This window comes from Heterodontus francisci, unplaced genomic scaffold, assembly GCF_036365525.1.
Source record: "Heterodontus francisci isolate sHetFra1 unplaced genomic scaffold, sHetFra1.hap1 HAP1_SCAFFOLD_56, whole genome shotgun sequence".
NCBI lineage: Eukaryota > Metazoa > Chordata > Chondrichthyes > Heterodontiformes > Heterodontidae > Heterodontus > Heterodontus francisci.
The window spans coordinates 9,373,801-9,517,979 of NW_027141174.1; positions in this window are offsets into that span (position 1 = coordinate 9,373,801).

The window sequence follows — 144,179 nt, forward strand, 5'->3', positions numbered from 1 at the left end:
AAACCCCCAAACACACCTGGCAGGATCCTGATAAACTGTGAAAATCCAATACACACCTGGCAGGATCCTGATACACAGTGAAAACCCCATGCACACCTGGCAGGATCCTGATAAACTGTGAAACCCCCATACACACCTGGCAGGATCCTGATAAACTGTGAAACACCTTACACATCCGGCAGGATCCTGATACACTGTGAAAACCCCATACACACCTGGCAGGATCCTGATCCACTGTCAAACCCCCATACACACCTGGCAGGATCCTGATAAACTATGAAACCCCCAAACACACCTGGCAGGATCCTGATGAACTGTGAAACTCACATGCACACCAGGCAGGATCCTGATAAACTGTGAAAACCCCTAGACACCTGACAGGATCCTGATACACTGTGAAAACCCCATACATACCTGGCAGGATGCTGACACACAGTGAAACCCCATTCACATCTGGCGGGATCCTGATACACTGTGAAACCCCACACACATGGCAGGTTCCTGATCCACTGTGAAACCCCATACACACCTGGCAGGATCCTGATGATATACTGTGAAAACCCCAAACACACCTGGCAGGATCCTGATGCACTGTGAAACCCCCATACACACCTGGCAGGATCCTGATACATCGTGAAAACCCCATACACACCTGGCAAAATCATGATACACTGTGAAAACCCAGACACACCTCGCAAGATCATGATGCACTGTGAAAACCCATGCACACGTGGCAGGATCCTGATACACTGTGAAACCCCCATACACAACTGGCAGGATCCTGATAAACTATGAAACCCCCAAACACACCTGGCAGGATCCTGATAAACTGTGAAAATCCAATACACACCTGGCAGGATCCTGATACACAGTGAAAACCCCATGCACACCTGGCAGGATCCTGATAAACTGTGAAACCCCCATACACACCTGGCAGGATCCTGATAAACTGTGAAACACCTTACACATCCGGCAGGATCCTGATACACTGTGAAAACCCCATACACACCTGGCAGGATCCTGATCCACTGTCAAACCCCCATACACACCTGGCAGGATCCTGATAAACTATGAAACCCCCAAACACACCTGGCAGGATCCTGATAAACTGTGAAACTCACATACACACCAGGCAGGATCCTGATAAACTGTGAAAACCCCTAGACACCTGACAGGATCCTGATACACTGTGAAAACCCCATACATACCTGGCAGGATCCTGATACACAGTGAAACCCCATTCACATCTGGCGGGATCCTGATACACTGTGAAACCCCACACACATGGCAGGTTCCTGATCCACTGTGAAACTCCCATACACACCTGGAAGGATCCTGATACACTGTGAATCCCCATACACACCTGGCAGGATCCTGATGATACACTTTGAAACCCCATACACACCTGGCAGGATCCTGATACACTGTGAAACCCCCATACACACCTTGAAGGATCCTGATTCACTGTGAAACCCCCATACACACCTGGCAGGATCCTGATCCACTGTGAAACCCCATACACATCTAGCAGGATCCTGATAGACTGTGAACCCCCATTCACACCTGGCAGGATACTGATAAACTGTGAAAACCCCATACACACCTGGCAGGGTCCTGATCCATTGTGAAACCCTCATACACACCTGGCAGGATCCTGATAAACTATGAAGAGCCAATACACACCTGGCAGGATCCTGATACACTGTGAAAACCCCATACACACCTGGCAGGATCCTGATAAACTTTGAAACCCCCATACAAACCTGGCAGGATCCTGATAAACTGTGAAACACCTGACACATCCGGCAGGATGCTGATACAATGTGAAAACCCCATACACACCTGGCAGGATCCTGATCAACTGTCAAACCCCCGTACACACCTGGCAGGATTCTGATCAACTATGAAACCCCCATACACACCTGGCAGGATCCTGATACACTGTGAAAACCCCATACACACCTGGCAGGATCCTGATAAACTGTGAAATCCCCATACACACCTGGCAGGATTCCGATACACTGTGAAAAGCCCAGACACACCTGCCAGGATCCTGATACACTGAAAACCCCAAACACAACTTGCAGGATCCTGATACTCTGTGAAAACCCATACACACCTGGCAGGATCCTGAAACACAGCGAAACCCCCATACACAACTGGCAGGATCCTGATCCACTGTGAAAACCCCATTCACACCTGGCAGGATCCAGATCCAATGTGAAACCCCATTCACATCTGGCTGTTTCCTGATACACTGTGAAACCCCACTCACACCTGGTAGGATCTTAATCCACTGTGAAACCCCATTCACATCTGGCAGGATCCTGATCCACTGTGAAACCCCATTCACATCTGGAAGGATCCTGATACATTGTGAAAACCCCCTTCACACCTGGCAGGATCCTGATCCACTGTGAAACCCCATTCACATCTGGCAGGATCCTGATACACTGTGAAACCCCCATACACACCTGGCTGGATTCTGATAAACTGTGAAACCCCATAAACACCTGGCAGGAGCCTGATCAACTGTGAAACCCCATACACAGCTGGCAGGATACTGATCCACTGTGAAAACCCCAAACACACCTGGCAGGATACTGATCCACTGTGAAAACCCCAAACACACCTGGCAGGGTCCTGATCCACTGTGAAAACCCCAAACACACCTGGCAGGATCCTGATACACTGTGAAAACCCCATAAACACCTGGCAGGATCCTGATCCACTGTGAAACCCCATACACACCTGGCAGGATCCTGATACACTGTGAAAACCCCATACACACCTGGCAGGATCCTGATGCACTGTGAAACCCCCAAACACACCGGGCAGGATCCTGATGCACTGTGAAACCCCCATACACACCTGGAAGGATCCTGATACATCGTGAAAACCCCATACACACCTGGCAAAATCATGATACACTGTGAAAACCCATACACACCTCGCAAGATCATGATATACTGTGAAAACCCATACACACGTGGCAGGATCCTGATACATTGTGAAAGCCCCATACACAACTGGCAGGATCCTGATAAACTATGAAACCCCCATACACACCTGGCAGGAACCTGATGAACTGTGAAAATCCAATACACACCTGGCAGGATCCTGATACACTGTGAAAACTCCATACACACCTGGCAGGATCCTGATAAACTTTGAAACCCCATACAAACCTGGCAGGATCCTGATAAACTGTGAAACACCTGACACATCCGGCAGGATGCTGATACAATGTGAAAACCCCATACACACCTGGCAGGATCCTGATCAACTGTCAAACCCCCGTACACACCTGGCAGGATTCTGATCAACTATGAAACCCCCATACACACCTGGCAGGATCCTGATAAACTGTGAAACTCACATGCACACCAGGCAGGATCCTGATAAACTGTGAAAACCCCTAGACACCTGACAGGATCCTGATACACTGTGAAACCCCCATACTCACCTGGCAGGATCCTGATCCACTGTGAAACCCCATACACATCTAGCAGGATCCTGATAGAATGTGAAACCCCATTCATACCTGGCAGGATACTGATAAACTGTGAAAACTCCATACACACCTGGCAGGGTCCTGATCCACTGTGAAACCCCCATACACACCTGGCAGTATCCTGATAAACTGTGAAACCCCCATAGACACCTGACAGGATCCTGATACACTGTGAAAACCCCATTCACATCTGGCGGGATCCTGATACACTGTGAAACCCCACACACCTGGCAGGTTCCTGATCCACTGAGAAACCCCCATACACACCTGGAGAGATCCTGATACACTGTGAAACACCATACACACCTGGCAGGATCCTGATGATACACTGTAAAACCCCATACACACCTGGCAGGATCCTGATACACTGTGAAACCCCCATACACACCAGGAAGGATCCTGATACACTGTGAAACCCCAAACGCACCTGGCAGGATGCTGATGCACTGTGAAAACCCCATACACACCTGGCAGGATCCTGATACACTGTGAAAACCCCAGACACACCTGGCAGGATGCTGATACACTGTGAAAACCGCAAACACAACTGGCAGGATCCTGAAACACAGTGAAACCCCAATACACACCTGGCAGGATCCTGATCCACTGTGAAAACCCCATTCACACCTGGCAGGATCCTGATCCACTGTGAAACCCCATTCACATCTGGCAGGTTCCTGATACACTGCGAAACCCCACTCACACCTGGCAGGATTTTAATCCACTGTGAAACCCCATTCACATCTGGCAGGATCCTGATCCACTGTGAAACCCCATTCACATCTGGCAGGATCCTGATACATTGTGAAAACCCCATTCACACCTGGCAGGATCCTGATCCACTGTGAAACCCCATAAACACCTGGCAGGATCCTGATCAACTGTGAAACCCCATACACATTTGGCAGGATCCTGAAACACAGTGAAACCCCAATACACACCTGGCAGGATCCTGATCCACTGTGAAAACCCCATTCACACCTGGCAGGATCCTGATCCACTGTGAAACCCCATTCACATCTGGCAGGTTCCTGATACACTGCGAAACCCCACTCACACCTGGCAGGATTTTAATCCACTGTGAAACCCCATTCACATCTGGCAGGATCCTGATCCACTGTGAAACCCCATTCACATCTGGCAGGATCCTGATACATTGTGAAAACCCCATTCACACCTGGCAGGATCCTGATCCACTGTGAAACCCCATAAACACCTGGCAGGATCCTGATCAACTGTGAAACCCCATACACATCTGGCAGGATACTGATCCACTGTGAAAACCCCAAACACACCTGGCAGGATCCTGATCCACTGTGAAAACCCCAAACAAACCTGGCAGGATCCTGATACACTGTGAAAACCCCATAAACACCTGGCAGCATCCTGATACACTGTGAAACCCCATACACACCTGGCAGGATCCTGATACACTGTGAAAACCCCATACACACCTGGCAGGATCCTGATGCACTGTGAATACCCCAAACACACCTGGCAGGATCCTGATGCACTGTGAAACCCCCATACACACCTGGCAGGATCCTGTTACATCGGGAAAACCCCATACACGCCTGGCAAAATCATGATACACTGTGAAAACCCCATACACATCTGGCAGGATACTGATAAACTGTGAAACCCCCATACACACCTGGCAGGATCCTGATAAACTGTGAAACAACTTACACATCTGGCAGGATCCTGATAAACTGTGAAAACCCCATACACACCTGGCAGGATCCTGATCCACTGTCAAACCCCCATACACACCTGGCAGGATCCTGAGAAACTATGAAACCCCCATACACATCTGGCAGGATCCTGATAAACTGTGAAAACCCCAAACACACCTGGCAGGATCCTGAAACACTGTGAAAACCCCATAAACACCTGACAGGATCCTGATCCACTGTGAAACCCCATACACACCTGGCAGGATCCTGATACACTGTGAAAACCCCATACACACCTGGCAGGATCCTGATACACTGTGAAAACCCCAAACACACCTGGCAGGATCCTGATCCACTGTGAAACCCCATACACACCTGGCAGGATCCTGATACACTGTGAAAACCCCATACACACCTGGCAGGATCCTGATGCACTGTGAAACACCCATACACACCTGGAAGGATCATGATACATCGTGAAAACCCCATACACACCTGGCAAAATCATGATACACTGTGAAAACCCATACACACGTCGCAAGATCATGATATACTGTGAAAACCCATACACACGTGGCAGGATCCTGATACACTGTGAAACCCCCATACACAACTGGCAGGATCCTGATAAACTATGAAACCCCCATACACACCTGGCAGGATCCTGATGAACTGTGAAAACCCCATGCACACCTGGCAGGATCCTGATGATACACTGTGAAAACCCCAAACACACCTGGCCGGATCCTGATGCACTGTGAAACCCCCATACACACCTGGCAGGATCCTGATACATCGTGAAAACCCCATACACACCTGGCAAAATCATGATACACTGTGAAAACCCATACGCACCTCGCAAGATCATGATACACTGTGAAAACCCATACACACGTGGCAGGATCCTGATGCACTGTGAAACCCCATACACAACTGGCAGGATCCTGATAAACTATGAAACCCCCATGCACACCTGGCAGGATCCTGATAAACTGTGAAACCCCCATACACACCTGGCAGGATCCTGAGAAACTGTGAAACACCTTACACATCCGTCAGGATCCTGATACACTGTGAAAACCCCATACACACCTGGCAGGATCCTGATCCACTTTCAAACCCCCATACACACCTGGCAGGATCCTGATAAACTATGAAACCCCCAAACACACCTGGCAGGATCCTGATAAACTGTGAAACTCACATACACACCAGGCAGGATCCTGATAAACTGTGAAAACCCCTAGACACCTGACAGGATCCTGATACACTGTGAAAACCCCAGACATACCTGGCAGGATCCTGATACACAGTGAAACCCCATTCACATCTGGCGGGATCCTGATACACTGTGAAACCCCACACACATGGCAGGTTCCTGATCCACTGTGAAACTCCCATACATACCTGGAAGGATTCTGATACACTGTGAAACCCCATACACACCTGGCAGGATCCTGATGATACACTGTGAAACCCCATACACACCTGGCAGGATCCTGATACACTGTGAAACCCCCATACACACCTTGAAGGATCCTGATTCACTGTGAAACCCCCATACACACCTGGCAGGATCCTGATCCACTGTGAAACCCCATTCACATCTGGCAGTTTCCTGATAGACTGTGAAACCCCACTCACACCTGGTAGGATCTTAATCCACTGTGAAACCCCATTCACATCTGGCAGGATCCTGATTCACTGTGAAACCCCATTCACATCTGGCAGGATCCTGATACATTGTGAAAACCCCCTTCACACCTGGCAGGATCCTGATCCACTGTGAAACCCCATTCACATCAGGCAGGATCCTGATACACTGTGAAACCCCATACACACCTGGCTGGATTCTGATACACTGTGAAACCTCATAAACACCTGGCAGGATCCTGATCAACTGTGAAACCCCATACACAGCTGGCAGGATACTGATCCACTGTGAAAACCCCAAACAAACCTGGCAGGATCCTGATCCACTGTGAAAACCCCAAACACACCTGGCAGGATCCTGATACACTGTGAAAACCCCATAAACTCCTGGCAGGATCCTGATCCACTGTCAAACCCCATACACACCTGGCAGGATCCTGATACACTGTGAAAGCCCCATACACACCTGGCAGGATCCTGATGCACTGTGAAAACCCCAAACACACCGGGCAGGATCCTGATGCACTGTGAAAGCCCCATACACACCTGGAAGGATCCTGATACATCGTGAAAACCCCATACACACCTGGCAAAATCATGATCCACTGTGAAAACCCATACACACCTCGCAAGATCATGATATACCGTGAAAACCCATACACACGTGGCAGGATCCTGATACACTGTGAAACCCCCATACACAACTGGCAGGATCCTGATAAACTATGAAACCCCCATACACACCTGGCAGGATCCTGATGAACTGTGAAAATCGAATACACAGCTGGCAGGATCCTGATACACTGTGAAAACCCCATACACACCTGGCAGGATCCTGATAAACTTTGAAACCCCCATACACACCTGGCAGGATTCTGATAAACTATGAAACCCCCATACACACCTGGCAGGATCCTGATAAACTGTGAAACTCACATGCACACCAGGCAGGATCCTGATAAACTGTGAAAACCCCTAGACACCTGACAGGATCCTGATACACTGTGAAAACCCCATACATACCTGGCAGGATCCTGACACACAGTGAAACACCATTCACATCTGGCGGGATCCTGATACACTGTGAAACCCCACAAACATGGCAGGTTCCTGATCCACTGTGAAACTCCATACACACCTGGCAGGATCCTGATGATACTCTGTGAAACCCCATACACACCTGGCAGGATCCTGATGCACTGTGAAACCCCCATACTCACCTGGCAGGATCCTGATCCACTGTGAAAACCCCATACACATCTAGCAGGATCCTGATAGACTGTGAAACCCATTCACACCTGGCAGGATACTGATAAACTGTGAAAACCCCATACACACCTGGCAGGGTCCTGATCCACTGTGAAACCCCCATACACACCTGGCAGTATCCTGATAAACTATGAAAAGCCAATACACACCTGGCAGGGTTCTGATACACTGTGAAAACCCCATACACACCTGGCAGGATCCTGATACACTGTGAAAAGCCCAGACACACCTGGCAGGATCCTGATACACTGTGAAAACCCCAGACACACCTGGCAGGATGCTGATACACTGTGAAAACCCCAAACACAACTGGCAGGTTCCTGATACTCTGTGAAAACCCATACACAGCTGGCAGGATCCTGATCCACTGTGAAACCCCATTCACACCTGGCAGGATCCTGAAACACAGTGAAGCCCCCATACACACCTGGCAGTATCCTGATCCACTGTGAAAACCCCATTCACACCTGGCAGGATCCTGATCCACTGTGAAACCCCATTCACATCTGGCAGGTTCCTGATACACTGCGAAACCCCACTCACACCTGGCAGGATTTTAATCCACTGTGAAACCCCATTCACATCTGGCAGGATCCTGATACATTGTGAAAACCCCATTCACACCTGGCAGGATCCTGATCCACTGTGAAACCCCAATAACACCTGGCAGGATCCAGATCAACTGTGAAACCCCATACACACCTGGCAGGATACTGATCAACTGTGAAAACCCCAAACACACCTGGCAGGATCCTGATCCACTGTGAAAACCCCAAACAAACCTGGCAGGATCCTGATACACTGCGAAAACCCTACAAACACCTGGCAGGATCCTGATGCACTGTGAAAACCCCAAACACACCGGGCAGGATCCTGATGCACTGTGAAACCCCCATACACAATTGGAAGGATCCTGATACATCGTGAAAACCCCATACACATCTGGCCAAATCATGATACACTGCGAAAACCCATACACACCTCGCAAGATCATGATATACTGTGAAAACCCATACACACGTGGCAGGATGCTGATACACTGTGAAATCCCCATACACAACTGGCAGGATCCTGATAAACTATGAAACCCCCATACACACCTGGCAGGATCCTGATGAACTGTGAAAATCCAATACACACCTGGCAGGATCCTGATACACTGTGAAAACCCCATACACACCTGGCAGTATCCTGATCAACTTTGAAACCCCCTTACAAATCTGGCAGGATCCTGATAAACTGTGAAACACCTGACACATCCGGCAGGATCCTGATACAATGTGAAAACCCCATACACACCTGGCAGTATCCTGATCCACTGTCAAACCCCCATACACACCTGGCAGGATTCTGATAAACCATGAAACCCCCATACACACCTGGCAGGATCCTGATAAAGTGTGAAACTCACATGCACACCAGGCAGGATCCTGATAAACTGTGAAAACCCCTAGATACCTGACAGGATCCTGATACACTGTGAAAACCCCACACATAGCTGGCAGGATCCTGACACACAGTGAAACCCCATTCACATCTGGCGGGATCCTGATACACAGTGAAACCCCACACACATGGCAGGTTCCTGAACCACTGTGAAACCCCATACACACCTGGCAGGATCCTGATGATACACTGTGAAACCCCATACACACCTGGCAGGATCCTGATACACTGTGAAACCCCCATACTCACCTGGCAGGATCCTGATCCACTGTGAAACCCCATACACATCTAGCAGGATCCTGATAGACTGTGAAACCCCATTCGCACCTGTCAGGATACTGATAAACTGTGAAATCCCCATACACACCTGGCAGGATTCTGATACACTGTGAAAAGCCCAGAGACACCTGGCAGGATCCTGTTACACTGTGAAAACCCCAGACACACCTGGCAGGATGCTGATACACTGTGAAAACCCCAAACACAACTGGCAGGATCCTGATACTCTGTGAAAACCCATACACACCTGGCAGGATCCTGAAACACAGTGAAGCCCCCATACACACCTGGCAGGATCCTGATCCACTGTTAAAACCCCATTCACACCTGGCAGGATCCTGATCCACTGTGAAACCCCATTCACATCTGGCAGGATTCTGATACATTGTGAAAACCCCATTCACACCTGGCAGGATCCTGATCCACTGTGAAACCCCATAAACACCTGGCAGGATCCAGATCAACTGTGAAACCCCATACACACCTGGCAGGATACTGATCCACTGTGAAAACCCCAAACACACCTGGCAGGATCCTGATCCACTGTGAAAACCCCAAACAAACCTGTCAGGATCCTGATACACTGTGAAAACCCCACAAACACCTGGCAGGATCCTGATCCACTGTGAAACCCCATACACACCTGGTAGGATCCTGATACACTGTGAAAACCCAATACACACCTGGCAGGATACTGATGCACTGTGAATACCCCAAACACACCTGGCAGGATCCTGATGCACTGTGAAACCCCCATACACACCTGGCAGGATCCTGTTACATCGTGAAAACCCCATACACACCTGGCAAAATCATGATACAATGTGAAAACCCATACACACCTCGCAAGATCATGATACACTATGAAAACCCATACACACCTGGCAGGATCCTGATAAACTATGAAACCCCCATACACACCTGGCAGGATCCTGATAAACTGTGAAAATCCAATACACACCTGGCAGGATCCTGACACACTGTGAAAACCCCATACACATCTGGCAGGATCCTGATAAACTGTGAAACCCCCATACACACCTGGCAGGATCCTGATAAACTGTGAAACAACTTACACATCTGGCCGGATCCTGATAAACTGTGAAAAACCCATACAAACCTGGCAGGATCCTGATCCACTGTCAAACCCCCATACACACCTGGCAGGATCCTGAGAAACTATGAAACCCCCATACACACCTGGCAGGATCCTGATAAACTGTGAAAACCCCAAACACACCTGGCAGGATCCTGATACACTGTGAAAACCCCATAAACACCTGGCAGGATCCTGATCCACTGTGAAACCCCATACACACCTGGCAGGATCCTGATACACTGTGAAAACCCCATACACACCTGGCAGGATCCTGATGCAATGTGAAAACCCCAAACACACCTGGCAGGATCCTGATGCACTGTGAAACCCCCATACACATCTGGCAGGATCCTGATACATCGTGAAAAGGCCATACACACCTGGCAAAATCATGATACACTGTGAAAACCCATACGCACCTCGCAAGATCATGATACACTGTGAAAACCCATACACACGTGGCAGGATCCTGATACACATTGAAAACCCCATACACTCCTAGCAGGATCCTGATAAACTGTGAAAACCCCATACACACCTGGCAGGATTCTGATACACTGTGAAAAGCCCAGACACACCTGGCAGGATGCTGATACACTGTGAAAACCCCAAACACAACTGGCAGGATCCTGATACTTTGTGAAAACCCATACACACCTGGCAGGATCCTGAAACACAGTGAAACCCCCATACACACCTGGCAGGATCCTGATCCACTGTGAAACCCCATTCACATCTGGCAGGTTCCTGATACACTGCGAAACCCCACTCAAACCTGGCAGGATTTTAATCCACTGTGAAACCCCATTCACATCTGGCAGTATCCTGATCCACTGTGAAACCCCATTCACATCTGGCAGGATCCTGATACATTGTGAAAACCACATTCACACCTGGCAGGATCCTGATCCACTGTGAATCCCCATAAACACCTGGCAGGATCCAGATCAACTGTGAAACCCCATACACACCTGGCAGGATACTGATTCACTGTGAAAACCCCAAACACACCTGGCAGGATCCTGATCCACTGTGAAAACCCCAAACAAACCTGGCAGGATCCTGATACACTGTGAAAACCCCATAAACACCTGGCAGGATCCTGATCCACTGTGAAACCCCATACACACCTGGCAGGATCCTGATACACTGTGAAATCCCCATACACACCTGGCAGGTTTCTGATGCACTGTGAATACCCCAAACACACCTGGCAGGATCCTGATGCACTGTGAAACCCCCATACACACCTGGCAGGATCCTGTAACATCGTGAAAACCCCATACACACCTGGCAAAATCATGATACAATGTGAAAACCCATGCACACCTCGCAAGATCATGATACACTGTGAAAACCCATACACACGTGGGCGGATCCTGAGACACTGTGAAACCCCCATACACACCTGGCAGGAACCTGATAAACTGTGAAAATCCAATACACACCTGGCAGGATCCTGATACACTGTGAAAACCCCATACACATCTGGCAGGATCCTGATAAACTGTGAAACCCCCATACACACCTGGCAGGATCCTGATAAACTGTGAAACAACTTACACATCTGGCAGGATCCTGATAAACTGTGAAAACCCCATACACACCTGGTAGGATCCTGATCCACTGTCAAACCCCCATACACACCTGGCAGGATCCTGAGAAACTATGAAACCCCCATACACACCTGGCAGGATCCTGATAAACTGTGAAAACCCCAAACACACCTGGCAGGATCCTGATACACTGTGAAATCCCCATAAACACCTGGCAGGATCCTGATCCACTGTGAAACCCCATACACACCTGGCAGGATCCTGATACACTGTTAAAACCCCATACACACCTGGCAGGATCCTGATGCACTGTGAAAACCCCAAACACACCTGGCAGGATCATGATGCACTGTGAAACCCCCATACACACCTGGCAGGATCCTGATACATCGTGAAAACCCCATACACACCTGGCAAAATCATGATACACTGTGAAATCCCAAACACACCTCGCAAGATCATGATACACTGTGAAACCCCCATACACAACTGGCAGGATCCTGATAAACTATGAAACCCCCAAAAACACCTGGCAGGATCCTGATAAACTGTGAAAATCCAATACACACCTGGCAGGATCCTGATAAACTGTGAAACCCCCATACACACCTGGCAGGATCCTGATAAACTGTGAAACACCTTACACATCCGGCAGGATCCTGATACACTGTGAAAACCCCATACACCCCTGGCAGGATCCTGATCCACTGTCAAACCCACATACACACCTGGCAGGATCCTGATAAACTATGAAACCCCCAAACACACCTGGCAGGATCCTGATAAACTGTGAAACTCACATACACACCAGGCAGGATCCTGATAAACTGTGAAAACCCCATACATACCTGGCAGGATCCTGATACACAGTGAAACCCCATTCACATCTGGCGGGATCCTGATACACTGTGAAACCCCACACACATGGCAGGTTCCTGATCCACTGTGAAACTCCCATACACACCTGGAAGGATCCTGATACACTGTGAAACCCCATATACACCTGGCAGGATCCTGATGATCCACTGTGAAACCCCATTCACATCTGGCTGTTTCCTGATACACTGTGAAACCCCACTCACACCTGATAGTATCTTAATCCACTGTGAAACCCCATTCACATCTGGCAGGATCCTGATCCACTGTGAAACCCCATTCACATCTGGCAGGATCCTGATACATTGTGAAAACCCCCTTCACACCTGGCAGGATCCTGATCCACTGTGAAACCCCATTCACATCTGGCAGGATCCTGATACACTGTGAAACCCCATACACACCTGGCTGGATTCTGATACACTGTGAAACCCCATAAACACCTGGCACGATCCTGATCAACTGTGAAACCCCATACACACCTGGCAGGATACTGATCCACTGTGAAAACCCCAAACACACCTGGCAGGATCCTGATCCACAGTGAAAACCCCAAACACACCTGGCAGGATCCTGATACACTGTGAAAACCCCATAAACACCTGGCAGGATCCTGATGCACTGTGAAACTCCCATACACACCTGGCAGGATCCTGATACATCGTGAAAACCCCATACACACCTGGCAAAATCATGATACACTGTGAAAACCCATACACACCTCGCAAGATCATGATATACTGTGAAAACCCATACACACGTGGCAGGATCCTGATACACTGTGCAACCCCCATACACAACTGGCAGGATCCTGATAAACTATGAAACCCCCATACACACCTGGCAGGATCCTGATAAACTGTGAAAATCCAATACACAGCTGGCAGGATCCTGATACACTGTGAAAACCCCATACACACCTGGCAGGATCCTGATTAACTTTGAAACCCCCATACACACCTGGCAGGATCCTGATAAACTGTGAAACACCTGACACATCCGGCAGGATCCTGATACAATGTGAAAACCCCATACACACCTGGCAGGATCCTGATCCACTGTCAAACCCCCATACACACCTGGCAGGATTCTGATAAACTATGAAACCCCCAAACACACCTGGCAGGATCCTGATAAACTGTGAAACTCACATACACACCAGGCAGGATCCTGATAAACTGTGAAAACCCCTAGACACCTGACAGGATCCTGATACATTGTGAAAACCCCAGACATACCTGGCAGGATCCTGATACACAGTGAAACCCCATTCACATCTGGCGGGATCCTGATACACTGTGAAACCCCACACACATGGCAGGTGCCTGATCCACTGTGAAACTCCCATACACACCTGGAAGGATCCTGATACACTGTGAAACCCCATACACACCTGGCAGGATCCTGATGATGCACTGTGAAACCCCATACACACCTGGCAGGATCCTGATACACTGTGAAACCCCCATACACACCTTGAAGGATCCTGATTCACTGTGAAACCCCCATACACACCTGGCAGGATCCTGATCCACTGTCAAACTCCATACACATCTAGCAGGATCCTGATAGACTGTGAACCCCCATTCACACCTGGCAGGATACTGATAAACTGTGAAAACCCCAAACACACCTGGCAGGGTCCTGATCCATTGTGAAACCCTCATACACACCTGGCAGGATCCTGATAAACTATGAAGAGCCAATACACACCTGGCAGGATCCTGATAAACTGTGAAACCCCCATAGACACCTGACAGCATCCTGATACAATGTGAAAACTCCATACATACCTGGCAGGATCCTGATACACAGTGAAACCCCATTCACATCTGGTGGGATCCTGATACACTGTGAAACCCCATACACACATGGCAGGTTCCTGATCCACTGAGAAACCCCCATACACACCTGGAAGGATCCTGATACACTGTGAAACCCCATACACACCTGGCAGGATCCTGATGATACACTTTGAAACCCCATACACACCTGGCAGGATCCTGATACACTGTGAAACCCCATACACACCTGGCAGGATCTTGATGATACACTGTGAAACCCCATATTCACCTGGCAGGATCCTGATACAGTGTGAAACCCCCATGCACACCTGGCAGGATCCTGATACACTGTGAAAACCCCATACACACCTGGCAGGATCCTGATAAACTGTGAAAACCCCATACACACCTGGCAGGATTCCGATAAACTGTGAAAAGCCCAGACACACCTGGCAGGATCCTGATACACTGTGAAAACCCCAAACACAACGGGCAGGATCCTGATACTCCGTGAAAACCCATACACACCTGGCAGGATCCTGAAACACAGCGAAACCCCCATACACAACTGGCAGGATCCTGATCCACTGTGAAAATCCCATTCACACCTGGCAGGATCCTGATCCACTGTGAAACCCCATTCACATCTGGCAGTTTCCTGATACACTGTGAAACCCCACTCACAACTGGTAGGATCTTAATCCACAGTGAAACCCCATTCACATCTGGCAGGATCCTGATCCACTGTGAAACCCCATTCACATCTGGCAGGATCCTGATACATTGTGAAAACCCCCTTCACACTTGGCTGGATCCTGATCCACTGTGAAACCCCATTCACATCTGGCAGGATCCTGATACACTGTGAAACCCCCATACACACCTGGCTGGATTCTGATGCACTGTGAAACCCCATAAACACCTGGCAGGATCCTGATCAACTGTGAAACCCCTTACACAGCTGGCAGGATACTGATCCACTGTGAAAACCCCAAACACACCTGGCAGGATCCTGATCCACTGTGAAAACCCCAAACACACCTGGCAGGATCCTGATACACTGTGAAAACCCCATAAACACCTGGCAGGATCCTGATCCACTGTGAAACCCCATACACACCTGGCAGGATCCTGATACACTGTGAAAACCCCATACACACCTGGCAGGATCCTGATGCACTGTGAAAACCCCAAACACACCGGGCAGGATCGTGATGCACTGTGAAAGCCCCATACACACCTGGAAGGATCCTGATACATCGTGAAAACCCCATACACACCTGGCAAAATCATGATACACTGTGAAAACCCATACACACCTCGCAAGATCATGATATAATGTGAAAACCCATACACACGTGGCAGGATCCTGATCCACTGTCAAACCCCCATACACACCTGGCAGGATTCTGATAAACTATGATACCCCCATACACACCTGGCAGGATCCTGATAAACTGTGAAACTCACATGCACACCAGGCAGGATCCTGATAAACTGTGAAAACCCCTAGACACCTGACAGGATCCTGATACACTGTGAAAACCCCATCCATACCTGGCAGGATCCTGACACACAGTGAAACCCCATTCACATCTGGCGGGATCCTGATACACTGTGAAACCCCACACTCATGGCAGGTCCCTGATCCACTGTGAAACCCCATACACACCTGGCAGGATCCTGATGATACACTGTGAAACCCCATAAACCTGGCAGGATCCTGATACACTGTGAAACCCCCATACATAGCTTGAAGGATCCTGATTCACTGTGAAACCCCCATACTCACCTGGCAGGATCCTGATCCACTGTGAAACCCCATACACATCAGACAGGATCCTGATACACTGTGAAAACCCCATACATACGTGGCAGGATCCTGATACACAGTGAAACCCCATTCACATCTGGCGGCATCCTGATACACTGTGAAACCCCATACACACCTGGCAGGATCCTGATACACTGTGAAACCCCAAACGCACCTGGCAGGATCCTGATGCACTGTGAAAACCACATACACACCTGGCAGGATCCTGATACACTGTGAAACCCCCAGACTCACCTGGCAGGATGCTGATACACTGTGAAAACCCCAAACACAACTGGCAGGATCCCGATACTCTGTGAAAGCCTATACACACCTGGCAGGATCCTGAAACACAGTGAAACCCCCATACACACCTGGCAGGATCCTGATCCACTGTGAAAACCCCATTCACACCTGGCAGGATTTTAATCCACTGTGAAACCCCATTCACATCTGGCAGCATGCTGATACACTGCGAACCCCCATTCACATCTGGCAGGATCCTGATACATTGTGAAAACCCCATTCACACCTGGCAGGATCCTGATCCACTGTGAAACCCCATAAACACCTGGCAGGATCCAGATCAACTGTGATACCCCATACACACCTGGCAGGATACTGATCCACTGTGAAAACCCCAAACACACCTGGCAGGATCCTGATCCACTGTGAAAACCCCAAACAAACCTGGCAGGATCCTGATACACTGTGAAAACCCCATAAACACCTGGCAGGATCCTGATCCACTGTGAAACCCCATACACACCTGGCAGGATCCTGATGCACTGTGAAAACCCCATACACATCTGGCAGGATCCTGATGCACTGTGAATACCCCAAACACACCTGGCAGGATCCTGATGCACTGTGAAACCCCCATACACACCTGGCAGGATCCTGTTACATCGTGAAAACCCCATACACACCTGTAAAATCATGATACAATGTGAAAACCCATACACACCTCGCAAGATCATGATACACTGTGAAAACCCATACACACGTGGCAGGATCCTGACCCACTGTGAAACCCCCATACACAACTGGCAGGATCCTGATAAACTATGAAACCCCCATACACACCTGGCAGGATCCTGATGCACTGTGAAAACCACATACACACCTGGCAGGATCCTGATACACTGTGAAAACCCCAGACACACCTGGCAGGATGCTGATACACTGTGAAAACCCCATACACAACTGGCAGGATCCCGATACTCTGTGAAAACCTATACACACCTGGCAGGATCCGGAAACACAGTGAAACCCCCATACACACCTGGCAGGATCCTTATCCACTGTGAAAACCCCATTCACACCTGGCAGGATCCTGATCCACTGTGAAACCCCCTTCACATCTGGCAGGTTCCTGATACACTGCGAACCCCCACTCACACCTGGCAGGATTTTAATCCACTGTGAAACCCCATTCACATCTGGCAGCATCCTGATCCACTGTGAAACCCCATTCACATCTGGCAGGATCCTGATACATTGTGAAAACCCCATTCACACCTGGCAGGATCCTGATCCACTGTGAAACCCCATAAACACCTGGCAGGATCCAGATCAACTGTGATACCCCATACACACATGGCAGGATACTGATCCACTGTGAAAAACCCAAACACACCTGGCAGGATCCTGATCCACTGTGAAAACCCCAAACAAACCTGGCAGGATCCTGATACACTGTGAAAACCCCAAAAACACCTGGCAGGATCCTGATCCACTGTGAGCCCCATACACACCTGGCAGGATCCGGATGCACTGTGAAAAGCCCATACACACCTGGCAGGATCCTGATGCACTGTGAATACCCCAAACACACCTGGCAGGATCCTGATGCACTGTGAAACCCCCATACACACCTGGCAGGATCCTGTTACATCGTGAAATCCCCATACACACCTGTAAAATCATGATACAATGTGAAAACCCATACACACCTCGCAAGATCATGATACACTGTGAAAACCCATATACACGTGGCAGGATCCTGACACACTGTGAAACCCCCATACACAACTGGCAGGATCCTGATAAACTATGAAACCCCCATACACACCTGGCAGGATCCTGATAAACTGTGAAAATCCAATACACACCTGGCAGGATCCTGATACACTGTGAAAACCCCATACACATCTGGCAGGATCCTGATAAACTGTGAAACCCCCATACACACCTGGCAGGATCCTGATAAACTGTGAAACAACTTACACATCTGGCAGGATCCTGATAAACTGTGAAAACCCCATACACACCTGGCAGGATCCTGATCCACTGTCAAACCCCCATACACACCTGGCAGGATCCTGAGAAACTATGAAACCCCCATACACACCTGGCAGGATCCTGATAAACTGTGAAAACCCCAAACACACCTAGCAGGATCCTGATACACTGTGAAAACCCCATAAACACCTGGCAGGATCCTGATCCACTGTGAAACCCCATACACTCCTGGCAGGATCCTGATGCACTGTGAAACCCCCATACACACCTGGCAGGATCCTGATACATCGTGAAAACCCCATACACACCTGGCAAAATCATGATACACTGTGAAAACCCATACACACCTCGCAAGATCATGATACACTGTGAAAACCCAATCACACGTGGCAGGATCCTGATACACTGTGAAACCCCCAAACACAAATGGCAGGATCCTGATAAACTATGAAACCCCCAAACACACCTGGCAGTATCCTGATAAACTGTGAAAATCGAATACACACCTGGCAGGATCCTGATACACTGTGAAAACCCCATGCACACCTGGCAGGATCCTGATAATCTGTGAAACCCCCATACACACCTGGCAGGATCCTGATAAACTGTGAAACACCTTACACATCCGGCAGGATCCTGATACACTGTGAAAACCCCATATACACCTGGCAGGATCCTGATCCACTGTCAAACCCCCATACACACCTGGCAGGATCCTGATAAACTATGAAACCCCCAAACACACCTGGCAGGATCCTGATAAACTGTGAAACTCACATACACACCAGGCAGGATCCTGATAAACTGTGAAAACCCCTAGACACCTGACAGGATCCTGATACACTGTGAAAACCCCATACATACCTGGCAGGATCCTGATACACAGTGAAACCCCATTCACATCTGGCGGGATCCTGATACACTGTGAAACCCCACACACATGGCAGGTTCCTGATCCACTGTGAAACTCCCATACACACCTGGAAGGATCCTGATACACTGTGAAACCCCATATACACCTGGCAGGATCCTGATGATACACTGTGAAACCCCATACACACCTGGCAGGATCCTGATCCACTGTGAAACCCCATTCACATCTGGCAGTTTCCTGATACACTGTGAAACCCCACTCACACCTGGTAGGATCTTAATCCACTGTGAAACCCCATTCACATCTGGCAAGATCCTGATCCACTGTGAAACCCCATTCACATCTGGCAGGATCCTGATACATTGTGAAAACCCCCTCCACACCTGGCAGTATCCTGATCCACTGTGAAACCCCATTCACATCTGGCAGGATCCTGATACACTGTGAAACCCCATACACACCTGGCTGGATTCTGATACACTGTGAAACCCCATAAACAACTGGCAGGATCCTGATCAACTGTGAAACTCCATACACACCTGGCAGGATACTGATCCACTGTGAAAACCCCAAACACACCTGGCAGGATCCTGATCCACTGTGAAAACCCCAAACACACCTGGCAGGATCCTGATACACTGTGAAAACCCCATAAACACCTGGCAGGATCCTGATCCACTGTGAAACACCATACACACCTGGCAGGATCCTGATCCACTGTGAAAACCCCATACACACCTGGCAGGATCCTGATGCACTGTGAAACCCCCATACACACCTGGAAGGATCCTGATACATCGTGAAAACCCCATACACACCTGGCAAAATCATGATACACAGTGAAAACCCATACACACCTCGCAAGATCATGATACACTGTGAAAACCCATACACACGTGGCAGGATCCTGATACACAGTGAAACCCCCATACACAACTGGCAGGTAACTGATAAACTATGAAACCCCCATACACACCTGGCAGGATCCTGATGAACTGTGAAAATCCAATACACACCTGGCAGGATCCTGATACACTGTGAAAACCCCATACACACCTGGCAGGATCCTGATAAACTTTGAAACCCCCATACACACCTAGCAGGATCCTGATAAACTGTGAAACACCTGACACATCCGGCAGGATCCTGATACAATGTGAAAACCCCATACACACCTGGCAGGATCCTGATCCACTGTCAAACCCCCATACACACCTGGCAGGATCCTGATACACTGTGAAAACCCCATAAACACCTGGCAGGATCCTGATCCACTGTGAAACCCCATACACACCTGGCAGGATCCTGATGCACTGTGAAAACCCCATAAACACCTGGCAGGATCCTGATGCACTGTGAATACCCCAAACACACCTGGCAGGATCCTGATGCACTGTGAAACCCCCATACACACCTGGCAGGATCCTGTTACATCGTGAAAACCCCATACACACCGGTAAAATCATGATACAATGTGAAAACCCATACACACCTCGCAAGATCATGATACACTGTGAAAACCCATACACACGTGGCAGGATCCTGACACACTGTGAAACACCCATACACAACTGGCAGGATCCTGATAAACTATGAAACCCCCATACACACCTGGCAGGATCCTGATAAACTGTGAAAATCCAATACACATCTGGCAGGATCCTGATACACTGTGAAAACCCCATACACATCTGGCAGGATCCTGATAAACTGTGAAACCCCCGTACACACCTGGCAGGATCCTGATAAACTGTGAAACAACTTACACATCTGGCAGGATACTGATAAACTGTGAAAACCCCATACACACCTGGCAGGATCCTGATCCACTGTCAAACCCCCATACACACCTGGCAGGATCCTGAGAAACTATGAAACCCCCATACACACCTGGCAGGATCCTGATAAACTGTGAAAACCCCAAACACACCTGGCAGGATCCTGATACACTGTGAAAACCCCATAAACACCTGGCAGGATCCTGATCCACTGTGAAACCCCATACACACCTGGCAGGATCCTGATGCACTGTGAAACCCCCATACACACCTGGCAGGATCCTGATACATCGTGAAAACCCCATACACACCTGGCAAAATCATGATACACTGTGAAAACCCATCCACACCTCGCAAGATCATGATACACTGTGAAAACCCATACACACGTGGCAGGATCCTGATACACTGTGAAACCCCCAAACACAACTGGCAGGATCCTGATAAACTATGAAACCCCCAAACACACCTGACAGTATCCTGATAAACTGTGAAAATCGAATACACACCTGGCAGGATCCTGATACACTGTGAAAACCCCATGCACACCTGGCAGGATCCTGATAAACTGTGAAACCCTAATACACACCTGGCAGGATCCTGATAAACTGTGAAACACCTTACACATCCGGCAGGATCCTGATACACTGTGAAAACCCCATACACACCTGGCAGGATCCTGATCCACTGTCAAACCCCCATACACACCTGGCAGGATCCTGATAAACTATGAAACCCCCAAACACACCTGGCAGGATCCTGATAAACTGTGAAACTCACATACACACCAGGCAGGATCCTGATAAACTGTGAAAACCCCTAGACACCTGACAGGATCCTGATACACTGTGAAAACCCCATACATACCTGGCAGGATCCTGATACACAGTGAAACCCCATTCACATCTGGCGGGATCCTGATACACTGTGAAACCCCACACACATGGCAGGTTCCTCATTCACTGTGAAACTCCCATACACACCTGGAAGGATCCTGATACACTGTGAAACCCCATATACACCTGGCAGGATCCTGATGACACACTGTGAAACCCCATACACAGCTGGCAGGATCCAGATACAATGTGAAACCCCACTCACACCTGGTAGGATCTTAATCCACTGTGAAACCCCATTTACATCTGGCAGGATCCTGATCCACTGTGAAACCCCATTCACATCTGGCAGGATCCTGATACATTGTGAAAACCCCCTTCACACCTGGCAGGATCCTGATCCACTGTGAAACCCCATTCACATCTGGCAGGATCCTGATACACTGTGAAACCCCATACACACCTGGCTGGATTCTGATACACTGTGAAACCCCATAAACACCTGGCAGGATCCTGATCAACTGTGAAACCCCATACACACCTGGCAGGATACTGATCCACTGTGAAAACCCCAAACACACCTGGCAGGATCCTGATCCACTGTGAAAACCCCAAACACACCTGGCAGGATCCTGATACACTGTGAAAACCCGATAAACACCTGGCAGGATCCTGATGCACTGTGAAACCCCATACACACCTGGCAGGATCCTGATCCACTGTGAAAACCCCATACACACCTGGCAGGATCCTGATGCACTGTGAAACCCCCATACACACCTTGAAGGATCCTGATACATCGTGAAAACCCCATACACACCTGGCAAAATCATGATACACTGTGAAAACCCATACACACCTCGCAAGATCATGATACACTGTGAAAACCCATACACACGTGGCAGGATCCTGATACACTGTGAAACCCCCATACACAACTGGCAGGTAACTGATAAACTATGAAACCCCCAGACACACCTGGCAGGATCCTGATGAACTGTGAAAATCCAATACACACCTGGCAGGATCCTGATACACTGTGAAAACCCCATACACACCTGGCAGGATCCTGATAAACTTTGAAACCCCCATACACACCTAGCAGGATCCTGATAAACTGTGAAACACCTGACACATCCGGCAGGATCCTGATACAATGTGAATACCCCATACACACCTGGCAGGATCCTGATCCACTGTCAAACCCCCATACACACCTGGCAGGATTCTGATAAAGTATGAAACCCCCATACACACCTGGCAGGATCCTGATAAACTGTGAAACTCACATGCACACCAGGCAGGATCCTGATAAACTGTGAAAACCCCTAGACACCTGACAGGATCCTGATACACTGTGAAAACACCATACATACCTGGCAGGATCCTGACACACAGTGAAACCCCATTCACATCTGGCGGGATCCTGATACACTGTGAAACCCCACACACATGGCAGGTTCCTGATCCACTGTGAAACCCCATACACACCTGGCAGGATCCTGATGATACACTGTGAAAACCCCAAACTCACCTGGCAGGATGCTGATGCACTGTGAAACCCCCATACACACCTGGCAGGATCCTGATACATCGTGAAAACCCCATACACACCTGGCAAAATCATGATACACTGTGAAAACCCATACACACCTCGCAAGATCATGATACACTGTGAAAACCCCATACACAACTGGCAGGATCCTGATAAACTATGAAACCCCCAAACACTCCTGGCAGGATCCTGATAAACTGTGAAAATCCAATACACACCTGGCAGGATCCTGATACACTGTGAAAACCACATGCACACCTGGCAGGATCCTGATATACTGTGAAACACCTTACACATCCGGCAGGATCCTGATACACTGTGAAAACCCCATACACACCTGGCAGGATCCTGATAAACTGTGAAACACCTTACACATCCGGCAAAATCCTGATACACTGTGAAAACCCCATACACACCTGGCAGGATCCTGATCCACTGTCAAACCCCCATACACACCTGGCAGGATCCTGATAAACTAAGAAACCCCCAAACACACCTGGCAGGATCCTGATAAACTGTGAAACTCACATACACACCAGGCAGGATCCTGATAAACTGTGAAAACCCCTGGACACCTGACAGGATCCTGATACACTGTGAAAACACCATACATACCTGGCAGGATCCTGACACACAGTGAAACCCCATTCACATCTGGCGGGATCCTGATACACTGTGAAACCCCACACACATGGCAGGTTCCTGATCCACTGTGAAACCCCATACACACCTGGCAGGATCCTGATGATACACTGTGAAAACCCCAAACTCACCTGGCAGGATGCTGATGCACTGTGAAACCCCCATACACACCTGGCAGGATCCTGATACATCGTGAAAACCCCATACACACCTGGCAAAATCATGATACACTGTGAAAACCCATACACACCTCGCAAGATCATGATACACTGTGAAAACCCCATACACAACTGGCAGGATCCTGATAAACTATGAAACCCCCAAACACTCCTGGCAGGATCCTGATAAACTGTGAAAATCCAATACACACCTGGCAGGATCCTGATACACTGTGAAAACCACATGCACACCTGGCAGGATCCTGATATACTGTGAAACACCTTACACATCCGGCAGGATCCTGATACACTGTGAAAACCCCATACACACCTGGCAGGATCCTGATAAACTGTGAAACACCTTACACATCCGGCAAAATCCTGATACACTGTGAAAACCCCATACACACCTGGCAGGATCCTGATCCACTGTCAAACCCCCATACACACCTGGCAGGATCCTGATAAACTAAGAAACCCCCAAACACACCTGGCAGGATCCTGATAAACTGTGAAACTCACATACACACCAGGCAGGATCCTGATAAACTGTGAAAACCCCTGGACACCTGACAGGATCCTGATACACTGTGAAAACACCATACATACCTGGCAGGATCCTGACACACAGTGAAACCCCATTCACATCTGGCGGGATCCTGATACACTGTGAAACCCCACACACATGGCAGGTTCCTGATCCACTGTGAAACCCCATACACACCTGGCAGGATCCTGATGATACACTGTGAAAACCCCAAACTCACCTGGCAGGATGCTGATGCACTGTGAAACCCCCATACACACCTGGCAGGATCCTGATACATCGTGAAAACCCCATACACACCTGGCAAAATCATGATACACTGTGAAAACCCATACACACCTCGCAAGATCATGATACACTGTGAAAACCCCATACACAACTGGCAGGATCCTGATAAACTATGAAACCTCCAAACACTCCTGGCAGGATCCTGATAAACTGTGAAAATCCAATACACACCTGGCAGGATCCTGATACACTGTGAAAACCACATGCACACCTGGCAGGATCCTGATATACTGTGAAACACCTTACACATCCGGCAGGATCCTGATACACTGTGAAAACCCCATACACACCTGGCAGGATCCTGATAAACTGTGAAACACCTTACACATCCGGCAAAATCCTGATACACTGTGAAAACCCCATACACACCTGGCAGGATCCTGATCCACTGTCAAACCCCCATACACATCTGGCAGGATCCTGATAAACTAAGAAACCCCCAAACACACCTGGCAGGATCCTGATAAACTGTGAAACTCACATACACACCAGGCAGGATCCTGATAAACTGTGAAAACCCCTAGACACCTGACAGGATCCTGATACACTGTGAAAACCCCATACATACCTGGCAGGATCCTGATACACAGTGAAACCCCATTCACATCTGGCGGGATCCTGATACACTGTGAAACCCCACACACATGGCAGGTTCCTGATCCACTGTGAAATTCCCATACACACCTGGAAGGATCCTGATACACTGTGAAACCCCATACACACCTGGCAGGATCCTGATGATACACTGTGAAACCCCATACACACCTGGCAGGATCCTGATACACTGTGAAACCCCCTTACACACATTGAAGGATCATGATTCACTGTGAAACCCCCATACACACCTGGCAGGATCCTGATCCACTGTGAAACCCCAGACACATCTAGCAGGATCCTGATAGACTGTGAACCCCCATTCACACCTGGCAGGATACTGATAAACTGTGAAAACCCCATACACACCTGGCAGGGCCCTGATCCATTGTGAAACCCTCATACACACATGGCAGGATCCTGATAAACTATGAAGAGCCAATACACACCAGGCAGGATCCTGATAAACTGTGAAACCCCCATAGACATCTGACAGGATTCTGATACAATGTGAAAACTCCATACATACCTGGCAGGATCCTGATACACAGTGAAACCCCATTCACATCTGGCGGAATCCTGATACACTGTGAAACCCCACACACATGGCAGGTTCCGATCCACTGAGAAACCCCCATACACACCTGGAAGGATCCTGATACACTGTGAAACCCCATACACACCTGGCAGGATCCTGATGATACACTGTGAAACCCCATACACACCTGGCAGGATCCTGATACACTGTGAAACCCCATACACACCTGGCAGGATCCTGATGATACACTGTGAAACCCCATACACACCTGGCAGGATCCTGATACACTGTGAAACACCCATGCACACCTGGCAGGATCCGGATACACTGTGAAAAACCCATACGCACCTGGCAGGATACTGATAAACTGTGAAAACCCCATACACACCTGGCAGGATTCCGAAACACTGTGAAAAGCCCAGACACACCTGGCAGGATCCTGATACTCTGTGAAAACCCATACACACCTGGCAGGATCCTGAAACACAGCGAAACCCCCATACACAACTGGCAGGATCCTGATCCACTGTGAAACCCCATTCACATCTGGCAGTTTCCTGATACACTGTGAAACCCCACTCACACCTGGTAGGATCTTATTCCACTGTGAAACCCCATTCACATCTGGCAGGATTCTGATACACTGTGAATCCCCATTCACATCCGGCAGGATCCTGATACATTGTGAAAACCCCCTTCACACCTGGCAGGATCCTGATCCACTGTGAAAACCCCAAACACACCTGGCAGGATCCTGATCCACTGTGAAAACCCCAAACACACCTGGCAGGTTCCTGATACACTGTGAAAACCCCATAAACACCTGGCAGGATCCTGATCCACTGTCAAACCCCATACACACCTGGCAGGATCCTGATACACTGTTAAAACCCCATACACACCTGGCAGGATCCTGATGCACTGTGAAAACCCCAAACACACCGGGCAGGATCCTGATGCACTGTGAAACCCCCATACACACCTGGAAGGATCCTGATACATCGTGAAAACCCCATACACACCTGGCAAAATCATGATACACTGTGAAAACCCATACACACCTCGCAAGATCATGATATACTGTGAAAACCCATACACACGTGGCAGGATCCTGATACACTGTGAAACCCCCATACACACCTGGCAGGATCCTGATGAACTGTGAAAATCCAATACACACCTGGCAGGATCCTGATACACTGTGAAAACCCCATACACACCTGGCAGGATCCTGATAAACTTTGAAACCCCCAAACAAACCTGGCAGGATCCTGATAAAGTGTGAAACACCAGACACATCCGGCAGGATCCTGATACAATGTGAAAACCCCATACACACCTGGCAGGATCCTGATCCACTGTCAAACCCCCATACACACCTGGCAGGATTCTGATAAACTATGAAACCCCCATACACACCTGGCAGGATCCTGATAAACTGTGAAACTCACATGCACACCAGGCAGGATCCTGATAAACTGTGAAAACCCCTAGACACCTGACAGGATCCTGATACACTGTGAAAACCCCAAACATACCTGGCAGGATCCTGACACACAGTGAAACCCCATTCACATCTGGCGGGGTCCTGATACACTGTGAAACCCCACACACATGGCAGGTTCCTGATCCACTGTGAAACCCCATACACACCTGGCAGGATCCTGATGATACACTGTGAAACCCCATACACACCTGGCAGGAACCTGATACACTGTGAAACCCCCCATACTCACCTGGAAGGATCCTGATCCACTGTGAAACCCCATACACATCTAGCAGTATCCTGATAGACTGTGAAACCCCATTCACACCTGGCAGGATACTGATAAACTGTGAAAACCCCATACACACCTGGCAGGGTCCTGATCCACTGTGGAACCCCCATACACACCTGGCAGTATCCTGATAAACTATGAAAAGCCAATACACACCTGGCAGGATCCTGATAAACTGTGAAAACCCCATAGACACCTGAAAGGATCCTGATACACTGTGAAAACCCCATACATACCTGGCAGGATCCTGATACACCGTGAATCCCCATTCACATCTGGCGGGATCCTGATACACTGTGAAACCCCACACACCTGGCAGGTTCCTGATCCACTGAGAAACCCCCATACACACCTGGAAAGATCCTGATACACTGTGAAACCCCATACACACCTGGCAGGATCCTGATGATGCACTGTGAAACCCCATACACACCTGGCAGGATCCTGATACACTGTGAAACCCCCATACACACCAGGAAGGATCCTGATACACTGTGAAACCCCAAACGCACCTGGCAGGATCCTGATGCACTGTGAAAACCCCATACACACCTGGCAGGATCCTGATACACTGTGAAACTCCCACACACATCTGGCAGGATTCTGATTCACTGTGAAACCCCCATACACACCAGGCAGGATCCTGATAAACTGTGAAAACCCCTAGACACCTGACAGGATCCTGATACACTGTGAAAACCCCAAACATACCTGGCAGGATCCTGACACACAGTGAAACCCCATTCACATCTGGCGGGATCCTGATACACTGTGAAACCCCACACACATGGCAGGTTCCTGATCCACTGTGAAACCCCAAACACACCTGGCAGTATCCTGATGATACACTGTGAAACCCCATACACACCTGGCAGGATCCTGATACACTGTGAAACCCCCATAATCACCTGGCAGGATCCTGATCCACTGTGAAACCCGATACACATCTAGCAGTATCCTGATAGACTGTGAAACCCCATTCACACCTGGCAGGATACTGATAAACTGTGAAAACCCCATACACACCTGGCAGGGTCCTGATCCACTGTGAAACGCCCATACACACCTGGCAGTATCCTGATAAACTATGAAAAGCCAATACATACCTGGCAGGATCCTGATAAAATGTGAAAACCCCATAGACACCTGAAAGGATCCTGATACACTGTGAAAACCCCATACATACCTGGCAGGATCCTGATACACAGTGAAACCCCATTCACATCTGGCGGGATCCTGATACACTGTGAAACCCCACACACCTGGCAGGTTCCTGATCCACTGAGAAACCCCCATACACACCTGGAAAGATCCTGATACACTGTGAAACCCCATACACACCTGGCAGGATCCTGATGATACACTGTGAAACCCCATACACACCTGGCAGGATCCTGATACACTGTGAAACCCCCATAAACACCAGGAAGGATCCTGATACACTGTGAAACCCCAAACGCACCTGGCAGGATCCTGATGCACTGTGAAAACCCCATACACACCTGGCAGGATCCTGATACACTGTGAAACTCCCACACACATCTGGCAGGATTCTGATTCACTGTGAAACCCCCATACACACCTGGCAGGATCCTGATAAACTGTGAAACCCCTTACACATCTGTCAGGATCCTGATACACTGTGAAAACCCCATACACACTTGTCAGGATCCTGATCCACTGTGAAACCCCATGACACACCTGGCAGGAGCCTGATAAACTATGAAACCCCCATACACACCTGGCAGGATCCTGATAAACTGTGAAACCCACATACACACCAGGCAGGATCCTGATAAACTGTGAAATCCCCATAGACACCTGGCAAAATCATGATACACTGTGAAAACCCATACACACCTCGCAAGATCATGATACACTGTGAAAACCCATACACACGTGGCAGGATCCTGATCCACTGTGAAACCCCCATACACACCTGGCAGGATCCTGATAAACTATGAAAATCCAATACACACCTGGCAGGATCCTGATACACTGTGAAAACCCCATACACACCTGGCAGGATCCTGATAAACTGTAAAACCCCCATACACACCTGGCAGGATCCTGATCAACTGTGAAACACCTTACACATCTGGCAGGATCCTGATACACTGTGAAAACCCCATACACACCTGGCAGGATCCTGATCCACTGTCAAACCCCCATACACACCTGGCAGGATCCTGATAAACTATGAAACCCCGATACACACCTGGCAGGATCCTGATAAACTGTGAAACTCACATACACACCAGGCAGGATCCTGATACACTGTGAAAACCCATACACACCTCGCAAGATCATGATACACTGTGAAAACCCATACACACGTGGCAGGATCCTGATCCACTGTGAAACCCCCATACACACCTGGCAGGATCCTGATAAACTATGAAAATCCAATACACACCTGGCAGGATCCTGATACACTGTGAAAACCCCATACACACCTGGCAGGATCCTGATAAACTGTAAAACCCCCATACACACCTGGCAGGATCCTGATCAACTGTGAAACACCTTACACATCTGGCAGGATCCTGATACACTGTGAAAACCCCATACACACCTGGCAGGATCCTGATCCACTGTCAAACCCCCATACACACCTGGCAGGATCCTGATAAACTATGAATCCCCGATACACACCTGGCAGGATCCTGATAAACTGTGAAAACCCCATAGACACCTGACAGGATCCTGATACACAGTGAAAACCCGATAAACACCTGGCAGGATCCTGATACACAGTGAAACCCCATTCACATCTGGCGGGATCCTGATACACTGCGAAACCCCACACACATTGCAGGTTCCTGATCCACTGTGAAACTCCCATACACACCAGGAAGGATCCTGATACACTGTGAAACCCCAAACGCACCTGGCAGGATCCTGATGCACTGTGAAAACCCCATACACACCTGGCAGGATCCTGATACACTGTGAAACTCCCACACACATCTGGCAGGATTCTGATTCACTGTGAAACCCCCATACACACCTGGCAGGATCCTGATAAACTGTGAAACCCCTTACACATCTGGCAGGATCCTGATACACTGTGAAAACCCCATACACACTTGGCAGGATCCTGATCCACTGTGAAACCCCATGACACACCTGGCAGGAGCATGATAAACTATGAAACCCCCATATTCACCTGGCAGGATCCTGATAAACTGTGAAACCCACAGACACACCAGGCAGGATCCTGATAAACTGTGAAATCCCAATAGACAATTGGCAAAATCATGACACACTGTGAAAACCCATACACACCTCGCAAGATCATGATACACTGTGAAAACCCGTACACACGTGGCAGGATCCTGATCCACTGTGAAACCCCCATACACACCTGGCAGGATCCTGATAAACTATGAAAATCCAATACACACCTGGCAGGATCCTGATACACTGTGAAAACCCCATACACACCTGGCAGGATCCTAATAAACTGTGAAACCCCCATACACACCTGGCAGGATCCTGATCAACTGTGAAACACCTTACACATCTGGCAGGATCCTGATACACTGTGAAAACCCCAAACACACCTGGCAGGATCCTGATACACTGTGAAAACCCCATAAACACCTGGCAGGATCCTGATCCACTGTGAAACCCCATACACACCTGGCAGGATCCTGATACACTGTGAAAACCCCATACACACCTGGCAGGAACCTGATGCACTGTGAAAACCCCAAACACACCGGGAAGGATCCTGATGCACTGTGAAACCCCCATACACACCTGGAAGGATCCTGATACATCGTGAAAACCCCATACACACCTGGCAAAATCATGATACACTGTGAAAACCCATAAACACCTCGCAAGATCATGATATACTGTGAAAACCCATACACACGTGGCAGGATCCTGATACACTGTTAAGCCCCCATACACACCTGGCAGGATCCTGAAACACAGCGAAACCCCCATACACAACTGGCAGGATCCTGATCCACTGTGAAAACCCCATTCACACCTGGCAAGATCCTGATCCACTGTGAAACCCCATTCACATCTGGCAGTTTCCTGATACACTGTGAAACCCCACTCACACCTGGTAGGATCTTAATCCACTGTGAAACCCCATTCACATCTGGCAGGATCCTGATCCACTGTGAAACCCCATTCACACCTGGCAGGATCCTGATAAACTGTAAAACCCCCATACACACCTGGCAGGATCCTGATCAACTGTGAAACACCTTACACATCTGGCAGGATCCTGATACACTGTGAAAACCCCATACACACCTGGCAGGATCCTGATCCACTGTCAAACCCCCATACACACCTGGCAGGATCCTGATAAACTATGAAACCCCGATACACACCTGGCAGGATCCTGATAAACTGTGAAACTCACATACACACCAGGCAGGATCCTGATACACTGTGAAAACCCATACACACCTCGCAAGATCATGATACACTGTGAAAACCCATACACACGTGGCAGGATCCTGATCCACTGTGAAACCCCCATACACACCTGGCAGGATCCTGATAAACTATGAAAATCCAATACACACCTGGCAGGATCCTGATACACTGTGAAAACCCCATACACACCTGGCAGGATCCTGATAAACTGTAAAACCCCCATACACACCTGGCAGGATCCTGATCAACTGTGAAACACCTTACACATCTGGCAGGATCCTGATACACTGTGAAAACCCCATACACACCTGGCAGGATCCTGATCCACTGTCAAACCCCCATACACACCTGGCAGGATCCTGATAAACTATGAATCCCCGATACACACCTGGCAGGATCCTGATAAACTGTGAAAACCCCATAGACACCTGACAGGATCCTGATACACAGTGAAAACCCGATAAACACCTGGCAGGATCCTGATACACAGTGAAACCCCATTCACATCTGGCGGGATCCTGATACACTGCGAAACCCCACACACATTGCAGGTTCCTGATCCACTGTGAAACTCCCATACACACCAGGAAGGATCCTGATACACTGTGAAACCCCAAACGCACCTGGCAGGATCCTGATGCACTGTGAAAACCCCATACACACCTGGCAGGATCCTGATACACTGTGAAACTCCCACACACATCTGGCAGGATTCTGATTCACTGTGAAACCCCCATACACACCTGGCAGGATCCTGATAAACTGTGAAACCCCTTACACATCTGGCAGGATCCTGATACACTGTGAAAACCCCATACACACTTGGCAGGATCCTGATCCACTGTGAAACCCCATGACACACCTGGCAGGAGCATGATAAACTATGAAACCCCCATATTCACCTGGCAGGATCCTGATAAACTGTGAAACCCACAGACACACCAGGCAGGATCCTGATAAACTGTGAAATCCCAATAGACACCTGGCAAAATCATGACACACTGTGAAAACCCATACACACCTCGCAAGATCATGATACACTGTGAAAACCCGTACACACGTGGCAGGATCCTGATCCACTGTGAAACCCCCATACACACCTGGCAGGATCCTGATAAACTATGAAAATCCAATACACACCTGGCAGGATCCTGATACACTGTGAAAACCCCATACACACCTGGCAGGATCCTAATAAACTGTGAAACCCCCATACACACCTGGCAGGATCCTGATCAACTGTGAAACACCTTACACATCTGGCAGGATCCTGATACACTGTGAAAACCCCAAACACACCTGGCAGGATCCTGATACACTGTGAAAACCCCATAAACACCTGGCACGATCCTGATCCACTGTGAAACCCCATACACACCTGGCAGGATCCTGATACACTGTGAAAACCCCATACACACCTGGCAGGAACCTGATGCACTGTGAAAACCCCAAACACACCGGGAAGGATCCTGATGCACTGTGAAACCCCCATACACACCTGGAAGGATCCTGATACATCGTGAAAACCCCATACACACCTGGCAAAATCATGATACACTGTGAAAACCCATAAACACCTCGCAAGATCATGATATACTGTGAAAACCCATACACACGTGGCAGGATCCTGATACACTGTTAAGCCCCCATACACACCTGGCAGGATCCTGAAACACAGCGAAACCCCCATACACAACTGGCAGGATCCTGATCCACTGTGAAAACCCCATTCACACCTGGCAAGATCCTGATCCACTGTGAAACCCCATTCACATCTGGCAGTTTCCTGATACACTGTGAAACCCCACTCACACCTGGTAGGATCTTAATCCACTGTGAAACCCCATTCACATCTGGCAGGATCCTGATCCACTGTGAAACCCCATTCACATCTGGCAGGATCCTGATCCACTGTGAAACCCCATACACACCTGGCTGGATTCTGATACACTGTGAAACCCCATTCACATCCGGCAGGATCCTGATACATTGTGAAAACCCCCTTCACACCTGGCAGGATACTGATCCACTGTGAAAACCCCAAACACACCTGGCAGGATCCTGATCCACTGTGAAAACCCCAAACACATCTGGCAGGATCCTGATACACTGTGAAAACCCCATAAACACCTGGCAGGATCCTGATCCACTGTGAAACCCCATACACACCTGGCAGGATCCTGATACACTGTGAAAACCCCATACACACCTGGCAGGATCCTGATACACTGTGAAAACCCCAAACACACCGGGCAGGATTCTGATGCACTGTGAAACCCCCATACACACCTGGAAGGATCCTGATACATCGTGAAAACCCCATACACACCTGGCAAAATCATGATACACTGTGAAAACCCATACACACCTCGCAAGATCATGATATACTGTGAAAACCCATACACACGTGGCAGGATCCTGATACACTGTGAAACCCCCATACACAACTGGCAGGATCCTGATAAACTATGAAACCCCCATACACACCTGGCAGGATCCTGATGAACTGTGAAAATCCAATACACACCTGGCAGGATCCTGATACACTGTGAAAACCCCATACACACCTGGCAGGATCCTGATAAACTTTGAAACCCCCAAAAAAACCTGGCAGGATCCTGATAAAGTGTGAAACACCAGACACATCCGGCAGGATCCTGATACAATGTGAAAACCCCATACACACCTGGCAGGATCCTGATCCACTGTCAAACCCCCATACACACCTGGCAGGATTCTGATAAACTATGAAACCCCCATACACACCTGGCAGGATCCTGATAAACTGTGAAACTCACATGCACACCAGGCCGGATCCTGATAAACTGTGAAAACCCCTAGACACCTGACAGGATCCTGATACACTGTGAAAACCCCAAACATACCTGGCAGGATCCTGACACACAGTGAAACCCCATTCACATCTGGCGGGATCCTGATACACTGTGAAACCCCACACACATGGCAGGTTCATGATCCACTGTGAAACCCCAAACACACCTGGCAGGATCCTGATGATACACTGTGAAACCCCATACACACCTGGCAGGATCCTGATACACTGTGAAACCCCCATACTCACCTGGCAGGATCCTGATCCACTGTGAAACCCCATACACATCTAGCAGTATCCTGATAGACTGTGAAACCCTATTCACACCTGGCAGGATACTGATAAACTGTGAAAACCCCATACACACCTGGCAGGGTCCTGATCCACTGTGAAACGCCCATACACACCTGCCAGTATCCTGATAAACTATGAAAAGCCAATACATACCTGGCAGGATCCTGATAAACTGTGAAAACCCCATACACACCTGACAGGATCCTGATACACTGTGAAAACCCCATACATACCTGGCAGGATCCTGATACACAGTGAAACCCCATTCACATCTGGCGGGATCCTGATACACTGTGAAACCCCACACACCTGGCAGGTTCCTGATCCACTGAGAAACCCCCATACACACCTGGAAAGATCCTGATACACTGTGAAACCCCATACACACCTGGCAGGATCCTGATGATACACTGTGAAACCCCATACACACCTGGCAGGATCCTGATACACTGTGAAACCCCCATAAACACCAGGAAGGATCCTGATACACTGTGAAACCCCAAACGCACCTGGCAGGATCCTGATGCACTGTGAAAACCCCATACACACCTGGCAGGATCCTGATACACTGTGAAACTCCCACACACATCTGGCAGGATTCTGATTCACTGTGAAACCCCCATACACACCTGGCAGGATCCTGATAAACTGTGAAACCCCTTACACATCTGGCAGGATCCTGATACACTGTGAAGACCCCATACACACTTGTCAGGATCCTGATCCACTGTGAAACCCCATGACACACCTGGCAGGAGCCTGATAAACTATGAAACCCCATACACACCTGGCAGGATCCTGATAAACTGTGAAACCCACATACACACCAGGCAGGATCCTGATAAACTGTGAAATCCCCATACGCACCTGGCAAAATCATGATACACTGTGAAAACCCATACACACCTCGCAAGATCATGATACACTGTGAAAATCCATACACACGTGGCAGGATCCTGATCCACTGTGAAACCCCCATACACACCTGGCAGGATCCTGATAAACTATGAAAATCCAATACACACCTGGCAGGATCCTGATACACTGTGAAAACCCCATACACACCTGGCAGGATCCTGATAAACTGTAAAACCCCCATACACACCTGGCAGGATCCTGATCAACTGTGAAACACCTTACACATCTGGCAGGATCCTGATACACTGTGAAAACCCCATACACACCTGGCAGGATCCTGATCCACTGTCAAACCCCCATACACACCTGGCAGGATCCTGATAAACTATGAAACCCCGATACACACCTGGCAGGATCCTGATAAACTGTGAAACTCACATACACACCAGGCAGGATCCTGATACACTGTGAAAACCCCATAGACACCTGACAGGATCCTGATACACAGTGAAAACCCGATAAACACCTGGCAGGATCCTGATACACAGTGAAACCCCATTCACATCTGGTGGGATCCTGATACACTGCGAAACCCCACACACATTGCAGGTTCCTGATCCACTGTGAAACTCCCATGCACACCAGGAAGGATCCTGATACACTGTGAAACCCCAAACGCACCTGGCAGGATCCTGATGCACTGTGAAAACCCCATACACACCTGGCAGGATCCTGATACACTGTGAAACTCCCACACACATCTGGCAGGATTCTGATTCACTGTGAAACCCCCATACACACCTGGCAGGATCCTGATAAACTGTGAAACCCCTTACACATCTGGCAGGATCCTGATACACTGTGAAAACCCCATACACACCTGGCAAAATCATGATACACTGTGAAAACCCATACACACCTCGCAAGATCATGATATACTGTGAAAACCCATACACACGTGGCAGGATCCTGATACACTGTGAAACCCCCATACACAACTGGCAGGATCCTGATAAACTATGAAACCCCCATACACACCTGGCAGGATCCTGATGAACTGTGAAAATCCAATACACACCTGGCAGGATCCTGATACACTGTGAAAACCCCATACACACCTGGCAGGATCCTGATAAACTTTGAAACCCCCAAAAAAACCTGGCAGGATCCTGATAAAGTGTGAAACACCAGACACATCCGGCAGGATCCTGATACAATGTGAAAACCCCATACACACCTGGCAGGATCCTGATCCACTGTCAAACCCCCATACACACCTGGCAGGATTCTGATAAACTATGAAACCCCCATACACACCTGGCAGGATCCTGATAAACTGTGAAACTCACATGCACACCAGGCCGGATCCTGATAAACTGTGAAAACCCCTAGACACCTGACAGGATCCTGATACACTGTGAAAACCCCAAACATACCTGGCAGGATCCTGACACACAGTGAAACCCCATTCACATCTGGCGGGATCCTGATACACTGTGAAACCCCACACACATGGCAGGTTCATGATCCACTGTGAAACCCCAAACACACCTGGCAGGATCCTGATGATACACTGTGAAACCCCATACACACCTGGCAGGATCCTGATACACTGTGAAACCCCCATACTCACCTGGCAGGATCCTGATCCACTGTGAAACCCCATACACATCTAGCAGTATCCTGATAGACTGTGAAACCCTATTCACACCTGGCAGGATACTGATAAACTGTGAAAACCCCATACACACCTGGCAGGGTCCTGATCCACTGTGAAACGCCCATACACACCTGCCAGTATCCTGATAAACTATGAAAAGCCAATACATACCTGGCAGGATCCTGATAAACTGTGAAAACCCCATACACACCTGACAGGATCCTGATACACTGTGAAAACCCCATACATACCTGGCAGGATCCTGATACACAGTGAAACCCCATTCACATCTGGCGGGATCCTGATACACTGTGAAACCCCACACACCTGGCAGGTTCCTGATCCACTGAGAAACCCCCATACACACCTGGAAAGATCCTGATACACTGTGAAACCCCATACACACCTGGCAGGATCCTGATGATACACTGTGAAACCCCATACACACCTGGCAGGATCCTGATACACTGTGAAACCCCCATAAACACCAGGAAGGATCCTGATACACTGTGAAACCCCAAACGCACCTGGCAGGATCCTGATGCGCTGTGAAAACCCCATACACACCTGGCAGGATCCTGATACACTGTGAAACTCCCACACACATCTGGCAGGATTCTGATTCACTGTGAAACCCCCATACACACCTGGCAGGATCCTGATAAACTGTGAAACCCCTTACACATCTGGCAGGATCCTGATACACTGTGAAGACCCCATACACACTTGTCAGGATCCTGATCCACTGTGAAACCCCATGACACACCTGGCAGGAGCCTGATAAACTATGAAACCCCATACACACCTGGCAGGATCCTGATAAACTGTGAAACCCACATACACACCAGGCAGGATCCTGATAAACTGTGAAATCCCCATACGCACCTGGCAAAATCATGATACACTGTGAAAACCCATACACACCTCGCAAGATCATGATACACTGTGAAAACCCATACACACGTGGCAGGATCCTGATCCACTGTGAAACCCCCATACACACCTGGCAGGATCCTGATAAACTATGAAAATCCAATACACACCTGGCAGGATCCTGATACACTGTGAAAACCCCATACACACCTGGCAGGATCCTGATAAACTGTAAAACCCCCATACACACCTGGCAGGATCCTGATCAACTGTGAAACACCTTACACATCTGGCAGGATCCTGATACACTGTGAAAACCCCATACACACCTGGCAGGATCCTGATCCACTGTCAAACCCCCATACACACCTGGCAGGATCCTGATAAACTATGAAACCCCGATACACACCTGGCAGGATCCTGATAAACTGTGAAACTCACATACACACCAGGCAGGATCCTGATACACTGTGAAAACCCCATAGACACCTGACAGGATCCTGATACACAGTGAAAACCCGATAAACACCTGGCAGGATCCTGATACACAGTGAAACCCCATTCACATCTGGTGGGATCCTGATACACTGCGAAACCCCACACACATTGCAGGTTCCTGATCCACTGTGAAACTCCCATGCACACCAGGAAGGATCCTGATACACTGTGAAACCCCAAACTCACCTGGCAGGATCCTGATGCACTGTGAAAACCCCATACACACCTGGCAGGATCCTGATACACTGTGAAACTCCCACACACATCTGGCAGGATTCTGATTCACTGTGAAACCCCCATACACACCTGGCAGGATCCTGATAAACTGTGAAACCCCTTACACATCTGGCAGGATCCTGATACACTGTGAAAACCCCATACACACTTGGCAGGATCCTGATCCACTGTGAAACCCCATGACACACCTGGCAGGAGCCTGATAAACTATGAAACCCCCATACACACCTGGCAGGATCCTGATAAACTGTGAAACCCACATACACACCAGGCAGGATCCTGATAAACTGTGAAATCCCCATAGACACCTGGCAAAATCATGATACACTGTGAAAACCCATACACACCTCGCAAGATCATGATACACTGTGAAAACCCCTACAGACGTGGCAGGATCCTGATACACTGTGAAACCCCCATACACACCTAGCAGGATCCTGATAAACTATGAAAATCCAATACACACCTGGCAGGATCCTGATACACTGTGAAAACCCCATATACACCTGGCAGGATCCTGATAAACTGTAAAACCCCCATACACACCTGGCAGGATCCTGATCAACTTTGAAACACCTTACACATCTGGCAGGATCCTGATACACTGTGAAAACCCCATACACACCTGGCAGGATCCTGATCCACTGTCAAACCCCCATACACACCTGGCAGGATCCTGATAAACTATGAAACCCCGATACACACCTGGCAGGATCCTGATAAAATGTGAAATCCCCATAGTCACCTGACAGCATCCTGATACACTGTGAAAACCCGATAAACACCTGGCAGGATCCTGATGCACAGTGAAACCCCATTCACATCTGCGGGATCCTGATACACTGCGAAACCCCACACACATGGCAGGTTCCTGATCCACTGTGAAACTCCCATACACACCAAAAAAGGATCCTGATACACTGTGAAACCCCAAACGCACCTGGCAGGATCCTGATGCACTGTGAAAACCCCATACACACCTGGCAGGATCCTGATACACTGTGAAACTCCCACACACATCTGGCATGATTCTGATTCACTGTGAAACCCCCATACACACCTGGCAGGATCCTGATAAACTGTGAAACCCCTTACACATCTGGCAGGAGCCTGATCCACTGTGAAACCCCAAGACACACCTGGCAGGAGCCTGATAAACTATGAAACCCCCATATTCACCTGGCAGGATCCTGATAAACTGTGAAACCCACAGACACACCAGGCAGGATCCTGATAAACTGTGAAATCCCAATAGACACCTGGCAAAATCATGACACACTGTGAAAACCCATACACACCTCGCAAGATCATGATACACTGTGAAAACCCCTACACACGTGGCAGGATCCTGATACACTGTGAAACCCCCATACACACCTGGCAGGATCCTGATAAACTATGAAAATCCAATACACACCTGGCAGGATCCTGATACACTGTGAAAACCCCATACACACCTGGCAGGATCCTAATAAACTGTGAAACCCCCATACACACCTGGCAGGATCCTGATCATCTGTGAAACACCTTACACATCTGGCAGGATCCTGATACACTGTGAAAACCCCATACACACCTGGCAGGATCCTGATCCACTGTCAAACCCCCATACACACCTGGCAGGATCCTGATAAATTATGAAACCCCCATACACACCTGGCAGGATCCTGATAAAATGTGAAACTCACATACACACCAGGCAGGATCCTGATAAACTGTGAAAACCCCATAGACACCTGACAGGATCCTGATACACTGTGAAAACCCCATAAACACCTGGCAGGATCCTGATACACAGTGAAAGCCCATTCACATCTGGCGGGATCCTGATACACTGTGAAACCCCACACACATGGCAGGTTCCTGATCCACTGCGAAAATCCCATACACATCTGGAAGGATCCTGATACACTGTGAAACCCCATACACACCTGGCAGAATCCTGATGATACACTGTGAAACCCCATACACACCTGGAAGGATCCTGATACTCTGTGAAACCGCCATACACACCTTGAAGGATCCTGATTCACTGTGAAACCCCCATACGCACCTGGTAGGATCCTGATCCACTGTGAATCCCCATACACATCTAGCAGGATCCTGATAGACTGTGAAACCCCATTCACACCTGGCAGGATCCTGATAAACTGTGAAAACCCCAAACACACCTGGCAGGGTCCTGATCCACTGTGAAACCCCCATACACACCTGGCAGGATCCTGATAAACTATGAAAAGCCAATACACACCTGGCAGGATCCTGATAAACTGTGAAACCCCCATAGACACCTGACAGGATTCTGATACACTGTGAAAACCACATACCTACATGGCAGGATCCTGATACACAGTGAAACCCTATTCACATCTGGCGGGATCCTGATACACTGTGAAACCCCACACACATGGCAGGTTCCTGATCCACTGAGAAACCCCCATACACACCTGGAAGGATCCTGATACACTGTGAAACCCCAGACACACCTGGCAGGATCCTGATGATACACTGTGAAACCCCATACACACCTGGAAGGATCCTGATACACTGTGAAACCCCAAACGCACCTGGCAGGATCCTGATGCACTGTGAAAACCCCATACACACCTGGCAGGATCCTGATACACTGTGAAACTCCCACACACATCTGGCAGGATTCTGATTCACTGTGAAACCCCCATACACACCTGCCAGGATCCTGATCAACTGTGAAACACCGTACACATCTGGCAGGATCCTGATGCAGTGTGAAAACCCCATACACACCTGGCAGGATCCTGATAAACTGTGAAACCCCCATACACACCTGGCAGGATCCTGATAAACTTTGAAACCCCTTACACATCTGTCAGGATCCTGACACACTGTGAAAACCCCATACACACTTGGCAGGATCCTGATCCACTGTGAAACCCCCTGACACACGTGGCAGGAGCCTGATAAAATATGAAACATCCATACACACCTGGCAGCATACTGATAAACTGTGAAACCCCCATAGACACCTGGCAAAATCATGATACACTGTTAAAACCCATGCACATTTCGCAAGATCATGATACACTGTGAAAACCCAGACACACGTGGCAGGATCCTGATCCACTGTGAAACCCCCATACACACCTAGCAGGATCCTGATAAACTATGAAACCCCCACACACCTGGCAGGATCCTGATAAACTGTGAAAATCCAATACACACCTGGCAGGATCCTGATACAATGTGAAAACCCCATGCACACCTGGCAGGATCCTGATAAACTGTGAAACCCCCATACACTCCTGGCAGGATCCTGATCAACTGTGAAACACCTTACACATCTGGCAGGATCCTGATAAATTGTGAAAACCCCATACACACCTGGCAGGATCTTGATGCTCTGTCAAACCCCCATACACACCTGGCAGGATCCTGATAAACTATAAAACCCCCATACACACCTGGCAGGTTCCTGATAAACTATGAAACCCCCATACACACCTGGCAGAATCCTGATAAAGTATGAAAAGCCAATACACACCTGGCAGGATCCTGATAAACTGTGAAACCCCCATAGACACCTGACAGGATCCTGATACACTGTGAAAACCCCATACATACCTGGCAGGATCCTGACACACAGTGAAACCCCATTCACATCTGGCGGGATCCTGACACACTGTGAAACCCCACACACATGGCAGGTTCCTGATCCACTGTGAAACCCCATGCACACCTGGCAGGATCCTGATGATTCACTGTGAAACCCCATACACACCTGGCAGGATCCTGATACACTGTGAAACCCCCTAGACACCTGACAGGATCCTGATGCTCTGTAAAAACCCCATACACACCTGGCAGGATCCTGATACACTGTGAAACTCCCACACACATCTGGCAGGGTTCTGATTCACTGTGAAACCCCCATACACACCTGGCAGGATCCTGATACACAGTGAAACTCCATTCACATCTGGCAGGATCCTGATAAACTGTGAAACCCCCATACACACCTGGCAGGATCCTGATCAACTGTGAAACACCTTACACATCTGGCAGGATCCTGATGCACTGTGAAAACCCCATACACACCTGGCAGGATCCTGACACACAGTGAAACCCCATTCACATCTGGCGGGATCCTGATACACTGTGAAACCCCACACACATGGCAGGTTCCTGATCCACTGTGAAACCCCATACACACCTGGCAGGATCCTGATGATTCACTGTGAAACACAATACACACCTGGCAGGATCCTGATACACTGTGAAACCCCCTAGTCACCTGACAGGATCCTGATGCACTGTGAAAACCCCATACACACCTGGCAGGATCCTGATACACTGTGAAACTCCCACACACATCTGGCAGGATTCTGATTCACTGTGAAACCCCCATACACACGTGGCAGGATCCTGATACACAGTGAAACCCCATTCACATCTGGCAGGATCCTGATAAACTGTGAAACCCCCATACACACCTGGCAGGATCCTGATCAAATGTGAAACACCTTACACATCTGGCAGGATCCTGATGCACTGTGAAACCCTCAAACACACCTGGCAGGATCAAGATAAACTGTGAAACCCCTTACACATCTGGCAGGATCCTGATACACTGTGAAAACCCCATACACACTTGGCAGGATACTGATCCACTGTGAAACCCCCTGACACATGTGGCAGGAGCCTGATAAAATATGAAACACCCATACACATCTGGCAGGATGCTGATAAACAGTGAAACGCCCATAGACACCTGGCAAAATCATGATACACTGTTAAAACCCATGCGCATTTCGCAAGATCATGATACACTGTGAAAACCCAGACACACGTGGCAGGATCCTGATCCACTGTGAAACCCCCATACACACCTAGCAGGATCCTGATAAACTATGAAACCCCCACACACACCTGGCAGGATCCTGATAAACTGTGAAAATCCAATACACACCTGGCAGGATCCTGATACAATGTGAAAACCCCATGCACACCTGGCAGAATCCTGATAAACTGTGAAACCCCCATACACACCTGGCAGGATCCTGATCAACTGTGAAACACCTTCCACATCTGGCAGGATCCTGATAAACTGTGAAAACCCCATACACACCTGGCAGGATCCTGATGCTCTGTCAAACCCCCATACACACCTGGCAGGATCCTGATAAACTATGAAACCCCCATACACACTTGGCAGGATCCTGATAAACTATGAAACCCCCATACACACCTGGCAGAATCCTGATAAACAATGAAAAGCCAAAACACACCTGGCAGGATCCTGATACACTATGAAACCCCTATACACACCTGGCAGGATCCTGATAAACTATGAAACCCCCATACATACCTGGCAGGATCCTGATACACTGTGAAAACCGCACACACACCTGGCAGGATCCTGATAAACTATGAAACCCGTATACACACCTGCAGTACCCTGATACACTGTGAAAACCCCATGCACACCTGGCAGGATCCTGAAAAACTGTGAAACCCCCATACACACCTGGCAGTATCCTGCTAAACTGTGAAAATTCCATAAACACCTGGCAGGATCCTGATCCACTGTGAAAACCCCATACACACCTGGCAGGATCCTGATACACTGTGAAAACCCCATACACACCTGGCAGGATCCTGAACCACTGTGAAAACCCCATACACACCTGGCAGGATCCTTATACACTGTGAAAACCCCATACACACCTGGCAGGATCCTGATAAACTATGAAACACCCATACACACCTGGCAGGATACTGATAAACTGTGAAAACCCCAGACACACCTGGCAGGATACTGATAAACTGTGAGAACCCCATACACACCTGGCAGGATCCTGATAAATTGTGAAACCACCATGCACACCTGGCAGGATCCTGATAAACTGTGAAAACCCATACACACCTGGCAGGATCCTGATAAACTGTGAAATCCCCATACACACCTGGCAGGATCCTGATCCACTGTGAAAACCCCATCCACACCTGGCAGGATCCTGATAAACTGTGAAACCCCCATACTCACCTGGCAGGACCCTGATACACTGTGAAACCCCCATACACACCTGGCAGGTTCCTGCTAAACTGTGAAAACCCTATACACACCTGGCAGGATCCTGATCCACCGTGAAAACCCCGTACACACCTGGCAGAATCCTGATACACTGTGAAAATCCCATACACACCTGGCAGGATCCTGATCCACTGTGAAAACCGCATACACACCTGGCAGGATCCTGATACACTGTGAAAACCCCATACACACCTGGCAGGATCCTGATAATCTATGAAACCCCCATACACACCTGGCAGAATCCGGATAAACTATGAAACCCCCATAAACACCTGGCAGGATTCTGATCCACTGAGAAAACCCCATACACACCTGGCAGGATCCTGATAAACTATGAAACCTTCACACACCTGGTAGTTTGCTGACAAACTATGATACCCCCATACACACCTGGCAGGCTCCTGATAAACTGTGAAAACCCCATACACACCTGGCAGGATCCTGATCCACTGTGAAAACCCCACACACACCTGGCAAGATCCTTATACACTGTGAAAACCCCATACACACCTGGCAGGATCCTGATAAACTATGAAACACCCATACACACCTGGCAGGATCTAGATAAACTGTGAGAACCCCATACACTCCTGGCAGGATACTGATAAACTGTGAAACCCCCATGCACAACTGGCAGGATCCTGATAAACAGTGAAAACCCCATACACACCTGGCAGGATCCTGATCCACTGTGAAAACCCATACACACCTGGCAGGATCCTGATAAACTGTGAAATCCCCTTACACACCTGGCAGGATCCTGATCCACTGTGAAAACCCCATCCACACCTGGCAGGATCCTGATAAACTGTGAAACCCCCATACTCACCTGGCAGGACCCTGATACACTGTGAAACCCCCATACACACCTGGCAGGTTCCTGCTAAACTGTGAAAACCCTATACACACCTGGCAGGATCCTGATCCACCGTGAAAACCCCGTACACACCTGGCAGAATCCTGATACACTGTGAAAATCCCATACACACCTGGCAGGATCCTGATCCACTGTGAAAACCGCATACACACCTGGCAGGATCCTGATACACTGTGAAAACCCCATACACACCTGGCAGGATCCTGATAATCTATGAAACCCCCATACACACCTGGCAGAATCCGGATAAACTATGAAACCCCCATAAACACCTGGCAGGATTCTGATCCACTGTGAAAACCCCATACACACCTGGCAGGATCCTGATAAACTATGAAACCTTCACACACCTGGTAGTTTGCTGACAAACTATGATACCCCCATACACACCTGGCAGGCTCCTGATAAACTGTGAAAACCCCATACACACCTGGCAGGATCCTGATCCACTGTGAAAACCCCACACACACCTGGCAAGATCCTTATACACTGTGAAAACCCCATACACACCTGGCAGGATCCTGATAAACTATGAAACACCCATACACACCTGGCAGGATCCTGATAAACTGTGAAAACCCCAGACACACCTGGCAGGATCTAGATAAACTGTGAGAACCCCATACACTCCTGGCAGGATACTGATAAACTGTGAAACCCCCATGCACAACTGGCAGGATCCTGATAAACAGTGAAAACCCCATACACACCTGGCAGGATCCTGATCCACTGTGAAAACCCCATACACACCTGGCAGGATCCTTATACACTGTGAAAAGCCCATACACACCTGTCAGGATCCTGATAAACTATGAAACCCCCATACACACCTGGCAGGATACTGATAAACTGTGAAATCCCCAGACACACCTGGCAGGACGCTGATACACTTTGAAACACCCATACACACCTGGCAGGCCCCTGATACACTGTGAAAACCCCATACACACCTGGCAGGATCCTGATAAACTGTGAAACCACCATGCACACCGGGCCGGATCCTGCGAAACTGTGAAAACCCCATAAACACCTGGCAGGATCCTGATCCACTGTGAAAAACCCAGGCACACCATTTAGGATCCTGATACACTGTGAAAACCCCATACACACCTGGCAGGATCCTGATCCACTGTGAAAAACCCATACACACCTGGCAGGATCCTGATACACTATGAAAACCCCATACACACCTGGCAGGATCCTGATAAACTATGAAACCCCCATACACACATGGCAGGATCCTGATAAACTATGAAACCCCCATACACACCTGGCAAGATCCTGATAAAAAATGAAAAACGTGTACACACCTGGCAGGACCCTGATAGACTGTAAAAAACCCATACACACTTGGCAGGATCCTGATAAACTGTGAAACCCCCATACACACCTGGCAGGATCCAGCTAAACTGTGAGAACCCCATACACCCCTGGCAGGATCCTGATAAACTGTGAAACCCCCATGCACAGCTGGCAGGATCCTGACAAACTGTGAAATACCCATACACACCTGGCAGGATACTGATAAACTGTGAAAACCCCATACACACCTGGCAGGATCCTGATAAACTGTGAAACCCCCATACAGACCTTGCAGGATCCTGATAAACTGTGAAAACCCCATACTCAACAGGCAGGACCCTGATACACTGTGAAAACACCATACTCACCTGGCAGGACCCTGATACACTTTGAAACACCCATACACACCTGGCAGGACCCTGATAAACTGTGAAAACCCCATGCACACCTGGCAGGATCCTGATAAACTGTGAAACCCCCATACACACCTGGTAGGATCCTGCTAAACTGTGAAAACCCCATACACAACTGGCAGGATCCTGATCCACTGTGAAAACCACATACACACCTGGCATGATCCTGATACACTGTGAAAACCCCATACACACCTGGCAGGATCCTGATCCGCTTTGATAACCCCATACACACCTGGCAGGATCCTGATACACTGTGAAAACCCCATACAAACCTGGCAGGATCCTGATACACTATGAAACCCCCATGCACACCTGGCAGGATCCTGATAAACTATGAAACCCCCATACATACCTGGCAGGATACTGATACACTGTGAAAACCCCCATACACACCTGGCAGGATCCTGATAAACTATGAAACCCGTATACACACATGGCAGGACCCTGATACACTGTGAAAACCCCATGCACACCTGGCAGGATCCTGATAAACTGTGAAACCCCCATACACACCTGGCAGGATGCTGCTGAACTGTGAAAACCCCATACACACCTGGCAGGATCCTGATCCACTGTGAAAACCCCATACACATCTGGCAGGATCCTGATACATTGTGAAAACCCCATACACACCTGGCAGGATCCTGATCCACTGTGAAAACCCCATACACACCTAGCAGGATCCTGATACACTGTGAAAACCCCATACACACCTGGCTGGATCCTGACAAACTATAATACCCCCATACACACCTGGCAGAATGCTGATAAATTATGAAACACCCATACACATCTGGCAGGATCCTGATACACTGTGAAAACCCCATACACACCTGGCAGGATCCTGATAAACTATGAAACCATCATACACACCTGGCAGTTTCCTGATAAACTATGATACCCCCATACACACCTGGCAGGATCCTGATAAACTGTGAAAACCCCATACACAACTGGCAGGATCCTGATATACTGTGAAATCCCCAGACACACCTGGCAGGATCCTGATTTACTGTGAAAACTCCATACACACCTGGCAGGATCGTGATACACTGTGAAAACCCCATACACACCTGGCAGGATCCTGATACACTATGAAAACCCCAAACACACCTGGCAGGATCCTGATAAACAATGAAACCCCCATACACACCTGGCAGGATCCTGATAAACTATGAAACCCCCATACACGCCTGGCAGGATCCTGATACACTGTGAAAACCCTATAAACACCTGGCAGGATCCTGATAAAATATGAAACCCGTGTACACACCTGGCAGGAACCTGATACACTGTGAAAACCCCATACACACTTGGCAGGATCCTGATAAACTGTGAAACCCCCATACACACCTGGCAGAATCCAGCTAAACTGTGAGAACCCCATACACACCTGGCAGGATCCTGATATACTGTGAAACCCCCATGCACACCTGGCAGGATCCTGACAAACTGTGAAAACCCATAGACACCTGGCAGGATCCTGATAAATTGTGAAATACCCATACACACCTGGCAGGACACTGATAAACTGTGAAAACCCCATACACACCTGGCAGGATCCTGATAAACTGTGAAACCCCCATACAGACATTGCAGGATCCTGATAAACTGTGAAAACCCTATACTCAACAGGCAGGGCCCTGATACACTGTGAAAATCCCATACACACCTGGCAGGATCCTGATCCGCTTTGAAAACCCCATACACACCTGGCTGGATCCTGATACACTGTGAAAACCCCATACACACCTGGCAGGATCCTGATAAACTGTGAAACCCCCATACACACCTGGCAGGATCCTGATCCACTGTGAAAACCCCATACACACCTGGTAGGATCCTGATACACAATGAAAACCCCATACACACCTGGCAGCATCCTGATAAACTATGAAACCCCCATACACACATGGCAGGATCCTGATACACTGTGAAAACCCCATACACACCTGGCAGGATCCTGATAAAATATGAAAAACGTGTACACACCTGGCAGGAACCTGATACACTGCAAAAACCCCATACACAACTGGCAGGATCCTGATATACTGTGAAATCCCCAGACACACCAGGCAGGATCCTGATTTACTGTGAAAACTCCATACACACCTGGCAGGATCGTGATACACTGTGAAAACCCCATACACACCTGGCAGGATCCTGATACACTATGAAAACCCCATACACACCTGGCAGGATCCTGATATACTGTGAAAACCCTATAAACACCTGGCAGGATCCTGATAAAATATGAAACCCGTGTGCACACCTTGCAGGACCCTGATACAGTGTGAAAACCCCATACACACTTGGCAGGATCCTGATAAACTGTGAAACCCCCATACACACCTGGCAGGATCCAGCTAAACTGTGAGAACCCCATACACACCTGGCAGGATCCTGATAAACTGTGAAACCCCCATGCAGACCTGGCAGGATCCTGACAAACTGTGAAAACCTGTGGACACCTGGCAGGATCCTGATAAACTGTGAAATACCCATACACACCTGGCAGGATACTGATAAACTGTGAAAACCCCATACACACCTGGCAGGATCCTGATAAACTGTGAAACCCCCATACAGACCTTGCAGGATCCTGATAAACTGTGAAAACCCCATACTCAACAGTCAGGACCCTGATACACTGTGAAAACCCCATACTCACCTGGCAGGACCATGATACACTGTGAAACACCCATACACACCTGGCAGGACCCTGATACACTGTGAAAACCCCATGCACACCTGGCAGAATCCTGATAAACTGTGAAACCCCATACACACCTGGCAGGATCCTGCTAAACTGTGAAAAGCCCATACACACCTGGCAGGATCCTGATCCACTGTGAAAACCCCATACACACCTGGCATGATCCTGATACACTGTGAAAACCCGATACGCACCTGGCAGGATCCTGATCCGCAGTGAAAACCCCATACACACCTGGCAGGATCCTGATACACTGTGAAAACCCCATACAAACCTGGCAAGATCCTGATACACTATGAAACCCCCATGCACACCTGGCAGGATCCTGATAAACTATGAAAGCCCCATACATAACTGGCAGGATCCTGATACACTGTTAAAACCCCATACACACCTGGCAGGATCCTGATAAACTATGAAACCCGTATACACACCTGGCAGGACCCTGATACACTGTGAAAACCCCATGCACACCTGGCAGGATCCTGATAAACTGTGAAACCTCCATACACACCTGGCAGGATCCTGCTGAACTGTGAAAACCCCATGCACACCTGGCAGGATCCTGATCCACTGTGAAAACCCCATACACACCTGGCAGGATTCTGATACACTGTGAAAACCCCATACACACCTGGCAGGATCCTGATCCACTGTGAAAACCCCATACACTCCTAGCAGGATCCTGATACACTGTGAAAACCCCATACACACCTGGCTGGATCCTGATAAACTATAAAACCCCCATACACACCTGGCAGAATCCTGATAAACCATGAAACCCCCATACACACCTGGCAGGATCCTGATACACTGTGAAAACCCCATACACACCTGGCAGGATCCTGATAAACTATGAAACCTTCATACACACCTGGCAGTTTCCTGATAAACTATGAAACCCCCATACACACCTGGCAGGATCCTGATAAACTGTGAAAACCCCATACACACCTGGCAGGATCCTGATATACTGTGAAAACCCCAGACACACTGGCAGGATCCTGATCCACTGTGAAAACTCCATACACACCTGGCAGGATCCTGATACACTGTGAAAACCCCATACACACCTGGCAGGATCCTGATACACTATGAAAACTCAATACACACCTGGCAGGATCCTGATAAACTATGAAACCCCCATACACACCTTGCAGGATCCTGATAAACTATGAAACCCCCATACACACCTGGCAGGATCCTGAAACACTGTGAAAACCCTATAAACACCTGGCAGGATCCTGATAAAATATGAAACCCGTGTACACACCTGGCAGGACCCTGATACACTGTGAAAACCCCATACAAACTTGGCAGGATCCTGATAAACTGTGAAACCCCCATACACACCTGGCAGGATCCAGCTAAACTGTGAGAACCCCATACACACCTGGCAGGATCCTGAGAAACTGTGAAACCCCCATGCACACTGGCAGGATCCTGACAAACTGTGAAAACCCATAGACACCTGGCAGGATCCTGATAAACTGTGAAATACCCATACACACCTGGCAGGATACTGATAAACTGTGAAAACCCCATACACACCTGGCAGGATCCTGATAAACTGTGAAACCCCCATACAGACCTTGCAGGATCCTGATAAACTGTGAAAACCCCATACTCAACAGGCAGGTTCCTGATACACTGTGAAAACCCCATACTCACCTGGCAGGACCCTGATACTCTGTGAAACACCCATACACACCTGGCAGGACCCTGATACACTGTGAAAACCCCATACACACCTGGCAGGATCCTGATAAACTGTGAAGCCCCCATACACACCTGGCAGAATCCTGCTAAACTGTGAAAACCCCATACACACCTGGCAGGATCCTGAACCACTGTGAAAACCCCATACACACCTGGCATGATCCTGATACACTGTGAAAACCCCAGACACACCTGGCAGGATCCTGATCCACTGTGAAAACCCCATACACACCTGGCAGGATACTGATACACTGTGAAAACCCCATACACACCTGGCAGGATCCTGATACACTATGAAACCCCCATACACACCTGGCAGGATCCTGATAAACTATGAAACCCCCATACATAACTGGCAGGATCCTGATACACTGTGAAAACCCCATACACACCTGGCAGGATCCTGATAATCCATGAAACCCGTGTACACACCTGGCAGGACCCTGATACACTGTGAAAACCCCATACACACTTGGCAGGATCCAGCAAAACTGTGAGAACCCCATACACACCTGGCAGGATCCTGATAAACTGTGAAACCCCCATGCACACCTGGCAGGATCCTGACAAACTGTGAAAACCCATAGACACCTGGCAGGATCCTGATAAACTGTGAAATACCCATACACACCTGGCAGTATACTGGTAAACTGTGAAAACCCCATACACACCTGGCAGGATCCTGATAAACTGTGAAACCCCCAACAGACCTTGCAGGATCCTGATAAACTGTGAAAAGCCCATACTCAACAGGCAGGACCCTGATACACTGTGAAAACCCCATACTCACCTGGCAGGACCCTGATACATTGTGAAACACCCATACACACCTGGCAGGACCCTGATACACTGTGAAAACCCCATACACACCTGGCAGGACCCTGATAAACTGTGAAACCCCCATACACACCTGGCAGGATCCTGCTAAACTGTGAAAACCCCATACACACCTGGCAGGATCCTGATCCACTGTGAAAACCCCATACACACCTGGCATGATCCTGATACACTGTGAAAACCCCATACACACCTGGCAGGATCCTGATCCACTGTGAAAACCCCATACACCTGGCAGGATCCTGATGCACTGTGAAAACCCCATACACACCTGGCAGGATCCTGATCCACTGTGAAAACCCCATGCACACCTGGCAGGATCCTGATACACTGTGAAAACCCCATACACACCTGGCAGGATCCTGATAAACTATGAAACCCCCATACACACCTGGCAGAATCCTGATAAACTATGAAACCCCCATACACACCTGGCAGGATCCTGATACACTCTGAAAACCCTATACACACCTGGCAGGATCCTGATAAACTATGAAACCTTCAAACACACCTGGCAGTTTCCTGATAAACTATGATACCCCCATACACACCTGGCAGGATCCTGATAAACTGTGAAACCCCCATATACACCTGGAAGGATCCAGCTTAACTGTGAGAACCCCATACACACCTGGCAGGATCCTGATAAACTGTGAAACCCCCATGCACACCTGGCAGGATCCTGACAAACTGTGAAAACCCATAGACACCTGGCAGGATCCTGATAAACTGTGAAATACCCATACACACCTGGCAGGATACTGATAAACTGTGAAAACCCCATACACACCTGGCAGGATCCTGATAAACTGTGAAACCCCCATACAGACCTTGCAGGATCCTGATAAACTGTGAAAACCCCATACTCAACAGGCAGGACCCTGATACACTGTGAAAACCCCATACTCATCTGGCAGGACCCTGATACACTGTGAAACACCCATACACACCTGGCAGGACCCTGATACACTGTGAAAACCCCATACACACCTGGCAGGATCCTGATAAACTGTGAAACCCCCATACACTCCTGGCAGGATCCTGCTAAACTGTGAAAACCCCATACACACCTGGCAGGATCCTGATCCACTGTGAAAACCCCATACACACCTGGCATGTTCCTGATACACTGTGAAAACCCCATACACACCTGGCAGGATCCTGATCCACTGTGAAAACCCCATACACACCTGGCAGGATCCTGATACACTGTGAAAACCCCATACACACCTGGCAGGATCCTGATGCACTATGAAACCCCCATACACACCTGGCAGGATCCTGATAAACTATGAAACCACCATACATACCTGGAAGGATCCTGATACACTGTGAAAACCCCATACACACCTGGCAGGATCCTGATAAACTATGAAACCCGTGTACACACCTGGCAGGACCCTGATCCACTGTGCAAACCCCATACACACTTGGCAGGATCCTGATAAACTGTGAAACCCCCATACACACCTGGCAGGATCCAGCTAAACTGTGAGAACCCCATACACACCTGGCAGGATCCTGATAAACTGTGAAACGCCCATGCACACCTGGCAGGATCCTGACAAACTGTGAAAACCCATAGACACCTGGCAGGATCCTGATAAACTGTGAAATACCCATACACACCTGGCAGGATACTGATACACTGTGAAAACCCCATACACACCTGGCAGGATCCTGATACACTATGAAACCCCCAGACACACCTAGCAGGATCCTGATAAACCATGAAACCCCCATACATACCTGGCAGGATCCTGATACACTGTGAAAACCCCATACACACCTGGCAGGATCCTGATAAACTATGAAACCCGTATACACACCTGGCAGGACCCTGATACACTGTGAAAACCCCATGCACACCTGGCAGGATCCAGATAAACTGTGAAACCCCCATACACACCTGGAAGGATCCTGCTGAACTGTGAAAACCCCATACACACCTGGCAGGATCCTGATAAACTATGAAACCCGTGTACACACCTGGCAGGACCCTGATCCACTGTGCAAACCCCATACACACTTGGCAGTATCCTGATAAACTGTGAAACCCCCATACACACCTGGCACGATCCAGCTAAACTGTGAGAACCCCATACACACCTGGCAGGATCCTGATAAACTGTGAAACCCCCATGCAGACCTGGCAGGATCCTGACAAACTTTGAAAACCCATAGAAACCTGGCAGGATCCTGATACACTGTGAAATACCCATACACACCTGGCAGGATCCTGATACACTATGAAACGCCCATACACACCTAGCAGGATCCTGATAAACTATGAAACCCCCATACATGCCTGGCAGGATCCTGATACACTGTGAAAACCCCATACACACCTGGCAGGATCCTGATAGACTATGAAACCCGTATACACACCTGGCAGGACCCTGATACACTGTGAAAACCCCATGCACACCTGGCAGGATCCAGATAAACTGTGAAACCCCCATACACACCTGGAAGGATCCTGCTGAACTGTGGAAACCCCATACACACCTGGCAGGATCCTGATCCACTGTGAAAACCCCATACACACCTGGCAGGATCCTGATGCACTGTGAAAACCCCATACACACCTGGCAGGATCCTGATCCACTGTAAAAACCCCATACACACCTGGCAGGATCCTGATAAACTATCATACCCCCATACACAACTGGCAGAATTCTGATAAACTATGAAACCCCCATACACACCTGGCAGGATCCTGATACACTGTGAAAACCCCATACACACCTGGCAGGATCCTGAAAAATTATGAAACCTTCATACACACCTGGCAGTTTCCTGATAAACTATGATACCCCCATACACACCTGGCAGGATCCTGATAAACTGTGAAAACCCCATATGCACCTGGCAGGATCCAGCTAAACTGTGAGAACCCCATACACACCTGGCAGGATCCTGATAAACTGTGAAACCCCCATGCACACCTGGCAGGATCCTGACAAACTGTGAAAACCCATAGACACCTGGCAGGATCCTGATAAACTGTGAAATACCCATACACAACTGGCAGGATACTGATAAACTGTGAAAACCCCATACACACCTGGCAGGATCCTGATAAACTGTGAAAACCCCATACAGACCTTGCAGGATCCTGATAAACTGTGAAAACCCCATACTCAACAGGCAGGACCCTGATACACTGTGAAAACCCCATACTCACCTGGCAGGACCCTGATACACTGTGAAACACCCATACACAGCTGGCAGGACCCTGATACACTGTGGAAACCCCATACACACCTGGCAGGATCCTGATAAACTGTGAAACCCCCATATACACCTGGCAGGATCCTGCTAAACTGTGAAAATCCCATACACACCTGGCTGGATCCTGATCCACTGTGAAAACCCCATACACACCTGGCATGATCCTGATACACTGTGAAAACCCCATTCACACCTGGCAGGATCCTGATCCACTGTGAAAACCCCATACACACCTGGCAGGATTCTGATACACTGTGAAAACCCCATACACACCTGGCAGGATCCTGATACACTATGAAACCCCCATACACACCTGGCAGGATCCTGATAAACTATGAATCCCCCATACATAACTGGCAGGATCCTGATACACTGTGAAAACCCCATACACACCTGGCAGGATCCTGATAAACTATGAAACCCGTGTACACACCTGGCAGGACCCTGATCCACTGTGCAAACCCCATACCCACTTGGCAGGATCCTGATAAACTGTGAAACCCCCATACACACCTGGCAGGATCCTGATAAACTGTGAAACCCCCATGCACACCTGGCAGGATCCTGACAAACTGTGAAAACCCATAGACACCTGGCAGGATCCTGATAAACTGTGAAATACCCATACACACCTGGCAGGATACTGATAAACTGTGAAAACCCCATACACACCTGGCAGGATCCTGAAAAACTGTGAAACCCCCAACAGACCTTGCAGGATCCTGATAAACTGTGAAAAGCCCATACTCAACAGGCAGGACCCTGATACACTGTGAAAACCCCATACTCACCTGGCAGGACCCTGATACACTGTGAAACACCCATACACACCTGGCAGGACCCTGATACACTGTGAAAACCCCATACACACCTGGCAGGACCCTGATAAACTGTGAAACCCCCATACACACCTGGCAGGATCCTGCTAAACTGTGAAAACCCCATACACACCTGGCAGGATCCTGATCCACTGTGAAAACCCCATACACACCTGGCATGATCCTGATACACTGTGAAAGCCCCATACACACCTGGCAGGATCCTGATCCACTGTGAAAACCCCATACACACCTGGCAGGATCCTGATGCACTGTGAAAACCCCATACACACCTGGCAGGATCCTGATAAACTATGAAACCCCCATACACACCTGGCAGAATCCTGATAAACTATGAAACCCCCATACACACCTGGCAGGATCCTGATACACTGTGAAAACCCCATACACACCTGGCAGGATCCTGATAAACTATGAAACCTTCAAACACACCTGGCAGTTTCCTGATAAACTATGATACCCCCATACACACCTGGCAGGATCCTGATAAACTGTGAAACCCCCATATACACCTGGAAGGATCCAGCTTAACTGTGAGAACCCCATACACACCTGGCAGGATCCTGATAAACTGTGAAACCCCCATGCACACCTGGCAGGATCCTGTCAAACTGTGAAAACCCATAGACACCTGGCAGGATCCTGATAAACTGTGAAATACCCATACACACCTGGCAGGATACTGATAAACTGTGAAAACCCCATACACACCTGGCAGGATCCTGATAAACTGTGAAACCCCCATACAGACCTTGCAGGATCCTGATAAACTGTGAAAACCCCATACTCAACAGGCAGGACCCTGATACACTGTGAAAACCCCATACTCATCTGGCAGGACCCTGATACACCATGAAACACCCATACACACCTGGCAGGACCCTGATACACTGTGAAAACCCCATACACACCTGGCAGGATCCTGATAAACTGTGAAACCCCCATACACTCCTGGCAGGATCCTGCTAAACTGTGAAAACCCCATACACACCTGGCAGGATCCTGATCCACTGTGAAAACCCCATACACACCTGGCATGTTCCTGCTACACTGCGAAAACCCCATACACACCTGGCAGGATCCTGATGCACTATGAAACCCCCATACACACCTGGCAGGATCCTGATAAACTATGAAACCCCCATACATACCTGGCAGGATCCTGATACACTGTGAAAACCCCATACACACCTGGCAGGATCCTGATAAACTATGAAACCCGTGTACACACCTGGCAGGACCCTGATCCACTGTGCAAACCCCATACATACTTGGCAGGATCCTGATAAACTGTGAAACCCCCATACACACCTGGCAGGATCCAGCTAAACTGTGAGAACCCCATACACACCTGGCAGGATCCTGATAAACTGTGAAACCCCCATGCACACCTGGCAGGATCCTGACAAACTGTGAAAACCCATAGACACCTGGCAGGATCCTGATAAACTGTGAAATACCCATACACACCTGGCAGGATACTGATACACTGTGAAAACCCCATACACACCTGGCAGGATCCTGATACACTATGAAACACCCATACACACCTAGCAGGATCCTGATAAACCATGAAACCCCCAAACATACCTGGCAGGATCCTGATACACTGTGAAAACCCCATACAAACCTGGCAGGATCCTGATAAACTTTGAAACCCGTATACACACCTGGCAGGACCCTGATACACTGTGAAAACCCCATGCACACCTGGCAGGATCCAGATAAACTGTGAAACCCCCATACACACCTGGAAGGATCCTGCTGAACTGTGAAAACCCCATACACACCTGGCAGGATCCTGATAAACTATGAAACCCGTGTGCACACCTGGCAGGACTCTGATCTACTGTGCAAACCCCATACACACTTGGCAGTATCCTGATAAACTGTGAAACCCCCATACACACCTGGCAGGATCCAGCTAAACTGTGAGAACCCCATACACACCTGGCAGGATCCTGATAAACTGTGAAACCCCCATGCACACCTGGCAGGATCCTGACAAACTTTGAAAACCCATAGACACCTGGCAGGATCCTGATAAACTGTGAAATACCCATACACACCTGGCAGGATACTGATACACTGTGAAAACCCCATACACACCTGGCAGGATCCTGATACACTATGAAACGCCCATACACACCTAGCAGGATCCTGATAAACTATGAAACCCCCATACATACCTGGCAGGATCCTGATACACTGTGAAAACCCCATACACACCTGGCAGGATCCTGATAAACTATGAAACCCGTATACACACCTGGCAGGACCCTGATACACTGTGAAAACACCATGCACACCTGGCAGGATCCAGATAAACTGTGAAATCCCCATACACACCTGGAAGGATCCTGCTGAACTGTGGAAACCCCATACACACCTGGCAGGATCCTGATCCACTGTGAAAACCCCATACACACCTGGCAGGTTCCTGATGCACTGTGAAAACCCCATACACACCTGGCAGGATCCTGATCCACTGTGAAAACCCCATACACACCTGGCTGGATCCTGATAAACTATCATACCCCCATACACAACTGGCAGAATCCTGATAAACTATGAAACCCCCATACACACCTGGCAGGATCCTGATACACTGTGAAAACCCCATACACACCTGGCAGGATCCTGATAAACTATGAAACCTTCATACACACCTGGCAGTTTCCTGATAAACTATGATACCCCCATACACACCTGGCAGGATCCTGATAAACTGTGAAAACCCCATATGCACCTGGCAGGATCCAGCTAAACTGTGAGAACCCCATACACACCTGGCAGGATCCTGATAAACTGTGAAACCCCCATGCACACCTGGCAGGATCCTGACAAACTGTGAAAACCCATAGACACCTGGCAGGATCCTGATAAACTGTGAAATACCGATACACACCTGGCAGGATACTGATAAACTGTGAAAACCCCATACACACCTGGCAGGATCCTGATAAACTGTGAAAACCCCATACAGACCTTGCAGGATCCTGATAAACTGTGAAAACCCCATACTCAACAGGCAGGACCCTGATACACTGTGAAATCCCCATACTCACCTGGCAGGACCCTGATACACTGTGAAACACCCATACACAGCTGGCAGGACCCTGATACACTGTGAAAACCCCATACACACCTGGCAGGATCCTGATAAACTGTGAAACCCCCATATACACCTGGCAGGATCCTGCTAAACTGTGAAAATCCCATACACACCTGGCAGGATCCTGATCCACTGTGAAAACCCCATACACACCTGGCATGATCCTGATACACTGTGAAAACCCCATACACACCTGGCAGGATCCTGATCCACTGTGAAAACCCCATGCACACCTGGCAGGATCCTGATACACTGTGAAAACCCCATACACACCTGGCAGGATCCTGATACACTATGAAACCCCCATACACTCCTGGCAGGATCCTGATAAACTATGAATCCCCCATACATAACTGGCAGGATCCTGATACACTGTGAAAACCCCATACACACCTGGCAGGATCCTGATAAACTATGAAACCCGTGTACACACCTGGCAGGACCCTGATACACTGTGCAAACCCCATACACACTTGGCAGGATCCTGATAAACTGTGAAACCCCCATATACACCTGGCAGGATCCTGCTAAACTGTGAAAACCCCATACACACCTGGCAGGATCCTGATACACTGTGAGACATCCATACACACCTGGCAGGAACCTGATACACTGTGAAAACCCCATACACACCTGGCAGGATCCTGATACACTGTGAAAACCCCATACACACCTGGCAGGATCCTGATCCACTGTGAAAACCCCATACACACCTGGCAGGATCCTGATACACTGTGAAAGCCCCATACACACCTGGCAGGATCCTGATACACTATGAAACCCCCATACACACCTGGCAGGATCCTGATAAGCTATGAATCCCCCATACATACCTGGCAGGATCCTGATACACTGTGAAAACCCCATACACACCTGGCAGAATCCAGCTAATCTGTGAGAACCCCATACACACCTGGCAGGATCCTGATAAACTGTGAAACCCCCATGCACACCTGGCAGGATCCTGACAAACTGTGAAAACCCATAGACACCTGGCAGGATCCTGATAAACTGTGAAATACCCATACACACCTGGCAGGATACTGATAAACTGTGAAAACCCCATACACACCTGGTAGGATCCTGGTAAACTGTGAAACCCCCATACTGACCTTGCAGGATCCTGTTAAACTGTGAAAACCCCATACTCAACAGGCAGGACCCTGATACACTGTGAAAAACCCATACTCACCTGGCAGGACCCAGATACACTGTGAAACACCCATACACACCAGGCAGGTCCCTGATACACTGTGAAAACCCCATACACACCTGGCAGGATCCTGATAAACTGTGAAACCCCCATACACACCTGGTAGGATCCTGCGAAACTGTGAAAACCCCATACACACCTGGCAGGATCCTGATCCACTGTGAAAACGCCATACACACCTGGCATGATCCTGATACACTGTGAAAACCCCATACACACCTGGCAGGATCCTGATCCACTGTGAAAACCCCATACACACCTGGCAGGATCCTGATACACTGTGAAAACCCCATACACACCTGGCAGGATCCTGATAAACTATGAAACCTTCATACATACCTGGCAGTTACCTGATAAACTATGATACCCCCATACACACCTGGCAGGATCCTGATAAACTGTGAAAACCCCATATGCACCTGGCAGGATCCAGCTAAACTGTGAGAACCCCATACACACCTGGCAGGATCCTGATAAACTGTGAAACCCCCATGCACACCTGTCAGGATCCTGACAAACTGTGAAAACCCATAGAGACCTGGCAGGATCCTGATAAACTGTGAAATACCCATACACACCTGGCAGGATACTGATAAACTGTGAAAACCCCATACACACCTGGCAGGATCCTGATAAACTGTGAAACCCCCATACAGACCTTGCAGGATCCTGATAAACTGTGAAAACCCCATACTCAACAGGCAGGACCCTGACACACTGTGAAAACCCCATACTCACCTGGGAGGACCCTGATACACTGTGAAACACCCATACACACCTGGCAGGACCCTGATACACTGTGAAAACCCCATACACACCTGGCAGGATCCTGATAAACTGTGAAACCCCCATATACACCTGGCAGGATCCTGCTAAACTGTGAAAACCCCATACACACCTGGCAGGATCCTGATACACTGTGAAAACCCCATACACACCTGGCAGGATCCTGATAAACTATGAAACCTTCAAACACACCTGGCAGTTTCCTGATAAACTATGATACCCCCATACACACCTGGCAGGATCCTGATAAACTGTGAAACCCCCATATACACCTGGAAGGATCCAGCTTAACTGTGAGAACCCCATACACACCTGGCAGGATCCTGATAAACTGTGAAACCCCCATGCACACCTGGCAGGATCAAGTCAAACTGTGAAAACCCATAGACACCTGGCAGGATCCTGATAAACTGTGAAATACCCATACACACCTGGCAGGATACTGATAAACTGTGAAAACTCCATACACACCTGGCAGGATCCTGATAAACTGTGAAACCCCCATACAGACCTTGCAGGATCCTGATAAACTGAGAAAACCCCATACTCAACAGGCAGGACCCTGATACACTGTGAAAACCCCATACTCATCTGGCAGGACCCTGATACACTGTGAAACACCCATACACACCTGGCAGGACCCTGATACACTGTGAAAACCCCATACACACCTGGCAGGATCCTGATAAACTGGGAAACCCCCATACACTCCTGGCAGGATCCTGCTAAACTGTGAAAACCCCATACACACCTGGCAGGATCCTGATCCACTGTGAAAACCCCATACACACCTGGCATGTTCCTGATACACTGTGAAAACCCCATACACACCTGGCAGGATCCTGATCCACTGTGAATACCCCATACACACCTGGCAGGATCCTGATACACTGTGAAAACCCCATACACACCTGGCAGGATCCTGATGCACTGTGAAACCCCCATACACACCTGGCAGGATCCTGATAAACTATGAAACCCCCATACATACCTGGCAGGATCCTGATACACTGTGAAAACCCCATACACACCTGACAGGATCCTGATAAACTATGAAACCCGTGTACACACCTGGCAGGACCCTGATCCACTGTGCAAACCCCATACACACTTGGCAGGATCCTGATAAACTGTGAAACCCCCATACACACCTGGCAGGATCCAGCTAAACTGTGAGAACCCCATACACACCTGGCAGGATCCTGATAAACTGTGAAACCCCCATGCACACCTGGCAGGATCCTGACAAAATGTGAAAACCCATAGACACCTGGCAGGATCCTGATAAACTGTGAAATACCCATACACACCTGGCAGGATACTGATACACTGTGAAAACCCCATACACACCTGGCAGGATCCTGATACACTATGAAACCCCCATATCACCTAGCAGGATCCTGATAAACCATGAAACCCCCATACATACCTGGCAGGATCCTGATACACTGTGAAAACCCCATACACACCTGGCAGGATCCTGATAAACTATGAAACCCGTATACGCACCTGGCAGGACCCTGATACACTGTGAAAACCCCATGCACACCTGGCAGGATCCAGATAAACTGTGAAACCCCCATACACACCTGGAAGGATCCTGCTGAACTGTGAAAACCCCATACACACCTGGCAGGATCCTGATAAACTATGAAACCCGTGTACACACCTGGCAGGACTCTGATCTACTGTGCAAACCCCATACACACTTGGCAGTATCCTGATAAACTGTGAAACCCCCATACACACCTGGCAGGATCCAGCTAAACTGTGAGAACCCCATACACACCTGGCAGGATCCTGATAAACTGTGAAACCCCCATGCACACCTGGCAGGATCAAGTCAAACTGTGAAAACCCATAGACACCTGGCAGGATCCTGATAAACTGTGAAATACCCATACACACCTGGCAGGATACTGATACACTGTGAAAACCCCATACACACCTGGCAGGATCCTGATACACTATGAAACGCCCATACACACCTAGCAGGATCCTGATAAACTATGAAACCCCCATACATACCTGGCAGGATCCTGATACACTGTGAAAACCCCATACACACCTGGCAGGATCCTGATGAACTATGAAACCCGTATACACACCTGGCAGGACCCTGATACACTGTGAAAACACCATGCACACCTGGCAGGATCCAGATAAACTGTGAAATCCCCATACACACCTGGAAGGATCCTGCTGAACTGTGGAAACCCCATACACACCTGGCAGGATCCTGATCCACTGTGAAAACCCCATACACACCTGGCAGGATCCTGATGCACTGTGAAAACCCCATACACACCTGGCAGGATCCTGATCCACTGTGAAAACCCCATACACACCTGGCAGGATCCTGATAAACTATCATACCCCCATACACAACTGGCAGAATCCTGATAAACTATGAAACCCCCATACACACCTGGCAGGATCCTGATACACTGTGAAAACCCCATACACACCTGGCAGGATCCTGATAAACTATGAAACCTTCATACACACCTGGCAGTTTCCTGATAAACTATGATACCCCCATACACACCTGGCAGGATCCTGATAAACTGTGAAAACCCCATATGCACCTGGCAGGATCCAGCTAAACTGTGAGAACCCCATACACACCTGGCAGGATCCTGATAAACTGTGAAACCCCCATGCACACCTGGCACGATCCTGACAAACTGTGAAAACCCATAGACACCTGGCAGGATCCTGATAAACTGTGAAATACCCATACACACCTGGCAGGATACTGATAAACTGTGAAAACCCCATACACACCTGGCAGGATCCTGATAAACTGTGAAAACCCCATACAGACCTTACAGGATCCTGATAAACTGTGAAAACCCCATACTCAACAGGCAGGACCCTGATACACTGTGAAAACCCCATACTCACCTGGCAGGACCCTGATACACTGTGAAACACCCATACACAGCTGGCAGGACCCTGATACACTGTGAAAACCCCATACACACCTGGCAGGATCCTGATAAACTGTGAAACCCCCATATACACCTGGCAGGATCCTGCTAAACTGTGAAAATCCCATACACACCTGGCAGGATCCTGATCCACTGTGAAAACCCCATACACACCTGGCATGATCCTGATACACTGTGAAAACCCCATACACACCTGGCAGGATCCTGATCCACTGTGAAAACCCCATACACACCTGGCAGGATCCTGATACACTGTGAAAACCCCATACACACCTGGCAGGATCCTGATACACTATGAAACCCCCATACACACCTGGCAGGATCCTGATAAACTATGAATCCCCCATACATAACTGGCAGGATCCTGATACACTGTGAAAACACCATACACACCTGGCAGGATCCTGATAAACTATGAAACCCGTGTACACACCTGGCAGGACCCTGATACACTGTGCAAACCCCATACACACTTGGCAGGATCCTGATAAACTGTGAAACCCCCATATACACCTGGCAGGATCCTGCTAAACTGTGAAAACCCCATACACACCTGGCAGGATCCTGATACACTGTGAAACATCCATACACACCTGGCAGGAACCTGATACACTGTGAAAACCCCATACACACCTGGCAGGATCCTGATAAACTGTGAAACCCCCATATACACATCGCAGGATCCTGCTAAACTGTGAAAACCCCATACACACCTGGCAGGATCCTGATCCACTGTGAAAACCCCATACACACCTGGCAGGATCCTGATACACTGTGAAAACCCCATACACACCTGGCAGGATCCTGATCCACTGTGAAAACCCCATACACACCTGGCAGGATCCTGATACACTGTGAAAGCCCCATACACACCTGGCAGGATCCTGATACACTATGAAACCCCCATACACACCTGGCAGGATCCTGATAAGCTATGAATCCCCCATACATACCTGGCAGGATCCTGATACACTGTGAAAACCCCATACACACCTGGCAGGATCCAGCTATTCTGTGAGAACCCGATACACACCTGGCAGGATCCTGATAAACTGTGAAACCCCCATGCACACCTGGCAGGATCCTGACAAACTGTGAAAACCCATAGACACCTGGCAGGATCCTGATAAACTGTGAAATACCCATACACACCTGGCAGGATACTGATAAACTGTGAAAACCCCATACACACCTGGTAGGATCCTGGTAAACTGTGAAACCCCCATACTGACCTTGCAGGATCCTGTTAAACTGTGAAAACCCCATACTCAACAGGCAGGACCCTGATACACTGTGAAAACCCCATACTCACCTGGCAGGACCCTGATACACTGTGAAACACCCATACACACCAGGCAGGTCCCTGATACGCTGTGAAAACCCCATACACACCTGGCAGGATCCTGATAAACTGTGAAACCCCCATACACACCTGGTAGGATCCTGCGAAACTGTGAAAACCCCATACACACCTGGCAGGATCCTGATCCACTGTGAAAACGCCATACACAACTGGCATGATCCTGATACACTGTGAAAACCCCATACACACCTGGCAGGATCCTGATCCACTGTGAAAACCCCATACACACCTGGCAGGATCCTGATACACTGTGAAAACCCCATACACACCTGGCAGGATCCTGATAAACTATGAAACCTTCATACATACCTGGCAGTTACCTGATAAACTATGATACCCCCATACACACCTGGCAGGATCCTGATAAACTGTGAAAACCCCATATGCACCTGGCAGGATCCAGCTAAACTGTGAGAACCCCATACACACCTGGCAGGATCCTGATAAACTGTGAAACCCCCATGCACACCTGGCAGGATCCTGACAAACTGTGAAAACCCATAGACACCTGGCAGGATCCTGATAAACTGTGAAATACCCATACACACCTGGCAGGATACTGATAAACTGTGAAAACCCCATACACACCTGGCAGGATCCTGATAAACTGTGAAACCCCCATACAGACCTTGCAGGATCCTGATAAACTGTGAAAACCCCATACTCAACAGGCAGGACCCTGACACACTGTGAAAACCCCATACTCACCTGGGAGGACCCTGATACACTGTGAAACACCCATACACACCTGGCAGGACCCTGATACACTGTGAAAACCCCATACACACCTGGCAGGATCCTGATAAACTGTGAAACCCCCATATACACCTGGCAGGATCCTGCTAAACTGTGAAAACCCCATACACACCTGGCAGGATCCTGATCCACTGTGAAAACCCCATACACACCTGACATGATCCTGATACACTGTGAAAACCCCATACACACCTGGCAGGATCCTGATACACTATGAAAACCCCATACACACCTGGCAGGATCCTGATAAACTATGAAACCACCATACACACCTGGCAGGATCCTGATAAACTATGAAACCCCCATACACACCTGGCAGGATCCTGAAACACTGTGAAAACCCCATAAACACCTGGCAGGATCCTGATAAAATATGAAACCCGTGTACACACCTGGCAGGACCCTGATACACTGTGAAAACCCCATGCACACTTGGCAGGATCCTGATAAACTGTGAAACCCCCATACACACCTGGCAGGATACAGCTAAACTGTGAGAACCCCATACACACCTGGCAGGATCCTGATAAACTGTGAAACCCCCATGCACACCTAGCAGGATCCTGATCCACTGTGAAAACCCCATACACACCTGGCATGATCCAGATACACTGTGAAACCCCCATACACACCTGGCAGGAACCTGATCCACTGTGAAAACCCCATACATACCTGGCAGGGTCCTGATACACTGTGAAAACCCCATACACACCTGGCAGGATCCTGATAATCCATGAAACCCGTGTACACACCTGACAGGACCCTGATACACTGTGAAAATACCATACACACTTGGCTGGATCCTGATAAACTGTGAAACCCCCATACACACCTGGCAGGATCCAGCTAAACTGTGAGAACCCCATACACACCTGGCAGGATCCTGATAAACTGTGAAACCCCCATGCACACCTGGCAGGATCCTGACAAACTGTGAAAACACATAGACACCTGGCAGGATCCTGATAAACTGTGAAATACCCATACACACCTGGCAGGATACTGATAAACTGTGAAAAACCCATACACACCTGGCAGGATCCTGATAAACTGTGAAACCCCCAACAGACCTTGCAGGATCCTGATAAACTGTGAAAAGCCCATACTCAACAGGCAGGACCCTGATACACTGTGAAAACCCCATACTCACCTGGCAGGACCCTGATACACTGTGAAACACCCATACACACCTGGCAGGAACCTGATACACTGTGAAAACCCCATACACACCTGGCAGGATCCTGATAAACTGTGAAACCCCCATACACACCTGGCAGGATCCTGCTAAACTGTGAAAACCCCATACACACCTGGCAGGATCCTGATCCACTGTGAAAACCCCATACACACCTGGCATGATCCTGATACACTGTGAAAACCCCATACACACCTGGCAGGATCTTGATCCACTGTGAAAACCCCATACACACCTGGCAGGATCCTGATACACTGTGAAAACCCCATACACACCTGGCAGGATCCTGATACACTATGAAACCCCCATACACACCTAGCAGGATCCTGATAAACTATGAAACCCCCATACATACCTGGCAGGATCCTGATACACTGTGAAAACCCCATACACACCTGGCAGGATCCTGATAAACTATGAAACCCGTATACACACCTGGAAGGACCCTGATACACTGTGAAAACCCCATGCACACCTGGCAGGATCCTGATAAACTGTGAAACCCCCATACACACCTGGCAGGATCCTGCTGAACTTTGAAAACCCCATACACACCTGGCAGGATCCTGATCCACTGTGAAAACCCCATACACACCTGGCAGGATCCTGATGCACTGTGAAAACCCCATACACACCTGGCAGGATCCTGATCCACTGTGAAAACCCCATGCACACCTGGCAGGATCCTGATACACTGTGAAAAGCCCATACACACCTGGCAGGATCCTGATAAACTATGAAACCCCCATACACACCTGGCAGAATCCTGATAAACTATGAAACCCCCATACACACCTGGCAGGATCCTGATACACTGTGAAAACCCCATACACACCTGGCAGGATCCTGATAAACTATGAAACCTTCATACACACCTGGCAGTTTCCTGATAAACTATGATACCCCCATACACACCTGGCAGGATCCTGATAAACTGTGAAAACCCCAGATACACCTGGAAGGATCCAGCTAAACTGTGAGAACCCCATACACACCTGGCAGGATCCTGATAAACAGTGAAACCCCCATACACACCTGGCAGGATCCTGACAAACTGTGAAAACCATAGACACCTGGCAGGATCCTGATAAACTGTGAAATACCCATACACACCTGGCAGGATACTGATAATCTGTGAAAACCCCATACACACCTGGCAGGATCCTGATAAACTGTGAAACCCCCATACAGAACTTGCAGGATCCTGATAAACTGCGAAAACCCCATACTCAACAGGCAGGACCCTGATACACTGTGAAAACCCCATACTCACCTGGCAGGACCCTGATACACTGTGAAACACCCATACACACCTGGCAGGACCCTGATACACAGTGAAAACCCCATACACACCTGGCAGGATCCTGATAAACTGTGAAACCCCCATACACACCTGGCAGTATCCTGCTAAACTGTGAAAACCCCATACACACCTGGCAGGATCCTGATCCACAGTGAAAACCCCATACACACCTGGCATGATCCTGATACACTATGAAACCCCCATACACACCTAGCAGGATCCTGATAAACTATGAAACCCCCATACATACCTGGCAGGATCCTGATACACTGTGAAAACCCCATGCACACCTGGCAGGAACCTGATAAACTATGAAACCCGTATACACACCTGGAAGGACCCTGATACACTGTGAAAACCCCATGCACACCTGGCAGGATCCTGATAAACTGTGAAACCCCCATACACACCTGGCAGGATCCTGCTGAACTTTGAAAACCCCATACACACCTGGCAGGATCCTGATCCACTGTGAAAACCCCATACACACCTGGCAGGATCCTGATGCACTGTGAAAACCCCATACACACCTGGCAGGATCCTGATCCACTGTGAAAACCCCATGCACACCTGGCAGGATCCTGATACACTGTGAAAACCCCATACACACCTGGCAGGATCCTGATAAACTATGAAACCCCCATACACACCTGGCAGAATCCTGATAAACTATGAAACCCCCATACACACCTGGCAGGATCCTGATACACTGTGAAAACCCCATACACACCTGGCAGGATCCTGATAAACTATGAAACCTTCATACACACCTGGCAGTTTCCTGATAAACTATGATACCCCCATACACACCTGGCAGGATCCTGATAAACTGTGAAAACCCCAGATACACCTGGCAGGATCCAGCTAAACTGTGAGAAACCCATACACACCTGGCAGGATCCTGATAACCTGTGAAACCCCCATACACACCTGGAAGGATCCTGACAAACTGTGAAAACCCATAGACACCTGGCAGGATCCTGATAAACTGTGAAATACCCATACACACCTGGCAGGATACTGATAATCTGTGAAAACGCCATACACACCTGGCAGGATCCTGATAAACTGTGAAACCCCCATACAGACCTTGCAGGATCCTGATAAACTGTGAAAACCCCATACTCAACAGGCAGGACCCTGATACACTGTGAAAACCCCATACTCACCTGGCAGGACCCTGATACACTGTGAAACACCCATACACACCTGGCAGGACCCTGATACACTGTGAAAACCCCATACACACCTGGCAGGATCCTGATAAACTGTGAAACCCCCATACACACCTGGCAGGATCCTGCTAAACTGTGAAAACCCCATACACACCTGGCAGGATCCTGATCCGCAGTGAAAACCCCATACACACCTGGCATGATCCTGATACACTGTGAAAACCCCATACACACCAGGCAGGATCCTGATCCACTGTGAAAACCCCATACACACCTGGCAGGATCCTGATACACTGTGAAAACCCCATACACACCTGGCAGGATCCTGATACACGATGAAACCCCCATACACACCTAGCAGGATCCTGATAAACTATGAAACCCCCATACATACCTGGCAGGATCCTGATACACTGTGAAAACCCCATACACACCTGGCAGGAACCTGATAAACTATGAAACCCGTATACACACCTGGAAGGACCCTGATACACTGGGAAAACCCCATGCACACCTGGCAGGATCCTGATAAACTGTGAAACCCCCATACACACCTGGCAGGATCCTGCTGAACTTTGAAAACCCCATACACACCTGGCAGGATCCTGATAAACTATGAAACACCCATACACACCTGGCAGAATCCTGATAAACTATGAAACCCCCATACACACCTGGCAGGATCCTGATACACTGTGAAAACCCCATACACACCTGTCAGGATCCTGATAAACTATGAAACATTCATACACACCTGGCAGTTTCCTGATAAACTATGATACCCCCATACACACCTGGCAGGATCCTGATAAACTGTGAAAACCCCAGATACACCTGGCAGGATCCAGCTAAACTGTGAGAACCCCATACACACCTGGCAGGATCCTGATCCACTGTGAAAACCCCATACACACCTGGCAGGATCCAGCTAAACTGTGAGAACCCCATACACACCTGGCAGGATCCTGATAAACTGTGAAACCCCCATACACACCTGGCAGGATCCTGACAAACTGTGAAAACCCATAGACACCTGGCAGGATCCTGATAAACTGTGAAATACCCATACACACCTGGCAGGATACTGATAAACTGTGAAAACCCCATACACACCTGGCAGGATCCTGATAAACTGTGAAACCCCCATACACACCTTGCAGGATCCTGATAAACTGTGAAAACCCCATACTCAACAGGCAGGACCCTGATACACTGTGAAAACCCCATACTCACCTGGCAGGACCCTGATACACTGTGAAACACCCATACACACCTGGCAGGACCCTGATACACTGTGAAAACCCCATACACACCTGGCAGGATCCTGATAAACTGTGAAACCCCCATACACACCTGGCAGGATCCTGCTAAACTGTGAAAACCCCATACACGCCTGGCAGGATCCTGATCCACTGTGAAAACCCCATACACACCTGGCATGTTCCTGATACACTGTGAAAACCCCATACACACCTGGCAGGATCCTGATCCACTGTGAAAACCCCATACACACCTGGCAGGATCCTGATACACTGTGAAAATCCCATACACACCTGGCAGGATCCTGATACACTATGAAACCCCCATACACACCTGGCAGGATCCTGATAAACTATGAAACCCCCATACATACCTGGCAGGATCCTGATACACTGTGAAAACCCCATACACACCTGGCAGGATCCTGATAAACTATGAAACCCGTGTACACACCTGGCAGGACCCTGATACACTGTGCAAACCCCATACACACTTGGCAGGATCCTGATTAACTGTGAAACCCCCATACACACCTGGCAGGATCCAGCTAAACTGTGAGAACCCCATACACACCTGGCAGGATCCTGATAAACTGTGAAACCCCCATGCACACCTGGCAGGATCCTGACAAACTGTGAAAACCCATAGACACCTGGCAGGATCCTGATAAACTGTGAAATACCCATACACACCTGGCAGGATACTGATACACTGTGAAAACCCCATACACACCTGGCAGGATCCTGATACACTATGAAACCCCCATACACACCTAGCAGGATCCTGATAAACTATGAAACCCCCATACATACCTGGCAGGATCCTGATACACTGTGAAAACCCCATACGCACCTGGCAGGATCCTGATAAACTATGAAACCCGTATACACACCTGGGAGGTCCCTGATACACTGTGAAAACCCCATGCACACCTGGCAGGATCCAGATAAACTGTGAAACCCCCATACACACCTGGAAGGATCCTGCTGAACTGTGAAAACCCCATACACACCTGGCAGGATCCTGATCCACTGTGAAAACCCCATACACACCTGGCAGGATCCTGATGCACTGTGAAAATACCATACACACCTGGCAGGAACCTGATCCACTGTGAAAACCCCATACACACCTGGCAGGATCCTGATAAACTATGAAACCCCCATACACACCTGGCAGAATCCTGATAAACTATGAAACCCCCATACACACCTGGCAGGATCCTGATACACTGTGAAAAACCCCATACACACCTGGCAGGATCCTGATAAACTATGATACACCCATACACACCTGGCAGTATCCTGATAAACTGTGAAAACCCCATATGCACCTGGCAGGATCCAGCTAAACTGTTAGAACCCCATACACACCTGGCAGGATCCTGATAAACTGTGAAACCCCCATGCACACCTGGCAGGATCCTGATAAACTGTGAAAACCCATAGACACCTGGCAGGATCCTGATAAACAGTGAAATACCCATACACACCTGGCAGGATCCTGATAAACTGTGAAACCCCCATACAGACCTTGCAGGATCCTGATAAACTGTGAAAACCCCATACTCAACAGGCAGGACCCTGATACACTGTGAAAACCCCATACTCACCTGGCAGGACCCTGATACACTGTGAAACACCCATACACACCTGGCAGGACCCTGATACACTGTGAAAACTCCATACACAACTGGCAGGATCCTGATAAACTGTGAAACCCCCATATACACCTGGCAGGATCCTGCTAAACTGTGAAAACCCCATACACACCTGGCAGGATCCTGATCCACTGTGAAAACCCCATACACACCTGGCATGATCCTGATACACTGTGAAAACCCCATACACACCTGGCAGGATCCTGATCCACTGTGAAAACCCCATACACACCTGGCAGGATCCTGATACACTGTGAAAACCCCATACACACCTGGCAGGATCCTGATACACTATGAAACCCCCATACACACCTGGCAGGATCCTGATAAACTATGAATCCCCCATACATACCTGGCAGGATCCTGATACACTGTGAAAACCCCATACACACCTGGCAGGATCCTGATAAACTATGAAACCCGTGTACACACCTGGCAGTATCCAGCTAAACTGTGAGAACCCCATACACACCTGGCAGGATCCTGATAAACTGTGAAACCCCCATGCACACCTGGCAGGATCCTGACAAACTGTGAAATACCCATACACACCTGGCAGGATACTGATAAACTGTGAAAACCCCATACACACCTGGTAGGATCCTGGTAAACTGTGAAACCCCCATTATGACCTTGCAGGATCCTGATGAACTGTGAAAACCCCATACACACCTGGCAGGATCCTGATAAACTATGAATCCCCCATACATACCTGGCAGGATCCTGATAAACTATGAAACCCGTGTACACACCTGGCAGGACCCTGATACACTGTGCAAACCCCATACACACTTGGCAGGATCCTGATAAACTGTGAAACCCCCATACACACCTGGCAGGATCCAGCTAAACTGTGAGAACTCCATACACCCCTGGCAGGATCCTGATAAACTGTGAAACCCCCATGCACACCTGGCAGGATCCTGACAAACTGTGAAAACCCATAGACACCTGGCAGGATCCTGATAAACTGTGAAATACCCATACACACCTGGCAGGATACTGATAAACTGTGAAAACCCCATACACACCTGGTAGGATCCTGGTAAACTGTGAAACCCCCAGACTGACCTTGCAGGATCCTGATAAACTGTGAAAACCCCATACGCAACAGGCAGGTCCCTGATACACTGTGAAAACCCCATACTCACCTGGCAGGACCCTGATACACTGTGAAACATCCATACACACCTGGCAGGACCCTGATACACTGTGAAAACCCCATACACACCTGGCAGGATCCTGATAAAATGTGAAACCCCCATACACACCTGGCAGGATCCTGCTAAACTGTGAAAACCCCATGCACACCTGGCAGGAACCTGATCCACTGTGAAAACCCCATACAAACCTGGCATGATCCTGATACACTGTGAAAACCCCATACACACCTGGCAGGATCCTGATCCACTGTGAAAACCCCATACACACCTGGCAGGATCCTGATACACTGTGAAAACCCTATACACACCTGGCAGGATCCTGATAAACTATGAAACCTTCATACACACCTGGCAGTTACCTGATAAACTATGATACCCCCATACACACCTGGCAGGATTCTGATAAACTGTGAAAACCCCATATGCACCTGGCAGGATCCAGCTAAACTGTGAGAACCCCATACACACCTGGCAGGATCCTGATAAACTGTGAAACCCCATAGACACCTGGCAGGATCCTGATATACTGTGAAATACCCATACACACCTGGCAGGATACTGATAAACTGTGAAAACCCCATACACACCTGGCAGGATCCTGATAAACTGTGAAACCCCCACACAGACCTTGCAGGATCCTGATAAACTGTGAAAACCCCATACTCAACAGGCAGGACCCTGATACACAGTGAAAACCCCATACACACCTGGCAGGATCCTGATACACTGTGAAAACCCCATACACACCTGGCAGGATCCTGATCCACTGTGAAAACCCCATACACACCAGGCAGGATCCTGATACACTATGAAACCCCCATACACACCTGGCAGGATCCTGATAAACTATGAATCCCCCATACATACCTGGCAGGATCCTGATACACTGTGAAAACCCCATACACACCTGGCAGGATCCTGATAAATTATGAAACCCGTGTACACACCTGGCAGGAACCTGATACACTGTGCAAACCCCATACACACTTGGCAGGATCCTGATAAACTGTGAAACCCCCATACACACCTGGCAGGATCCAGCTAAACTGTGAGAACCCCATACACACCTGGCAGGATCCTGATAAACTGTGAAACCCCCATGCACACCTGGCAGGATCCTGACAAACTGTGAAAACCCATAGACACCTGGCAGGATCCTGATAAACTGTGAAATACCCATACACACCTGGCAGGATACTGATAAACTGTGAAAACCCCATACACACCTGGTAGGATCCTGGTAAACTGTGAAACCCCCATACAGACCTTGCAGGATCCTGATAAACTGTGAAAACCCCATACTCAACAGGCAGGATTCTGATACACTGTGAAAACCCCATACTCACCTGGCAGGACCCTGATACACTGTGAAACACCCATACACACCTGGCAGGACCCTGATACACTGTGAAAACCCCATACACACCTGGCAGGATCCTGATAAACTATGAAAACCGTATACACACCTGGCAGGACCCTGATACACTGTGAAAACCCCATACACACCTGGCAGGATCCTGATGCACTGTGAAAACCCCATACACACCTGGCAGGATCCTGATCCACTGTGAAAACCCCATGCACACCTGGCAGGATCCTGATACACTGTGAAAATCCCATACACACCTGGCAGGATCCTGATAAACTATGAAACCCCCATACACACCTGGCAGTATCCTGATAAACTATGAAACCCCCATACACCCCTGGCATGATACTGAGACACTGTGAAAACCCCATACGCACCTGGCAGGATCCTGATAAACTGTGAAACCTTCATACACACCTGGCAGTTTCCTGATAAACTATGATACCCCCATACACACCTGGCAGGATCCTGATAAACTGTGAAAACCCCATACACACCTGGCAGGATCCTGATATACTGTGAAAACCCCAGACACACCTGGCAGGATCCTGATCCACTGTGAAAACCCCATACACTCCTGGCAGGATCCTTATACACTGTGAAAACCCCATACACACCTGGCAGGGTCCTGATAAACTATGAAACCCCCATACACACCTGGCAGGATACTGATAAATTGTGAAAACCCCAGACATACCTGGCAGGATCCTGATAAACTGTGAGAACCCCATACACACCTGGCAGGATCCTGATAAACTGTGAAACCCCCATGCACACCTGGCAGGATCCTGATAAACTGTGAAAACCCATACACACCCAGCAGGATCCAGATAAACTGTGAAATCTCCATACACACCTGGCAGAATCCTGATAAACTGTGAAAACCCCATCCACACCTGGCAGGATCCTGATAAACTGTGAAACCCCCATGCTCACCTGGCAGGACCCTGATACACTGTGAAACCCCCATACACACCTGGCAGGATCCTGATAAACTGTGAAACCCCCATACACACCTGGCAGGATCCTGCTAATCTGTGAAAACCCCATACACACCTGGCAGGATCCTGATCCACCGTGAAAACCCCGTACACACCTGGCAGGATCCTGATACACTGTGAAAACCCCATACACACCAGGCAGGATCCTGATCCACTGTGAAAACCCCATACACACCTGGCAGGCTCCTGATACACTGTGAAAAACCCATACACACCTGGCAGGATCCTGATAAACTATGAAACCCCCAAACACACCTGGCAGGATCCTGCTAAACTATGAAACCCCCATACACACCTGGCAGGATCCTGATACACTGTGAAAACCCCATACACACCTGGCAGGATCCTGATAAACTATGAAACCCCCATACACACCTGGCAGGATCCTGATACACTGTGAAAACCCCATACATACCTGGCAGGGTCCTGATCAACTGTGAAACCCCTATGCACACCTGGCAGGATCCTGCTAAACTGTGCAAAACCCATACACACCTGGCAGGATCCTGATCCACTGTGAAAACCCCATACACACCTGGCCGGATCCTGATACACTGTGAAAACCCCATACACACCTGGCAGGATCCTGATCCACTGTGAAAACCCCATACAAACCTGGCAGGATCCGGATCCACTGTGAAAACCCCATAGACACCTGGCAGGATTCTGATACACTGTGAAACACAAATACACACCTGGCAGGATCCTGATACACTGTGGAACCCCCATACACACCTGGCAGGATCCTGACACACTGTGAAAAACCCATACACACCTGGCAGGATCCTGATACACTGTGAAACCCCCATACATACCTGGCAGGATCCTGATACACTGTGAAAACCACATACACACCTGGCAGGATCCTGATACGCTGTGAAAATCCCAAACACACCTGCAAGCATCCTGAAAATCTGTGAATCCCCATACACACCTGGCAGAATCCTGATATACCGTGAAACCCCCATACACACCTGGCAGGATCCTGATACACAGTGAAAACCCCATACACACCTGGCAGGATCCTGATGAACTATGAAATCCCCATACACACCTGGCAGGATCCTGATAAACTATGAAACACCCATACACACTTGGCAGGATCCTGTTAAACTGTGAAAACCCCATACACACCTGGCAGGATCCTGATCCACTGTGAAAACCCCATACACACCTGGCAGGATCCTGATACACTGTGAAAACCCCATACACACCTGGCAGGATCCTGATAAACTGTGAAACCCCCATACACACCTGGCAGCATCCTGAAAATCTGTGATACCCCATACACACCTGGCAGAATCCTGATATACTGTGAAACCCCCATACACACCTGGCAGGATCGTGATACACTGAGAAAACCCCTTCACACCTGGCAGGATCCTGATCCACTGTGAAAACCCCTAACCCTAACCCTAACCCTAACCCTAACCCTAACCCTAACGTGTGCCATACTGTTGGATGGTCATTACTGAGGGAGTGCCAAGCTGTCGGAGGGTCAGAACTGTGTGAGTGAAGCGCTGTCGGAGGTTCAGTACTGAAGGAGTGCCATAATGTCGGAGTGCCAATACTGAGGGAGTGCCATACTGTCGGAGGGTCAGTAGTGAGGGAGTGCGGCACTGTCTGTGGCTGAGTAATGAGGGAGTGCCATACTTTCGGTGGGTCATTACTGAGGCAATGCCATACTGTCGGAGGGTAAGTACTGAGGGAGTGGCGCTCCGTCGGAAGATAAGTACTGAGAGAGTGCTGTACTGTCGGAGGATCAGTACTGAGGGAGTGCCGTACTGTCGGAGGGTAAGTACTGAGTTAGTGCCATAGTGGCAGAGGGTTAGGACTGAGGGAGAGCAGCACTTTCGGATGGCCGGTACAGAGTGAGTCTCAAAATGTCGGAAGGTCAGTGGTGAGAGAGTGCCAAAATATTGGAGGGTAGGTAATGAGAGACTGCCATACTGTCGGAGTGTCAGTACTGAGAGTGTACCGCACTGTCGGAGGGTCATTACTGATGGAGTGCCATACTGTCAGAGGGCCAGTACTGTGGGAGTGCTGAACTGTCAGAAAGTTGGTGATGAGGGAGTGACGCACAGTCAGAGGTTCCGCACTGAGGAAATGCTGTAACTTTGGAGCGTTACTACTGATGGAGGCTGCACTGTCAGATGTTCAGTACTGAGGGAGCGCCTCATTTTTGTTCAGTCAGTACCGAGGGAGCGTTGCCCTCTCAGAGTGCCAGCACTGAGGGAGTGCTGCACTGTCAGAGGTTCAGTACTGAGGCAGTGCCCCAATGACGGAGATTCAGTACTGAGGGAGTGCTGCAGTGTAGGAGGTTCAGTGCTGAGAGATTGCCATACTGTAACAGTATTAGTACTGAGGGTGTGTCATACTGTCGGGCGGTCAGTACTGAGGGAGTGCCGCACTGTTGGAGCATCAGTAATGAGGGAGAGCCATACTGTCGCAGGGTCAGCATTGAGGGATTGCCATACTGTCAGAGTGTCAGTACTGAGGGTGTGCCGCACTGTCGGAGGGTCAGTACTGAGTGAGTGCCATACTGTCGGAGAGTCAGTAATGAGGGAATGACATACTTTCGGAGGGTCAGTCCTGAGGGACTGCTGCACTGTTAGAGGTTGAGTACTGAGGGAGTGTTGCACTGTCAGAAAGGTGGTACAGAGGGAGTGCTGGACTGTCGGATGGTCAGTACAGAGGAAATGCCATGCTGTCGGAGGGTCAGTCCTGAGGGAGTGCCAACCTTCAGAAGGTCAGTACTAAGGTAGTGCCGCACTGTCAGAAAGTTGGTGATGAGGGAGTGCCGCACTTTCGGAACATTCGTACTGAGGAAGTGCCATACTGTCGGAGGGTCAGTACTGAGGGAGTGCCATACCGTCGGTTGGTCAGTACTAAGGGAGCGCTGCATTGTTGTTGAGTCAGTACAGAGGGAGCGCTGCACTGTCCGAGGATCTGTACTGAGGGAGTCCTCATCTGTTAGAGGATCAGTACTGACGGAGTGCTTCACTTTTGAAGGTTCACTGCTGAAGGCGTGATGCAGTGTCTGATAATCAGTACTGAGGGAGTGCCAGACTGTCGGAGGGTCAGTACTGCGGGAGTACCATACTGTCGGAGGGTCAGTACTGAGGGGGCAATATATTGTTGTTGAGTCAGTACTGAGGGAGCGCTGCACTGTCAGATGGTCAGAACTGAGGGGGCGCTGCGTTGTTGTTTTGCCAGTACTGAGAAAATGCTGCACTCTCAGATTGTTAGTACTGAGGGAATTAGATTATATTAGATTAGAGTTACAGCACTGAAACAGGCCTTTTGGTACCAAGTCGGTGCGGACCAACAACCACCCATTTATACTAATCCTACTCTAATTCCATATTTCAAACACATCCCCACCTGTCCCTATCTTCCCCTACCACCTACCTATACTAGGGGCAATTGCTAATGGCCAATTTACCTATCAACCTGCAAGACTTTGGCATGTGGGAGGAAACTGGAGCACCCGGAGGAAACCCACGCAGACACAGGGAGATTTTTCATCCTCCACACGGGTAGTGCACAGAATTGAACCCTGGTTGCAGGAGATATGAGGCTGCGGTGCTAACCACTGCGCCACTGTTCCGCCCTGTGGTGCACTGTCAGACGTCCATTAGTGAGGGAGTGCTCCGCGGTCAGAGGGTCAGTACTGAGGGAGCTCTGCACTCCCAGAGTGTCAGTACTGAGGGAGTGCTGCACTGTCAGATATTCAGTACAGAGGGAGTGCTGCACTGTTCTTGAGTCAGTACTGAGGGAATGTTGCATCCTCAGAGTGTCTGTATTGTGTAGTGCTGCACTCACAGAGAGTCAGTACTGAGGGAGTGCTGCACTGTCAGTGGTTCACTTCTGAAGGAGCACTGCATTGTTGTTGAGCCATTACTGAGCGAGCGCTTCACTCTCAGAGTGTCAGTATTGAGGTATGCGGCACTGTCAGAGGATCAGTACTGAGGGAGCGCTGCATTGATGTTGAGTCAGTACAGAGGGAGCGCTGCACTGTCCGAGGGTCTGTACTGAGGGAGTGCTCATCTGTCAGATGATCAGTACTGATGGAGTGTTTCACTTTTGAAAGGTCACTACTGAAGGCTGCAATGTCGGATGGTCAGTGCTGAGGGAGTGCTATACTGTCGGAGGGTCAGTACTGAGGGAGTACCATCCTGTCGGAGGGTCAGTACTGAGGGAGTACCATACTGACGCAGGGTCAGTACTGAGGGACTGCCATCCTGTCGGATGGACATTTCGGCGGGAGGTCTATACTGTCGGAGGGTCAGTACTGAGGGGGCAATGCATTGTTGTTGAGTCAGTACAGAAGGAATGCGGCACTGTCAGACAGTGGGTAATGAGGGAGTGCATCACTTTCGGGCGATCAGTAATGAGGGACTGCCATACTGTCGGCGGGTCAGCACTGAGGGAGTGCTGCACTCTCCAAGGGTCAGTACAGAGGGTGCGCCATACTGTCAGAGGGTCAGTACTGAGGGAGCACTGTACTGTCGGAATGTCAGTACTGAGGGAGTGCCATACTGTCGGGGGGTCAGTACTGATGGAGTGCTGCACTGTCAGATGCTCAGAAATGAGGGAGTGCCATAACGTCGGAGTGTCAGTACTGAGGGAGTGCCATACTGTCAGAAGGTCAGTACTGAGACAGTGCCGCACAGTCGGAAGGTCTGGACAGAGGGAGTGTCATACTGTTGGAGTGTCAGTACTGAGGAAGTGCCATACTGTCGGAGGGTCAGTACTGAGGGAGTGCCATACTGTCGGAGGGTCAGTGCTGAGGGAGTGCAATATTGTCGGATGGGCAGTACTGAGGGAGTGCTGCACTAATGGCAGTTCAGTACTTAGGGAGTGCCATACTGTTGGAGAGTCAGTAATGAGGGAGTGCTGCAGTGTTGGGGGTTGAGTACTGAGGGAGTGCCATACTGTTGGAGGATCAGTAATGAGGGAGTGCTGCAGTGTTGGGGGTTGAGTACTGAGGGAGTGCCATACTGTTGGAGGATCAGTAATGATTGATTGCCATATTATTGGAGGCTCAGTACTGAGGGAGTGCCGAACTATTTGCGTTTCGGTACTGAGGGAGGGCTATACTGGTGGAAGGTCAGTACTGAGGGAGTGCTGCAATGTCGCAGGATCAGTACTGAGTGAGAGCTGCACTGTTTGAGGGACAGTACTGAGGGAGTGCCATGCTGGCGGAGGCTCGATACTGAAGGAATGCCATACTGTTGGAGGGTCAGTACTGAGTGAGTACCATACTGGTGGAGTGTCAGTGCAGAGGTAGAGCTGCATTGTCGGAGGATCAGTACTGAGGGAGTGCTGCCCTGTCGGAGGGTCAGTACTGAGGGAGAGCTCCACTGTCGGACGATCAATACTGAGGGAGGGCTGTGCTGTCGGAGGGTCAGTATTGAGGGTATGCCTTACTGTCGGAGGGTAAGTACAGAGGGAGTGCTACACTTTTGGTGCGCTCGTACTGAGGGACTGCTGCACTGTCAGATGGTCAGTACAGAGTGAGTGCTGCATTGTTGTTGAGTCTGTACTGTGTGAGTGCTGCACTGTCAGAGGGTCAGTCCTGTGGGAGTGCTGCATTGTTGTTGAGTCAGCACTGAGGGAGCGCTGCACTCTCAGAGAGTCAGTACTGAGGGAGTGCAGCACTGTCATAGGGTCAGTTCTGAAGGAGCACTGCATTGTAGTTGAGTCATTACTGAGGGAGCGCTTCACTTTCAGAGTGTCAGTATTGTGGTATGCTGCACTGTCAAAGGGTCGGTTTGGAGGGAGCGCTGCATTGTTGTTGAGTTAGTACAGAGGGAGCGCTGCATTGTCAGAGGGTCAATACTGAGGGGCTGCTGCACTCTCAGACTGTCAGCACTGAGGGAATGCTGCACTGCCAGAGGATCAGTACTGAGGGAGTGCTCCACTTTTGAAGGGTCACTACTGAGGGCGTGCTGCAATGTCGGATGGTCAGTACTGAGGGAGTGTCAAACTGTCAGAACGGTGGTGGTGAGGGAGTGCCACAGTTTCGGAGGATCAGGACTGAGGAACTGCCATACTGGCGGAGGGTACGTACGGCAGGAGGGCCATACTGTCGGAGGGTAGGTACTGAGGGAGTGTTGCACGTTTGGAGCGCCAGTACTGAGGGACTGCTGCACTGTCAGATGGTCAGTCCTGAGAGAGTGCTGCATTGTTGTTGTGTCAGTACTGAGAGAGTGCCGCACTGTTGGAGGGTCAGTACTGAGGGAGTGCCATCATGTCGGACCGTCACTCCTGAGGGTGTGCCATACTGTCGGAGGGTCAGTACTGAGGGAGTGCTGCACTTTTGGAGCGCCAGTACTGAGGGACTGCTGCACTGTCAGATGGTCAGTCCTGAGAGATTGCTGCATTGTTCTTGTGTCAGTACTGAGAGAGTGCCGCACTGTTGGAGGGTCAGTACTGAGGGAGTGCCATCATGTCGGACCGTCACTCCTGAGGGAGTGCCGCAATGTCGGAGGGTCAGTACTGAGCGAGTGCTGCACTGTTAAATGTTCAGTACTGAGGGAGTGCTGCACTCTCAGTTGGTCAGTACTGAGGGAGAGCCATACTGTTGGAAGTTCTGTATTGAGGGAGTGCCACACTGTCGGACGGTCTGCACTGATGGAGTGCCATACTGTAGGACGGTCAGTACTGAGGAAGTGCTGCACAGTCGGAGGGTCTGTACTCCGGGAGTGCCACATTGTTGTTAATTCTGTCCTGAGATAATGCTGCACCCTCAGATTGTCACGACTGAGAGAGTGCTGCACTGTCGGAGGATCATTAGTGAGTGACTGCTGCACTGTTAGAGGGTCAGTACTGAGCGACTGTTGCACTGTCAGAAGGTCGGTACTGATTGAGTGTTGCACTGTCGGAGAGTCAGTACGAAGGGAGTGCCGCACTGTCGGAGGGTCAGTACTGAGGGAGTGCCATACTGTCGGAGGGTCAGTACTGATGGAGCGCTGCACTGTCAGAGGGACAATAGTGAAGGAGTGCTGCACTACCAGAGTGTCAGTACTGAGGGAATGCTGCCCTGTCGGAGGGTCAGTACTGAGGGAGAGCTCCACTGTCGGACGATCAATACTGAGGGAGGGCTGTGCTGTCGGAGGGTCAGTATTGAGGGTATGCCTTACTGTTGGAGGGTAAGTACAGAGGGAGTGCTACACTTTTGGTGCGCTCGTACTGAGGGACTGCTGCACTGTCAGATGGTCAGTGCAGAGTGAGTGCTGCATTGTTGCTGAGTCGGTACTGAGGGATTGCGGCTTTCTCAGAGTCCAAGGGTCAGTCCCGAGGGAGTTCCATATTGTCAGAGTGTCAGTACTGAGATGGGCTGCACTCTCAGAGTGTCAGTACTGATGGAATGCTGCACTGCCAGAGGATCAGTACTGAGGGAGTGCCATACTCTTGGAGTGTTAGAACTGATGGAGTGCAATACTGTCGGAGGGTCAGTACTGAGGGAGTGAAGCAATGTCGGAATGTCAGTACTGAGTGAGTGCCATACTGTCGACGGGTAGGTACTGAGAGACAGCCGCACTGTTGGAGGATCAGTACTGAGGCTGTGCTGCACTTCCAGAGGCTCTGTTCTCAGGGAGTGCAAAACTGTCGGAGGGTCAGTAAAGAGGGAATGCCATACTGTCGGAGGGTCAGGACTGAGGAATTGCTGCACTGTCAGATTCTCAGTGTTGAGGGAGTGCCATAAATTTAGAGGGTCAGTGCTGAGTAGCCGCTGCATTGTTATTGAGTCAGTACTGAGGGATTGCGGCATTCTCAGAGTCCAAGGGTCAGTACCGAGGGAGGTCCATACTGTCACAGGGTCATAACTGAGGGAGTGCCTTACTGTCGGAGGGTCAGATCTGCGGGAGTGCTGCACTGTCAGAGGGTCAATACTGAGGAAGTGCTGGACTGTAGGAGGGCTGGATCTGAGGGAGTGCTGCATTTTTGGATCGTCAGTACTGAGGGAGTTCTGAACTTTCAGAAGGTCAGTACTGAGGGAGAGCTGCATTGTTGTTGAGTCTGCACTGAGGGAATGCAGCACTGTCAAAGCGTCGGTAATGAGGGAGTGCTGCATTGTTGTTGAGTCAGTATTGAGGGAGCGCTGCATTCTCAGCACTGAGTGAGTGCTGCACTGTCACAGGGTCAGAAATGAGGGAGTGCTGCAGCCTCAGAATGTCAGTGCTGAGGGAGTGCTGCACTGTCAGTGTGTCAGTACTGAGGGAGTGCTGCATTGTTGTCGAAACAGAACTGAGGGAGCGCTGCACCTTCTGTTGGTCAGTTCTGAAAAAGCGCTTCAGTTTTCCTGAGTCACTACTGAGGGAGAGCTGCACTCTCAGATTGTCAGTACTGAATGAATGCTACACAGTCAGAGCGTCAGTACTGAGACAGTGCCGCACAGTCGGAAGGTCTGCACAGAGGGAGTGTCATACTGTTGGAGTGTCAGTACTGAGGAAGTGCCATACTGTCGGAGGGTCAGTACTGAGGGAGTGCCATACTGTCAGAAGGTCAGTGCTGAGGGAGTTCAATATTGTCGGATGGGCAGTACTGAGGGAGTGCTGCACTAATGGCAGTTCAGTACTTAGGGAGTGCCATACTGTTGGAGAGTCAGTAATGAGGGAGTGCTGCAGTGTTGGGGGTTGAGTACTGAGGGAGTGCCATACTGTTGGAGGATCAGTAATGATTGATTGCCATACTATTGGAGGCTCAGTACTTAGGGAGTGCCATACTGTTGGAGAGTCAGTAATGAGGGAGTGCTGCAGTGTTGGGGGTTGAGTACTGAGGGAGTGCCATACTGTTGGAGGATCAGTAATGATTGATTGCCATACTATTGGAGGCTCAGTACTGAGGGAGTGCCGAACTATTTGCGTGTCGGTACTGAGGGAGGGCTATACTGGTGGAAGGTCAGTACTGAGGGAGTGCTGCACTGTTTGAGGGACAGTACTGAGGGAGTGCCGTGCTGGCGGAGGCTCGATACTGAAGGAATGCCATACTGTTTGGAGGGTCAGTACTGAGTGAGTACCATACTGGTGGAGTGTCAGTGCAGAGGTAGAGCTGCACTGTCGGAGGATCAGTACTGAGGGAGTGCTGCCCTGTCGGAGGGTCAGTACTGAGGGAGAGCTCCACTGTCGGACGATCAATACTGAGGGAGGGCTGTGCTGTCGGAGGGTCAGTATTGAGGGTATGCCTTACTGTCGGAGGGTAAGTACAGAGGGAGTGCTGCACTTTTGGTGCGCTCGTACTGAGGGACTGCTGCACTGTCAGATGGTCAGTACAGAGTGAGTGCTGCATTGTTGTTGAGTCTGTACTGAGTGAGTGCTGCACTGTCAGAGGGTCAGTCCTGTGGGAGTGCTGTATTGTTGTTGAGTCAGCACTGAGGGAGCGCTGCACTCTCAGACAGTCAGTACTGAGGGAGTACAGCACTGTCATGGGGTCAGTTCTGAAGGAGCACTGCATTGTAGTTGAGTCATTACTGAGGGAGCGCTTCACTTTCAGAGTGTCAGTACTGTGGTATGCTGCACTGTCAAAGGGTCGGTCTGGAGGGAGCTCTGCATTGTTGCTGAGTTAGTACAGAGGGAGCGCTGCATTGTCAGAGGGTCAATACTGAGGGGCTGCTGCACTCTCAGAGTGTCAGCACTGAGGGAATGCTGCACTGCCAGAGGATCAGTACTGAGGGAGTGCTCCACTTTTGAAGAGTCACGACTGAGGGCGTGCTGCAATGTCGGATGGTCAGTACTGAGGGAGTGTCAAACTGTCAGAACGGTGGTGGTGAGGGAGTGCCACAGTTTCGGAGGATCAGGACTGAGGAACTGCCATACTGGCGGAGGGTACGTACGGCAGGAGGGCCATACTGTCGGAGGGTAGGTACTGAGGGAGTGTTGCACGTTTGGAGCGCCAGCACTGAGGGACTGCTGCACTGTCAGATGGTCAGTCCTGAGAGAGTGCTGCATTGTTGTTGTGTCAGTACTGAGAGAGTGCCGCACTGTTGGAGGGTCAGTACTGAGGGAGTGCCATCATGTCGGACCGTCACTCCTGAGGGTGTGCCATACTGTCGGAGGGTCAGTACTGAGGGAGTGCTGCACTTTTGGAGCGCCAGTACTGAGGGACTGCTGCACTGTCAGATGGTCAGTCCTGAGAGATTGCTGCATTGTTCTTGTGTCAGTACTGAGAGAGTGCCGCACTGTTGGAGGGTCAGTACTGAGGGAGTGCCATCATGTCGGACCGTCACTCCTGAGGGAGTGCCGCAATGTCGGAGGGTCAGTACTGAGCGAGTGCTGCACTGTTAAATGTTCAGTACTGAGGGAGTGCTGCACTCTCAGTTGGTCAGTACTGAGGGAGTGCCATACTGTTGGAAGTTCTGTATTGAGGGAGTGCCACACTGTCAGACGGTCTGCACTGATGGAGTGCCATACTGTCGGACGGTCAGTACTGAGGAAGTGCTGCACAGTCGGAGGGACTGTACTCCGGGAGTGCCACATTGTTGTTAATTCTGTCCTGAGATAATGCTGCACCCTCAGATTGTCACGACTGAGAGAGTGCTGCACTGTCGGAGGATCATTACTGAGTGACTGCTGCACTGTTAGAGGGTCAGTACTGAGCGAGTGTTGCACTGTCAGAAGGTCGGTACTGATTGAGTGTTGCACTCTCGGAGAGTCAGTACGAAGGGAGTGCCGCAGTGTCGGAGGGTCAGTACTGAGGGAGTGCCATACTGTCGGAGGCTCAGTACTGAGGGAGTGCTGCACTGTCGGATGGTCAGTTCTGAAGGAGCGTTCTCTTGTTGCTCAGTCAGTACCGAGGGCGCGCTGCACTCTCGTAGTGCCAGTGTTGAGGTATGCGGCTCTGTCAGAGCGGAAGTGCTGAAGGACTGCAGCATGGTTTCTGAGTCAGTACTGATGGAGCGCTGCACTGTCAGAGGGTCAATACTGAAGGAGTGCTGCACTACCAGAGTGTCAGTACTGAGGGAATGCTGCCCTGCCAGAGCATCAGTACTGTGGGAGCGCCGCACTGTCAGAGGACCAGTACTGAGGGACTGCTGCACTGTTGAATGGTCACTACTGAGGGAGTGCTGTTGTGTCGGAGGGTCAGTACTGAGAGAGTGCCATACTGTCAGAGGGTCGGTACTGAGGGGTGCAATGCTGTCGGAGGCACAGTACTGGGGAGTGCTGCACTGTTGGGGGTTAAGTACAGAGGGAGTGCCTGAATGTCGGAGGGTCAGTACAGAGGTAGTACCATACTGTCGCAGGGTCCGTACTGAGGGAGTGCCGTGCTGTTGGAGGTCAGTTCTGACTGAATGCCATACTGTGGAGGCTCAGTACTGAGGAGCCGCTGCATTGTTGTTGAGTCGGTACTGAGGGATTGCGGCATTCTCAGAGTCCAAGGGTCAGTCCCGAGGGAGTTCCATATTGTCAGAGTGTCAGTACTAAGATGGGCTGCACTCTCAGAGTGTCAGTACTGATGGAATGCTGCACTGCCAGAGGATCAGTACTGAGGGACTGCCATACTCTTGGAGTGTTAGAACTGAGGGAGTGCAATACTGTTGGAGGGTCAGTACTGAGGGAGTGCCGCAATGTCGGAATGTCAGTACTGAGTGAGTGCCATACTGTCGTAGGGTAGGTACTGAGAGACAGCCGCACTGTTGGAGGATCAGTACTGAGGCTGTGCTGCACTTCCAGAGGCTCTGTTCTCAGGGAGTGCAAAACTGTCGGAGGGTCAGTAAAGAGGGAATGCCATACTGTCGGAGGGTCAGGACTGAGGAATTGCTGCACTGTCAGATTCTCAGTGTTGAGGGAGTGCCATAAGTTCAGAGGGTCAGTGCTGAGTAGCCGCTGCATTGTTATTGAGTCAGCACTGAGGGATTGCGGCATTCTAAGAATCCAAGGGTCAGTACGGAGGGAGGTCCATACTGTCACAGGGTCATAACTGAGGGAGTGCCATACTGTCGGAGGGTCAGCTCTGCGGGAGTGCTGCACTGTCAGAGGGTCAATACTGAGGAAGTGTTGGACTGTCGGAGGGCTGGATCTGAGGGAGTGCTGCATTTTTGGATCGTCAGTACTGAGGGAGTTCTGAACTTTCAGAAGGTCAGTACTGAGGGAGAGCTGCATTGTTGTTGAGTCTGCACTGAGGGAATGCAGCACTGTCAAAGCGTCGGTAATGAGGGAGTGCTGCATTGTTGTTGAGTCAGTACTGAGGGAGCGCTGCATTCTCAGCACTGAGTGAGTGCTGCACTGTCACAGGGTCAGAAATGAGGGAGTGCTGCAGCCTCAGAATGTCAGTGCTGAGGGAGTGCTGCACTGTCAGTGTGTCAGTACTGAGGGAGTGCTGCATTGTTGTCGAGTCAGAACTGAGGGAGCGCTGCACCTTCTGTTTGTCAGTTCTGAAAAAGCGTTGCAGTGTTCCTGAGTCACTACTGAGGGAGCGCTGCACTCTCAGATAGTCAGTATTGAGGCATGCTTCTCTGTCAGATGGCAGGTACTGAGGGACTGCTGAATTGTTGTTGAGTCAGGACTGAAGGTGTGATGCACTGTCACAGGATCAGTATTGAGGGAGTGCTTAATTGTTGTCGAGTCAGTACTGAGGGAGCGCTGCACTCTCAGATTGTCAGTATTGAGGGATGCTGTTCTGTCAGATGGTAGGTACTGAGGGACTGCTGCATTGTTGTTGAGTCAATAGTGCTGGAGCGCTGCAATGTCAGAGTGCCAGTACTGTGATGGGCTGCACTCTCAGAGTGTCAGTACTGATGGAATGCTGCACTGCCAGAGGATCATTACTGACGGAGTGCCAAACTCTCGGCGTTTCAGAACTAAGGGAGTGCAATACTGTCGGAGGGTCAGTACTGAGGGAGTGCCGCACTGTCGGAGCGTAGGTACTGAGGGACAGCCGCACTGTTGGAGGATCAGTACTGAGGCTGTGCCGCACTTACAGAGGCTCTGCACTCAGGGAGTGCCAAGCTGTCGGAGGGTCAGTAAAGAGGGAATGCCATGCTGTCGGAGGCTCAGTACTGAGGGAGTGCCACACTGTTTGATGGTCAGTACTGAGGGAGTGCCGTACATGTGGAGGGTCCGTACTGAGAAAGTGCTGCCGTTATAGAAAAAAAAACAAAGAACAAAGAAAATTACAGCACAGGAACAGGCCCTTCGGCCCTCCAAGCCTGCGCCGATCCAGATCCTCTACCTAAACATGTCGCCTATTTTCTGAGCGTCTGTATCTCTTTGCTTCCTGCCCATTCATGTCTCTGTCTAGATACATCTTAAAAGACGCTATCGTGTTCGCATCTACCACCTCCGCTAGCAAAGCGTTCCATGCACCCACCACCCTCTGTGTAAAGAACTTTCCACGCATATCCCCCCTAAACTTTACCCCTTTCACTTTGAACTCGTGACCCCGTGTATTTGAATCCCCCACTCTGGGAAAAATCTTCTTGCTATCCACCCTGTCTATACCTCATGATTTTGTACACCTCAATCAGGTCCCCCCGCAACCTCCGCCTTTCTAATGAAAATAATCCAAATCTACTCAACCTCTCTTCATAGCGAGCGCCCTCCATACCAGGCAACATCCTGGTGAACCTCCTCTGCACCCTCCCTAAAGCATCCACATCCTTTTGGTAATGTGGCGACCAGAACTGCACGCAGTATTCCAAATGTGGCCGAACCAAAGTCCAAGACAACTGGAACATGACCTGCCAAATCTTGTACTCAATATCCCGTTCGATGAAGGAAAGCATGCCGGATGCCTTCTTGACCACTCTATTGACCAACGTTGCCACCTTCAGGGAACAATGGACCTGAACACCCAAATCTCTCTGTGCATCAATATTACCCAGGACTTTTCCATTTACTGTACAGTTCACTCTTGAATTGGATCTTCCAAAATGCATCACCTCGCATTTACCCTGATTGAACTCAATCTGCCATTTCTCTGCCCAACTCTCCAATCTATCTATATTCTGCTGTATTCTCTGACAGTCCCCTTCACTATCTGCTACATCACCAATCATAGTGTCGTCTGCAAACTTGCTGATCAAACCACCTATACTTTCCTCCAAATCATTAATGTATATCAAGAACAACAGTGGTCTCAGCACAGATCCCCGTGGAACACCACTGGTCACATGTCTCCATTTTGAGAAACTCCCTTCCACTGCTACTCTCTGTCTCCTGTTGCCCAGCCAGTTCTTTATCCATCTAGCCAGGACACCCTGGATCCCATGCGACTTCACTTTCTCCATCAGCCTACCATGGGGACCCTTATCAAACGCCTTACTGAAGTCCATGTATTTGACATCGACAGCCCTTCCCTCATCAATCAACTTTGTCACTTCCTCAAAGAATTCTATTAAGTTAGTAAGACATGACCTTCCCTGCACAAAACCATGTTGCCTATCACTGATAAGCCCATTTTCTTCCAAATGGGAATAGATCCTATTCCTCAGTATCTTCTCCAGCAACTTCCCTACCACTGACGTCAGGCTCACCGGTCTATAATTACCTGGATTATCCATGCTACCCTTCTTAAACAAGGGTACAAAATTAACAATTCTCCTGTCCTCCGGGACCTCACCCGTGTTTAAGGATGCTGCAAAGATATCTGTTAAGGCCCCAGCTATTTCCTCTCTCGTTCTCTCAGTAACCTGGGATAGATCCCATCCGGACCTGGGGACTTGTCCACCTTAATTCCTTTTGGAATACCCAAAACTTGCTCCCTGCTTATGCCGACTTGACCTAGAGTAATCAAACATCTGTCCCGAACCTCAACATCCGTCATGTCCCTCTCCTCGATGAATACCGATGCAAAGTACTCGTTTAGAATCTCACCCATTTTCTCTGACTCCACGCATAACTTTCTTTCTTTGTCCTTGAGTGGGCCAATCCTTTCTCTAGTTACCTTCTTGCTCCTTACATATGAATAAAAGGCTTTGGGGTTTTCCTTAACCCTGTTTGCTCAAGATATTTCATGACCACTTTTAGCCCTCTTAATTCCTCGTTTCAGATTGGTCCAACATTCCCGATATACTTCCACAGCTTCGTCTTTCTTTAGTCACCTAGACCTTATGTATGGTTCCTTTTCCCTCTTAGCTAGTCTCACAATTTCACCTGTCATCCATGGTTCCCTAATCTTGCCATTTCTATCCCTCATTTACACAGGAACGTGTCTCTCCTGCACGCTGATCAACCTCTCTTTGAAAGCCTCCCACATATCAAATGTGGATTTACCTTCAAACAGCTGCTACCGATCTGCATTCCCCAGCTCCTGCCGAATTTTGGTATAGTTGGCCTTGCCCCAATTTAGCACTCTTCCTTTAGGACCACACTTGTCTTTGTCCATGAGTATTCTAAAACTTACGAAATTGTGATCACTATTCCCAAAGTAGTCCCCTACTGAAACTTCAACCACCTGGCCGGGCTCATTCCCCAACACCAGGTCCAGTATGGCCCCTTCCCGAGTTGGACTATTTACATACTGCTCCAGAAAACTCTCCTGGATGCTCCTTACAAATTCTGCTCCATCTAGACCTCTAACACTCAGTGAATCCCAGTCAATGTTGGGAAAATTAAAATCTCCTATCACCACCACCCTGTTGCTCCTACATCTTTCCATAATCTGTTTACATATTTGCACCTCTATCTCACGCTCGCTGTTGGGAGGCCTCTAGTACAGCCCCAACATTGTTCCCGCACCCTTCCTATTTCTGAGTTCTGCCCATATTGCCTCACAGCTCGGATCCTCCATAGTGCCTTCCTGCAGCACTGCTGTGATATCCTCTTTGACCAGTAATGCAACTCCTCCACCCCTTTTACCTCCCTCTCTATCCCGCCTGAAGCATCGATATCCTGGAATATTTAGTTGCCAATCATGCCCTTCCCTTAACCAATTCTCAGTAATAGCAATAACATCATACTCCCAGGTACTAATCCAAGCCCTAAGTTCATCTGCCTTACCTACTGCACTTCTTGCATTAAAACAAATGCACCTCAGACCACCAGTCCCTTTGCTTTCATCATCTGCTCCCTGCCTACTCTTGACCTTAGTCACACTGACTTCATTATCTAGTTCCTTACAGGCTTTAGTTACTACCTCCTTACTGTCCACTGACCTCCTCATTTGGTTCTCAAACCCCTGCCACATTAGTTTAAACCCTCCCCAACAGCGTTAGCAAAAGCATCCCCAAGGACATTGGTTCCAGTCCGGCCCAGATGTAGACCGTCCAATTTGTAATAGTCCCACCTCCCACAGAACAGGTCCCAATGTCCCAAAAATCTGAACCCCTCCCTCCTGCACCATCTCTCAAGCCATGCATTCATCCTGACTATTCTTTCATTTCCACTCTGACTATCACGTGGCACTGGTAGCAATCCTGAGATTACTACCTCTGAGGTCCTACTTTTTAACTTGGCTCCTGACTCCCGAAATTCTGCTTGCAGGACCTCATCCCGTTTTTTACCAATATCATTGGCGCCTATGTGCACAACAACAACTGGCTGTTCACCCTCCCCCTTCAGAATGTTCTGCAGCCGATCTGAGACATCCCTGACCCGTGCACCTGGGAGGCAACATCCCATTCGGGAGTGTCGTTTTCGACCACAGAACCGCCTATCTACTCCCCTTACAATCAAATCCCCTATGACGATAGCCCTTCCACTCTTTTTGCCGCCCTTCTGAACAGCAGAGCCAGCCACGGTGCCATGAACCTGGCTACTGCTGCTTCCCCTGGTGAGACATCTCCCTCAACAATATCCAAAACGGTATACCTGTTGTGGAGGGAGATGACCACAGGGGACGCCTGCGCTGCCTTCCTGCTCTTTCTCTGCCTTTTGGTCACCCATTCCCTTTCTCCCACAGCAATCCTAATCTGCGGTGTGACCAATTCGCTAAACGTGCTATCTACGACCTCCTCAGCATCGCGGATGCTCCAAAGTGAGTCGAACCGCAGCTCCAGAGCCGTCATGCGGTCTAACAAGAGCTGCAGCTGGACACACTTCCTGCACGTGAAGGAGTCAGGGACATCAGCCGTGTCCCTGAGCTCCCACATTGAGCAAGAGGAGCATAACACGGGTCTGAGATCTCCTGCCATTTTTAATCTTAAGCTTAACTTAGTCTGAAACTTAGAAAAAATTAAAACAGAACGAAAAGTTTTTACCAATCGCACGATAAAACAAAAGTAGAAAAGGCCTTACCTTATCTACACACCACCGAGTCCTTTTTTTTTGGTTTGAGGAGGAGGGCGGGTGGGAGACACTAGCCGCGCAGTTTCTCGGGTTCAGAAAAGGCCCAAATATATAGGGTTTTACTTACCCAGAAGCCCCTTGGTCCGCCGAAAACAAAATGGAATTAAGTTTAAGCTGAAACTGATCTTCCCAGCTGCTCACTCGCTCGCACACCCTGCTCCCGAAAAAGCTGCTGCAATGAAAGGTAAGTTACTTTAAACGGCCCAAATATATAGAGTTTTACTTACCCAGCAGCTCCTTGGTCCGCCGAAAACAAAAGAAAATTAAGTTTAAGCTGAAACTGACCTTCCCAGCAGCTCACTCGCTTGCACTCTCTGCTCCCGAATAAGCTGCTGCAATGAAAGGTAAGTTATTTTAAACTGCCCAAATATATCGGATTTTACTTACCCAGCAGCCCCTTGGTCCGCCGATAACAAAAGGGCATTAAATTTAAGCTGAAACTGACCTTCCCAGCGGCTCACTCGCCCGCACTCTCTGCTCCCGAATAAGCTGAAGCAATGAAAGGTAAGTTATTTAAAACGGCCCAAATATACAGGGTTTTACTTAACAAGCAACCTCTTGGTCCGCCGCAAGCAAAAGGGAATTAAGTTTAAGCTGAAACTGACCTTCCCAGCTGCTCACTCGCTCGCACTCTCTGTTCCCGAATAAGCTGCTGCTATTTTGGAGGGTCAGTACTGAGGGAGTGTTGAACTGTTTGAAAGTCGGTACTAAGGGAGTGCTGCACTACCGGAGGGTCGGTACTGAGGGACAGCCGCACTGTTGGAGGATCAGTACTGAGGCTGTGCCGCACTGACAGAGGCTCTGTACTGAGGCAGTGCCATGCAGTTAGAGGATCATTACTGAGGCAGTGCCTCACTGTCGGAGGTTCAGTGCAGTGGAAGGACAAAACTGTCGGAGGATCAGTACTGAGAGAGTGCCAAAATTCAGAAGGGTAAAAACTGAGGGAGTTGCGCACTGTCGGAGAGTCAGTACTGCAGGAGCCATACAGTCGGAGGCACCGTACTGAGGGAGTGCTTCACTCTTGGTGCGTTCGTACGAAGGGAGTGCCACACTGTTAGAAGGACAGTACAGAGAGTGTGCTGTCGTCAGGGGGTCAGTGCTGAGAGAGTGCCACACTGTTAGAAAGTCAGTACTGATGGAGTGCTGCACTGTCATGAAGTTGGAGAAGAGGGAGTGCCGCACTGTCGGCGGGTCAGTACTGTGGAGCCATACTGTTGGAGGGTCAGTACTGAGGGAGTGCTGCACTGTCAGAAAGTTGGTAATGAGGGAGTGCTGCACTGCCGGAGGATCAGTACTGAGGGAATGCCATACTGTCGGAGGGTCAGAACTGAGGGAGTGCTGCGCTTTTGGCGGGTCTTTACTGAAGGAGTGCCGCACTGTCGGAAGGTCAGAACTGAAGGAGTGACGCACTGTCGGAGGGTCAGTACTGAGTGACTGCTACAATGTCGGAGGGTCAGTACTGAGGGAGTGCAATACTGTCGGAGGCGCAGTACTGAGGGAGTGCTGCACTCTTGGAGAGTTAGTAAGGGAGTGCCACACTGTTAGAGTACAGAGAGAGTGCTGCACTGTCAGGGGGTCAGTTCAGAGAGGGAGTGCTGCACTCACGGATGGTCAGTTCTGAAGGAGCGATGCATTGTTGTTGAGTCAGTGCTGAGGGAGTGCTGCACTGTCAGAGGAATAGTAAAGAGGGAGTGCTGCACTGTCAGAAACTTGGTGATGAGGGATTGCCTACCGTCGGAGGAATAGTACTGAGGGGGCGCTGCATTGTTGTTGAGTCAGTCATGAGGGTGCGCTGCACTCTCAGAGTGTCAGTATGGACGAATGCTGCACTGTCAGATGGTCAGCACTGAGGGAGTGCCACACTGTCGGAGGGCCAGTACTGAGGGAGTGCCATACTGTTGGAGAGTCCGTAGTGAGGGAGAGCTGCACTGTTGGTTGGTCAGTACATGAGGAGTGCCATGCTGTTGGAGTGTCAGTACTGAGGGAGTGCGAGACTGATGGAGGCTCCGTAAAATTGGTTGGCCATGCCGGTGGAGGGTTAGTACTGAGGGACTGCTGTCCAGTGAAGGAACAGTACTGAGGGAGTGCTGCACTTTTGGAGGGTCAGTACTGAGGGAGCGCTGCACTGTCAGAAACTTGGTGATGCGGGATTGCCTTCCGTCAGAGGATCAGTACTCAGGGAGCGCTGCATTGTTGTTGAGTCAGTACTGAGGGAGCGCTGCACTCAGTATTGATGGATGCTGCACCGTCAGACGGTCAGCACTGAGGGAGTGCCATACTGTCGGAGGGTCAGCACTGAGGGAGTGCCATACTGTTGGAGGGTCAGTACTATTGGTTGGCCATACAGGTGGAGGGTCAACACTGAGGGACTGCTGGACAGTGGCAGGAACAGTACTGAGGGTGTGCCGCACTGTCGGAGGTTCAGGTCTGAGGCAGTGCTGCACTGTCGGAGGATATGTATTGTGGGAGTGCTGCGTATTTGGAGAGTCAGTACTGAGGGAGTGCTACCCTGTTCGAGTGTCAGTAGTGAGGGTGTGCCGCACTGTCGGAGGGTTAGTACTGAGGGGCAGACATTCTGTCGGAGGGTCAGTACTGAGGGAGTGCCATACTGTCGGATGGTCAGTACTGAGGTGGTGCTGTATTGTCGGAGGTTCCGTTCTGAGGCAGTGCGAAATTTGGGTGGTCAGTACTGAGGGAGAGCTGCACTGTTGAAGGGTCAGTACTGAGGGTGTTCCATGCTGTTGGAGGGTCAATACTGAGGGAGTGCCATAATGGTGGAGGGTCAGTACTGAGGGATTGCTGCAAAGTCGGAGGATCATTACTGAGGGAGTGCTGCACTGTTAGATGTTCAGTGCTGAGGGAATATCATACCATTGGCGGGTCAGTACTGAGGGTGTGCCATATTTGTGGAGGGTCAGTACTGAGAGTGTGCTGCACTGTCAGAGGATCCGTACTGAGGGAGTGCTGCACTTTCTGAGGATCAGTAGTGAGGGAGAGCTGCACTGTCAGAAAGTTGGTGATGAGGGAGAGCTGCACTGCCGGAGGATCAGCAGTGAGGGAATGCTGCACTCTCAGAGTGCCAGTACTGTGTGAATGCTGCGGTGTCAGATGGTCAGTGCTGAGGAAATGCTGCACTTCAGCTGGTCAATACTGAGGGAACGCTGCACTCTCAGAGTGTCAGTTCTGTGGGAGCGCTGCACTGTAAGATGGTAAGTACTGAGCGAACGGCTAATTGTTGTTGAGTCAGTACTGAGGGAAAGCTGCAATCTCAGAGGGTTTGTACTGAGTGAGTGCTGCACTGTCGGATGGTCAGATCTGAAGGATCGCTGCATTGTTGTTGAGTCAAAACTGAGGGAGAGCTGCACTCTCACAGTTTCAGTACTGAGAGGTTCGAATTAGAATTAGAACCTTACAGCGCAGTACAGGCCCTTCGGCACTCGATGTTGCGCCGACCTGTGAAACCATCCGACCTACACTACTCCATTTTCATCGATATGTCTTTCCAATGACCACTTAAATGCCCTTAAAGTTGTCGAATCTACTACTGCTGCAGGCAGGGCGTTCCACGCCCTTACTACTCTCTGAGTAAAGAAACTACCTCTCACATCTGTCCTATATCTATCACCCCTCAACTTGAAGCTATGTCCCCTCGTGTTTTCCATCACCATCCGAGGAAAAAGATGCTCACTATCCACCCTATCAAACCCTCTGATTATCTTATATGTCTCTATTATATGTCTCCTCCTCCTTCTCTCCAACGAAAACAACCTCAAGTCCCTCAGCCTTTCCTCGTTAGACCTTCCCTCCAAACCAGGCAACATCCTAGTAAATCTCCTCTTCACCCTTTCCATAGCTTCCACATCCTTCCTACAATGCGGTGACCAGAACTGCACGCTATACTCCAGGTGCGGTCTCACCATAGATTTGTGCAGCTGCAGCATGACCTCGTGGCTCCGAAACTCGATCTCCTTACGAATAAAAGCTAACACACCATATGCCTTCTTAACAGCCCTATTAACCTAGGTAGCAACCTTCCGGGATTTATGTACCTGGACACCAAGATCTCTCTGTTCATCTGCACTACCGAGAATCTTCCCATTAGCCCAGTGCTCTGCATTCCTGTTACTCCTTCCAAAGTGAATCACCTCGCACTTTCCCGCATTAAATTCCATTTGCTATCTCTCAGTCCAGCTCTGCAGCCTATCTATGTCCCTCTGTACCCTACAACATCCTTCGACACTATCCACAACTCCACCGACATTAGTGTCACCTGCAAATTAACTAACCCACCCTTCTACACCCTCTTCCAGGTCATTTATAAAGATCACAAACTGCAGTGGCCCCAAAACAGATCCTTGCGGTACACCACTGGTAACTAAACTCCAGGATGAACATTTGCCATCAACCACCACCCTCTGTCTTCTTTCAGCTCGCCAATTTCTGATCCAAAGCTCTAAATCACCTTCAACCCCATACTTCCGTATTTTCTGCAACAGCCTACCGTGGGGAACCTTATCAAACGCCCGACTGAAATCCATATACACCACATCCACTGCTTTACCCTCATCCACCTGTTTGGTCACCTTCTCGAAAAACTCAATAAGGTTTGGGAGGCACGACCTACCCGTCACAAAACCGTGCTGACTATCGCTAATGAACTAATTCTTTTCAAGATGATTATAAATCCTGTCTCTTATAACCTTTTCCAACATTTTACCCACAACCGAAGTAAGGCTCACAAGTCTATAATTACCAGGACTGTCTCTACTCCTCTTCTTGAACAAGGGGACAACATTTGCCATCCTCCAGTCTTCCGGCACTTTTCCTGTCGACAATGACGTCATAAAACTCAAGGACAAAGGCTCTGCAATCTCCTCCCCAGCTTCCCAGAGAATCTTAGGATAAATCCCATCTGGCCCAGGGGACTTATCTATTTTCACACTTTCCAAAATTGCTAACACCTCCTCCTTGTGAACCTCAATCCCATCTAGCCTAGTAGCCTGAATCTCAGTATTCTCCTCAACAACATTTTCTTTCTCTACTGTAAATACTGACGCAAAATATTCATTTAACACTTCCCCTATCTCCTCTGATTCCACACACAACTTCCCACTACTATCCTTGATTGGCCCTAATCTAACTCTAGTCATTCTTTTATTCCTGATATACCTAGAGAAAGCATTAGGGTTTTCCCTGATCCTATCCGCCAATGACTTCTCGTGTCCTCCCCTTGCTCTTCTTATCTCTCCCTTTAGATCCTTCCTGGCAAGTCTGTAGCTCTAAAGCGGCCTAACTGAGCCTTCACGTCTCATCCTAACATAAGCCTTCTTCTTCCTCTTGACAAGCGCTTCAACTTCCTTAGTAAACCACGGCTCCCTCGCTCGACAACTTCCTCCCTGCCTCACAGGTACATACTTATCGAGGACACGCAGTAGCTGCTCCTTGAATAACCTCCACATTTCGATTGTTCCCATCCCCTGCAGTTTCCTTCCCCATCCTCCGCATCCGAAATCTTGCCGAATCGCATCATAATTTCCTTTCCCCAGCTATAATTCTTGCCCTGCGGTCTCCCTGCCCATCGCTAAGGTAAACCTATCCGAATTGTGATCATGATCACCAAAGTGCTCACCTACATCTAAATCTAACACCTGGCCGGCTTCATTTCCCAGTACCAAATCCAATGTGGCATCGCCCCTGGATGGCCTGTCTACATACTGTGTCAGAAAACCCTCCTGCACACACTGGACAAAAACTGACCCATCTCAAGTCCTCGAACTATAGTATTTCCAGTCAATATTTTGAAAGTTAAAGTTCCCCATAACAACTACCCTGTTACTCTCGCCCCTGTCGAGATTCATCATCGCTATCCTTTCCTCTCCATCTTCTGGAACTGTTTGGAGGTCTATAAAAGACTCCCAACAGGGTAACCTCACCTCTGCTGTTTCTAACCTCGGCCCATACTACCTCAGTAGACGAGTCCTCAAACGTCCTTTCTGTTGCTGTAATACTCTCGTTGATTAACAATGCCACACCTCCCCCTCTTTTACCATCTTCTCTGTTCTTACTGAAACATCTAAATCCCGGAACCTGCAACATCCATTCCTGCCCCTGCTCTACCCATGTCTCCGAAATGGCCACAACATCGAGATCCCAGGTACCAACCCATGCTGCAAGTTCACCCACCTTATTCCGGATGCTCCTGGTGTTGAAGCAGACACACTTTAAACCAGGTTCTTGCTTGCCAGTGCCCCCTTGCGTCCTTTTTCCCATATCCCTGACCTCACTACTCTCAACATCCTGTACACTGGCACTACAATTTCGGTTCCCATTCCCCTGCTGAATTAGTTTAAACCCCCCCGAAGAGCACTAGCAAATCTCCCCCCCAGGATTTTGGTCCCCCTCTGGTTCAGGTGAAGACCATCCTGTTTGTAGAGGTCCCGCTTACCCCAGAAAGAGCCCCAATTATCCAGGAAACCAAAACCCTCCCTCCTGCAGCATCCCTGCAGCCACGTGTTCAACTTCTCTCTCTCCCTCGCTATCGCTTCGCTATCACGTGGCACGGGCAACAACCCAGAGATAACAACTCTGTTTGTTCTCGCTCTAAGCTTCCACCCGAACTCCCTGAATTTCTGTCTTAAATCCCCATCTCTCTTCCTACCCATGTCGTTGGTGCCTATGTGGACCAGGACTTGGGGCTGCTCCCCCTCCCCCTTAAGGATCCCAAAAACACGATCCGAGACATCACGAACCCTGGCACCTGGGAGGCAACACACCAACCGTGAGTCTCTCTCGTTCCCACAACCCAAAGATATAGTTTTTACTTACCCAGCAGTCCCCTGGTCCTCCGAAAACAAAAGGGAATTAACTTTTAAACTTCCACTGAAATTGACTTCGCAGCGGTCAGCCCGCCCCCGCACCTCCGTTACTATCAAAGCTGCAGTCACCGAAAACCTAATTGATGGTTCGTATTGAGGGAGTGCTATACTGTCAGAGGGTCAGTACTGAGGGAGTGACATACTGTCGGATGGTCAGTACTGGTGGAGTGCCAGACTGATGGAGGGTCAGTACTGAGCGAGCGCTGCCCTGTCTGAAGATCAGTACTGAGGGAATGCAGCACTCTGAGATGGTCATTGCTGAGGGAGTGCTGCACTGTTGTTGAGTCAGTAATGAGGGAGTGCTGCACTGTCAGAAGGTCAGTACTGAGGGAATGTTGCATTATTGTTGATTCAGTACTGAGGGAGCGCTGCCTTAGTAGGAGGGGTTGACTTAGTTTGAGATTCTGCCTCAGTTTGAGCTGCTGCCTAAGTCTGAGGGGTTGCCTTAGTCTGAGGGGTTGCCTTAGTCTGAGGGGTTGCCTTAGTTTGAGGGGTTGCCTTAGTTTGATCTTCTGCCTTAGTTTGAGGGGTTGCCTTAGTTTGAGCTGCTGCCTTATTTTGAGAGTCTGCCTTAGTTTGAGGGGTTGCCTTAGTTTGAGGGAAGGCCTTAGTTTGAGGGATTGCCTTAGTTTGAGTGATTGCCTTAGTTTGAGGGATTGCCTTACTTTGAGAGTTGCCTTAATTTGAGGTGCTGCCTTAGTTTGAGGGCCGGCATTATTTTAATGGGTTGCCTTCGTTTGAGGGGTTGCCTAAGTTTGGTGGTCCCCTTAGTTTGAGGGTTGCCTTAGTTTGAGGGCCTGCCTTAGATTGAGGGTTGCCTTCGTATGAGGGATTGCCTTAGTATGAAAGATTGCCTCAGATTGAGGTATCCACCTTATTTTGAGGGGATGCCTTATTTTGAGGGGATGCCATATTTTGAGGGTTGCCTACGTTTGGGGGCCTGCCTTAGTTTGGGGGGGTTGCCTTAGTTTGAGGGTCTGCATTAGTTTGAGGGGATGCCTGAGATCGAGGGGTGGCCTTAGTTTGAGCTGCTGCCTTAGTTTGAGGGGTTGCCTTTGTTTGAGATGCTGCCTTAGTGTGAGAGGTTGCCTTAATTTGAGGGTCTGCATTAGTTTTTTTTTTTTAGATTAGAGATACAGCACTGAAACAGGCCCTTCGGCCCACCGAGTCTGTGCCGAACATCAACTACCCATTTATACTAATCCTACACTAATCCCATATTCCTACCAAACATCCCCACCTGTCCCTATATTTCCCTACCACCTACCTATACTAGTGACAATTTATAATGGCCAATTTACCTATCAACCTGCAAGTCTTTTGGCTTGTGGGAGGAAACCGGAGCACCCGGAGAAAACCCACGCAGACACAGGGAGAACTTGCAAACTCCACACAGGCAGTACCCGGAATCGAACCCGGGTCCCTGGAGCTGTGAGGCTGCGGTGCTAACCACTGCGCCACTGTGCCGCCTCAGATTGAGCGCTGCGTTAGTTTAAGCTTCTGCCTTATTTTGAGGGGTTGCCTTCGTTTGAGAGTCTGCCTTTGTTTGAGGGGTTGCCTCAGTTTGAGGGCCTGCCTCAGTTTAAGGAGTTGCCTTAGTTTGAGGGTTGCCTTAGTTTGAGGGGGTGCCTTAGTTTGATGGTTGCCTGAGTTTGATGGTTGCGTTAGTTTGAGGGGGTGCCTTAGTTTAAGGGGTTGCCTTAGTTAGAGGGGGTGCCTTACTTAGAGCTTCTGCCTAAGTTTGATGGGTTGCCTTAGTTTGAGGGGTTGCCTCAGTTTGAGACTCTGCCTTAGTTTGAGGCAACCCTCCCAAAACTAAGGCAACCCTCCCAAAACTAAGGCAACCCCCCCTAAACTAAGGCAACCCCCCCAAAACGAAGGCAACCCTCAAACGAAGGCAACCCATTAAACTAAGGCAACCCTCAAACTAAGGCAACGCTCAAACTAAGGCAACCACTCAAACTAATGCAATCCTCAAACTAATGCAACCCCACAAACTAAGGCAGGCTCACAAACGAAGTCAACACTCAAACGAAGGCAACCCCTCAAACTAAGGTAACCCTCAAACTCAGGCAGTGCCTCAAACTAATGCAACACCTCAAGCTAAGGCAGGCCCTCAAACTAACACAACCATCAAACTCAGGCAACCATCAAACTAAGGCACCACCTCAAACGAAGGCAACCCTCAAACTAAGGCAACTGCTTAAACTGAGGCAGGCCCTCAAACTGAGGCAACCCCTCAAACTAAGGCAACCCCTCAAACTAAGGCATCCACTCAAATTAAGGCAGCCCCTCAAACTCAGGCAACTCCTTAAACTAAGGCAGGCCCACAAACTTAGGCAACCCTCAAACTAAGGCAACTCCTCAAAATAAGGCATCCACTCAAACTAAGGCAGCCCCTCAAACTAAGGCAGCCCCTCAAACTAAGGCAGCCTCTCAAACAAAGGCAAACCTCAAACTAAGGCAACATCTCAAACTTATGCAACAATTCAAACTAAGGCAGTCCCTCATACTAAGGCAACACTCAAACAAAGGCAGTGCCTCAACTAAGGCCGTGCCTCAAAATAAGGCAGTGTCTCAAACTAAGGCAACGCCTCAAACTAAGGCAACACCTCAAACTAATGCAATACCTCAAACTAATGCAACACGTCAAACTAAGGCAACACCTCAAAATAAGGCAACACCTCAAAATAAGGCAACACCTCAAACTAAGGCATCCCCCAAACTAAGGCAACCCCCCAAACAAAGGCAACCCCCCCAAACAAAGGCAACCCCCCAAAACTAAGGCAACCATCCAAACTAAGGCAGGCCCCCAAACGAAGGCAACCCTCAAAATATGGCAACCCCTCAAAATAAGGCATCCCCTCAAAATAAGGTATTCCCTCAAAATAAGGTATCCCCTCAATCTAAGGCAATCCCTCAGTCTCAGGCAATCCCTCATACCAAGGCAACCCTCAATCTAAGGCAGTGCCTCAAACTAAGGCTACACCTCAAACTAAGGCAACCCTCAAATTAGGGCAACCCTCACACGAAGGCAACCCTCAAACTAGGGCAACCCTCAAACCAGGGCAACCATCAAACTAGGGCAACCCTCAAACTAGGGCAACCCTCGAACTAAGGCGGCCCCTCAAACTAAGGCAGCCCCTCAAACTAAGGCAGCCCCTCAAACTAATGCACTCCCTCAAACTAATGCACTCCCTCAAACTCAGGAAGCACCTCAAACTAAGGCAGCCCCTCAAACTAAGGCACTCCCTCAAACCAAGGCACTCCCTCAAACCAAGGCACTCCCTCAAACCAAGGCACTCCCTCAAACTCCGGCAGCCCCTCAAACTAAGGCCACACTCAAACTAAGGCAACAGTCAAACTAAGGCAACGCTCAAACTAAGGCAACCACTCAAACTAATGCAATCCTCAAACTAATGCAACCCCGCAAACTAAGGCAGGCTCACAAACTAATGCAACACCTCAAACTAAGGCAACACCTCAAACGAAGGCAACACCTCAAACTAAGGCAACACCTCAAACTAAGACAGCCCACTTAAAACAAGGCAACACCTCAAATTAAGAAAACCCTCAAACTAAGGCAACACCTCAAACTAAGGCAAAACCTCAAACTAATGAAACCCTCAAACTAAGCCAACCGTCAAACGAATACAACCCTCAAACTAATGCAACACTCAAACTAATGCAACCCTCAAACTAATGCAACCCTCAAACTAATGCAACCCTCAAACTAAGGCAACACCTCAAACTAAGGCAACACCTCAAACTAAGGCAACACCTCAAAGCAAGGCAACCCCTCAAACCAAGGCAACCCTCAAACTAAGAAAACACTTCAAACGAAGACAACACTTAGATTAGATTAGATTAGATTACAGCGCAGTACAGCCCCTTCGGCCCTCGATGTTGCGCCGAGCTGTGAAACCATCTTACCTACACTATTCCATTTTCATCCATGTGTCAATCCAATGTCCACTTGAATGCCCTTAAAGTTGGCGAATCTACTACTGCTGCAAACAGGGCATTCCACGCCCTTACTACTCTCTGAGTAAAGAAACTACCTCAAACATCTGTCCTATATCTATCACCCCTCAACTTGAAGCTATGTCCCCTCGTGTTTGCCATCACCATCCGAGGAAAAAGACGCTCACTATCCACCCTATCTAACCCTCTGATTATCTTATATGTCTCTATTAAGTCACCTCTCCTCCTCCTTCTCTCCAACGAAAACAACCTCAAGTCCCTCAGCCTTTCCTCGTAAGACCTTCCCTCCATACCAGGCAACATCCTAGTAAATCTCCTCTGCACCCTTTCCATAGCTTCCACATCCTTCCTATAATGCGGTGACCAGAACTGCACGCAATACTCCAGGTGCGGTCTCACCAGAGTTTTGTACAGCTGCAGCATGACCACGTGGCTCCAAAACTCGACCCCCCTACTAATAAAAGCTAACACATCATATGCCTTCAAACTAAGGAAACCATCAAACTAAGGCAACACCTCAAACTAAGGCAACACCTCAAACTAAGGCAACACCTCAAACTAAGGCAACACCTCAAACAAACTAAGGCAACACCTCAAACTAATGCAACACCTCAAACTAATGCAACACCTCAAACTAAGGCAAATCCTCAAACTAAGGCAAATCCTCAAACTAAGGCAACACCTCAAACTAATGCAACACCTCAAACTAAGACAACACCTCAAACTAAGACAACACCTCAAACTAAGACAACACCTCAAACTAAGAAAACACCTCAAACTAAGAAAACACTTCAGACGAAGACAACACTTAGATTAGATTAGATTAGAAGATTACAACGCATTACAGGCCCTTCGGCCCTCGATGTTGCGCCGAGCTGTGAAACCATCTGACCTACACTATTCCATTTTCATCCATGTGTCTATCCAATGTCCACTTAAATGCCCTTAAAGTTGGCGAATCTACTACTGCTGCAGGCAGGGCATTCCACGCCCTTACTACTCTCTGAGTAAAGAAACTACCTCTCACATCTGTCCTATATCTATCACCACCCAACTTGAAGCTATGTCCCCTCGTGTTTGCCATCACCATCCGAGGAAAAAGACGCTCACTATCCACCCTATCTAACCCTCTGATTATCTTATATGTCTCTATTAAGTCACCTCTCCTCCTCCTTCTCTCCAACGAAAACAACCTCAAGTCCCTCAGCCTTTCCTCGTAAGACCTTTCCTCCATACCAGGCAACATCCTGGTACATCTCCTCTGCACCCTTTCCAGAGCTTCCACATCCTTCCGATAATGCGGTGACCAGAACTGCACGCAATACTCCAGGTGCGGTCTCACCAGAGTTTTGTACAGCTGCAGCATGACCACGTGGCTCCAAAACTCGACCCCCCTACTAATAAAAGCTAACACACCATATGCCTTCAAACTAAGGAAACCATCAAGCTAAGGCAACACCTCAAACTAAGGCAACACCTCAAACAAAGGCAACACCTCAAACTAAGGCAATACCTCAAACTAAGACAGCCCACTAAAACTGAGGCAACACCTCAAATTAAGAAAACCCTCAAACTAAGGCAACTCTCAAACTAAGGCAACACCTCAAACTAAGGCAACACCTCAAACTAAGGCAACCCCTCAAACTTATGCAACACCTCAAACTGATTCAACAACTCAAACTAATGCAACACCTCAAACTAAGGCAACGCCTCAAAATGAGGCAACACCTCAAAAGAAGGCAACACCTCAAACTATTGCAACACCTCAAACTAAGGCAACACCTCAAACTAAGGCAACACCTCAAACTAAGGAAAAACCACAAACAAACGCTCCCATCAAACTAAGCAATATCTCAAACTAAGCAACCCCCAAACGAATGCAACACCTCAAATTAAGGCAAAACCTCAAATAAAGGCTCCCATCAAACAAAGCAATATCTCAAACTAAGGCAAACCTCAAACTAAGGCAACACCTCAAACGAAGGCAACACCTCAAACTCAGGCAACACCTCAAACTAATGCAACACCTGAAACTAAGGCAACCCCTCAAACTGATGCAGCCCCTTAAACTAAGGCAACACCTCAAACTAAGGCAACACCTCCATCAAAGGGAATCCTCAAACAAAGATAACCCAAAAACGAAGGCTGCAACTTAAACTAAAGCAACACCTTAAACTAATGCAACACCTCAAACTAATGCAACACCTCAAACTAATGCAACTCCTCAAACTAAGGAAACCGTCAATCAAAGGCAACACCTCATCCTCAGGCAACACCTCAAACTAAGGTGGCCCATCAAACAAAGGCGGCCCCTCAAACTAAGGCTACACCTCAAACTAAGGCAACACCTCAAACTAAGGCAACACCTCAAACTAATGCAACACCTAAAACTAAGGCAACCCCTCAAACAGATGCAGCCCCTTAAACTAAGGCAACACCTCAAACTAATGCAACACCTCAAACTAAGGGAACCCACAAACTCAGGGAACCCTCAAGCTGAGGGAACCCTCAAACAAAGGCAACCCACTAATGAAGGATGCAACTCAAACTAAAGCAACACCTCAAACTAATGCAACACCTCAAAGTAATGCAACACCTCAAACTAATGCAACACCTCAAACTATGCAAACCGTCAATCAAAGGCAACACCTCATACTCAGGCAACACCTCAAACTAAGGCGGCCCCTCAAACTAAGGCGGCCCCTCAAACTAAGGCAACACCTCAAACTAAGGCAACACCTCAAACTAAGGCAGCACCTCAAACTAATGCAACACCTGAAACTAAGGCAACCCCTCAAACAGATGCAGCCCCTGAAACTAAGGCAACACCTCAAACTAAGGGAACCCTCAAACTAAGGGAACCCTCAAACTAAGGGATCCCTCAAACAAAGGCAACCCACTAACGAAGGCTGCAACTCAAACTAATGCAACACCTCAAACTAATGCAACACCTCAAACTAAGGAAACCGTCAATCAAAGGCAACACCTCATACTCAGGCAACACATCAAACTGAGGCGGCCCCTCAAACTAAGGCGGCCCCTCAAACTAAGGCAACACCTCAAACTAAGGCAACACCTCAAACTAAGGCAACACCTCAAACAAAGGCAACACCTCAAATGCAGGGATAATCCAGGAAATTATAGACCGGTGAGCCTGATGTCAGTGGTAGGGAAGCTGCTGGAGAAGATACTGAGGGATAGGATCTATTCCCATTTGGAAGAAAATGGGCTCATCAGTGATAGGCAACATGGTTTTGTGCAGGGAAGGTCATGTCTAACCAACTTAATAGAATTCTTTGAGGAAGTGACAAAGTTGATTGATGACAGAAGGGCTGTCGATGTCATATACATGGACTTCAGTAAGGCGTTTGATAAGGTTCCCCATGGCAGGCTGATGGAGAAAGTGAAGGCGCTTGGGGTCCAAGGTGTACTAGCTAGATGGATAAAAAACTGGCTGGGCAACATGGAGACAGAAAGTAGCAGTCGAAGGGAGTTTCTCAAAATGGAGACGTGTGACCAGTGGTGTTCCACAGGGATCCGTGCTGGGACCACTGTTGTTTGTGATATACATTAATGATTTGGAGGAAAGTATAGGTGGACTGATTAGCAAATTTGCAGACGACACTAAGATTGGTGGAGTAGCAGATATTGAAGGGGACTGTCAGAGAATACAGCAGAATATAGATAGATTGGAGAGTTGGGCAGAGAAATGGCAGATGGAGTTCAATCAGGGCAAATGCGAGGTGATGCATTTTGGAAGATCCAATTCAAGAGTGAACTATACAGTAAATGGAAAAGTCCTGGGGAAAATTGATGTCCAGAGAGATTTGGGTGTTCAGGTCCACTGTTCCCTGAAGGTGGCAACGCAGGTAAATAGAGTGGTCAAGAAGGCATATGGCATGCTTTCCTTCATCGGACGGGGCATTGAGTACAAGAGTTGGCAGGTCATGTTGCAGTTGTATAGGACTTTGGTTCGGCCACATTTGGAATACTGCGTACAGTTCTGGTCGCCACATTATCAAAAGGATGTGGATGCTTTGGAAAGGGTGCAGAGGAGGTTCACCAGGATGTTGCCTGGTATGGAGGGCGCTAGCTATGAAGAGAGGTTGAGTAGATTAGGATTATTTTCATTAGAAAGACGGAGGTTGAGGGGGGACCTGATTGAGGTGTACAAAATCATGAGAGGTATAGACAGGGTGGATAGCAAGAAGCTTTTTCCCAGAGTGGGGGTTTCAATTACTAGAGGACACGAGTTCAAAGTGAAAGGGGAAAAGTTTAGGGGGGATATGCGTGGAAAGTTCTTTATGCAGAGGGTGGTGGGCACCTGGAACGCATTGCCAGCGGAGGAGGTAGATGCGGGCACGATGGAGTCTTTTAAGATGTATCTAGACAGATACATGAATGGGCAGGAAGAAAAGAGATACAGAAGCTTAGAAAATAGGCGACATGTTTAGAGAGAGGATCTGGATCGGCGCAGGCTTGGAGGGCCGAAGGGCCTGTTCCTGTGCTGTAATTATCTTTGTTCTTTGTTCTTTGTTCTACCTCAAACTAATGCAACACCTGAAACTAAGGCAACCCCTCAAATAGATGAAGACCCTTAATCTAAGGCAACACCTCAAACTAAGGCAGCACCTCAATCTAAGGGAACCCTCAAACTAAGGGTACCCTCAAACAAAGGCAACCCACTAACGAAGGCTGCAACTCAAACTAAAGCAACACCTCAAACTAATGAAACACCTCAAACGAATGCAACACCTCAAAGTCATGCAGCACCTCAAACTAATGCAACACCTCAAACTAATGCAACACCTCAAACTAATGCAACACCTCAAACTAATGCAACACCTTAAACTAATGCAACACGTTAAACTAAGGAAACCGTCAATGAAAGGCAACACCTCATACTCAGGCAACACCACAAACAAAGGCAGCACCTCAAACAAAGGAAGCATCTCAAACAAAGGCAGCACCTCAAACAAAGGCAACCCGAAAACTAATGCAAAACCTCAAACTAAGGCAAATCCTCAAACTAAGGCAAAACCTCAAAGTAAGGCAACACCTCAAACTAAGGCAACACCTCAAACTAATGCAACACATCAATCTAATGCAACACCTAAAACTAATGCAACACCTCAAACTAAGGCAACACCTCAAAATAATGCAACACATCAAACTAAGGCAGCACCTCAAACTGAGGCAACACCTCAAACTAAGGCAACACCTCAAACTAAGGCAACACATCAAAATAATGCAACACCTCAAACTAATGCAACACGTCAAACTAATGCAACACCTCAAACTAATGCAACACCTGAAACTAATTCAAAACCTCAAATTAAGGCTCTTATCAAACTAAGCAATATCTCAAACTTAGGCAAACCTCAAACTAAGGCAACACCTCAAACTAAGGCAACACCTCAAACTAAGGAAACCGTCAATCAAAGCCAACACCTCATACTCAGGCAACACCTCAAACTAAGGAGGCCCCTCAAACTAAGGCTGCACCTCAAACTAAGGCAACACCTCAAACTAAGGCAACACCTCAAACTAAGGCAACACCTCAAACGAATGCAACACCTAAAACTAAGGCAACCCCTCAAACAGATGCAGCCCCTTAAACTAAGGCAACACCTCAAACTAATGCAACACCTCAAACTAAGGGAACCCTCAAACTCAGGGAACCCTCAAGCTAAGGGAACCCTCAAACAAAGGCAACCCACTAACGAAGGATGCAACTCAAACTAAAGCAACACCTCAAACTAATGCAACCCCTCAAACTAATGCAACACCTCAAACTAAGGAAACCGTCAATCAAAGGAAACACCTCATACTCAGGCAACACCTCAAACTAAGGCGGCTTCTCAAACTAAAGCGGCCCCTCAAACTAAGGCAACACCTCAAACTAAGGCAACACCTCAAACTAAGGCAACACCTCAAACTAATGCAACACCTGAAACTAAGGCAACACCTCAAACTAAGGCAGCACCTCAAACTAAGGGAACCCTCAAACTAAGGGAACCCTCAAACAAAGGAAAACCACTAACGAAGGCTGCAACTCAAACTAAAGCAACACCTCAAGCTAATGCAGCACCTCAAACTAATGCAACACCTCAAACTAATGCAACACCTCAAACTAATGCAACAAATCAAACTCATGCAACACCTCAAACTAATGCAACACCTTAAACTAACGCAACACCTCAAACTAATGCAAAACCTCAAACGAATGCAACACCTCAAACTAATGCAGCACCTTATACTAAGGCAACCGTCAATCAAAGGCAACACCTCATACTCAGGCAACACCTCAAACAAAGGCAGCACCTCAAACAAAGGCAGCATCTCAAACAAAGGCAGCTCCTCAAACAAAGGCAACCCTAAAACTAGTGCAACATCTCAAACTAATGCAACACCTCAAACTAAGGCAACACCTCAAACTAAGGCAACACCTCAAATTAAGGCAACAGCTCAAACTAATGCAACACCTCAAACTAATGCAACACCTCAAACTATGGCAACACCTCAAAATAATGCAACACATCAACCGAAGGCAACACCTCAAACTCAGGCAACACCTCAAACTGAGGCAACATTTCAAACTAAGGCAACCGTCAAACTAATGGAACCCTCAATCTAATGGAACCCTCAAAGTAATGCAACATCTCAAAATAAAGCAACACCTCAAACTAAGGCAAAACCTCAAACTAAGGCAACACCTCAAACGAAGGCAACCCTCAAACTAAGGCAACACCTCAAACTGAGGCAACACCTCAAACTAATGCAACACCTCAAACTAAGGCAACACCTCAAACTAATGCAACACATCAAACTGATGCAACACCTCAAACTGATTCAACAACTCAAACTAATGCAACACCTCAAACTAATGCAACACCTCAAACTAAGGCAACACCTCAAACTAAGGCAACAACTCAAACTAAGGCAACACATCAAACTGATGCAACACCTTAAACTAAGGAAACCGTCAATCAAAGGCAACACCTCATACTCAGGCAACACCTCGAACAAAAGCAGCACTTCAAACAAAGGCAGCATCTCAAACAAAGGCAGAACCTCAAACAAAGGCAACCCTAAAACTAATGCAAAACATCAAACTAAGGCAAATACTCAAACTAAGGCAAAACCTCAAACTAAGGCAACACCTCAACTCAGGCAACACCTCAACTCAGGCAACACCTCAACTCAGGCAACACCTCAAACTAAGGCAACTCCTCAAGTTAAGGCAACACCTCAAACTAATGCAACACCTCAAATTAACGCAACACCTCAAAATAATGCAACACATCAAACTAAGGCAACAGCTCAAACTGAGGCAACACCTCAAACTAAGGCAACATTTCAAACCAAGGCAACCGTCAATCTAATGGAACCCTCAATCTAATGGAACCCTCAAACTAATGCAACACCTCAAACTAAAGGAATACCTCAAACTAAGGCAACACCTCAAACTAAGGGAACACCTCAAACTCAGGCAACACCTCAAACTAAGGCAACCATCAAACTAAGGCAACACCTCAAACTAAGGCAACACCTCAAACAAAGGCAACACCTCAAACAAAGGCAACACCTCAAACTTATGCAACACCTCAAACTGATTCAACAACTCAAACTAATGCAACACCTCAAACTAATGCAACACTCTCAAAATAAGGCAACACCTCAAACTGAGGCAACGCCTCAAACTAAGGCAACACCTCAAACTAAGGGAACACCTCAAACTAAGGCAACGCCTCAAACTAATGCAACACCTCAAACTAAGGCACCTCAAACTAAGACAACACCTCAAACGAAGGCAAAACCACAAACAAAGGCTCCCATCAAACTAAGCAATATCTCAAACTAAGCAACACCCAAACTAATGCAACACCTCAAATTAAGGCAAAACCTCAAATAAAGGCTCCCATCAAACTAAACAATATCTCAAACTAAGGCAAACCTCAAACTAAGGAAACACCTCAAACAATGGCAACACCTCAAACTAATGCAACACCTCAAACTAAGGCAACCCCTCAAACAGATGCTGCCCCTTAAACTGAAGCAACACCTCAAAATAAGGCAACACCTCAAACAAAGGCAACACCTCAAACTAATGCAACACCTGAAACTAAGGCAACCCCTCAAACAGATGCTGCCCCTTAAACTAAGGCAACACCTCAAACTAAGGCAACACCTCAAACTAAGGGAACCCTCAAACTAAGGGAACCCGCAAACTAAGGGAACCCTCAAACAAAGGCAACCAACTAACGAAGGCTGCAACTCAAACGAAAGCAACACCTCAAACGAATGCAACACCTCACACTAATGCAACACCTCAAACTAATACAACACCTCAAACTAATGCAACTCTTCAAACTAAGGAAACCGTCAATCAAAGGCAACTCCTCATACTCAGGCAACACCTCAAACTAAGGCTACTCCTCAAACTAAGGCAACACCTCAAACTAATGCAACACCTAAAACTAAGGCAACCCCTCAAACAGATGCAGCCCCTTTAACGAAGTCAACACCTCAAACTAATGCAACACCTCAAACTAAGGGAACCCTCAAACTCAGGGAACCCTCAAGCTAAGGGGACCCTCAAACAAAGGCAACCCAATAACGAAGGCTGCAACTCAAACTAAAGCAACACCTCAAACTAATGCAACACCTCAAACTAATGCAACACCTCAAACTAATGCAACACCTCAAACTAAGGAAACCGTCAATCAAAGGCAACTCCTCGCACTCAGGCAACAACTCAAACTAAGGCGGCCCCTCAAAATAAGGCGGCCCCTCAAACAAAGGCAACACCTCAAACTAAGGCAACACCTCAAACTAAGGCAACACCTCAAACTAATGCAACACCTCAAACTAAGGCAGCACCTCAAACTAATGCAACACCTCAAACTAAGGCAACACCTCAAACTAAGGGAACCATCAAACTGAGGGAACCCTCAAACTGAGGGAACCCTCAAACAAAGGCAACCCACTAACGAAGGCTGCAACTCAAACTAATGCAACACCTCAAACTAATGCAACACCTCAAACTAAGGAAACCATCAATCAAAGGCAAAACTTCATACTCAGGCAACACCTCACACTAAGGCGGCCCCTCAAACGAAGGCGTCCCCTCAAACTAAGGCGGCCCCTCAAACGAAGGCAACACCTCAAACTAAGGCAACACCTCAAACTAAGGCAACACCTCAAACTAAGGCAACACCTCAAACTAATGCAACACCTGAAACTAAGGCAACCCCTCAAACAGATGCAGCCCCTTAAACTAAGGCAACACCTCAAACTAAGACAGCACCTCAAACTAAGGGAAGCCTCAAACTAAGGGAACCCTCAAGCTAAGGGAACCCTCAAACAAAGGCAACCCACTAACGAAGGCTGCAACTCAAACTGAAGCAACACCTCAAACTAATGCAGCACCTCAAACTAATGCAACACCTCAAACTAATGCAACACCTCAAACTAATGCTACACTTGAAACTAATGCAACACCTCAAACTAATGCAACACCTCAAACTAATGCAAAACATCAAACTCATGCAACACCTCACACAAATGCAACACCTCAAACTAATGCAACACCTCAAACTAATGCAACACCTCAAACTCAGGCAACACCTCAAACCAAGGCAACACCTCAAACTATGGCAACACCTCAAACTAAGGCAACACCTCAAACTAAGGCAACACCTCAAACAAACTAAGGCAACACCTCAAACTAATGCAACACCTCAAACTAATGCAACACCTCAAACTAAGGCAAATCCTCAAACTAAGGCAAATCCTCAAACTAAGGCAACACCTCAAACTAATGCAACACCTCAAACTAATACAACACCTCAAACTAAGGCAGCACCTCAAACTAAGGGAACCCTCAAACTAAGGGAACCCTCAAACAAAGGAAAACCACTAACGAAGGCTGCAACTCAAACTAAAGCAACACCTCAAGCTAATGCAGCACCTCAAACTAATGCAACACCTCAAACTAATGCAACACCTCAAACTAATGCAACAAATCAAACTCATGCAACACCTCAAACTAATGCAACACCTTAAACTAACGCAACACCTCAAACTAATGCAAAACCTCAAACGAATGCAACACCTCAAACTAATGCAGCACCTTATACTAAGGCAACCGTCAATCAAAGGCAACACCTCATACTCAGGCAACACCTCAAACAAAGGCAGCACCTCAAACAAAGGCAGCATCTCAAACAAAGGCAGCTCCTCAAACAAAGGCAACCCTAAAACTAGTGCAACATCTCAAACTAATGCAACACCTCAAACTAAGGCAACACCTCAAACTAAGGCAACACCTCAAATTAAGGCAACAGCTCAAACTAATGCAACACCTCAAACTAATGCAACACCTCAAACTATGGCAACACCTCAAAATAATGCAACACATCAACCGAAGGCAACACCTCAAACTCAGGCAACACCTCAAACTGAGGCAACATTTCAAACTAAGGCAACCGTCAAACTAATGGAACCCTCAATCTAATGGAACCCTCAAAGTAATGCAACATCTCAAAATAAAGCAACACCTCAAACTAAGGCAAAACCTCAAACTAAGGCAACACCTCAAACGAAGGCAACCCTCAAACTAAGGCAACACCTCAAACTGAGGCAACACCTCAAACTAATGCAACACCTCAAACTAAGGCAACACCTCAAACTAATGCAACACATCAAACTGATGCAACACCTCAAACTGATTCAACAACTCAAACTAATGCAACACCTCAAACTAATGCAACACCTCAAACTAAGGCAACACCTCAAACTAAGGCAACAACTCAAACTAAGGCAACACATCAAACTGATGCAACACCTTAAACTAAGGAAACCGTCAATCAAAGGCAACACCTCAAACTCAGGCAACACCTCGAACAAAAGCAGCACTTCAAACAAAGGCAGCATCTCAAACAAAGGCAGAACCTCAAACAAAGGCAACCCTAAAACTAATGCAAAACATCAAACTAAGGCAAATACTCAAACTAAGGCAAAACCTCAAACTAAGGCAACACCTCAACTCAGGCAACACCTCAACTCAGGCAACACCTCAACTCAGGCAACACCTCAAACTAAGGCAACTCCTCAAGTTAAGGCAACACCTCAAACTAATGCAACACCTCAAATTAACGCAACACCTCAAAATAATGCAACACATCAAACTAAGGCAACAGCTCAAACTGAGGCAACACCTCAAACTAAGGCAACATTTCAAACCAAGGCAACCGTCAATCTAATGGAACCCTCAATCTAATGGAACCCTCAAACTAATGCAACACCTCAAACTAAAGGAATACCTCAAACTAAGGCAACACCTCAAACTAAGGGAACACCTCAAACTCAGGCAACACCTCAAACTAAGGCAACCATCAAACTAAGGCAACACCTCAAACTAAGGCAACACCTCAAACAAAGGCAACACCTCAAACAAAGGCAACACCTCAAACTTATGCAACACCTCAAACTGATTCAACAACTCAAACTAATGCAACACCTCAAACTAATGCAACACTCTCAAAATAAGGCAACACCTCAAACTGAGGCAACGCCTCAAACTAAGGCAACACCTCAAACTAAGGGAACACCTCAAACTAAGGCAACGCCTCAAACTAATGCAACACCTCAAACTAAGGCAACACCTCAAACTAAGACAACACCTCAAACGAAGGCAAAACCACAAACAAAGGCTCCCATCAAACTAAGCAATATCTCAAACTAAGCAACACCCAAACTAATGCAACACCTCAAATTAAGGCAAAACCTCAAATAAAGGCTCCCATCAAACTAAACAATATCTCAAACTAAGGCAAACCTCAAACTAAGGAAACACCTCAAACAATGGCAACACCTCAAACTAATGCAACACCTCAAACTAAGGCAACCCCTCAAACAGATGCTGCCCCTTAAACTGAGGCAACACCTCAAAATAAGGCAACACCTCAAACAAAGGCAACACCTCAAACTAATGCAACACCTGAAACTAAGGCAACCCCTCAAACAGATGCTGCCCCTTAAACTAAGGCAACACCTCCAACTAAGGCAACACCTCAAACTAAGGGAACCCTCAAAGTAAGGGAACCCTCAAACAAAGGCAACCAACTAACGAAGGCTGCAACTCAAACGAAAGCAACACCTCAAACGAATGCAACACCTCACACTAATGCAACACCTCAAACTAATACAACACCTCAAACTAATGCAACTCTTCAAACTAAGGAAACCGTCAATCAAAGGCAACTCCTCATACTCAGGCAACACCTCAAACTAAGGCTACTCCTCAAACTAAGGCAACACCTCAAACTAATGCAACACCTAAAACTAAGGCAACCCCTCAAACAGATGCAGCCCCTTTAACGAAGTCAACACCTCAAACTAATGCAACACCTCAAACTAAGGGAACCCTCAAACTCAGGGAACCCTCAAGCTAAGGGGACCCTCAAACAAAGGCAACCCAATAACGAAGGCTGCAACTCAAACTAAAGCAACACCTCAAACTAATGCAACACCTCAAACTAATGCAACACCTCAAACTAATGCAACACCTCAAACTAAGGAAACCGTCAATCAAAGGCAACTCCTCGCACTCAGGCAACAACTCAAACTAAGGCGGCCCCTCAAAATAAGGCGGCCCCTCAAACAAAGGCAACACCTCAAACTAAGGCAACACCTCAAACTAAGGCAACACCTCAAACTAATGCAACACCTCAAACTAAGGCAGCACCTCAAACTAATGCAACACCTCAAACTAAGGCAACACCTCAAACTAAGGGAACCATCAAACTGAGGGAACCCTCAAACTGAGGGAACCCTCAAACAAAGGCAACCCACTAACGAAGGCTGCAACTCAAACTAATGCAACACCTCAAACTAATGCAACAAATCAAACTCATGCAACACCTCAAACTAATGCAACACCTTAAACTAACGCAACACCTCAAACTAATGCAAAACCTCAAACGAATGCAACACCTCAAACTAATGCAGCACCTTATACTAAGGCAACCGTCAATCAAAGGCAACACCTCATACTCAGGCAACACCTCAAACAAAGGCAGCACCTCAAACAAAGGCAGCATCTCAAACAAAGGCAGCTCCTCAAACAAAGGCAACCCTAAAACTAGTGCAACATCTCAAACTAATGCAACACCTCAAACTAAGGCAACACCTCAAACTAAGGCAACACCTCAAATTAAGGCAACAGCTCAAACTAATGCAACACCTCAAACTAATGCAACACCTCAAACTATGGCAACACCTCAAAATAATGCAACACATCAACCGAAGGCAACACCTCAAACTCAGGCAACACCTCAAACTGAGGCAACATTTCAAACTAAGGCAACCGTCAAACTAATGGAACCCTCAATCTAATGGAACCCTCAAAGTAATGCAACATCTCAAAATAAAGCAACACCTCAAACTAAGGCAAAACCTCAAACTAAGGCAACACCTCAAACGAAGGCAACCCTCAAACTAAGGCAACACCTCAAACTGAGGCAACACCTCAAACTAATGCAACACCTCAAACTAAGGCAACACCTCAAACTAATGCAACACATCAAACTGATGCAACACCTCAAACTGATTCAACAACTCAAACTAATGCAACACCTCAAACTAATGCAACACCTCAAACTAAGGCAACACCTCAAACTAAGGCAACAACTCAAACTAAGGCAACACATCAAACTGATGCAACACCTTAAACTAAGGCAACACCTCAAACTAAGGGAACACCTCAAACTAAGGCAACGCCTCAAACTAATGCAACACCTCAAACTAAGGCAACACCTCAAACTAAGACAACACCTCAAACGAAGGCAAAACCACAAACAAAGGCTCCCATCAAACTAAGCAATATCTCAAACTAAGCAACACCCAAACTAATGCAACACCTCAAATTAAGGCAAAACCTCAAATAAAGGCTCCCATCAAACTAAACAATATCTCAAACTAAGGCAAACCTCAAACTAAGGAAACACCTCAAACAATGGCAACACCTCAAACTAATGCAACACCTCAAACTAAGGCAACCCCTCAAACAGATGCTGCCCCTTAAACTGAGGCAACACCTCAAAATAAGGCAACACCTCAAACAAAGGCAACACCTCAAACTAATGCAACACCTGAAACTAAGGCAACCCCTCAAACAGATGCTGCCCCTTAAACTAAGGCAACACCTCAAACTAAGGCAACACCTCAAACTAAGGGAACCCTCAAACTAAGGGAACCCGCAAACTAAGGGAACCCTCAAACAAAGGCAACCAACTAACGAAGGCTGCAACTCAAACGAAAGCAACACCTCAAACGAATGCAACACCTCACACTAATGCAACACCTCAAACTAATACAACACCTCAAACTAATGCAACTCTTCAAACTAAGGAAACCGTCAATCAAAGGCAACTCCTCATACTCAGGCAACACCTCAAACTAAGGCTACTCCTCAAACTAAGGCAACACCTCAAACTAATGCAACACCTAAAACTAAGGCAACCCCTCAAACAGATGCAGCCCCTTTAACGAAGTCAACACCTCAAACTAATGCAACACCTCAAACTAAGGGAACCCTCAAACTCAGGGAACCCTCAAGCTAAGGGGACCCTCAAACAAAGGCAACCCAATAACGAAGGCTGCAACTCAAACTAAAGCAACACCTCAAACTAATGCAACACCTCAAACTAATGCAACACCTCAAACTAATGCAACACCTCAAACTAAGGAAACCGTCAATCAAAGGCAACTCCTCGCACTCAGGCAACAACTCAAACTAAGGCGGCCCCTCAAAATAAGGCGGCCCCTCAAACAAAGGCAACACCTCAAACTAAGGCAACACCTCAAACTAAGGCAACACCTCAAACTAATGCAACACCTCAAACTAAGGCAGCACCTCAAACTAATGCAACACCTCAAACTAAGGCAACACCTCAAACTAAGGGAACCATCAAACTGAGGGAACCCTCAAACTGAGGGAACCCTCAAACAAAGGCAACCCACTAACGAAGGCTGCAACTCAAACTAATGCAACACCTCAAACTAATGCAACAAATCAAACTCATGCAACACCTCAAACTAATGCAACACCTTAAACTAACGCAACACCTCAAACTAATGCAAAACCTCAAACGAATGCAACACCTCAAACTAATGCAGCACCTTATACTAAGGCAACCGTCAATCAAAGGCAACACCTCATACTCAGGCAACACCTCAAACAAAGGCAGCACCTCAAACAAAGGCAGCATCTCAAACAAAGGCAGCTCCTCAAACAAAGGCAACCCTAAAACTAGTGCAACATCTCAAACTAATGCAACACCTCAAACTAAGGCAACACCTCAAACTAAGGCAACACCTCAAATTAAGGCAACAGCTCAAACTAATGCAACACCTCAAACTAATGCAACACCTCAAACTATGGCAACACCTCAAAATAATGCAACACATCAACCGAAGGCAACACCTCAAACTCAGGCAACACCTCAAACTGAGGCAACATTTCAAACTAAGGCAACCGTCAAACTAATGGAACCCTCAATCTAATGGAACCCTCAAAGTAATGCAACATCTCAAAATAAAGCAACACCTCAAACTAAGGCAAAACCTCAAACTAAGGCAACACCTCAAACGAAGGCAACCCTCAAACTAAGGCAACACCTCAAACTGAGGCAACACCTCAAACTAATGCAACACCTCAAACTAAGGCAACACCTCAAACTAATGCAACACATCAAACTGATGCAACACCTCAAACTGATTCAACAACTCAAACTAATGCAACACCTCAAACTAATGCAACACCTCAAACTAAGGCAACACCTCAAACTAAGGCAACAACTCAAACTAAGGCAACACATCAAACTGATGCAACACCTTAAACTAAGGAAACCGTCAATCAAAGGCAACACCTCATACTCAGGCAACACCTCGAACAAAAGCAGCACTTCAAACAAAGGCAGCATCTCAAACAAAGGCAGAACCTCAAACAAAGGCAACCCTAAAACTAATGCAAAACATCAAACTAAGGCAAATACTCAAACTAAGGCAAAACCTCAAACTAAGGCAACACCTCAACTCAGGCAACACCTCAACTCAGGCAACACCTCAACTCAGGCAACACCTCAAACTAAGGCAACTCCTCAAGTTAAGGCAACACCTCAAACTAATGCAACACCTCAAATTAACGCAACACCTCAAAATAATGCAACACATCAAACTAAGGTAACAGCTCAAACTGAGGCAACACCTCAAACTAAGGCAACATTTCAAACCAAGGCAACCGTCAATCTAATGGAACCCTCAATCTAATGGAACCCTCAAACTAATGCAACACCTCAAACTAAAGGAATACCTCAAACTAAGGCAACACCTCAAACTAAGGGAACACCTCAAACTCAGGCAACACCTCAAACTAAGGCAACCATCAAACTAAGGCAACACCTCAAACTAAGGCAACACCTCAAACAAAGGCAACACCTCAAACAAAGGCAACACCTCAAACTTATGCAACACCTCAAACTGATTCAACAACTCAAACTAATGCAACACCTCAAACTAATGCAACACTCTCAAAATAAGGCAACACCTCAAACTGAGGCAACGCCTCAAACTAAGGCAACACCTCAAACTAAGGGAACACCTCAAACTAAGGCAACGCCTCAAACTAATGCAACACCTCAAACTAAGGCAACACCTCAAACTAAGACAACACCTCAAACGAAGGCAAAACCACAAACAAAGGCTCCCATCAAACTAAGCAATATCTCAAACTAAGCAACACCCAAACTAATGCAACACCTCAAATTAAGGCAAAACCTCAAATAAAGGCTCCCATCAAACTAAACAATATCTCAAACTAAGGCAAACCTCAAACTAAGGAAACACCTCAAACAATGGCAACACCTCAAACTAATGCAACACCTCAAACTAAGGCAACCCCTCAAACAGATGCTGCCCCTTAAACTGAGGCAACACCTCAAAATAAGGCAACACCTCAAACAAAGGCAACACCTCAAACTAATGCAACACCTGAAACTAAGGCAACCCCTCAAACAGATGCTGCCCCTTAAACTAAGGCAACACCTCAAACTAAGGCAACACCTCAAACTAAGGGAACCCTCAAACTAAGGGAACCCGCAAACTAAGGGAACCCTCAAACAAAGGCAACCAACTAACGAAGGCTGCAACTCAAACGAAAGCAACACCTCAAACGAATGCAACACCTCACACTAATGCAACACCTCAAACTAATACAACACCTCAAACTAATGCAACTCTTCAAACTAAGGAAACCGTCAATCAAAGGCAACTCCTCATACTCAGGCAACACCTCAAACTAAGGCTACTCCTCAAACTAAGGCAACACCTCAAACTAATGCAACACCTAAAACTAAGGCAACCCCTCAAACAGATGCAGCCCCTTTAACGAAGTCAACACCTCAAACTAATGCAACACCTCAAACTAAGGGAACCCTCAAACTCAGGGAACCCTCAAGCTAAGGGGACCCTCAAACAAAGGCAACCCAATAACGAAGGCTGCAACTCAAACTAAAGCAACACCTCAAACTAATGCAACACCTCAAACTAATGCAACACCTCAAACTAATGCAACACCTCAAACTAAGGAAACCGTCAATCAAAGGCAACTCCTCGCACTCAGGCAACAACTCAAACTAAGGCGGCCCCTCAAAATAAGGCGGCCCCTCAAACAAAGGCAACACCTCAAACTAAGGCAACACCTCAAACTAAGGCAACACCTCAAACTAATGCAACACCTCAAACTAAGGCAGCACCTCAAACTAATGCAACACCTCAAACTAAGGCAACACCTCAAACTAAGGGAACCATCAAACTGAGGGAACCCTCAAACTGAGGGAACCCTCAAACAAAGGCAACCCACTAACGAAGGCTGCAACTCAAACTAATGCAACACCTCAAACTAATGCAACACCTCAAACTAAGGAAACCATCAATCAAAGGCAAAACTTCATACTCAGGCAACACCTCACACTAAGGCGGCCCCTCAAACGAAGGCGTCCCCTCAAACTAAGGCGGCCCCTCAAACGAAGGCAACACCTCAAACTAAGGCAACACCTCAAACTAAGGCAACACCTCAAACTAAGGCAACACCTCAAACTAATGCAACACCTGAAACTAAGGCAACCCCTCAAACAGATGCAGCCCCTTAAACTAAGGCAACACCTCAAACTAAGACAGCACCTCAAACTAAGGGAAGCCTCAAACTAAGGGAACCCTCAAGCTAAGGGAACCCTCAAACAAAGGCAACCCACTAACGAAGGCTGCAACTCAAACTGAAGCAACACCTCAAACTAATGCAGCACCTCAAACTAATGCAACACCTCAAACTAATGCAACACCTCAAACTAATGCTACACTTGAAACTAATGCAACACCTCAAACTAATGCAACACCTCAAACTAATGCAAAACATCAAACTCATGCAACACCTCACACAAATGCAACACCTCAAACTAATGCAACACCTCAAACTAATGCAACACCTCAAACTCAGGCAACACCTCAAACCAAGGCAACACCTCAAACTATGGCAACACCTCAAACTAAGGCAACACCTCAAACTAAGGCAACACCTCAAACAAACTAAGGCAACACCTCAAACTAATGCAACACCTCAAACTAATGCAACACCTCAAACTAAGGCAAATCCTCAAACTAAGGCAAATCCTCAAACTAAGGCAACACCTCAAACTAATGCAACACCTCAAACTAAGACAACACCTCAAACTAAGACAACACCTCAAACTAAGACAACACCTCAAACTAAGAAAACACCTCAAACTAAGAAAACACTTCAGACGAAGACAACACTTAGATTAGATTAGATTAGAAGATTACAACGCATTACAGGCCCTTCGGCCCTCGATGTTGCGCCGAGCTGTGAAACCATCTGACCTACACTATTCCATTTTCATCCATGTGTCTATCCAATGTCCACTTAAATGCCCTTAAAGTTGGCGAATCTACTACTGCTGCAGGCAGGGCATTCCACGCCCTTACTACTCTTTGAGTAAAGAAACTACCTCTCACATCTGTCCTATATCTATCACCACCCAACTTGAAGCTATGTCCCCTCGTGTTTGCCATCACCATCCGAGGAAAAAGACGCTCACTATCCACCCTATCTAACCCTCTGATTATCTTATATGTCTCTATTAAGTCACCTCTCCTCCTCCTTCTCTCCAACGAAAACAACCTCAAGTCCCTCAGCCTTTCCTCGTAAGACCTTTCCTCCATACCAGGCAACATCCTGGTACATCTCCTCTGCACCCTTTCCAGAGCTTCCACATCCTTCCGATAATGCGGTGACCAGAACTGCACGCAATACTCCAGGTGCGGTCTCACCAGAGTTTTGTACAGCTGCAGCATGACCACGTGGCTCCAAAACTCGACCCCCCTACTAATAAAAGCTAACACACCATATGCCTTCAAACTAAGGAAACCATCAAGCTAAGGCAACACCTCAAACTAAGGCAACACCTCAAACAAAGGCAACACCTCAAACTAAGGCAATACCTCAAACTAAGACAGCCCACTAAAACTGAGGCAACACCTCAAATTAAGAAAACCCTCAAACTAAGGCAACTCTCAAACTAAGGCAACACCTCAAACTAAGGCAACACCTCAAACTAAGGCAACCCCTCAAACTTATGCAACACCTCAAACTGATTCAACAACTCAAACTAATGCAACACCTCAAACTAAGGCAACGCCTCAAAATGAGGCAACACCTCAAAAGAAGGCAACACCTCAAACTATTGCAACACCTCAAACTAAGGCAACACCTCAAACTAAGGCAACACCTCAAACTAAGGAAAAACCACAAACAAACGCTCCCATCAAACTAAGCAATATCTCAAACTAAGCAACCCCCAAACGAATGCAACACCTCAAATTAAGGCAAAACCTCAAATAAAGGCTCCCATCAAACAAAGCAATATCTCAAACTAAGGCAAACCTCAAACTAAGGCAACACCTCAAACGAAGGCAACACCTCAAACTCAGGCAACACCTCAAACTAATGCAACACCTGAAACTAAGGCAACCCCTCAAACTGATGCAGCCCCTTAAACTAAGGCAACACCTCAAACTAAGGCAACACCTCCATCAAAGGGAATCCTCAAACAAAGATAACCCAAAAACGAAGGCTGCAACTCAAACTAAAGCAACACCTTAAACTAATGCAACACCTCAAACTAATGCAACACCTCAAACTAATGCAACTCCTCAAACTAAGGAAACCGTCAATCAAAGGCAACACCTCATCCTCAGGCAACACCTCAAACTAAGGTGGCCCATCAAACAAAGGCGGCCCCTCAAACTAAGGCTACACCTCAAACTAAGGCAACACCTCAAACTAAGGCAACACCTCAAACTAATGCAACACCTAAAACTAAGGCAACCCCTCAAACAGATGCAGCCCCTTAAACTAAGGCAACACCTCAAACTAATGCAACACCTCAAACTAAGGGAACCCACAAACTCAGGGATCCCTCAAGCTGAGGGAACCCTCAAACAAAGGCAACCCACTAATGAAGGATGCAACTCAAACTAAAGCAACACCTCAAACTAATGCAACACCTCAAAGTAATGCAACACCTCAAACTAATGCAACACCTCAAACTATGCAAACCGTCAATCAAAGGCAACACCTCATACTCAGGCAACACCTCAAACTAAGGCGGCCCCTCAAACTAAGGCGGCCCCTCAAACTAAGGCAACACCTCAAACTAAGGCAACACCTCAAACTAAGGCAGCACCTCAAACTAATGCAACACCTGAAACTAAGGCAACCCCTCAAACAGATGCAGCCCCTGAAACTAAGGCAACACCTCAAACTAAGGGAACCCTCAAACTAAGGGAACCCTCAAACTAAGGGATCCCTCAAACAAAGGCAACCCACTAACGAAGGCTGCAACTCAAACTAATGCAACACCTCAAACTAATGCAACACCTCAAACTAAGGAAACCGTCAATCAAAGGCAACACCTCATACTCAGGCAACACATCAAACTGAGGCGGCCCCTCAAACTAAGGCGGCCCCTCAAACTAAGGCAACACCTCAAACTAAGGCAACACCTCAAACTAAGGCAACACCTCAAACAAAGGCAACACCTCAAATGCAGGGATAATCCAGGAAATTATAGACCGGTGAGCCTGATGTCAGTGGTAGGGAAGCTGCTGGAGAAGATACTGAGGGATAGGATCTATTCCCATTTGGAAGAAAATGGGCTCATCAGTGATAGGCAACATGGTTTTGTGCAGGGAAGGTCATGTCTAACCAACTTAATAGAATTCTTTGAGGAAGTGACAAAGTTGATTGATGACAGAAGGGCTGTCGATGTCATATACATGGACTTCAGTAAGGCGTTTGATAAGGTTCCCCATGGCAGGCTGATGGAGAAAGTGAAGGCGCTTGGGGTCCAAGGTGTACTAGCTAGATGGATAAAAAACTGGCTGGGCAACATGGAGACAGAAAGTAGCAGTCGAAGGGAGTTTCTCAAAATGGAGACGTGTGACCAGTGGTGTTCCACAGGGATCCGTGCTGGGACCACTGTTGTTTGTGATATACATTAATGATTTGGAGGAAAGTATAGGTGGACTGATTAGCAAATTTGCAGACGACACTAAGATTGGTGGAGTAGCAGATATTGAAGGGGACTGTCAGAGAATACAGCAGAATATAGATAGATTGGAGAGTTGGGCAGAGAAATGGCAGATGGAGTTCAATCAGGGCAAATGCGAGGTGATGCATTTTGGAAGATCCAATTCAAGAGTGAACTATACAGTAAATGGAAAAGTCCTGGGGAAAATTGATGTCCAGAGAGATTTGGGTGTTCAGGTCCACTGTTCCCTGAAGGTGGCAACGCAGGTAAATAGAGTGGTCAAGAAGGCATATGGCATGCTTTCCTTCATCGGACGGGGCATTGAGTACAAGAGTTGGCAGGTCATGTTGCAGTTGTATAGGACTTTGGTTCGGCCACATTTGGAATACTGCGTACAGTTCTGGTCGCCACATTATCAAAAGGATGTGGATGCTTTGGAAAGGGTGCAGAGGAGGTTCACCAGGATGTTGCCTGGTATGGAGGGCGCTAGCTATGAAGAGAGGTTGAGTAGATTAGGATTATTTTCATTAGAAAGACGGAGGTTGAGGGGGGACCTGATTGAGGTGTACAAAATCATGAGAGGTATAGACAGGGTGGATAGCAAGAAGCTTTTTCCCAGAGTGGGGGTTTCAATTACTAGAGGGCACGAGTTCAAAGTGAAAGGGGAAAAGTTTAGGGGGGATATGCGTGGAAAGTTCTTTATGCAGAGGGTGGTGGGCACCTGGAACGCATTGCCAGCGGAGGAGGTAGATGCGGGCACGATGGAGTCTTTTAAGATGTATCTAGACAGATACATGAATGGGCAGGAAGAAAAGAGATACAGAAGCTTAGAAAATAGGCGACATGTTTAGAGAGAGGATCTGGATCGGCGCAGGCTTGGAGGGCCGAAGGGCCTGTTCCTGTGCTGTAATTATCTTTGTTCTTTGTTCTTTGTTCTACCTCAAACTAATGCAACACCTGAAACTAAGGCAACCCCTCAAATAGATGAAGACCCTTAATCTAAGGCAACACCTCAAACTAAGGCAGCACCTCAATCTAAGGGAACCCTCAAACTAAGGGTACCCTCAAACAAAGGCAACCCACTAACGAAGGCTGCAACTCAAACTAAAGCAACACCTCAAACTAATGAAACACCTCAAACTAATGCAACACCTCAAAGTCATGCAGCACCTCAAACTAATGCAACACCTCAAACTAATGCAACACCTCAAACTAATGCAACACCTCAAACTAATGCAACACCTTAAACTAATGCAACACGTTAAACTAAGGAAACCGTCAATGAAAGGCAACACCTCATACTCAGGCAACACCTCAAACAAAGGCAGCACCTCAAACAAAGGAAGCATCTCAAACAAAGGCAGCACCTCAAACAAAGGCAACCCGAAAACTAATGCAAAACCTCAAACTAAGGCAAATCCTCAAACTAAGGCAAAACCTCAAAGTAAGGCAACACCTCAAACTAAGGCAACACCTCAAACTAATGCAACACATCAATCTAATGCAACACCTAAAACTAATGCAACACCTCAAACTAAGGCAACACCTCAAAATAATGCAACACATCAAACTAAGGCAGCACCTCAAACTGAGGCAACACCTCAAACTAAGGCAACACCTCAAACTAAGGCAACACATCAAAATAATGCAACACCTCAAACTAATGCAACACGTCAAACTAATGCAACACCTCAAACTAATGCAACACCTCAAACTAATTCAAAACCTCAAATTAAGGCTCTTATCAAACTAAGCAATATCTCAAACTTAGGCAAACCTCAAACTAAGGCAACACCTCAAACTAAGGCAACACCTCAAACTAAGGAAACCGTCAATCAAAGCCAACACCTCATACTCAGGCAACACCTCAAACTAAGGCGGCCCCTCAAACTAAGGCTGCACCTCAAACTAAGGCAACACCTCAAACTAAGGCAACACCTCAAACTAAGGCAACACCTCAAACGAATGCAACACCTAAAACTAAGGCAACCCCTCAAACAGATGCAGCCCCTTAAACTAAGGCAACACCTCAAACTAATGCAACACCTCAAACTAAGGGAACCCTCAAACTCAGGGAACCCTCAAGCTAAGGGAACCCTCAAACAAAGGCAACCCACTAACGAAGGATGCAACTCAAACTAAAGCAACACCTCAAACTAATGCAACCCCTCAAACTAATGCAACACCTCAAACTAAGGAAACCGTCAATCAAAGGAAACACCTCATACTCAGGCAACACCTCAAACTAAGGCGGCCCCTCAAACTAAAGCGGCCCCTCAAACTAAGGCAACACCTCAAACTAAGGCAACACCTCAAACTAAGGCAACACCTCAAACTAATGCAACACCTGAAACTAAGGCAACACCTCAAACTAAGGCAGCACCTCAAACTAAGGGAACCCTCAAACTAAGGGAACCCTCAAACTAAGGGAACCCTCAAACAAAGGAAAACCACTAACGAAGGCTGCAACTCAAACTAAAGCAACACCTCAAGCTAATGCAGCACCTCAAACTAATGCAACACCTCAAACTAATGCAACACCTCAAACTAATGCAACAAATCAAACTCATGCAACACCTCAAACTAATGCAACACCTTAAACTAACGCAACACCTCAAACTAATGCAAAACCTCAAACGAATGCAACACCTCAAACTAATGCAGCACCTTATACTAAGGCAACCGTCAATCAAAGGCAACACCTCATACTCAGGCAACACCTCAAACAAAGGCAGCACCTCAAACAAAGGCAGCATCTCAAACAAAGGCAGCTCCTCAAACAAAGGCAACCCTAAAACTAGTGCAACATCTCAAACTAATGCAACACCTCAAACTAAGGCAACACCTCAAACTAAGGCAACACCTCAAATTAAGGCAACAGCTCAAACTAATGCAACACCTCAAACTAATGCAACACCTCAAACTATGGCAACACCTCAAAATAATGCAACACATCAACCGAAGGCAACACCTCAAACTCAGGCAACACCTCAAACTGAGGCAACATTTCAAACTAAGGCAACCGTCAAACTAATGGAACCCTCAATCTAATGGAACCCTCAAAGTAATGCAGCATCTCAAAATAAAGCAACACCTCAAACTAAGGCAAAACCTCAAACTAAGGCAACACCTCAAACGAAGGCAACCCTCAAACTAAGGCAACACCTCAAACTGAGGCAACACCTCAAACTAATGCAACACCTCAAACTAAGGCAACACCTCAAACTAATGCAACACATCAAACTGATGCAACACCTCAAACTGATTCAACAACTCAAACTAATGCAACACCTCAAACTAATGCAACACCTCAAACTAAGGCAACACCTCAAACTAAGGCAACAACTCAAACTAAGGCAACACATCAAACTGATGCAACACCTTAAACTAAGGAAACCGTCAATCAAAGGCAACACCTCATACTCAGGCAACACCTCGAACAAAAGCAGCACTTCAAACAAAGGCAGCATCTCAAACAAAGGCAGAACCTCAAACAAAGGCAACCCTAAAACTAATGCAAAACATCAAACTAAGGCAAATACTCAAACTAAGGCAAAACCTCAAACTAAGGCAACACCTCAACTCAGGCAACACCTCAACTCAGGCAACACCTCAACTCAGGCAACACCTCAAACTAAGGCAACTCCTCAAGTTAAGGCAACACCTCAAACTAATGCAACACCTCAAATTAACGCAACACCTCAAAATAATGCAACACATCAAACTAAGGCAACAGCTCAAACTGAGGCAACACCTCAAACTAAGGCAACATTTCAAACCAAGGCAACCGTCAATCTAATGGAACCCTCAATCTAATGGAACCCTCAAACTAATGCAACACCTCAAACTAAAGGAATACCTCAAACTAAGGCAACACCTCAAACTAAGGGAACACCTCAAACTCAGGCAACACCTCAAACTAAGGCAACCATCAAACTAAGGCAACACCTCAAACTAAGGCAACACCTCAAACAAAGGCAACACCTCAAACAAAGGCAACACCTCAAACTTATGCAACACCTCAAACTGATTCAACAACTCAAACTAATGCAACACCTCAAACTAATGCAACACTCTCAAAATAAGGCAACACCTCAAACTGAGGCAACACCTCAAACTAAGGCAACACCTCAAACTAAGGGAACACCTCAAACTAAGGCAACGCCTCAAACTAATGCAACACCTCAAACTAAGGCAACACCTCAAACTAAGACAACACCTCAAACGAAGGCAAAACCACAAACAAAGGCTCCCATCAAACTAAGCAATATCTCAAACTAAGCAACACCCAAACTAATGCAACACCTCAAATTAAGGCAAAACCTCAAATAAAGGCTCCCATCAAACTAAACAATATCTCAAACTAAGGCAAACCTCAAACTAAGGAAACACCTCAAACAATGGCAACACCTCAAACTAATGCAACACCTCAAACTAAGGCAACCCCTCAAACAGATGCTGCCCCTTAAACTGAGGCAACACCTCAAAATAAGGCAACACCTCAAACAAAGGCAACACCTCAAACTAATGCAACACCTGAAACTAAGGCAACCCCTCAAACAGATGCTGCCCCTTAAACTAAGGCAACACCTCAAACTAAGGCAACACCTCAAACTAAGGGAACCCTCAAACTAAGGGAACCCGCAAACTAAGGGAACCCTCAAACAAAGGCAACCAACTAACGAAGGCTGCAACTCAAACGAAAGCAACACCTCAAACGAATGCAACACCTCACACTAATGCAACACCTCAAACTAATACAACACCTCAAACTAATGCAACTCTTCAAACTAAGGAAACCGTCAATCAAAGGCAACTCCTCATACTCAGGCAACACCTCAAACTAAGGCTACTCCTCAAACTAAGGCAACACCTCAAACTAATGCAACACCTAAAACTAAGGCAACCCCTCAAACAGATGCAGCCCCTTTAACGAAGTCAACACCTCAAACTAATGCAACTACTCAAACTAAGGGAACCCTCAAACTCAGGGAACCCTCAAGCTAAGGGGACCCTCAAACAAAGGCAACCCAATAACGAAGGCTGCAACTCAAACTAAAGCAACACCTCAAACTAATGCAACACCTCAAACTAATGCAACACCTCAAACTAATGCAACACCTCAAACTAAGGAAACCGTCAATCAAAGGCAACACCTCGCACTCAGGCAACAACTCAAACTAAGGCGGCCCCTCAAAATAAGGCGGCCCCTCAAACAAAGGCAACACCTCAAACTAAGGCAACACCTCAAACTAAGGCAACACCTCAAACTAATGCAACACCTCAAACTAAGGCAGCACCTCAAACTAATGCAACACCTCAAACTAAGGCAACACCTCAAACTAAGGGAACCATCAAACTGAGGGAACCCTCAAACTGAGGGAACCCTCAAACAAAGGCAACCCACTAACGAAGGCTGCAACTCAAACTAATGCAACACCTCAAACTAATGCAACACCTCAAACTAAGGAAACCATCAATCAAAGGCAAAACTTCATACTCAGGCAACACCTCACACTAAGGCGGCCCCTCAAACGAAGGCGTCCCCTCAAACTAAGGCGGCCCCTCAAACGAAGGCAACACCTCAAACTAAGGCAACACCTCAAACTAAGGCAACACCTCAAACTAAGGCAACACCTCAAACTAATGCAACACCTGAAACTAAGGCAACCCCTCAAACAGATGCAGCCCCTTAAACTAAGGCAACACCTCAAACTAAGACAGCACCTCAAACTAAGGGAAGCCTCAAACTAAGGGAACCCTCAAGCTAAGGGAACCCTCAAACAAAGGCAACCCACTAACGAAGGCTGCAACTCAAACTGAAGCAACACCTCAAACTAATGCAACACCTCAAACTAATGCAACACCTCAAACTAATGCAACACCTCAAACTAATGCTACACTTGAAACTAATGCAACACCTCAAACTAATGCAACACCTCAAACTAATGCAAAACATCAAACTCATGCAACACCTCACACAAATGCAACACCTCAAACTAATGCAACACCTCAAACTAATGCAACACCTCAAACTCAGGCAACACCTCAAACCAAGGCAACACCTCAAACTATGGCAACACCTCAAACTAAGGCAACACCTGAAACTAAGGCAACCCCTCAAACAGTTGCAGCCCCTTAAACTAAGGCAACACCACAAACTAATGTAACACCTCAAACTAAGGGAACCCTCAAACTGAGGGAACCCTCAAACTAAGGGAACCCTCTAACAAAGGCAACCCACTAACGAAGGCTGCAACTCAAACTAAAGCAACACCTCAAACTAATGCAGCACCTCAAACTAATGCAACTCCCCAAACTAATGCAACACCTCAAACTAATGCAACACCGCAAACTAAGGAAACCGTCAATCAAAGGCAACACCTCAAACTAAGGCAACACCTCAAACTACGGCGGCCCCTCAAACTAAGGCGGCCCCTCAAACTAAGGCAACACCTCAAACTCAGGCAACACCTCAAACTCAGGCAACACCTCTAACTAAGGGAACCCGCAAACGAAGGGAACCCTCAAACAAAGGCAACCCACTAACGAAGGCGGCCCCTCAAACTAAGGCAACACCTCAAACTAATGCAACACCTCAAACTAATGCAACACCTCAAAGTAATGCAACACCTCAAACTCATGCAACACCTCAGACTAATGCAACACCTCAGACTAATGCAACACCTCAAACTAATGCAACACCTCAAACTAATGCAACACCTCAAAAAAATGCAACACCTCAAACTAATGCAACACCTGAAACTAAGGCAACACCTCAAACAGATGCAGCCCCTTCAACTAAGGCAACACCTCAAACTAATGCAAAACCTCAAACTCATGCAACACCTCAAACGAATGCAACACCTCAAACTAATGCAACTCCTCAAACTAAGGAAACCGTAAATCAAAGGCAACACCTCATACTCAGGCAACACCTCAAACTAAGGCGGCCCGTCAAACTGAGGCGGCCCCTCAAACTAAGGCAGCGCCTCAAACTAAGGCAGCCCTTCAAACCAAGGCAGCCCCTCAAACTAAGGCAACACATCAAAATAATGCAACACATCAAAATAAAGAAACACATCAAACTAAGGCAACACCTCAAACTGAGGCAACAACTCAAACTAAGGCAACACCTCAAACAGATGCAGCCCCTTAAACTAAGGCAACACCTCAAACTAAGGGAACCCTCAAACTAAGGGAACCCTCAAACTAAGGGAATCCTCAAACAAAGGCAACCCACTAACGAAGGCTGCAACTCAAACTAAAGCAACACCTCAAACTAATGCAGCACCTCAAACTAATGCAACTCCTCAAACTAATGCAACACCTCAAACTAATGCAACACCTCAAACTAAGGAAACCGTCAATCAAAGGCAACACCTCAAACTCAGGCAACACCTCAAACTAAGGCGGCCCCTCAAACTAAGGCGGCCCCTCAAACTAAGGCAACACCTCAAACTCAGGCAACACCTCAAACTCAGGCAACACCTCTAACTAAGGGAACCCTCAAACGAAGGGAACCCTCAAACGAAGGGAACCCTCAAACAAAGGCAACCCACTAACGAAGGCTGCAACTCAAACTAAAGAAACACCTCAAACTAATGCAACACCTCAAACTAATGCAACACCTCAGACTAATGCAACACCTCAAACAAATGCAACACCTCAAACTCATGCAACACCTGAAACTAAGGCAACCCCTCAAACAGATGCAGCCCCTTCAACTAAGGCAACACCTCAAACTAAGGCAGCAACTCAAACTAAGGGAACCCTCAAACTAAGGGAACCCTCAAACTAAGGGAACCCTCAAACTAAGGGAACCCTCTAACAAAGGCAACCCACTAACGAAGGCTGCAACTCAAACGAAAGCAACACCTCAAACTAATGCAACACCTCAAACTAATGCAACACCTCAAACTAATGCAACACCTCAAACTAATGCAACACCTCAAACTAATGCAAAACCTCAAACTCATGCAACACCTCAAACTAATGCAACACCTCAAACTAATGCAACACCTCAAACTAATGCAACACCTCAAACGAATGCAACACCTCAAACTAATGCAACTCCTCAAACTAAGGAAACCGTCAATCAAAGGCAACACCTCGTACTCAGGCAACACCTCAAACTAAGGCGGCCCCTCAAACTGAGGCGGCCCCTCAAACTAAGGCAGCGCCTCAAAGTAAGGCAGCCCCTCAAACTAAGGCAGCCCCTCAAACTAAGGCAACACATCAAAATAATGCAACACATCAAAATAAAGAAACACATCAAACTAAGGCAACACCTCAAACTGAAGCAACAACTCCATCTAAGGCAACACCTCAAACAGATGCAGCCCCTTAAACTAATGCAACACCTCAAACTAATGCAACACCTGAAACTAAGGCAACCCCTCAAACAGATGCAGCCCCTTCAACTAAGGCAACACCTCAAACTAAGGCAGCACCTCAAACTAAGGGAACCCTCAAACTAAGGGAACCCTCAAACTAAGGGAACCCTCTAACAAAGGCAACTCACTAACAAAGGCTGCAACTCAACCTAAAGCAACACCTCAAACTAATGCAACACCTCAAACTAATGCAAAACCTCAAACTCATGCAACACCTCACACAAATGCAACACCTCAAACTAATGCAACACCTCAAACTAATGCAACACCTCAAACTAAGGCAACACCTCAAACTAAGGCAACACCTCAAGCTATGGCAACACCTCAAACTAAGGCAACACCTGAAACTAAGGCAACCCCTCAAACAGATGCAGCCCCTTAAACTAAGGCAACACCTCAAACTAAGGCAACACCTCAAACTAAGTGAACCCTCAAACTAAGGGAACCCTCAAACTAAGGGAATCCTCAAACAAAGGCAACCCACTAACGAAGGCTGCAACTCAAACTAAAGCAACACCTCAAACTAATGCAGCACCTCAAACTAATGCAACTCCTCAAACTAATGCAACACCTCAAACTAATGCAACACCTCAAACTAAGGAAACCGTCAATCAAAGGCAACACCTCAAACTCAGGCAACACCTCAAACTAAGGCGGCCCCTCAAACTAAGCCGGCCCCTCAAACTAAGGCAACACCTCAAACTCAGGCAACACCTCTAACTAAGGGAACCCTCAAACGAAGGGAACCCTCAAACAAAGGCCACCCACTAACGAAGGCTGCAACTCAAACTAAAGAAACACCTCAAACTAATGCAACACCTCAAACTAATGCAACACCTCAAAGTAATGCAACACCTCAAACTCATGCAACACCTCAGACTAATGCAACACCTCAGACTAATGCAACACCTCAAACTAATGCAACACCTCAAACAAATGCAACACCTCAAACTCATGCAACACCTGAAACTAAGGCAACCCCTCAAACAGATGCAGCCCCTTCAACTAAGGCAACACCTCAAACTAACGCAGCACCTCAAACTAAGGGAGCCCTCAAACTAAGGGAACCCTCAAACTAAGGGAACCATCTAACAAAGGCAACCCACTAACGAAGGCTGCAACTCAAACGAAAGCAACACCTCAAACTAATGCAACACCTCAAACTAATGCAACACATCAAACTAATGCAACACATCAAACTAATGCAACACCTCAAACTAATGCAACACCTCAAACTAATGCAACACCTCAAACTAATGCAACACCTCAAACTAATGCAAAACCTCAAACTCATGCAACACCTCAAACTAATGCAACACCTCAAACTAATGCAACACCTCAAACGAATGCAACACCTCAAACTAATGCAACACCTCAAACAGATGCAGCCCCTTAAACTAATGCACCACCTCAAACTAATGCAACACCTGAAACTAAGGCAACCCCTCAAACAGATGCAGCCCCTTCAACTAAGGCAAAACCTCAAACTAAGGCAGCACCTAAAACTAAGGGAACCCTCAAACTAAGGGAACCCTCTAACAAAGGCAACCCACTAACGAAGGCTGCAACTCAACCTAATGCAACACCTCAAACTAATGCAACACCTCAAACTAATGCAACACCTCAAACTAATGCAACACCTCAAACTAATGCAACACCTCAAACTAATGCAACACCTCAAACAGATGCAGCCCCTTAAACTAATGCACCACCTCAAACTAATGCAACACCTGAAACTAAGGCAACCCCTCAAACAGATGCAGCCCCTTCAACTAAGGCAAAACCTCAAACTAAGGCAGCACCTAAAACTAAGGGAACCCTCAAACTAAGGGAACCCTCTAACAAAGGCAACCCACTAACGAAGGCTGCAACTCAACCTAATGCAACACCTCAAACTAATGCAACACCTCAAACTAATGCAACACCTCAAACTAATGCAACACCTCAAACTAATGCAACACCTCAAACTAATGCAACACCTCAAACTAATGCAACACCTCAAACTAATGCAAAACCTCAAACTAATGCAACACCTCAAACTAATGCAACACCTCAAACTAATGCAACACCTCAAACTAATGCAACACCTCAAACTAATGCAACACCTCAAACTAATGCAACTCCTCAAACTGAGGAAACCGTCAATCAAAGGCAACACCTCATACTCAGGCAACACCTCAAACTAAGGCGGCCCCTCAAACTGAGGCGGCCCCTCAAACTAAGGCAGCGCCTCAAACTAAGGCAGCCCCTCAAACTAAGGCAGCCCCTCAAACTAAGGCAACACATCAAAATAATGCAACACATCAAAATAAAGAAACACCTCAAACTAAGACAACCCTCAAACTAAGGCAACACCTCAAACTAAGGCCCCTCCTCAAACTAAGGCAACACCTCGAACTTATGCAGCACCTCAAACTGATTCAACAACTCAAACTAATGCAACACCTAAAACTAAGGCAACCCCTCGAACAGATGCAGCCCCTTGAACGAAGTCAACACCTCAAACTAATGCAACACCTCAAACTAAGGGAACCCTCAAACTCAGGGAACCCTCAAGCTAAGGGAACCCTCAAACAAAGGCAACCCACTAACGAAGGCTGCAACTCAAACTAAAGCAACACCTCAAACTAATGCAGCACCTCAAACTAATGCAACTCCTCAAACTAATGCAACACCTCAAAATAATGCAACACCTCAAACTAACGAAACCGTCAATCAAAGGCAAAACCTCAAACTCAGGCAACACCTCAAACTAAGGCGGCCCCTCAAACTAATGCGGCCCCTCAAACTAAGGCAACACCTCAAACTCAGGCAACACCTCAAACTCAGGCAACACCTCTAACTAAGGGAACCCTCAAACGAAGGGAACCCTCAAACAAAGGCAACCCACTAAAGAAGGCTGCAACTCAAACTAAAGAAACACCTCAAACTAATGCAACACCTCAAACTAATGCAACACCTCAAAGTAATGCAACACCCCAAACTCATGCAACACCTCAGACTAATGCAACATCTCAGACTAATGCAACACCTCAAACTAATGCAACACCTCAAACAAATGCAACACCTCAAACTAAAGCAACACCTGAAACTAAGGCAACCCCTCAAACAGATGCAGCCCCTTCAACTAAGGCAACACCTCAAACTAAGGCAGCACCTCAAACTAAGGGAACCCTCAAACTAAGGGAACCCTCAAACTGAGAGAACCCTCTAACAAATGCAACCCACTAACGAAGGCTGCAACTCAAACTAAAGCAACACCTCAAACTAATGCAACACCTCAAACTAATGCAACACCTCAAACTAATGCAACACCGCAAACTAATGCAAAACCTCAAACTCATGCAACACTCAAACTAATGCAACACCTCAAACTAATGCAACACCTCAAACTAATGCAACACCTCAAACGAATGCAACACTCAAACTAATGCAACTCCTCAAACTAAGGAAACCATCAATCAAAGGCAACACCTCATACTCAGGCAACACCTCAAACTAAGGCGGCCCCTCAAACTAAGGCAGCCCCTCAAACTAAGGCAGCCCCTCAAACTAAGGCAACACATCAAAATAATGCAACACATCAAAATAAAGAAACACAACAAACTAAGGCAACACCTCAAACTGAGGCAACAACTCAAACTAAGGCAACACCTCAAACTAGGGCAACCCTCAAACTAAGGCAACACCTCAAACTAAGGCCCCACCTCAAACTAAGGCAACACCTCGAACTTATGCAGCACCTCAAACTGATTCAACAACTCAAACTAATGCAACACCTCAAACTAAGGAAACCGTCAATCAAAGGCAACACCTCGCACTCAGGCAACACCTCAAACTAAGGCGGCCCCTCAAAATAAGGCGGCCACTCAAACTAAGGCAACACCTCAAACTAAGGCAACACCTCAAACTAAGGCAACACCTCAAACTAATGCAACACCTCAAACTAAGGCAACAGCTCAAACTAATGCAACACCTCAAACTAAGGCAACACCTCAAACTAAGGGAACCCTCAAACTAAGGGAACCCTCAAACTGAGGGAACCCTCAAACAAATGCAACCCACTAACGAAGGCTGCAACTCAAACGAATGCAACACCTCAAACTAATGCAACACCTCAAACTAAGGAAACCATCAATCAAAGGCAAAACCTCATACTCAGGCAACACCTCACACTAAGGCGGCCCCTCAAACGAAGGCGTCCCCTCAAACTAAGGCGGCCCCTCAAACGAAGGCTACACCTCAAACTAAGGCAACACCTCAAACTAAGGCAACACCTCAATCTAAGGCAACACCTCAAACTAAGGCAACACCTAAAACTAAGGCAACCCCTCAAACAGATGCAGCACCTTAAACTAAGGCAACACCTCAAACTAATGCAACACCTCAAACTAAGGGAACCCTCAAACTAAGGGAACCCTCAAACTCAGGGAACCCTCAAACAAAGGCAACCCACTAACGAAGGCTGCAGCTCAAACTAATGCAACACCTCAAACTAAGGCAACCCCTCAAACAGATGCAGCCCCTTAAACTAAGGCAACACCTCAAACTAAGGCAACACCTCAAACTAAGGGAGCCCTCAAACTAAGGGAACCCTCAAACAAAGGCAACCCACTAACGAAGGCTGCAGCTCAAACTAATGCAACACCTCAAACTAATGCAACACCTCAAACTAATGCAACACCTCAAACTAATGCAACACCTCAAATTAATGCAACACCTCAAACTAATGCAACACCTCAAACTAATGCAACACCTCAAACTAATGCAACACCTCAAACTAATGCAACACCTCAAACTAATGAAACACCTCAAACTAAGGAAACCGTCAATCAAAGGCAGCACCTCATACTCAGGCAACACCTCAAACTAAGGCGGCCCCCTCAAACTAAGGCGGCCCCTCAAACTAAGGCAGCCCCTCAAACTAAGGCAGCCCCTCAAACTAAGGCAGCCCCTCAAATTAAGGCAACACATCAAAATAATGCAACACATCAAAATAATGCAACACCTCAAACTAAGGCAACACCTTAAACTGAGGCAACACCTCAAACTAAGGCAACACCTAAAAGTAAGGCAACACCTCAAACTGAGGCAACCGTCAAACTAATGGAACCCACAAACTAAGGCAACACCTCAAACTAAGTCAACAGCTCAAACTAGGGCAACACCTCAAACAAAGGCAACTCTTAAACTAAGGCAACTCTTAAACTAAGGCAACTCTCACACTAAGGCAACACCTCAAACTAATGCAACACCTCAAACTAATGCAACACCTCAAACTAATGCAACAACTCAAACTAAGGCAACACCTCAAAAAAAGGCAACACCTCAAACTAAGGCAACACCTCAAACTAAGGCAACACCTCAAACTAAGGCAACACCTCAAACTAAGGGAACCCTCAAACTAATGCAACACCTCAAACTAAGTCAACCCCTCAAACTAAGGCAACCCCTCAAACTGAGGCAACCCCTCAAACATATGCAGCCCCTCAAACATATGCAGCCCCTTAAACCAACGCTACACCTCAAACTAAGGCAATCCTCTATCAAGGGCAACCCTCAAACTAATGCAACACCTTAGTGGGACAGATACATGAATGGGCAGGAAGAAAAGAGATACAGAACCTCAGAAAATAGGCGACATGTTTAGAGAGAGGATCTGGATCGGCGCAGGCTTGGAGGGCCGAAGGGCCTGTTCCTGTGCTGTAATTATCTTTGTTCTTTGTTCTTTGTTCTGAAACTAAGGCAACCCCTCAAACAGAAGCAACCCCTTAAACTAACGCAACACCTCAAACTAAGGCAACACCTCAAAATAAGGGAACCCTCAAACTAAGGGAACCCTGAAACTAAGGGAATCCACAAACGAAGGCTGCAACTCAAACTAAAGCAACACCTCAAACGAAGTCAACATTCAAACTAAGGCAGCCCGTCAAACGAAGGCAACACATCAAACTAAGACAACCCTCAAACTAAGGCAACCCTCAAACTAAGGCAACACCTAAAACGAAGGCAGCACCACAAACGAAGGGAACCCTCAATCTGAGGCAACACCTCAAACTGAGGCAACAACTCAAACTAAGGCAACACCTCAAACTAAGGCAACCTTCAAACAAATGCAACACCTCAAAGGAATGCAACACCTCAAACGAAGGCAACACCTCAAACGAAGGCAACACCTCAAACTAAGGCAACACCTCAAACTAAGGCAACATGTCAAATTAAGGAAACTCCTCAAACTTAGGCAACAGTCAAACTAAGGCAACACCTCAAACAAAGGCAACAGTCAAACTAAGGGAACCGTCAAACTAATGCAAAACCTCAAACTAATGCAGCACCTCAAACTAAGGCGAAACCTTAAACCTCAAACTAAGGCAAAACCTCAAACTAAGGCAAAACCTCAAACTAAGGCAAAACCAAAAACTAAGGCAACCCTCAAACTAAGGCAACCCTCAAACTAAGGCAACCCTCAAACTAAGGCAACCCTCAATCAAAGGAAACCCTCAATCAAAGGAAACCCTCAATCAAAATAAACCCTCAATTAAAGGAAACCCTCAAACAAAGCAACACCTCAAACTAAGGCAACACCTCAAACGAAGGCAACACCTCAAACTATGGCAACACCTCAATCTAAGGCAGCCGTCAAATAAAGGCAACACCTCAAATTAAGGCAACACATCAAACGAAGGCAACAAATCAAACTAAGGCAACACATCAAACTAAGGCAACACATCAAACTAAGGCAACCCTCCAACTAATGCCATACCTCAAACTAATGCAATACCTCAAACTAATGCAACACCTCAAACTTAGGCAACAGTCAAACTAAGGCAACACCTCAAAGTAAGGCAACTGTCAAACAAATGCAACACCGCAAACGAAGGCAACACCTTAAACGAAGGCAACACCTCAAACGAAGGCAACACCTCAAACGAAGGCAGCACCTCAAACTAAGGCAACACCTCAAACTAAGGCAACACCTCAAACTAAGGCAACACCTCAAACTTAGGCAACACCTAAAATTTAGGCAACACCTCAAACTAAGGCAACAGTCAAACTAAGGCAACACCTCATACTAAGGCAACACCTCAAACGAAGGCAACACCTCAAACGAAGGCAACCCCTCAAACTAAGGCAACACCTCAAACTAAGGCAACACCTCAAACTAAGGAAACACATCAAACTTAGGCAACAGTCAAACTAAGGCAACACCTCAAACTAAGGCATCAGTCAAACTAAGGGAAC